The sequence below is a fragment of the Lethenteron reissneri genome, chromosome 68 (assembly GCF_015708825.2).
Source record: "Lethenteron reissneri isolate LAM-NWPU_2019-01 chromosome 68, ASM1570882v1, whole genome shotgun sequence".
In the NCBI taxonomy this organism is placed as follows: domain Eukaryota; kingdom Metazoa; phylum Chordata; class Hyperoartia; order Petromyzontiformes; family Petromyzontidae; genus Lethenteron; species Lethenteron reissneri.
Window position 1 is genome coordinate 1,774,734 of NC_083846.1, and position 144,179 is coordinate 1,918,912.

General features: G+C 44.2%; 4 protein-coding genes across 4 annotated transcripts in view; all 4 read right to left on the reverse strand.

Moving 5' to 3' along the window:
- Positions 1-1,637: 1,637 nt before the first annotated feature.
- On the reverse strand, positions 1,638-22,640 carry LOC133360336 (mucin-2-like). Its single transcript, XM_061579003.1, has 18 exons — positions 22,186-22,640; positions 20,781-20,868; positions 19,263-19,519; positions 19,126-19,171; positions 17,900-18,040; positions 15,366-15,534; positions 13,328-13,506; positions 12,840-12,909; positions 11,733-11,854; positions 11,514-11,545; positions 9,939-10,101; positions 9,178-9,212; positions 8,640-8,762; positions 7,734-7,826; positions 7,119-7,250; positions 5,332-5,371; positions 4,200-4,323; positions 1,638-3,575 (listed from the first exon to the last, which is right to left on the reverse strand). The coding sequence occupies exons 1-18, from the start codon at positions 22,579-22,581 to the stop codon at positions 3,299-3,301; spliced, it is 2,487 nt and encodes an 828-aa protein (XP_061434987.1). The 5' UTR covers positions 22,582-22,640; the 3' UTR covers positions 1,638-3,298.
- A 2,513-nt stretch (positions 22,641-25,153) lies between these two features.
- On the reverse strand, positions 25,154-61,606 carry LOC133360299 (mucin-2-like). The gene is made up of 31 exons (XM_061578943.1): positions 61,472-61,606; positions 57,515-57,752; positions 56,985-57,099; positions 56,701-56,785; positions 55,470-55,588; positions 54,401-54,635; positions 54,004-54,129; positions 53,447-53,564; positions 48,575-48,713; positions 47,671-47,781; positions 47,069-47,135; positions 46,506-46,643; positions 45,588-45,749; positions 44,459-44,553; positions 42,249-42,375; positions 41,311-41,602; positions 40,695-40,744; positions 40,110-40,213; positions 39,425-39,576; positions 38,356-38,494; positions 37,985-38,089; positions 36,456-36,632; positions 35,664-35,906; positions 35,365-35,521; positions 32,938-33,069; positions 31,189-31,330; positions 30,686-30,726; positions 28,564-28,691; positions 28,507-28,530; positions 26,030-26,184; positions 25,154-25,490 (listed from the first exon to the last, which is right to left on the reverse strand). The coding sequence occupies exons 2-31, from the start codon at positions 57,691-57,693 to the stop codon at positions 25,154-25,156; spliced, it is 4,194 nt and encodes a 1,397-aa protein (XP_061434927.1). The 5' UTR covers positions 57,694-57,752; positions 61,472-61,606.
- Positions 61,607-91,631: 30,025 nt separating this feature from the next.
- LOC133360334 (mucin-2-like) lies at positions 91,632-112,573 on the reverse strand. The gene is made up of 18 exons (XM_061579001.1): positions 111,817-112,573; positions 110,407-110,494; positions 108,888-109,144; positions 108,751-108,796; positions 107,533-107,673; positions 105,011-105,188; positions 103,354-103,532; positions 102,864-102,933; positions 101,835-101,956; positions 101,616-101,647; positions 100,069-100,231; positions 99,310-99,344; positions 98,774-98,896; positions 97,869-97,961; positions 97,254-97,385; positions 95,470-95,509; positions 94,322-94,445; positions 91,632-93,702 (listed from the first exon to the last, which is right to left on the reverse strand). The coding sequence occupies exons 1-18, from the start codon at positions 112,240-112,242 to the stop codon at positions 93,444-93,446; spliced, it is 2,508 nt and encodes an 835-aa protein (XP_061434985.1). The 5' UTR covers positions 112,243-112,573; the 3' UTR covers positions 91,632-93,443.
- A 595-nt stretch (positions 112,574-113,168) lies between these two features.
- Positions 113,169-144,179, reverse strand: part of LOC133360300 (mucin-2-like) — a 38,469-nt gene continuing 7,458 nt past the window's right edge. The window contains exons 3-30 of the mRNA XM_061578944.1: positions 144,083-144,179; positions 143,555-143,669; positions 143,267-143,351; positions 142,106-142,224; positions 141,056-141,290; positions 140,656-140,781; positions 140,077-140,194; positions 136,822-136,960; positions 135,830-135,940; positions 135,230-135,296; positions 134,667-134,804; positions 133,766-133,927; positions 132,733-132,827; positions 130,959-131,085; positions 130,030-130,312; positions 129,414-129,463; positions 128,828-128,931; positions 128,121-128,272; positions 126,487-126,625; positions 126,121-126,225; positions 124,759-124,935; positions 123,967-124,209; positions 123,662-123,818; positions 121,820-121,951; positions 120,515-120,656; positions 118,250-118,290; positions 113,899-116,030; positions 113,169-113,192 (exon numbers count right to left, since the gene is read on the reverse strand). The exon at positions 144,083-144,179 is cut by the window's right edge and continues 141 nt beyond it. Of these exons, the coding sequence (XP_061434928.1) occupies positions 113,169-113,192; positions 113,899-116,030; positions 118,250-118,290; positions 120,515-120,656; positions 121,820-121,951; positions 123,662-123,818; positions 123,967-124,209; positions 124,759-124,935; positions 126,121-126,225; positions 126,487-126,625; positions 128,121-128,272; positions 128,828-128,931; positions 129,414-129,463; positions 130,030-130,312; positions 130,959-131,085; positions 132,733-132,827; positions 133,766-133,927; positions 134,667-134,804; positions 135,230-135,296; positions 135,830-135,940; positions 136,822-136,960; positions 140,077-140,194; positions 140,656-140,781; positions 141,056-141,290; positions 142,106-142,224; positions 143,267-143,351; positions 143,555-143,669; positions 144,083-144,179 (5,615 nt within the window). The remainder of the gene's footprint in view (positions 113,193-113,898; positions 116,031-118,249; positions 118,291-120,514; positions 120,657-121,819; positions 121,952-123,661; positions 123,819-123,966; positions 124,210-124,758; positions 124,936-126,120; positions 126,226-126,486; positions 126,626-128,120; positions 128,273-128,827; positions 128,932-129,413; positions 129,464-130,029; positions 130,313-130,958; positions 131,086-132,732; positions 132,828-133,765; positions 133,928-134,666; positions 134,805-135,229; positions 135,297-135,829; positions 135,941-136,821; positions 136,961-140,076; positions 140,195-140,655; positions 140,782-141,055; positions 141,291-142,105; positions 142,225-143,266; positions 143,352-143,554; positions 143,670-144,082) is intronic.

A 144,179-nucleotide genomic window follows, 5' to 3' on the forward strand; every position in this document is an offset into this window, starting at 1 on the left:
GAGATGGTGAGTGAGCTCAAGTTTGTTTCACCAGCACGAGACCACGATCGTCTCATTTTGCAACATGATCTGGGTCGGAAAAAAAAGCGTGTGATTAGAAATGTAAAATCTTGCATAAACATAAATGAACGTTCAATACATTATTGCCTGTAGTGCATGTCGGCACAGGCAGATTCTTTTATACTAACCATAGTGCAATTATGTTATGGAAATATAATCGGGCGACTTGCACTAACGTGTAAACAACACTGGTAGCTCGTTCAGCCACATTGCAGAGGTTCGCGGTTCTAATCCAGCGGCCGCCCCGATTATGTACCGCCGGTGTACGAACCGTAATTAGGAGCCGTCCATAAATGACGTCACGCACCTAGGGGAGGGGGGGGTCAGACATTTGTGACGATGTGTGACGAGGGGGGGGGGGGGTTGAGAAATCTGCCGTCACATCAATGCGCAACTTTAAATAAATATAGAGAACACGTTCTACTTAATTAAATAGATATTTTGATAAATGTTTCTCCTACAACATCAGAGTGCAGCGCCACATTAAATACGCACTACAATGACAATAGTTTAAAGCGATTTGAAGCATGTTTTATTTTGGGGGGGGGGGGGGCAGAGCTTTGTGACGTCATATTTGAGGGGGGGTCTGACTTTTTGTGACGCCGTGTGACGAAGGGGGGGGTCAAAATCGTCCAAAATCGCGTGACGTCATTTATGGACGGCCCTTTACTACTTGCTTGTCCGCTTCACCGTGGATGATAAAATTCCCGTGACAGTTTGTTCAAGGGAGGACATTAACAAACCCGACACTGAGCTACTATAAGGGTCTGGAGTGGTGTATTTCCTCTCTCGCCAATGCTAAAAAGTGAGATTTTCGTGTAACGCTATCCGCATCACACCTCCAGTTAAAAAAAAAGCCCAATGTTAATATAAATAACACCGCTTAGATGTAAATGAGACCTCGTCTAAATGAGACCTGGACGAATGATTTGATTCGAATACTTTTCTCCATTAACCTTTAATGCTTTAAATGCCAAACGAATGGAAAATGTCACTGAAGCGCTTTTGTCACTGGTCTGTGGCCATGGACTAGAAAGAATTGTAACAGCTTCGATCTATTCATGGGCTTCAGACCGAGGCCATGGTGATTCTGTAAATGAACCTTATGGCGGTACCCCAGGGTACCATAGTCCCCCGGCTCTCGCATAATGTCCGTAACGCAGTCATTCTTAGTCTGTTGATGGTCGGCGATGCGGCAATCGACTCATCTCGACGAGCTGTACACGATGCACGATTAAAAGTTGAATTTTTCGAGAACGGATTTTTTTATGCTAATGTTTGGCATTTCGACATCGCGGAGTAGCACTGATTTCGGATTGATTGGTACCCCAGTCGCAGAATTAAGTACACCCCTGGAAAAAAAAAAGTGTCCCAGAAATAAAATATTTAATTGCCTCTGCTATTTTGTATTATTTGGTACCCCGGGGTACCGCCATGCTCGTGAACAATATTTAAAATGAAGCTCTTGATTTGCATGAATGCGCTTTGTTCCACACGTTCAAAATGTTGTGCCTGGTACAAAACAACTAGGAAACCAAATTCAGATGCTCATATTGTTTATTCGTTTTGGTGAGATACACAAGGCAGATTTTAACCCGTTCAACAGAAAACCCCCACTTAAATTGTTAACATGGTTTCTTGATTTTTTTTTCAGTGTGTATAAAGTAAATTAATGAAAAAATATATATACATTTAATCTGGGCAAGTTGTGTCACATACATTCAGATGCTAGTGAATATAGCTGCTTGCAGTTCAGGTCATACCTGTATCTCTTACCTTTATCCTCTATGAAATCCAACAGGTTACTTTGGATTTTAAAGAGCACTCAACACACACAATGCACCCATCTGAAACTCTCAGGCAAGTAACAATTCATCTTCCCATAAATGTCATTGTCACTGTTCAGGGTCACGATTTCATTTTATAACCGTCAAGTTTTTACAATCTTCTTTATTCTGCATTGATTGTATAGTTTTGTCTGCTCCAACAGCTTACATGTGATATGAACGGATCGTTTACATATTTATTTCATGTGTTACAACAATGCTCACATATGATTTGATGCAAGTATCATAAACTTAATGCAAGTATCATAACAGTAAGACAAAAGACCAATATTCCACTTAATTATATTCACCTTGTAATAGTCAGTGTTGTGCTTTTAAAATTATGGCTTAGCTCAGTAGGGTTGTCCAACCCAGTGGTATAATCACTTTACCACATCTTGCACTTCTCTAAACATTTTCCGCCCAGATATTGTTTTCCAATCTATTCCGATGCAGCAGACTCTCAATTATCTGCAATTACGTTAACCGCACATATGCAGTAGTTATTTGGTAATCCACGATGTTAAAATACCGGTGTCTAGCCTATTATTCGTCCTGACACCCTTTCACCCATCTTCGTTATGTCTTTTGCTTGGTGTTTCCTGATCTGCTCATGCACATCTGACATGCGAGGACACCCCCCGTTACACCTTCCCTTTGACATAAAACCTCTGAACTTCGATGACATCAACGTTTCCTCCCCATGGAAGACAGCAAAGCAATGCCCGGGCCAAACGAGATCCTGGTGATGTGCACTGCGAACACGTGGTGTTGGTGACGATGTTGAGGGCGACGAGAGGTTGAGTCATAGTTTTAAATGGTTATTGATCCCTTGGGTTGGCTTGTTGTGGCAGGCACTACATGACCTCGCTTGTATTATCAATTCTGCCGATGACAATATCATCCGGAATGTCCTTGATCTAGTCAGAACTTGGAAGCTAAGCAAAAATGAGCCTGGACATTTTATGGACGATCACCATGCACAGCAGCAGATTGTTGTCAGCTGCTGTGGAGCTACTTGGTAGGTAGCAGAGGGGAGTGCAGCAAAATCCATTGTTTTACTGCACTCCTGTGCCCCCACATCTACGCTCCCCACCTTCAAATACGGTAATTGCCATGACCCGCACAGCATTTGAATTCCCTCATCCAGCAGTGGATTGACAAAAGGGCTGTTCATGTACACGCATTATGAATGGTAGCGATTGGGTGATTATGGCCAGGATGGTCTGAACAAAAAAAAAAAACCCTTCATTAAACACGACGCTGTTCGTTTATTTTAATTACCATTTCATAATTCCTCACTAGTGTTTATCTGAACATAGGCTTCCCCACCAGTTTATCGCGGTTAATTGAGAATCCCCCGTCACTACTGCACCCGCTCACGACCGCCCTCACGTCTCCCTAGCCCCGACTCACGGATTCGCCTGTGCCCTCAGCGCTCTCTTGCGCACCAGGCGGGGACTGTGAGCGTTATCGAGGCCCACGTCACCTAGCAGGGTCAAGTCGTCAGCGATGCTGCGCACGCTGCGATCGCAGGCGAACTCCTTACAGCCGCACTTCTCGATGAAGGTGTACGTGGCATCGAACCGCGTTCCGTTGGAGCAGAGGAAGCTTGTGCTCCGTGGGCGAGTCTTCATGTCTCTGCAGCACTTGCATGTGTGGTTGACGCTGTTTCCTTGCTCCGAGTACCTGGACACACCAGGGTCACCAAGCTCATCGTTATTTCACGGTTCGCTACGTATCGCTTCTTGCTCTAAAGATACCGGACGGGGGCTTGTGTTGCCTCCGAAACGTCGTGATTTAATTTATTTTTTACCTACGTGACTTTACTGAAAAAACCAAAGAGTATGAATCATTGCAGTCACGAAAACTTCAAATCTAGAATTAATACCGGACTCCGTTTAGCTGTGTTCTAACTACGAATGGGAGGTGCGGCTGCCTCCTCGAGTGGTCAATAAGCATAACTGTGACTGCAGTAAGGTGCGGTCCATGACTAACATCAATTTGTAAAGAATAGGTCTCTATAGTCGTCTATGGGCCTCTTATGGGAGTCTATAGGTCTCTGTGGGTCTATGGATCTCTATGGGATTGTAACTGTAGCGTAGTGCGATCCATCATTCAAATCACCAATTTTTCCCCCCCACACACGCTTTTGCAGGAGATACAAATGTAGTCCATCTGGCGATCCTAGATGCCATCAAAAGGCTTTCTAAACTCAACACGCACAGTTTTCAACTCGGTCCATTGCAATTCAAATCCCTTTACAAAATAAATATTCAACAGAATTTGCTCAAACAGAGACTCCGAACGTACATGGAGTAGGTGGGGCAGGAGCCTTCGCAAGACACCACCTCCACGGGTTCCACACTGCTGCACGCGTCGTAGAAGATGTACTTGGACGAGTTGAACAGTCGGCAACCGCCTTGTGACATATTACCTGAGGACAGAAAAAATATTAACACAAATCAAACTATTGAAATAAGGCACAATAAAATATCATATGGACTTCACTGTGATTTTTGTTGATAATACAGTGAAACATTAGTAATTTGCATTGTTTGCTATGTGTGGGTCAAAGCCCTTCCACATTCCTGAGGCAAGAGCCAGGTCCTTAACAGGACAGTCACTGTTGAGGTGCAAGAGAATGAGGTGTGGAGTTGAGGCTATGACACTGGCAGAGAATGACTACGTGGCAGGGTCTCCGAGGTTGCTTCACAACTCACAGCCTCAACTCAGGGGTGGCAACTAATCACGTCGCACTGCCCGCAACATAGCCTTGCCGTGCATCTATAACGCCTGTTATGCACGCTGGTCACTTATCCAAGTACTACCAAAGCTCAACCCTGCTTAGCTTCCGAAATCTGATTAGACCGGGTGCTTTCTGGGTGATTTGATGAGGGGTAACGCATGTGCGTATGTTGAACTTCTTTTGCACCGTACGTAGCCAACCGTGATAATCATGGGTATTGCAATTCACAAATGCCTCAAACAGAATTCTGATATTTATAAAAAAAATGCACCATGTTGTGTGTTTAATAATTGATTTACAATTCATCCAAATTATATACTCATAAAAACATGTCAATTGAAATATGACTCACAATAATGACATTTTTAAAATAAACTTCGTAGGGGGGGAGATCGTGAAATGTCCATTGAATTGACTCAATGAGGAGCAAAGTCAAAAAAGTAAAAATGATTTCCTGCTCAAAAGAGAATGGGGGTGGTGCTCATCTCGTGTGTACAGCTCTGAGGCGGTGGTGGAGATTCCACATTCCTATGACAGGGGCAAGTATCCATAGAGCGATCGGACAATCATTGTTGATTGGAACTCGTAACCTTCGCAATTGAGCCACTTGCTCTATTGGTGGGTTCATTAAGAACACGCATTATAAAATAATATCTCGTTGATTTTTACAAGAGTCATTTACTTCTGTTCACTTACAGGTTTTACAGCATTTTGCTTCATCCAGCATGATCGTTCCCTAAACGAGAAAAAAAATCACATTGCATATATTTTCAGCACACTTTTATTGACAGGACCTGACAGTCGTACATATATATTCTATTGATGTGTTATAATAGGCATAAACCAAATGCCCAAAGATCTCAGCAGACACCAGTTTCTTATTGTAAAATAATTTAAATAACCATTAGCAACATCGCCCCCTACTGACCAACTAATGTCGACTTGCAGGCCAGTACTGTGTCTTCTGGAGATTGGAATCATTGTGATGTAATGTACTTTGATATGTTGGTGCATTTAAGTGCCATGTATATACAAATCTTCATCCTCGTTTACTGACCCCATCAGATTCTGGTGTGTCAGTCTATTAATGTTTAAGGAACCCATTCGGGACAAGTATCAGGAGGAACCCTAAGGCTTAGTTTCAACATTCTGCTTATCCTGGCCCACGTGCGTGTGGAACTTGATTTGATTAAAATACACAGATACGTGAAGAGACGAAGTATGCATTCTGACCTCTTTGTGTTCGAGAACGGCCCACAATAGTGGATATCACAGAGCAAACTCGGAGATCACTTAAAAGTGACCTCTGGTTCACACAGTAGGGGGCAGCACTTTCTCAGCTACCATGCTGTTATGTTTGTCACATGGCAGTCCAACCTACATTTTTGTAGCATATTAGGAATGAACCACTCTTTTAATTATTTCCTTGTGCAGCAATGGAGTAAAGTGTGGTTTTGTGAAGGTCCTTATGTGCTGTGCAGTAGTACATCAATGCACATGTGTCCACCAGCATGCGATACTGAGTCGGGCCTATAGGTGGCTGGCAGGGTTATTGAGTAACCAACCTGTACACAAGTCACGTGGTTAATGGCAACTCGGTTGAGGATTGCTGTGTGACACACGCGCTGTTGCAGGTAAAGTACCCAAATGTTGTTTTTGATAGTTAGATAAATGTTCTACTCTTTAAACCTTGGCTTTGAATTGGTAGTTTGTAATATATTCAATAGGAGGCGGTCTAGCACTGTACACTGTAAAGGATGACATACTGTATTTAATACTGTTAATTCTCTAAGCTTGATACTGTTTATTCTATAGCCATGCCCATGCACCCAGAGTATGACTACTTGCAATGATAATAAGAATAGGACACATACAGTAATAAGTTGTACAATGGTGACAAGTACAGTACGTATACAGTACAGATAATGGGTGTAAGATACTAATATAAGTGGATGGTATAAATAGACATACAGCTTAGGATTAAAGTAATATTCGAATAGCAAAGTGGAAAGGTTATGATGAAAGACAAAGATGGTTGATCAGTAGTGGAATTGGGTTTAAGGGAAACTGTTATTAAGTAACCTGACCTGGACACCAGTCACGGCATTAATGGAAACTCGGTTTAGAATTGCTGTGTATGTGACACACGTGCTGTTGCATTTTACAGATTATAACAATAGATGTGTTTGGCCTCGATTTGGAGAACCTGCCCACGTCCTTGATTTTGAGTGTGCAACATTTTTCATTCTCAGAGCTAGATTTTGCAGAACATTAACGCGATGATATGTGTGCGTGGTGATCAACGACTGGGCTGAGCCCATCAATTCACTGCACTTGAGATGCTGGTTTAATCACAAGCCCGGATTCAAAGTCAGGTTCTCGACAGTGCCAGCTCATCGCTCTGACCTCTTGAGCCACTAGGCCACCTCCCCACAACACGGTTCTTAACACGGTGTCCTTAAAGTGCTGCTGTGTGCTGTTACCGGCAGGCAGTAGTCAGGGTTGAAATTCTGGGAGCACTGAATGGTTTGTGTGCTCTCAATTGGCCCTCCATTGATAGAATCACAATGCAGAGTCGTGCAGTTGTCTTGAGGGTCTTGCACAGTCTCTCCAGGCTACATCAACACAAATCATGTCATGATTAACAACTTTAACTATGCCCATGCTTGCTCACTTGGAAAATAACAAACCAAGTAAAACAATATTGTGGAATTGCAGATGTTGCCACCATTAGGAGTGATCTTTATCAACAGATCACTTCCACTCGGTATGTAGCATTCCGTTACATACACACATACATAATATAACGTGGGTTGCTGATCAGTAATTAGTAAACGTGTTGACATCATTACTCTTCATAATTTGGTTTAATCACAGATAGTCGAAATCTGAATTCGATGCCAGCTGAAAATTGTGCAAAGATGCAGATAGAAATGCGTGCTTGGAATGATCCTGACAGACAAAAAGGGTCAAATAACCCACGGTTATATTACATCACTCAGCCACCTCAAACGAGTGTGTGTGTATACATGGCGTTTAGGCACTGCTATTACACGGTAAGTATCGAGTCTGCACTAAGTGTTGTATGGACACTTTACCTGTAGCAAGATTACTCTTCCAGACATCTTAAAGGTACAGTTTATCTTCCTGCACTCGCAGCACGCCCCCTGTTGGTCCACGTACTCATATCCCTGCATGATTTGAGACAGAAACAATAAAAGGCATAAAGATTACTCCTCGTGGCGAATTCTGTTTAATTGGGGTTGTTACCTTCTATAACATGTTTCTTACAAACATGGATATTGAAAAATAAAATTAACTTTCGATTTAAAGCTTTTGTGACTGCAGGGATTCATCTTCTTGGTTCTTTCGGTAAAGTCACAAAGAAGGGAAATAATAAAATAATAAAAATAAAACATAATAAAATCCAATTCTCACGACGTTTCGGCCACAACACAAGCAGCCGTCCTCAGGTGAAGAACAGCGCTGTCGGAAAGACAGCGTCCCAATGAACACGGTCAAGCTTGGCAGCGTATATTTAAGCTGGGTTAGAGGAGGAGAGCGCCTTGACAAAGGAGTTTACATATCAACAGAGGAATTTAGCATATTAATGGGAAATGCAGATATGGGATTAGTCACTACTTGTGGAATGTGTAGGTGGTGGGGGGTCTCAAAGTCATATTATGCTAGTGTATTATGTAGGATTAGCAGTAATAAAGGGAGGAAGTAGGATTAGCAGTAATAAAGGGAGGGAAATTTTTATAGTAAGGAGCTGCAGCAGCCAAACCACCACGTAAAAAACTAAAATATAACCTACATCAATATCATCAATATACTCAATATACTCTCCAATAAGCTGAGCTACTAACAGTAAGTCAGGCTACAACAGGGTTGGTCCTTCATTAGGATATTTGGCTAAATCTTTACTCTATTTTATTCCAGTGTGGAGAAAATCCAGGAGGGTGCATGCAGACAGAGTGAAACAGGTGTGCGGTCGATCTCACCGTTTGACAAGTCTGATTACAGATTATCTTCTCGCACGTGATCTTGTTAAACTTTGTTGCATCATCGGTCTCATTCGTGCACTCACAAGTGGAGCAATCCATCGAAGGCACTTGGGCGCTGACCTATGGAGAAACCGCAGACAATATTTGTAAGGTAGCCAGAAACCGCCACCAACAATTTCCCAAACTTTGTGGTCTGCCCATGGAGGGGGGGGAGGTACTTGATATGTTTAACCCCCGTTGTGTAATTTGTGGATAATTTTTCAACTTTGGCAAATTTGGACCACGACGTTGACACACAATAGCCTACTCTTGCAAAATATATCATGGCATCTACAGCCATTGACGGCGCACTTTTTGTTTTCGTTAAAACACAGTCGGTATTAATCAGACTATTTTTCTGTACAAATATCTCCCATATAGCCTGTTAGGGCAAGTGCTGTTCGCAAGGATATATTAAGGTCGGGCACGGCCAAAGACAAAGACACACACTGTCACACACAGGCAGATCGTCAATGAAGGCAGTGACAACTCTTACCGGGTATCTTATTCCATTGTAAAGGCACACCCGCACTGAAACAAGCAAATAAAACACACATTTGAACAATGAGATGCAGATTTCCTTAAGGAAGTTAAAACAAATCACACACTTGCATAGGCAGGATCAATATTGCTCCCCACTTGGCATACTGGCAGGGTTGGAGAAGACTTCAGCCCCCCACGGAAAACCCACCCTGTTATCTATGACATCTCTCTACTGAATTTATTTCATGCTTATGTGAACAGAAGTATCTGCAGCACATTGTACAAAGATAAGTACACACAAATACAAGCATGCACGCACACGTACGCAAGCTTATGTGTGTGCACGAATATATGTATCGTCATTTAATATTTATCCTGTGCCTTCATGCGGTACATCTCAAGGCGCCTTGCGGCAGGGGACCCCCAATGGCAGTTGTCCCTGCTTGGCACAAGGTGAATGCAGAACTGGCCTGCAAGTGTGTGTTGGTCTGTCATTAAGTGGCAATGTTGCTATTTGTCTTCCCAATGAAATAATTTCCAATTACAGTAATTTATCACATTTGGACCAAGACATTGGCACACATGGCCTAATATTTTTCGAATAGTCATGAGATCTTTAATGTCCACTGTAACGCAAACAGTTTGTATTTTTTATGAATACACCCGCAGTATTAATCAGGACAGCCGCGGGGCTCGAACCACAAAGCTCTGCAACAAGCAGCAAACGCGCTTCCGCTCGGCCACGTCACCACACACAAGCACGCATGCACTTACTGCACTTGGGGCAGCAGGCGTCGCTGGAGTTTCTGATCGCCCAGCCGGGCTCAGTGCAATTATTGTACCCCAAGGGCGGGCACGCAAGTGGTTTGCAAACCACGGAGCGCGTCCCGGCGTTACACTCGCAAACGTTGCAGTCGCTGTCCCACGTTTCGTTAAGCTGGGGGGGGAGAGAGGTGGAAGGGGCAGTGTGAGTTGCGCCTGTCCCAACCAATTTAACAGTCGTCTTTCTGAGAGGAGGATGGCCCCTTTTTCATGGCAATATGGAATTTCCACTACAGGCTGAGGGCCACCAATAGAGTCTAATGTCACCACAACACTGAACTGACCACGGTGGTGTAGCTTCAACTTTTATTTGTCAATTACATTTTATGTCAAGTGATCTTTATATAACAGCTCGTGAGAACCCATTGAGACCAAAAGTCTCTTTTTCAAGGGAGATCTTTGCTAATAGAGAACAGCGGAGCATAAAAGTGCAACGCAGGACCAAAGCAACATAAACTAAATCATAAGGGAGATGAAATATAATTTAACATTTAAACACAGTTATACATAAGTGAGGTATCGCTCAAATACACTATTGTCAGAGTAGTGAATACAATGTTAGATTTCACAGACGCTTTGTCAATCCACTGATGAATTAAGGCCTCTCCAATTGGTACGAGTCATGGGGGTTCTTTACCCATCATCACACTGGTCAGTGCAGGTGGTTAAAATATCATGCCCTGAACCAGTTCTGATATCGTTCGCCACTGATGTTAGCCGTGGGTTCGTAGCACGGTACATAGATGACTGTGCCACTGCTCCCAGTGAATCTAACAGATCTTTACAAACTGAAAAGAAAGGTTTTTCAATTTTAAATCAGCTGCAGTGTTGTTCCACGTGTAAGGAGTGTCACGACTGACGGAAGCTTTCCAAATTTGCTATTTCTTTTTGGAACATGACACAATAATTTTGAAGTAGTCTTAATTCATGGGGGTTTGTTGGAGCGGTCGAATCAAAATAAGAGAGTTCAGAGGCCACTCCTGGACAGGAACAAACAAGGAAAGCACGGAAGAGAAGAATATGGGGGAGGCCCTTGCCTAGATATTATTGGTGGTGATTTGTAAACGCCTTAAACACAAACTTAGGCCACTGCATGCTTCTCCTTATTGACAGCAGTAAGCAACCCATCAGAGAGATCACTGTGATGGGCAGAGTAGTTATCAGCAGAATTAAAGAATAAACGAAACAAGATCTGGTTTAGATAGGACCTGGTGACCTAGATTGAAAAAAAAAATTGCGTGTTACCGATTTCAAAATTAGATTGTATTCAGCACTCTTAAAAACCTCCAGATGCAATCAAGCATAGCCTAGGGTAAAAATTACATTAAAAAATGTTGCCCTGTTTCAATAAGAAATTTTGGAATGTTTTTGTTTTCAGCAAAGAGAAAAATTTCGCCTTTTTAGCCCCTTTTGATTAGGTCAAAATTGACACCACTCACTCCCTCATTCAATTACTCTCGACTGGCAACTGTGTATACAAATATTAGATTCAGTGACACGTGTAGCGTCGAGTGACCCAAGTTTTACCTTTTTACGTTCACCATTGGATCCAGCACAGCCTGAAACACAAATTCAGCAGTTGATTAAAAATGTTTAAACAATTATCATGGCACTGCCATTTGCATCACCCTTATCACCATAATAATCATAATAACACACCAATTCATCACAATATATTAAGCATTAAAAACTGGAAATTCAGCTGCCTGCGTATGTCACGTTGAGGTAGAGGCACTGTCTACGTACCACAGTCTGATACGCATAAAGACTCCTTCATTGAGGAGTCTGTAGAGGTCAAGAGAAACTCTCCTTCTGGGCAGAAGCATCCCTCATATGTTCTGTTGCTGATGTTGATGTCTGGGATGTCTCTGCGAATAGTTCATTGAAAAATACAGTAGTTAGGAAACTACCCTATCTTCCATATGATACTGCTAGTAATAGTTCATACAGTATTGTCTGCATCATGGTCATGATGATAAGAGCAGAGCACGTGGTAGCAATTGGTGAACTGGTCTCCTTGCGTGTCAGTCTTCTAGTGCTCTGTTAATAATCTAAAACATATTTTTACTAGAAACCTGCACAGTTGTTGCTCACTTCACAAAGAAAGAGACAACAACTCGGAGGGACGAACCACAGACAAGTGGGAAGGCAGCCAAGCGGTGGGGCCGGCACCAACAATTTCCCAAGCTCTGCAGTCGCCTAAATATGAAGATTTTATTGAGTAATTATGTGATTATTTACATGTCGGAGGAAACTGTAGCGCTCACAGAAAACACACGGTAGCGAGGGGGCCGACGCTCTATCCTATACAAATGGAACAGATGGAGTTCCACATTATGCTGTCGCCTTCTCCGGGTGAGCCAGGGTATAAGCGCCTCCTCAACGCCCACGGGAAGGATTACAGGCCACTTATATAGCCACAGCCCCGGGTCGCCCAGCTGACAAAATTGTGCTCTCTTGTTTTTTAACATAAACTTTGAAAACACATTTAATTCATTAAAACATTTCATGAAAAATATATTTCAGCCCCCCCACCCCATAAGGAATATTTTCACCTGCCGTGATTAGGTAGGGGGGTAGGGGGCAGTTGCGTGGCTGAGCCCAAAAAACACGAGTGGCTCACAGAGTGATAGGAACCAGAGGTAGGGCCCTGACTCAGTTCCTTAGTTGTTCTTGGGCCCAAGAAAACCGGTTGGTAGTAGCCATGAAAACAGCACACCATTTATGTAGAGACCCCATGAGACTGATGTGTCGATCTCCCTGTTTTCTTTTGACTTCATAGACAGACAAGAATACGGTACTTAAATCCCGATATCAATAAAATTCACACATTACAATTTTAATACATCTTACTTCAAATTGCAGCTTTTATCAAATGTTGTACTGCACTGATGGTAAACTCTTCCTTCTGGACAAGTGATATCTGTAAACAAAAACATACAGAATATTACAGTACACTGTAACAACACACAATCGTGACGTACTAAAGATATGTAGATATTTATAGCTGATATAGCTTCACCACACCCATTAAACTTCACCACGCGAGTGAGTGCGAGTTGGTGAACTGTATTTACCACCCAGTAAATATTCCTCCTTCGGTGTGCAGAGGTAGCAAAGGACACTGCATTATTAACAAGGCGAGCCGAGTTTGATTCCCAGCCATAGCGAGTGATGTCAGAACCAGTCCTACCCTCTCTTCACCAACCCTGACAAACTAGGGTGGTGAAGTACAGTCACAAAATCCTTATGCATGACATCCATTTGTTGGATGGATAATGGCTGGATCTTTTTACTTTTAAATGTACGGAAAAAAAACACTTCACTGGAAGGGTACTTACCGCATGTCCCATTTGTGTTTTCCCTCCATGGAATGCAGAAGCCGAATTTTTCACATTCCTTGGAGTAGGCCTTGATACTGGCACATGCAGCATTGCTCGTATTTTGTGCGCACTTGTCAAAGACGCAAGAATCATAATAGATGTCCGGGGACAACATTTTGTTGCAATCAGCGAACAAACTGCATACACAAAGGCATAAATCCATAAGTTTATCCTCGGGTAGGCTTCTGGGGTAAGTGTTGTGGTGAGTGCTGTCAGCAAGCACCTATTAAGGCACTTGAAATAAGAGTGAAGCAAGAACCATGTAGAACTATGGGCAGCATGGTCAGACTAATTATGATGATTGTGATCCCTGGTACACAGAAGCCGATGTACTATTTATGTATATTGTCAAAACACTGAAAAAACTAAATCAATTCTAAGTGTATAGGCTGGCAACAAAAGAGTCAGAATATTTAATACACACAACATAAATATTTTACATATTTGAGATGGAGATCTATAATAAGACTGGAGGGATTGTGCACCTAGTATGTTGATGTCACGTGACATTCCAGGCATGATGGGAGGACCTATACTTTGGTCACACTCGTGCTTCTTGCTGTCTAGAAAGCACGTTTTGCATGTATCATTACTAAAAATGTTTTAGTGAAACTAAAAACTTGATCCTCATTTGGTGGAAAATACTCTCTTACATCTATAATACAGTTTTTGTTGGGTTAGATCGCGTAAATATGTGTCGTTAAACCCGTAATTACAACTTGCTGGCGAAACGTCGTACTCAGATTGCAAATGTTGTGGCTTTGCTCTCCAACACACTGGTGTGCTGTACTAGTGTTGAGGAGTAGAATGATGACGGGATGTCACACTCGCCTCGAGAGGAGTGACGTCATGTCCCCTCGGGGTATTTGAGGGGGGACCGGTGACACAGACGGGGTCTTCGCCGGGAACCGGGAACGTGAGCGGTGGGGAAGTGGGGACCCAGGGTAAGGGAGAAATAGCACTAGGCTAGGGGGGCTACTTTACCCGGCTGGCCAAGTTGGATGAACCGTCGGTCAGCGCTGTGGGAAGAGCCCGTTAGCCTGGAAGGCGTAGGGATTTCCCAGTACCCTTTCCCCTGGGGAGATTTAGCTTAGCCAGTGACTTGTGTTAGCCCTTCCCAAAAAGCTAGGCGAAAGCCCTTAATAAACCGTTTGGCGTCAGCTCCGACAAGGTCTGCCTTCGTGTCGTGTTTCACACCTCAACACTAGTATTGGCATGTTGTTTACGTGATCAACCTTACTAATTGGCTGTGTCGGGTGGTGGTGGGTTTAACGACACATTTATATATTTACGCGATCTAACCCAAAAAAAACTATTATGGATGACATTAGTCGCGAAAGCCTACGTGTTAAACTGCCTCTCTTACATTTAAAGCCATCGGGTTTCAGATGAAGACACTGTACCAAAAAAGCAGCTATTAGGACAGTTTAAAACAATAACTATCCTTTTATGGATAAGAATAAAATATGTTCACGTGTTTCAAAATGCTGACATATTGGACCATCGTGATTTTCCCTCATATTGAAAGACTGGCATCAGCAATTAAGCAGCAGGCTGGTTCGCAAATAAAGCTCAAACAAAGAACCCATTGCGCAAAATTAGAAAATGTGTCAGTCTTTTCCCTAATTTCCAAAGGAGTTATTGAAGGCTCAGTACTTGGTTCATTTTTGATTTCATTATGCAAAAAATGTTGCCAGTTAATACATAAAAATTGTTTATGCCATTATGGCCTTATATATGCAAGGAGTTGACCTAGATTATCATCATCATCACATTAATAATCATAATCTAATTTATCATCGTAGCAAATTGCCCCACCATTCATACGTAACTGGTAAAAACAGAGGGCTTGTGCCCCACCCACTCTGGATTGTGTAACCGATCTCAATGGGTTCTGACCTGTTGTAGAGCACCCTCACAATGCATTATATATTAGTGAAATCATAATCGTGTGTGCTTTGACTCAGCAATTAAGACAATATATATGTACACAAACCTGCTCTTGAGGATGTCGCAGGGCTGGGATGGGCAATGTGGCCTTGGTGGTGGTGTTGGTGTGGTGTAATTACACGTGGTCGTATTCCAGGCGCCTGCCATGGCTGCACAGGAAACTGGGACACCGTCTGGCAAGCGACAATCGTTCGACGGGACGTTGCTGCACTTCCCTGAAACGTCAAACAACCCATTCGTGTCAGGAATCTTCAATTCACGTACAATTTAAAGTATTTAACAAACGGTTAACCCAAATGGTCTATTACCCCAAATTATAACAGATGTTGACATTTTTTTAAATCATATAATTGTAATATACGTAATATACTTCCTATTTAATGCCCTGAATCCAGCAGGCAATTAACGTTTATAAACTAAAAATATACTATTTTTATTTTACCAGGAAAGGCCCACTGAGGTATAAAGCTCATTTCTCAGAAACGACCTGGCCACAAATGACAGCTCAACGAAGTAGCTTATCATGTGAAAATGTATAGCAGCCAAATACTCTGCATATCTATATCCCTGCAATGAAGCCTTTTTCCTGAAGTGTCTTCCAAGAAATGGACATCGCTGCGTTGACCTCTTTAGCCGATGCAAAAATCTAGATTGAAATCTCATTTCTTTAGAACTGCTTTTTGTGTTTAGTTTGTTGTCCTTTCCTGCACCTTGGATTAGCACGGTTGAATATGAACGTTGCGAAATAAGTTAAACATATGTAGTGACAGAACGGTCACTACTGTGTTGGCCCGTACGAGGGCTGGGGGCCCCAAGGGGGTGCCTGGGGGGTCACGTGCTGGAGGGATCCGGACCTTCCCAGAGGTGGGGGAAGTGAGGCGTGGCCTGGGAAGTGAGGCGTGGCCTGGGAAGGGAGGCGTGGCCTGGGCGGAGCCGGCCACGCCAGAGAGACGAGATATAAGGGTGGTGTGAAGGCAGAGCAGGGCTGTTCCTGAGAAGAATGAAGACACCTCGTGAAGATGCCAGAAGAGAGGACCTACAGTGAGCGAACTGCCAGCAGCCACCTGGCTGGGTCACGCTGGAGCGGCTAAAATACAATGGTGTGTTAGCTAGTGTAGGTCGGTGGTCACCACCCTATGTGTAGAGTAAGAGTAACTGTTGAGTAAACGTTGTGTTAATTAATAAATGAGTGTTGCCTCCCAAGAAGTGTGTGCGCCTAAATTGAACCCACTACACATACATACAAGTGTCGGAGCATACGCAAATGAACTCCCTTCCCAGGGGTCCTACCTGGCAAAGCCCCCAAGCGAGCTCCCTTCATATCCCCAAGTCTCAACATTAACGGTCCATTTAATGCAGCTATGAAGCCTGTGGCCAACCACTCGGCCTCCTCCTCCATTCACAACTAGGTTCCTTCGATAACAAAATCTAGGGGAAAAAGCTTTAGGGCTCCTCCATTCACAAGGAGAACTAACCCTGGTTGGCAGGGTCAACCAATGTAAAAGTGAGACGCATGCCCTAAAGCATCTTCCCTTAGATTTTGTTATGGAGGCCCCCCAATTAAGTTGATTAGACCGCGTGCCCCGCTGCCCACATAAGTTACAAATACAACTAAGGTTACTCAGGCTACAATACAAACCGATCACACGTCCATGCCAATGCAGTGTTATAAAGGCATTTGTTTCATGCTGTGTACACGTATTTTTGTGCTACTCAGGAATTAGTTTTATGTTGTGTATCAGTGTGTTTTGTGTTCGTAAGGCACTTGTTTTCTGTTGTGTAGGAGTGTGTTTTGTTGCCACAGTGTGGCGCCGACGTTCCCCACACACATCCAAACAATGTTCCTGCACGGTATCCCTTGCCAAGACCTGCGCCCTCCCCCAGGGCCACGTGACCCCACCAGTTTGGAACAAACTCCTAAGCTAATTTTTAATTTTGGGAAGTAAATGGAGTTGCCTAACGCCTAGGACTTTTTAACAGTTAACGGCCAATTCGTTTCACTTTTTGCTCTGGTGTGAGTGTTTGGTCAATCTATAAATCTAATATTTATAATGTACCACATTCAGCAAAAAATTGAAGTGCAGATGACACTGAGAAAATGTAACTAAATTAAACTAAACAGAAGAGAAAAAATTGTTTATTTAGTCTGGTTGTTGGAAAGTGGTGAGTGGAATCAGTGTTCATCAAAATGTGACTGGAATTGTTGGAAGGCAGGGCCAACAGGTGAAGGGTGGGTTTTATATATATAACTCTAACCTAGCAAAGAATCAAATTGCGCGATGAATCTGCTATGTATGAACTATGCACATTATATTCTAATGGTGGGAATAAACTTAGACAAAACATATATCACGAAGATAATATGAACGAGACAGTATAAATAAATATGAATACATCAAATTGGGACCCCAAACTATGAAAATGACTCCCTCCCTCTCTATATTATGCCAACTGATTTCTGTACAGCGTCTAGAGATGTGGTAGCATTTAAATGCTATATAAATTAATTGCGTTGTATGCTAAGTGGAATGTGTTGTAGAAAGCACTTTGCGTTTGCAGCAACGTGAAATGGCCACTCACCACATTGCCCCTCCGTCTTGTTCCCAAAGATTGCGTGTGACAGCACAATGGAGAACGTTAGGCCATCAAAGATTATCCTAGAGTTAATCTTCTCGAAGTTCACAGTCAAGGTGATTCCAGTGTAATCGATGGAGAAATTACCTTCACAAATGGGACAGGTTCGTCACGAAACAATCTGCATACATTTTTGTCTCAAATGCATTTTGCTATCTATGGAAGAATACATTGTTGTAACATATTAATGGTACTTATTATAATTAATTAGACTTTATAGAGCAAGCTGCTTGTTTAGGAAGGTTATCAGCAAGCGCAGTATTGGGTATACAATATTGGAAAATGCAGAACATTACTTTTCTTTACAATCCACCTTGAAAGTCGATGTAAGCACTCCAGATAAGATTTGGGTGATCGAGTAATTTCCCCTATAATTACGGTACTCCGTGAGTAAAATAATTTCAGTAGATACAGTGCACAATATTAGCCTATAACCAAATCACCTGGAATGAGCCCGACCCTATCAGACCTCAGAACCTATGAAGGATTGAGCCTGGATAGTGCTTGGATGGGCAACAACCATGCACCGGATCACTGCGATCTTGGGTCGGAGTACAGAAAATGCTCCAACTATCCAGCAGGCTGCGATTCAATTAATGGATTAATGAAAGTCTTATTTAGCCAGTTACCCAGCTAGTTTGCAAGGAAGATCCGTTCTGTATCAGCACAGCGATTGTAATTGACTCCAAGATGATTTAGGTTAAAACGTAACTTTAAAAAATATGCGGTTCCGAGTGAAATTGCAAGCCTAAGGACGCGGCAGCGGTTGCTGAGGATTATATCATTACTCCCAATGCACCTAGCCAATCAGCTGCCAGTGTGATTGCAGCTTGCACCGTGGGAATTGAGGAGCCATGGAGGCTGCTTCAGTAATATTGAACTCGAACAGTGGTGCCATCCCTAAATGATGTCCCAAATTGACGAGGTGTATTTGTCCAAACCTATCTTATTGAATCACAGTTATTTTCAAGTCACAACTGATCAAACTAAGTCGTTCGGTATTCAGGCCTAAATACTTCCCCCAGCAGTCGTTCATATTCAAGGACAAGTTTATTTGTTTAATCAGATGGTAACTCGCATTTGCAAGAGTGACTTGGGTCACCATTCTGACAAAAAGAAAACACATAAAATAAAGTACAGCATTGAATCAAATAGAAATCAGAGCAACTCACCTGGAATTTTGTAGGGAGTTTGTGTAATTATCCCATTCAATAATACCTGCAAAACAAAGCAATCCCAAACCATCATTTCCTGGAGGTCTAACTCACATATTTATTGTATAAATTGTCAATTTAAGTTTACCCCATACCTTTATGTCGGTTGTGTTGTTTGTCCGCTCCAGTCGAATTTCGTACTGCTCGTAGGAAATGATCAAGTTCTGGGGACACGAAACGCCATCTTGGGCCCCACAATCATACGTGTCGATAAGCACTTTGAAGTGAAAATTCCAGTCTATCCCAGAACCATTGATCTGCTGCACCAGAACATACTGGCACACCCCCTGGAAGTCATATTTATTGCCGCCAAACGTCAAAAAGTGAGGATCTCCCCATCCGTTACAAAAACCTGCATTAAGAGTGGGGGTAGGGTGGCAGGGAGGTGAAAGTGGACACACACACAGAAAATAGAGCATTATAATCAAGCAGCCCTACCTACATCCTGCTATACACAAAGATGCATTATTTATGTATTAACCCTCAGCATCCCACTACACGAAAAAAGACCCCCACACCCCCACCATGTCTTCCACTCTTCACACTCTCTTACCACCTCCATCCTGCGTGCTCAAAATTGTCCGATCTCATCCCACCATGACATTTTTTGCATTCCTCTGTTTCTTTTTCCCTCAATTAGCCATTTGTTTCATATCAGTCATTTGATAATCCAGTTCAGTGTCCTGCCCAGCTCAATTTCAATGTTTTCACTTTATAAATTACAATTGTTATCCGATGGTTTAATGATCAAACCTTATATCTTCAATTGAGTCTAACCTGTTGGCAAACCTGTAACCTTGTTGTTGTTTAACTAGAGTCCAGGTGTATGTCCTGTAGATCTCAACTGGTAAAATAAAAGAACCCATTAGCTTAAAAAAACACTTGTCATTTTCCTTTCATAAAGCTTCTCAATGACCAACATTTGTGTCAAAATGAGGGCTACTAAAATGCCATTATTGGTGCCTAATGTGCTGGCTCTGATTGGCTGTTTGTGCACATGGCAGCCGAATAAAAGCAGAACTACTCTAGGGTGATAAATAATATGGTGGCTCGGAGCGCAGAGCATGCTGGGAACTGGCACAAGTTGCCTTATACTGCTAATCGGATGCCAAAAGCCTTAGATTTTTGTGAACACTTCACAGAAGTAGTAGTGGGTTTTACACTAACTTTAATATCATACGTATGAAAGTACCTGGAACACTGAACGGTCAAATATATGCCATATTTGGCTTTAGTCCTTTAAAACCTCTACTTTAATTGTCTCAAGAGTTGTAACGCTTATTTTTAGAAGCGTTCTGCATTTACATGTTTTAGTGGGAGGAACCTGGAGTACCCAGAGAAAATCCCCACGCATACAAGGGGATAACACTGAAAGCTCCGCACAGATGGATTCAATCCACAGACACTATCCAGAGAGTGGACAAAATCTATAGGTAGACTGCAACTAGTGCTGTGTTGTCATTTCCTGGCAGGTTGACTGCTCTCACAGCCATCATGCACACCTACAATAGAACAAGAGCATGTAGTAAAACAATAATTGGCAAAGCTCAGTGGGGTGTTGAAAAACCCAGCTTAAAATGTGAAGGCCATCTGAATGTGCTCTACAAACTCACATGGGCACTCGTATTCTTCACAGCATCCTTTCTTGACAAGTTGTGGTAGAGCCTTGTTTTTACATACTGGCTGGACTGGGGTTTTGCACTGTTAGAAAATATAAGATGACATGCCAAAGTAAGAACAATATGTACATACAATTACATGCATTTACGTTTACAAACCATCCAAATGCAACCTTATCTTAATGGTATAATGGACAGCGCAATACACTATAAACATGTGGAACTTGCCACGGCTAACACTAGTGGCAAATCATATCTGAAATGGTTTTGTAAATGGTTATGCGAGTGAAATGAAAATACGATATTTACAAACATGCTACTTGGAGGTGGCTGGGTAGCTCAAGGGTCATAACCAATGAGATGGCACCCCTGAAATTCTGGACCAGAATCCTGTTTTCAGTCATAAGTGATTTAACTGAATTCTAAAGTAAAGGCAGGTTGACAGTCTCAGCCCAGTCACCAAATTACTGCTCAAAAAACCATCACATTACATGTTTTTTAATTCAGTTAATTTGCCCTTTACTCTCCCCCAGTCGGTGAATTATGGCAGCGCACACATGGAATGCAGAGCCCCTTGTTTCGATAAGATTTCGCTTAAAGAGATCTCATCCAATTGCAGAATAATTTTTTAAGGGGACTGAAAACTTAATTTCGTATTTATATATCTGGAAACACATGAGATAGAGTGCCATATAATTTTAATGGAATCTGTGGATGAAGGAAGACTATAATCAGGGGCACGACCTATTTCAACGAGGGGGCTATGCAAGATACGAATACGGATGTTTTTAACCCATATACAATAATATGTAGGCTATAACTATATATTAATTCAGCTGCACCGTGAATTATGTTTAGAAAAAGGCAGTCTCACAGTATCGCTAAATAAATAAAAGATGTAAGGGTACAATAAAATAAGTTATCGTGCATCTTGCTTTCATGCTGGGTCTAGGGTCTAGGATTTCCTTAAAGGGGGTGGATCGCGCAACTTTATGATCGATTAATGATAGCCAGATGAGTTAATTGGGCTTGGTCCATGGTAGAGTGCAGGTCATTTTGAATGCATTAAAAACATATTCTTAACATTTTTTCTTATCTATTGATTCGAGACTCCCTTGTGGCCAACTGGGCCCCTATGCATCGCATACGCTGCATACCCCCCATAGTTGCGGCCCTATCATATAACCTTGAGACTAAAATTTGTTTACCCATGGGATCTAAGGATGAAATTCGCCTTACAAACGTAAATTATTGATTGATTACATGAAAAACTGTTAATACATTTCTAAAAACAATTTAGAATACCTCTTATCTGAATAGCCAAAAACGTTTAACTGTTAAATAGCGGCGATAGTATCTGTTCAGAATAAAAACACGATTTATTTGGTTCAGTACTTACTGGAGGGCAGGTGGGAGTTTGTGGAGACGTGTTGATTGTAGATTTCGATGGCGTTGTGCTTGACGATTTTGTTGAAATGGATGTTACTGTTGTGGTTGGCAGTGTCACGGTTGTTGTCTCAGTTGTTGGTTTGTAAGTTATTGAAGTGGTTGCTGAAGATTTGCTAGAAGGCTGGAATGTTACAGTTGTTGATGGAGATTCAGTTGATTGTATGGTTGTTGATGACACTGTGAAGGGCGTAGTGGTTATCGGATTACAGCATACTCGAATCTGGTAGTCTTTGCACAATGGGGCATTATCCTTATTGAGGCAGAGAAGTCCATTGGAGACATCACAAGTGACATTTTGTGCAAAATTGGGGAAGGCTAAATCTGGAGTACCCACGACTTGGCACATGATATTCACAGGATAGCTCGTAGGGCAGATGTCGGTACCACTCTCCCTGATGTGTGCAAATGTCTCATTGTCACCTTCATTTCTTAAGTTGGGGATATCAGAATTGAGCCATTTGGACCACACGCATGCTATAGTTGACTCGGTGATTATTGAATTGGTTGATGAAGGTGCTGTTGTGGGTGGGGGTGTAGTTGTTGATTCTGTGATTATTGTGGTAGATGGAGGTGCTGTTGTGGGTGGAGGTGTAGTTGTTGATTCTGTGATTATTGTGGTAGATGGAGGTGCTGTTGTGGGTGGGGGTGTAGTTGTTGATTCTGTGATTATTGTGGTAGATGGAGGTGCTGTTGTGGGTGGAGGTGTAGTTGTTGATTCTGTGATTATTGTGGTAGATGGAGGTGCTGTTGTGGGTGGGGGTGTAGTTGTTGATTCTGTGATTATTGTGGTAGATGGAGGTGCTGTTGTGGGTGGAGGTGTAGTTGTTGATTTGGTGGTTATTGAGGTGGTTGATGGAGGTGCTGTTGTGGGTGGGGGTGGAGTTGTTGATTCGGTGGTTATTGAGGTGGTTGATGGAGGTGCTGTTGTGGATGGGGGTGTAGTTGTTGATTCGGTTATTGAGGTGGTAGATGGAGGTGCTGTTGTGGATGGGGGTGTAGTTGTTGATTCGGTTATTGAGGTGGTAGATGGAGGTGCTGTTGTGGATGGGGGTGTAGTTGTTGATTCGGTGATTATTGAGGTGGTAGATGGAGGTGCTGTTGTGGATGGGGGTGTAGTTGTTGATTCGGTTATTGAGGTGGTAGATGGAGGTGCTGTTGTGGATGGTATAGTTATTGGCGTGGTAATTGGTAAGATGTAATCTCCCGGTGGACAGCACACTCGGATCTCATAGTTTTTACATCCTCCTCTGTACGGATCCTGCTTTTCTTCCAAGCACAGGAGCCCTTTGTTGACATCACACATGATGTCAGTCCCCGTCTCTGACAAATTCTTTCCTTTAAAATCTCTTGCCCGACAATCTATTAACATGGGAACACCGGTCCCACAGATGGCATGTCCTGTCTTCTCCTGGTAGTGAGCATACGTCTCATTGTCATTCGATGGAGTATTATCATTGGGGTAGTCAATGCTGTCCCATGATGTCCAGATGCATGGACCTGGTGAGATGGTTGATGGAGTTCCTGTTGTGGGTGGGGGTGTAGCTGTTGATTCGGTGATTGAGGTGGTAGATGGAGGTGCTGTTGTGGATGGGGGTGTAGTTGTTGATTCGGTTATTGAGGTGGTAGATGGAGGTGCTGTTGTGGATGGTATAGTTATTGGCGTGGTAATTGGTAAGATGTAATCTCCCGGTGGACAGCACACTCGGATCTCATAGTTTTTACATCCTCCTCTGTACGGATCCTGCTTTTCTTCCAAGCACAGGAGCCCTTTGTTGACATCACACATGATGTCAGTCCCCGTCTCTGACAAATTCTTTTCTTTAAAATCTCTTGCCCGACAATCTATTAACATGGGAACACCGGTCCCACAGATGGCATGTCCTGTCTTCTCCTGGTAGTGAGCATACGTCTCATTGTCATTCGATGGAGTATTATCATTGGGGTAGTCAATGCTGTCCCATGATGTCCAGATGCATGGACCTGGTGAGATGGTTGATGGAGTTCCTGTTGTGGGTGGGGGTGTAGCTGTTGATTCGGTGATTATTGAGGTGGTAGATGGAGGTGCTGTTGTGGATGGGGGTGTAGTTGTTGATTCGGTTATTGAGGTGGTAGATGGAGGTGCTGTTGTGGATGGTATAGTTATTGGCGTGGTAATTGGTAAGATGTAATCTCCCGGTGGACAGCACACTCGGATCTCATAGTTTTTACATCCTCCTCTGTACGGATCCTGCTTTTCTTCCAAGCACAGGAGCCCTTTGTTGACATCACACATGATGTCAGTCCCCGTCTCTGACAAATTCTTTTCTTTAAAATCTCTTGCCCGACAATCTATTAACATGGGAACACCGGTCCCACAGATGGCATGTCCTGTCTTCTCCTGGTAGTGAGCATACGTCTCATTGTCATTCGATGGAGTATTATCATTGGGGTAGTCAATGCTGTCCCATGATGTCCAGATGCATGGACCTGGTGAGATGGTTGATGGAGTTCCTGTTGTGGGTGGGGGTGTAGCTGTTGATTCGGTGATTATTGAGGTGGTAGATGGAGGTGCTGTTGTGGATGGGGGTGTAGTTGTTGATTCGGTTATTGAGGTGGTAGATGGAGGTGCTGTTGTGGATGGTATAGTTATTGGCGTGGTAATTGGTAAGATGTAATCTCCCGGTGGACAGCACACTCGGATCTCATAGTTTTTACATCCTCCTCTGTACGGATCCTGCTTTTCTTCCAAGCACAGGAGCCCTTTGTTGACATCACACATGATGTCAGTCCCCGTCTCTGACAAATTCTTTCCTTTAAAATCTCTTGCCCGACAATCTATTAACATGGGAACACCGGTCCCACAGATGGCATGTCCTGTCTTCTCCTGGTAGTGAGCATACGTCTCATTGTCATTCGATGGAGTATTATCATTGGGGTAGTCAATGCTGTCCCATGATGTCCAGATGCATGGACCTGGTGAGATGGTTGATGGAGTTCCTGTTGTGGGTGGGGGTGTAGCTGTTGATTCGGTGATTATTGAGGTGGTAGATGGAGGTGCTGTTGTGGATGGGGGTGTAGTTGTTGATTCGGTTATTGAGGTGGTAGATGGAGGTGCTGTTGTGGATGGGGGTGTAGTTGTTGATTCGGTTATTGAGGTGGTAGATGGAGGTGCTGTTGTGGATGGGGGTGTAGTTGTTGATTCGGTTATTGAGGTGGTAGATGGAGGTGTTGTTGTGGATGGTATAGTTATTGGCGTGGTAATTGGTAAGATGTAATCTCCCGGTGGACAGCACACTCGGATCTCATAGTTTTTACATCCTCCTCTGTACGGATCCTGCTTTTCTTCCAAGCACAGGAGCCCTTTGTTGACATCACACATGATGTCAGTCCCCGTCTCTGACAAATTCTTTCCTTTAAAATCTCTTGCCCGACAATCTATTAACATGGGAACACCGGTCCCACAGATGGCATGTCCTGTCTTCTCCTGGTAGTGAGCATACGTCTCATTGTCATTCGATGGAGTATTATCATTGGGGTAGTCAATGCTGTCCCATGATGTCCAGATGCATGGACCTGGTGAGATGGTTGATGGAGTTCCTGTTGTGGGTGGGGGTGTAGCTGTTGATTCGGTGATTATTGAGGTGGTAGATGGAGGTGCTGTTGTGGATGGGGGTGTAGTTGTTGATTCGGTTATTGAGGTGGTAGATGGAGGTGCTGTTGTGGATGGTATAGTTATTGGCGTGGTAATTGGTAAGATGTAATCTCCCGGTGGACAGCACACTCGGATCTCATAGTTTTTACATCCTCCTCTGTACGGATCCTGCTTTTCTTCCAAGCACAGGAGCCCTTTGTTGACATCACACATGATGTCAGTCCCCGTCTCTGACAAATTCTTTTCTTTAAAATCTCTTGCCCGACAATCTATTAACATGGGAACACCGGTCCCACAGATGGCATGTCCTGTCTTCTCCTGGTAGTGAGCATACGTCTCATTGTCATTCGATGGAGTATTATCATTGGGGTAGTCAATGCTGTCCCATGATGTCCAGATGCATGGACCTGGTGAGATGGTTGATGGAGTTCCTGTTGTGGGTGGGGGTGTAGCTGTTGATTCGGTGATTATTGAGGTGGTAGATGGAGGTGCTGTTGTGGATGGGGGTGTAGTTGTTGATTCGGTTATTGAGGTGGTAGATGGAGGTGCTGTTGTGGATGGTATAGTTATTGGCGTGGTAATTGGTAAGATGTAATCTCCCGGTGGACAGCACACTCGGATCTCATAGTTTTTACATCCTCCTCTGTACGGATCCTGCTTTTCTTCCAAGCACAGGAGCCCTTTGTTGACATCACACATGATGTCAGTCCCCGTCTCTGACAAATTCTTTCCTTTAAAATCTCTTGCCCGACAATCTATTAACATGGGAACACCGGTCCCACAGATGGCATGTCCTGTCTTCTCCTGGTAGTGAGCATACGTCTCATTGTCATTCGATGGAGTATTATCATTGGGGTAGTCAATGCTGTCCCATGATGTCCAGATGCATGGACCTGGTGAGATGGTTGATGGAGTTCCTGTTGTGGGTGGGGGTGTAGCTGTTGATTCGGTGATTATTGAGGTGGTAGATGGAGGTGCTGTTGTGGATGGGGGTGTAGTTGTTGATTCGGTTATTGAGGTGGTAGATGGAGGTGCTGTTGTGGATGGTATAGTTATTGGCGTGGTAATTGGTAAGATGTAATCTCCCGGTGGACAGCACACTCGGATCTCATAGTTTTTACATCCTCCTCTGTACGGATCCTGCTTTTCTTCCAAGCACAGGAGCCCTTTGTTGACATCACACATGATGTCAGTCCCCGTCTCTGACAAATTCTTTTCTTTAAAATCTCTTGCCCGACAATCTATTAACATGGGAACACCGGTCCCACAGATGGCATGTCCTGTCTTCTCCTGGTAGTGAGCATACGTCTCATTGTCATTCGATGGAGTATTATCATTGGGGTAGTCAATGCTGTCCCATGATGTCCAGATGCATGGACCTGGTGAGATGGTTGATGGAGTTCCTGTTGTGGGTGGGGGTGTAGCTGTTGATTCGGTGATTATTGAGGTGGTAGATGGAGGTGCTGTTGTGGATGGGGGTGTAGTTGTTGATTCGGTTATTGAGGTGGTAGATGGAGGTGCTGTTGTGGATGGTATAGTTATTGGCGTGGTAATTGGTAAGATGTAATCTCCCGGTGGACAGCACACTCGGATCTCATAGTTTTTACATCCTCCTCTGTACGGATCCTGCTTTTCTTCCAAGCACAGGAGCCCTTTGTTGACATCACACATGATGTCAGTCCCCGTCTCTGACAAATTCTTTCCTTTAAAATCTCTTGCCCGACAATCTATTAACATGGGAACACCGGTCCCACAGATGGCATGTCCTGTCTTCTCCTGGTAGTGAGCATACGTCTCATTGTCATTCGATGGAGTATTATCATTGGGGTAGTCAATGCTGTCCCATGATGTCCAGATGCATGGACCTGGTGAGATGGTTGATGGAGTTCCTGTTGTGGGTGGGGGTGTAGCTGTTGATTCGGTGATTATTGAGGTGGTAGATGGAGGTGCTGTTGTGGATGGGGGTGTAGTTGTTGATTCGGTTATTGAGGTGGTAGATGGAGGTGCTGTTGTGGATGGTATAGTTATTGGCGTGGTAATTGGTAAGATGTAATCTCCCGGTGGACAGCACACTCGGATCTCATAGTTTTTACATCCTCCTCTGTACGGATCCTGCTTTTCTTCCAAGCACAGGAGCCCTTTGTTGACATCACACATGATGTCAGTCCCCGTCTCTGACAAATTCTTTTCTTTAAAATCTCTTGCCCGACAATCTATTAACATGGGAACACCGGTCCCACAGATGGCATGTCCTGTCTTCTCCTGGTAGTGAGCATACGTCTCATTGTCATTCGATGGAGTATTATCATTGGGGTAGTCAATGCTGTCCCATGATGTCCAGATGCATGGACCTGGTGAGATGGTTGATGGAGTTCCTGTTGTGGGTGGGGGTGTAGCTGTTGATTCGGTGATTATTGAGGTGGTAGATGGAGGTGCTGTTGTGGATGGGGGTGTAGTTGTTGATTCGGTTATTGAGGTGGTTGATGGAGGTGCTGTTGTGGGTGGGGGTGTAGTTGTTGATTCGGTTATTGAGGTGGTTGATGGAGGTGTTGTTGTGGGTGGGGGTGTAGTTGTTGATTCGGTTATTGAGGTGGTTGATGGAGGTGTTGTTGTGGGTGTAGTTGTTGATTCAGTGGTTACTGAGGTGGTTGATGGAGTTCCTGTTGTGGATGATTCTGTTGTGAGTGCAGAAGCTGATGTGGATGGTGGTCTAGTTGTTGACTCGCTGGTAGTTGAGATAGTTGTTGGAGGAACTGTTGAGGATGAGGTTGTAGTTGTTGATTCTGTGGTTGTTGCAGTAATAGTAGTCGTGTGTTGTGGACACCCTATATAACAAAAGTAAAACAACCACGTTATTAGATGAAACACTTTTCTTAAACACTGCATTGAAACTCATGCTGCTAACCATAGGGGCAACATTTCACGTCATTTACAAGCAACCCCTTTCTTAATGTGTATGCGAGAGAACACAATTCTCAACTGCTCATACTTGAAGCTCAAGAGTTCATCTTGCCCAGTGAAGTTGTACTGCTGCACATTAATCCCAGAATGGCTCTTACATTGTTTGACCACCTGGTTTCAGAAATTATTATTGTTACACAGTGGACATGACCTTCAAGGACCACTCTAATAGTCTCATGATCACCATCATGTGGCTTTAGCTCTTCCCTTTGGTCACCAACCTATGGGTATCACTCCTACACTCGTCTAGTTAATCTGCCAAATTCCACCCTGCAAGTGTTCTCCCCGTCAGACTTTTCTTGATTACATCTGAAATACTCTACCATGTTTTTATTCGAAATTGCTTCACATATCATGCTAAAAAAACTCTGAGCACTTAAATGATACCCCTCAGCAACATCATCCGCGAGCATGGGGTCGACTTTCACACGTAGGTTCATGACACCAAACTTCACCATTATGCCTCCAGCATTGATTTCAGAGCTATAGAAGTGCTGTTCGACTGTTTATCAAATTAGATTATTTGATAAGCTCGAAATTCCTTTAGTTAAATGTCAGAAAAACAGGAGCTATTATTTTTGATTCTCGTCAGCATTTGATGGATCCTCATCCCCATTGTCCGCAACCTTGGCATCCTTCTGGAACCTGTGCTGAGCTTCCTTCTCCACCTCCACAAGATTGCCTGTCCATACCTCACCCCTGCTACTGCTGCTGAAACCCTTGTCCATGCTTTCTTCACATCAAGGCTAGATTTCAAGCAGCATATCTCAATAAACTGCAGATAGTCTAAAATGCCATAGACCGGGTGCTTTACCAAACCAATATTGTGCTACCATTACCCCAGTCCTGGACTCGCTTCACCGGCTTCCTATTAACAAGCGTGTGAAAAACAAGATCCTTGCCCTCGCATTTAAATGCATCAATGTCCTTGCCCCTCCCTAAGCCTGGAACCTTCACTTTGACCTTTATGGACCTAAAATAAACTTGGATAAGCCTAATAAAATCATAATCTACAACGGCCTGGCTGGCTGCGCAAATTCAACAACTGAGCTAAACTTCCGTGCTACAATTCGTAAAGGAAATCATGAATAGGCCTACCAGCTGACTTTCGAACTTAACAAAATGGTGCCATCTGAATTCCATCTCTACATCTCAACAAATATCTAACAAGAAAGTTGAAACGTTTGAAATCTCAAACAGGGTACTGTAAAAACCAGACAAATAAAATGCAAAAAAAAATTAAATAGGTGATATGTTATAAAGAAAACAGGCAAGTAGTTTAGGGGCAGAGAACACAAGCCAACCAAATGCTAGCCCTACATCTAACCCCAAACAACTATCCCACCAGGCACTAGTACAGTACTAACCATCCTACTAACCCTAACAAGAAAACCAACCGCCAAGCCGAACCATAACCAACTATTCAAACATTCCACGAGAAAAAGCCTTCCTACTGATCCTGAACCTATCCATAACCCTACCTCTAGCATTTCACCAGGGTGAATTTCATATATTTGTTTGTATTTCAATTTTAATAATTACAGTGCACATATGTGCCATTAATAAAACAGGAAATACTCTGATTTGGCGCTAAAATTTGCTAAATAAAAAACATTATTCGGGATTTCGTTATAGAGGAAAGCAAGGGATGAAATACACTGGATGGAATCAGCTCTGAATCTTGATCCTGCTGCTACGTCTATGCTCCCCACCTTCACTAACCTGTGCTAACCAGTGTGGTGAAGTATGGTCAAACAATAACCACAATCTGCATGCCCTGGGGAGTTGCTTGAAAAATGTACGTGTATATTTACCACCTTGGGGATCATTCTATGGTGGAATGTACGGTTGTGCTTACCTGGGATAATTGTGCAGGAAATGCCATCGATTGTACAGGAACTAAAGGGCAAACACAGACCCATGTTAATAGCGTACATGCGACAAACGGGACTGAGAGAAAATGCAAGCACAACTCTGCCACCTCGCTCAGGCTCATTTTGAGGGATATAAATGTGTTATCAAGTCAAATGCTCTGTGACATGCCGCTTGATTGATCACATCTTTATTGATCACAGGAGGTTGTGGTATGTGAATGAGTTCCCAATTATGAAAATACATTCCTTTGACAAGTTAATTGGCTTATCGGCCCCGGCACTGCTCATCTGCTCTACCATTTACAACAGTTGAACCCAATAGCTGTGTCGCCATCTCTTGGCAACCTCACAGCCCAGTGGGTTTGGAATTTCACAAATCGATATGTGATCCACTAAGCTTTGTCTCCGAAGCGCTGGATCACACAGGCGTGCGCCACCACACTGAACAAGGCCGGCTGCAAGCGCTGTGCGTGAACTGTGGGCTCACCAGATTTCGCACGAGTTATTGCTTGGAATCCTGTCGTTAGCCTTGTAGGTGGTTCCGTTAGAGACGCAGTCGCACTGCTTCACGCAGGTCATGCTACTCTCATTCAGGAACGGCCGATCACTCGAGCAGGTCGGGTAGCAGCCTGCAGAGGTGGGGAGGTCACGGTGCACATTACAATCGGTTATTAAGATCGCTCACGATACATTGAATCGTGTGAATGAGTTTCGATCGTTCGAACACTTTATGGATTTCTCATGAAAAATAAATGCTGCTGTGGTGTTACGGTTAGCACACTAAAAGAAACAGACTACACAAATCAGATGATAGAAATTACAGGAACCAGAATGCACTTTTAAATCAAATATTTACACAATTCTAGATTTGAAGCTTTCGTGACCGCAATGATTCATATTCTTAGGTTCTTTCGGTAAAGTCACGTAGGTAAAATTTTAAAATTAATAAAAGTAAAATTAAAATAAAAATCACGACGTTTCGGAGGCAACACAAGCTTCCGTCTTCAGGTGGAACCGTCACAGCCCGACAGCTGTATCAAGTAAATGAGAGATTACAAGAGATACCACTCCGTATATATAATGGTTGAGGGGGGAAGGGCCAGGAACGGCACACTTTTTTATTAATATGGTAAGGTGAGGCTTAAGACTAAGAATAGACTGCATAACAAATGACTGAGCCTTTGTTATGGAGAGGTGCGGTTTGTGACTAACGCCTAGCCTACATAACAAATGCTGCAAATGAGACGTCGTGATTTTTATTTTTATTTTACTTTTATTAATTTTAATTTTTTACCTACGTGACTTTATCGAAAAAATCTAAGAATATAAATATTTACACATATGGTGTCATCACAGGGTCACATGGGAACCAACATGCTGCATGATTAGAACCCGATTCAAAATTCGATTTACTGTGTGGTTGACGATGGAGACATTGGCTTAATTTTATCAAGAACCAGACCAGAGAGAAGATTCTCTGATATCGAGTCAATGGTGAAAACACAGTTTAAATGGCTGCATTTCTGGAGCAGTGCCTGGTCTGAGGGTTGGTTGAAAATTGATTTCCACCGATTTTTGGATGTTATATTCTTTAAATAGTAAATTTACTATATTTCTGACATTAAAAAATGCCTTTCTACCCCACATATTAATTATGCTCACAATGTCAGAGGAACGCGAATATGCATTTCCATGGGATATTTTTTTTTTCTGTGCAGGCCACAATATAAAAGATAACTAAAGTTTACCTTTAAAAAAAAATTAACTTCCAAGACCTGCTCAGCGTGAGCTGAGCAGGTCTTTCCTAGACATGTTTCTGAGTAAAACTTTCCCATATATAATTGTGAGTCAAAGGTCAAGACCACGTTGATGACAAATTAAATATTAAATTGAAATCAAAATTCAATGTTTCTGCTAATGTAACATACTTGGTTATGTATTTCTTCTCTATCTGAATTCTAACATAGGGAATGCAAGCCAGCCTGTGAAGCAAGACCCACCCGCAATATTTGGGTGGCAGCCCAAATTGGTGGCCAATTTGAATTGACAAAAAAAATCTAGAAACGCGCCGCCGGGATGGCAACTCGAATTCACGCTTGAGTTATGTGGCTCGTGGAAACGTGGAAATACTGAAGGGTTTTATCTAAAAACATGGCACATGCCAAACCGTCCACATGAGGAGAGGCATCTGCGATCAATAAATGTGGTTTCACGAGAACCCAAGAAGTGGCTTCACCTTCCAGCGGGGGCAGGTTAGCGGTACAGATGGCATTCCTGTTGGTGCAGGAGCGCTGGCAGCCCCGGCCACACTCCCGGTAATGCCACTCGCACTGATCCTCATCCTTGTTGTACAAGTCACAGCCAAGTGCTGTGGAAGATAAATTGCACACGTACAGACAAACACACGAGTGATTAAACACATACACATAAATGAAGAAACACCAAGAAATGGGAACATACAAATACGTAAGTGAATGAACACACCTACATATGAACACAAACGTACGTCAATGAACACATATAAACGTGAAGACATATACGTATGTAATAAAAGGACTCAGACACTTCTTTCTGTCTTCGTGTCCTTTATTGGGTTCTTGTCTTCTCCCACACGGCACTCTGTTATAACTCTGTATTTGTAGCCCCCGGCTGTTGACTGCTATTATAGCTTCCCTTCTCTTCCCGCAGACTCTCTGCTTCATCTACCGTAACCTCTGTTCTCTCCCTGCAGACTCGCTGCTACCCCTATGCAGACTCCCGCTGCTACCCCTATATGCAGACCCTCTGGCTGCTACCGTATGCAGACCCGCTGCTGACTCTGTATGCAGCCCCGCTGCTGACTCTCTGTGCAGCCCCGCTGCTGACTGCAGCCTCCTCGCTGCTTCGGGTCGGTCACCGCTGGCCAACGGTGCCGATCCTCGCTCCCCCGTGTTCGTGGCGATCTCGCCACCCTCCGCTTCGCCCTTCGTGGCCTCTCTCTGTTCCTGGTTCCCCGTCACTCCCTCTCCTCTTCCGGTTCCCCTCCTTCTATAGCTTAACCCCTCACCCCCCCACGTGACCTAACTCCTCCCCTCCTGACGTCACCTCCGGAGGGCCGTTTACGCCCGCATTACACGTATAAAGACAAAAAATACCCATATACCTATGCAAGCCAACATGGTACTCAAGGGGGTGGTGTGATAAGGACTACGCCAGATCGCCTGTTCCTCCCCAATGCCAATGTTACACACCTTACCATGTAATCATTTAAGACTGAGTCGATTTAAAGGAGGCTCATGACCAGTTCAGATAATCATCACTGATATTGGCCATGAGTCGGAATCTAACTCGGGTTTCCAATTATCGTAATGCAGTGCATTGACCACTGCAAAACCACTCGCTGCATACAGACACATATGTATGACAATGCATTCACATACACCTTCATACACATGTAGGTAAACACGTGCAAGTACACTCACACATGTACATGAATAAACACCAGACAGCACACGGGTGTATATAAACACACACCAATGTAGAAACATGGACTCACATATGTAAACAGAGCAATACGTTTGTAGTTGCAGATACATACAGATGCACAAAAATACAAGGAACCCCTATTTAACCATATAGACTGAAGGCGAAAGTGCCAGGAGCGAGCAACTGGGAAAGCCCAATTTATTCTCTATAGTTGCAGTCAGGCACGCCTTATAATGCATCACCGTGCATTTAATGTGTTCAACATTTCACAATAAATTTTCTTGAAAGCTTTGCTTTAAATGGGCAGCATAGTTGTACTGATTAAGCCAATAGTATACATTTATTTTGTAGGTAAGACACTCCAGTGCCTTCCTACATTTGTCCGTTTTTCCCATCATGGTCCATTTACAAGAAAAGGTTAAAACCCCCTTCATTAGAATCTTATAATGACGTGCCTAACAGTGATTTTGAAGGTTGTTTCTCAATCCTTAACATAATCTACGACTATCCAATGCTGGAATAAGGCCTCCCCTCGCCGTTGCCATCTGTCACGGTCTTCAAATCAATCTAGCTCTTGCACACGAGCTGATTGTATCGCTCCATCTCCGCAGTAGATGTGCTCTCAGTCACATTCCTTCCTTTGGCTGCCACTGCATCATTATTCTCAACTACTGGTCATCATCCCTTCAGCAACATGTTCTGCCCAAGCCCACTTACATTTCTTGGCAGTCAATATTGTCCCTAACTTGCGTTTGGTTCTCCAATCCATGTGTTCTTCTTTCTGTCTCAGTTTAATTACAAGCATGTACCTCTCCATACGTGCCAACAATGTATTGATAAAATTCTGATAATAATGCCCCTCCCCGGTGGCTTAAGACTTTTTATGACTGAATGTAACATCAACATACCTCATTTCGCTCAAAACTGCTTTGAGCTTTATCAGGTAGTGAACTCGTAATTAAGTAATTAATTTTTTTAAAAATGTACGTGATGGTTGTTTTTGCATAGTTCTAAGTGAACATCCTGATACCACCAACTGGGTACACGTGGGAATCTGATTCAGCTACAGTTGGTCGGCTAAAACCTGGCGTTGGATTGGTACTCTGAACTCTGACTTTCTATCAGCTCCGCAGAGCCACCCGGACACCTCTATTTGTACTATTCTGTGTCATAGCCGCTGGGTGTGGTGGCTACTCACGGCACAGGTCCGGTGTCCTCCAGCGTAGGCACACGCCCGCCGAGCCGCACGCTTGTGCGTACGACGCTAGCGCCGTGCACAGGCAGTGGCAGTCGCCACCAGTGTCACAACCGCAAGAGTCGCGCACGCACGCAGTGTAGTAGGGCAGGTACTCGACCTGAAAATAAACACACAAAAACACATTAATACGAATGTGAGCATGCACAAAGGCAAATACACACACACCAACGTGTGACCACACACACAAATGCACACGCAGAAGTAAATGAACATGCACACACGCAGACACACACACGTACCATGTTGTGACACTGCTTGAACACCCCATCCTTGAGTACGGAGCACTGCTTGTGTGCCCAGCTCTCACGATGGTGGTTTATGGTGCACGGGTCGGACACTCGCGAAAGGTCAGGGCACCCAGAGCCGGACTCCTTCCAGCCAGCGGCAAACTCGGGAGCGCTCGCTGCCACCGAGCCCGTGCGCGTCACAAAATCGTTGGCCACCTTGCCATCGTAGTCTCCGCAAAGGCCACACACGTGACCCTGTGGGGAAATTCACAGGGGTCACGCTCGCACAGTGCTCACCTCCAATCCTCCCGATCCCTCCACTGGCTCCCAATCCCAGATCTTCAAGATCCTCCATGGACTAAACCCTGCCTGTCTCTTGGCTCTCGTCTCACTTCACTGCCCTCCATGCACTCTCCTACCAAGCTCTACTCATTTTACTTTACTTCCCTCCATGCACTATGCTGCTCCAGCAACCTAGTCTTTCTGTCGAAACTCCCAGCCAACTTTCGTTCAGTGGGAAGTCACTCATTCTTCTATGCTGCCCTAGCGGTTAGAACTCCCTTTCTTCAGCCATCCGTGCTGTCAACTCCCTGATCCTGTTCAAGTCCAGCTTAAAACCTCCGTGATATTTGCTTAGTGTGTCTGACTTTAAGTAAGAGACACTCAGAACCCAGGATCTTAGTGGTACCGGCCCAACTTCTGGGATGTGGAGTTAGCTCCCTGAGTGACACACGGTCGTCTCTGTGGCCAGTGACTCCCCAACTACCGGCTAAAGCCATTCCAAGTGACTGATCTCTCCTGTACCTTGAGCTGTGGGTTCACGTGAACGGACACGGCCGTGTGACCATCCCAGATGACCGTGACCCCGAGCGACGTCTCCACCACAGTGTAGATGCCCATGCGGCGCACGTGGAATGGCGACCCCGGCAAATCCAGCGAACTCCCCTTTACGGTTCCGTCCGTCAACACCAGCTCGTCAGCCTTTTAGGACACAGCATGAGCAGTGCGGTTGAGTTTATGAGGTTATATGGCCAATTAGGCCATCGCGGCTTTGTGCCATGAGATTCATAATTAATTTGGAACTTTGAAGACCAGTAGGACCCACCATATCAAAGAACAGCCGAAGGAAGGATATAGTAGAGTTACCTCTGAGAGCCATTCAGGTGAGCTCTATTCCACATGGCAGGGGGCAGCAATTCTCACCTGCTTTGTCACTGGGAGTAATGTTTGTTGCATGGTAATCAAACTGATAGTCTTTTAATTCTCAGACCTGTAATGTAGTCAATTGAAGTGCAAAATCTAATTTTATGTGAAGAGGTTTTTTTGTGCAGTTATATCTTGAATGGGCAGAAAACATAAACTCGCTACTCTTCCAAACCCAGTTTTATCAGAGGCGACTGCCCATTTTCAAAAGCAGGATTTCAGCAGTGCCAGCACAGTGCTCTGACCTTGAAGCAACCAGACCCCATCAGTTTTGTTTGGCATACAAATTTATTTATTAAGCTTCCGGGAAGTTCCAAGATTTTTTCCATAAATTGATGATACTTTAAAGATGTGGGTAATAATTGACATAATCATGAATTGCCATTTTACTTGAGCATAGCATGTCCACCAATTAGCACATGCTATTCGGATATAGATAATTTATCTGCTTTTCTTGGCAAAGGAAGAATTCTTAAAAAAAGACCACATGTTGTATCACTCTACCTTAGAGGTCTGCCCATGCTATGGATCAACTCACATGACCCTCACCCCTTCACAAAGGCTTATGCCTACACGTTGTATGATTTTGAATCAGGGCTGCAAACTTGTTTCATGCATTGCGATATTGTAAATAGTAAGCCAGATATGCATTACTGGCGCAGATAAATAAAATGATTGGATCAAAATTAAAGCTGTTTTGTAAGTTTGACCTCATTCACGTAAACCACATGAGCTTTCAAAGGACAGCTCCTTCACTCAAGTTGGTGGAACAATCTAGATCCCCAAACATACATACACGCAGATTAGCCACTTAGTGGTTGTTACCTTGGGGTTAATGGAATGAACGCGATAGAACAAAAGTGACAGCCAATACAAATAGGCTGTCACGGTTGGCTACGTAAGGTGCGAAAGAAGTAAAGCATATATATAAATGACTAAAAATGCAATGATGAACCAAGTAATTGATTATAATTAATTATGCTCAAAACATATGAATGGCTTTGTTACATTCCTGAAGATGACACCTTTAAGATTCACCAAAATGGAATACATTTTTTAATCATATTGTGACCCCGAATCATGACAATATATTCAATACATGAATTTTATTCTTTAAATTCTACCCTTACCCCGACGAAAAAGTGAACTTTCTTGGAGCAGGTGGTGCCTGTGGTTCCACACGGCTCATTCTCAGTGGTGATTCGGAATGAGCCACTGCTGTTTCCACAGGAATCCTGCAAGATAAACAACAAAGTGGTTGCAGAGCGTAAGGTTAAGCAACAAATATACAGTATCATGGATGACAAATGAAAGCCACGCAGATATACGCACGAAATACACACACAGGTGGTATATTAATAAGAGGCCGTGATGAGCCTCTATGTGAGTGTTTCTCAACTCCAGTCCTCACGACCCACCACGGAAAAGCTTCCCAACCATCAGATGCACGCAGGGTGCATTGGATTAATTTGCATATGACTAAAATAAATTGACAGCGCACCTGGCTCAGGATGTACTGGCAGGACCCGTCGAAGACATACTGCTTCCCGTCGAAGGTCGTGTGGTGGCCCTCTCCGTACACGAAACACAGGCCCTGGCAGACTTTGGACGTGCAGCTCCATTGTGCGTTCATGCACGTGCTGCACGAGACAACCCATGCGCAATCGTAGCATGGTGAGAGGTCACTACCACCTTTTGTGTTAGGCCAAGATGATTGCGGCCATAGATGAGGAGCAAGGAAAGCAGTCTAAAGCACTACTGTCTCTAACCATAATGGTCTCTAGCAATAACCTCTAAACCCTAAACCCAAATCCTAAAACCCTAACCAATAACAATATAACATACCCCTCACCCCTAAATCATGAATCCCAACCCCTGACCCTAAAAATGTGATCCCTAAATGCAAAGCTGAACCTCTAAACTCTCAGCCTAAACTTTAACCTTAATCCCTAAACCTTAGCCCGAACCCCTAATCTCTAACATTAACCCTAATCTTCACACAAAACACTATGTAAGAAAAAATAAGCAGCACCCCTTCATATTGTATCGACTGAAATCCAAAGCAGGGAAAATGACCACTGAAGGGTAAGCACAACTCAAGAAAAGTCTGTGATTGGACAAAAATCTGGTCTATGATAGATACAAATCTTCAGAGCCTGTTGCTAATTTTGCTGTGCCCTCATACTATAGATCTTTGTACCTCAACCGTCCATGCTGTCGGCTCCACACACCTGTACAAATGCAGGCTCCAAACCTATTTTTTTCCTCTGAGTAACTGCCGCTCTCAATAAAATAATATTTACGGTTTCGCTACTTCATAATTGAGATGTGACACTAATGACCGACGCCGACCACTGCTGTGTGACAGTGCGGTCCTGGCGTCGGTCGAGTGGGTGGTCAAGGTCGGCGTCGTTTGAACGTCGAGGTCGTGCAAGGTGACATCGACCTTGACCAATGTTTCCCCCGTTTCTACTGCCCACACAACTACCAGTCCAAGATATTGCTGCTGTGGGGGGTGGGGGGGGAGCACAAAGATGCACATTGGAGAAGGGCGACTGCGGACTGCTCACCAATTGTTGCACAGCTGGGTAATGGTGTCTCCGGGGTTGTAGTGCTGCCCGTTGTGCTCGCAGGTGCATTGCTCCTCACTCACGCAGTTGCCGTTGTGATCCACAAGCAACCCGCCGGGGCACACGCAGCCCGACACGCAGCCCGGGCTATACTGCACGCACGGGAGGGTGCCACACAGGTGTCGGTCGAGCCTTCTCCAGCGCAACGCACTGTTGTCATCGTGATCATTGTTATCATCATGATGATCATCCGTTTCAATGAAGACGCAACCCAAAAACAGCTATTATATTCACACTCGCTTTTCCCGACTAGTTTTGGTAGCGGGGTTTGACTCATACTTCCTTTATCATGAGACAATGCCCTTCTCTGGGACAATGCCCTTCTCTGTCCCACTGCTCTTGAAAGAACCAAGAGTATCATGATGGCCTAAACCATCGTAAGACAAAGTTCTGCTGCATTTAGCCTGAGGTCAGTAGTTCTGCTTCATAATTATTCATATATTGTCGCTATACACCCAGGCCATGTTCTGGGTAAACTAGCACCAGCTTAAAGCTTAATTTGTGCGGTACTATGTTTCACCACAGCATTGTTACGTGTTTCCTTCCAGATGTATTGTTACTACTGATGGCTATAAGAAGCCTTTATTTGACTGTCGGGTTGGTTGCACTTTCAACGGACACTTACGCATATTGAATGTGGATTAGCACAGGTTCTTTGACAGGCAGCACTGCCTTCACTCAATCCGTCACTGCAGTTGTGGTAAGTCATCTGGCCTTCACATGTGTTCCCTGCACGCACACGCACAAACACACAACACAGGTTCTTTAAATATCCAGATTTGCAGATAATAAGGTCGTGACCTATTGTGAAGTTAACTCAAAACATAGCTTTGTGTAGTCAATCCAATGATCCATATTTGTTTTTGGTGTACGGCCACAATCTTGTCATAAATCAACTGCTTGGCCAAACCCAAGAACAAATATTGATTGAAATATTGATTATTGTGAAATTAACTACCATTGGCAGGACAGATCCAAATGTGGCAAGTGCCCAAAATGTCAGCGTACTATACATTTTCTATATATTGTATATTTGTTATAATGCTGTGCTCATGAATGTCATCAAAAGTGCTGCTTTCTACCCCTCTTCAAGTCCAGGCTCAAGATCTTACTTTTACCTTTTGCCTACGGTTGACTGCCTCTCTCTAAAAATAAATGTTGTTTCTGCAGTGTCTTAAGAAGGACAATAATAGCAACAAGAGTAGCTCACCAGATATGGGGGGAAGTCCAAAGCAGTGAAGTTCCCCACCCGTGCACAGACTAGGGGGCAAACAATGAAGCAAAGATGCATTGCGTGAGTAGACATCCTTGGTCTTATCAAATATAACATTAATCATCATCATCAACATTATCACTATATAAATACACGAAAGCTTTTGTGCAAATAACCTGACATTTCTCCTGAATTCTTAATAAAAACCCAGCAATGACTAACTCCTTCTGCTGGGGGGTGTGAATAGGTGCTGGCGGACAAAAGAGACCAAATGGCGTGGATACAGGCGTCGTGTATAAAGTACGACCATGAAAGACATGTCTCAAGTTGTGTTAAAATAAACCATCTTATTTAGTAACGTGCCCATGACACTTGACTCGGCTAAAAAGTCAAATTATTGCTCTGCAGCTAATAAAGTGCGTGTGTGTGGAGTAGCGAACGTTTCAGCCGTGAGGCACTTAATACGCCAAATCAATTAACCCGACCCAGACCGCTGCTCTGGGATAAGAGTGGTCGAGGTCGCGCAAGACAACGTTGACATCAAAAACGACCGCGGCCAATGTCGCCCAGCACGAGTGTGGAATGCACACGCTGGCACAACGCTGGTTCATACCACTGCGTGTCGTGCAGATCAACGGTCACCCCTGCCCGGATCACGTCCCCGCTCATCTCCGAGTAGCAGGGGCAATCGCTCTTGAGCACACACACGCCGTGCTCGTCGTCGTACAGCCCCGCGCCGCACACGCAGCCCTCCACGGGGGAAGGGGATGGCAGCTCGAACGGCGGGGGGCGCACCCCCCGACACACTAAGCGGGACGCGCGGGACGCGCGGCACGACGCGGAGCCGCACTCGGGCGCCGCGTAGCTGAACTCGTGGCTGATTGGGCAGTTCTTGGAGTCGAGGCCTGTGGACGGTTCACGGTGATGACAGAGAGAGAGGTGAGGCGAGAGTGAGTAGCAAAGGAGGTTTGTGAATTGAAGGGTGCGTGAATTGACGGAGGTGTGTATATTGAGTTGGGTGACGGTATGAAAGATAGAGCCCTCCTAATAGTACTTATGGTGTCGATACATACATTGGTTACGTGTTCTGGGCTGTCCGACACAAGTTTTAATTTATGAGAAAAAAGGACTTTAAAGTTACAAAATCGGACATGGAAACATAGCATTCTAGTGACATCACTGTGATTCCATCACTAATATCACTGACAATCGTTCGAATATGACTCCACTAAAGTAATGTAACTCTAACTCACTTTGGTGGCACACTTGACGATTTCTGGCATGCAATTTCGATGCTATGATTAACTTAGTGATCGGAAAAATACATTCAAATGACAAATTACTCGAGGAAATATAATTTAGATATAAATTACCAATAACTGGTTCTTGTATAACTTACATATAAATTGACAAACGTTATGAGCTGTGTAATTTAGGTACCCAATGACAAACTAAAAATGTAATTACATTACATATTAAAATTAAATGTCATTTACATTTCGCCCATCTCTGAACTCACTGCCCTGGCGTCACCCGTGCGGCTGTGCTTACTGCAGATGTCGCTCCTCCAGCCGACGAGGACGACGCCATGAGCGGCGCACGCGTACGCGTATGCCGAGAGTGCAGCGCACAGGCACGGCTCCGGATACGAGCAGCTGCACGTATCATACTTGCAGCGCTGCACAGGTGGTAGGGGGTGGTGTGTAGGCAGACAGACAGATGGACAAACGGGCGTTGAAATAGAAAGATGGATGGATGGACAAATTGACAGATGGACGGATGGACAGACGGAATTATAAATGGACGAATGGGCAAAGAGAGAAGGAGGGACAGAAGGATAGATGATCGATTGGGCAGATCAAGACAAACAGATGAAGAAATGGACAGATACACAAATGGATACACAGACGGTGAGACAAACAAAAACAGATAAATGGACAATCAATTAGATAGATAGACAAATGGACAGACAAAAATATTGATATTTGATCTCATCATAAGTACCATTTTTATCTAATGAGAGGGTGTCAAGTATGTGGCCATCTCGAGCAGTAGCCCATCATTCTTCTCCAGACAATAAACCCACATTGTGGAAAGTAAGAAATCCGCTTTTGACTTGGCTGGAAAGACGGAGCCAATTGGGTGTATGTGGTACAGGAAGACATGGAAATGAGGGGACTTACCAGTGGCTGATACCAGTAGTGTTAATATCTACCTAATATCTAAAAAGCTAAGTAGGTTTGAGCCTGAATAGTACTTGAATAGGTGACTGGCATGCACAAACAGGTTTTTACATTGGATCTGGGGCTACGTGGTTAACAGCAGAAGGCTTTGCAGGAAAACCCATTGTTGTACTGTACTTCTATGCTTTCCCGTCCATATTCTCTGCTTTCACCAACCCACACTGACCCACGTGGTGACATATGTCTAAATAACCCCCATGAACCACACGGCATGGTGAGGCCCTTATCTGGCACAATTGGCTACGTAATGTGCGAAATAAGTTAATCATACGTACGTACATCAGAGGTCGCAAACGGGTTTTGATCCCTTAGTCGTACCCGTACCCGGCCGCACCAGGGTCGCAAACGGGTACCCGTACCCTACCCGATACCCTGCTACCCGTAACCGGCCGGGTATCGGGTAGGCTACGGGTACGGGTACCCGATTGCGACCTCTGGGATGAAGCCATGTTGCAGGCGCGGGTGGGTTGATTCTAGGAACTTGAATTGTGAGAAGAGACAAGACGTTGGGAAATGAGTGACAAACGGTGACTCACCAGTGACTCACGGCCTACCCGTACCCGGCCGCACCAGGGTACCCGTACCCGGCCGGGTACGGGTAGCCGGGTATCAGATAGGGTACGGGTATCGGGTACCCGATTGCGACCTCTGACGTACATACATGCATGATAAACCCCATAGGAAACAGTGCGCTCTGTTTGCTGGAGTTTGGTTGGGGCAAGTGGAAAATGCTGCTCCTACTTTGTGGATCAGAGGTCACTTGAAGGGATCTCAGAGGTACTTCTGTGATGTCTAATTCCACGAACCGTTTTCGAACACTGAACGAGTCACAGCTCTGTGAGAATTCCAAATGGATTATTCATCTTAAGACATGACACTGCTCATACAATCAGGATATCATTAAGTAAAAAGACGAAAATACAGGCAGTCCCCGGGTTACGGAAAATCCGACTTACGGAAATTCAACTTTACGGAAATGCTCCTAAAAAGCGTGTAAAAAATAGAGTATGTACTGTGTATCTGTATGTGTTTGTGTGTGTATGTATGTGTGCGTGTGTAGAGAGCATACTCCTCCGTTGTGTGCGTGTATGTGTGTGTGTATGTGAAGTCTAGACCTAGCCGAATGCATGGTAAACATTCGGAAGTGACTGCTTTTTGTTAACAATATTAAAATCAACAATTGGATACAGTATATGTTCCATTAGTTTAATAATGGGTAGTGGTAGGGTAGATATTCGATGCAATTAAAGAATCATAGGAAGTGCAGAGTGTATGTACAGCGATAGGATACAGGGAGCGATAGAAAACGGACGACAGCGAGATACGGTACTGAGAGAAAATGGTAGGGGAGACACAATTATTTCAAGCTATGGGATTTTATCTTGATTTTTGGGGAAAATTGTTCAGTTTCCGACATGAAAAATTCGGGTTACGGATATTTCTCAGGAACCTAACCCTTCCGTAACCTGGGGACTGCCTGTAAATATATTGTTAATCATCACGCAAAGGGGAACGTACCATGTAATATTCATCTGCAGAAACCACACTGTGGCAGGTAGAGAATGGACCGTCATTATCCATCAGAAGGCCACAATATGTTTTGGCGTATTCATCTGAAAGATAAGAAACACACAAGCTCAGACAGTGTAGCCTTTGAGCTGTCGGGCCACTGCCCGAAACGTTAGCTGGGCATGGTGGTCCACATGTGCAATCCATAGCTATGGAGGGCAAGGGCTGGTAAAATCACATATTGAAGTTCAAACACTTGCTCAGTTGCAAGGTGGCCAGGAGATGGCAGTATAGCAAAAGCAAGGCTATGCGCTGCCCTCTAGAAATTGCTAAGTGTGTGAGGGAACCAGGTGGTTTAGGGAGAAGGCCATAACCGTCAGAGTACTGAGTCAGCACCACTGAGTTCCTGAGTTCAAATCAGGGTTTCAGTCAGCCGTCCATATGCCAGGTTCTTAAATGCAGCAGATTAATGAACTCAACCCAGTCGCCAATGACTATATTGAAAAACCATAAAAAAAATATTTTTCCAATCATTTTTATCTTCTTGGTTCTTTTGGTAAAGTCACGTAGAAGGGAAGTAATAAAATAATAAAAATAAAACATAATAAAATAATTCTCACGACGTTTCGGCTACAACAAGACGGCTGCTTGCGTTGTAGCCGAAACGTCGTGAGAATTATTTTATTATGTTTTATTTTTATTATTTTATTACTTCCCTTCTACGTGACTTTACCGAAAGAACCAAGAAGATGAATCCCTGCAGTCACGAAAGCTTTAAATGGAAATCATTTTTATGTTTACAGTTACGGGAACACTTCTATATTTGTTTAATTTGCATACATATGTGAATAAAAGGAATTGAAGTAATGTTCAAAATAATTCTGCATCCCATTCAATAAGCTGTGAGGCTCTGCAGTGGGCAGCAGAGGGCAGTACAGCAAAATACATTGTCATAATATACTCCCACATCTATATCCCTCCAACTTCCACTAACCAGTGTGGTCAAAATATTCAAATACCTCCCACAATGATACGTACGGCGTGAGGAGGCCCTCAACCAGCAGTGAAGTGAATATGACAGCGTGGCATTGATCGGTCACACATGAGCTGTGAGCTGTGTCGCCATGAAGCGTCTCACTGTTGGTGGTGTACACCGAGCACGGGTCCATGGTGACCTCTTTTCGGTCCGGGCACGTCGCCTGAGCCTTCCACATGTTACAGAAGGTCGCTGCTGTCGCGTCCACGATGCCGGAATGCGTGAAGTCGTCACCGGTTACTTCATTGAAATTTCCGCACAGCCCTGTTAAATTGTCACAAGATGTCATTTAAGAGGTGGTTTGGGTGGTTTCATAATGATCAGGTGTCGGAGCATAGGAGCAAGAAGCCAACACTGCTATGTCTTAAGTTCAAATGCGGGTATCAGCTGTGATGAAACCGTTTTCATGAACACATGGCCATACTCATCTCTGTTGTTGGCCCTGAGCCTGTGGTTGGAAATTCTACATTTCTATGACATGGGCCATTCCATCCATGACAACAGTTGCATTCCCGTGCAGTGCTGCTGTTGGTTTCATCATCCCCATATGGATAATGTTGAGCTGATTGAACCCTGACCGGGGATGTGAACTCACATTTGTCCAACGGTTAAGGTGGGTTCACACTGGATCACTCAACTCAATGTAACGGGATGAAACAGCTACTTAGGCCTCACTTTTAGTGATGTCACAGAATTGTAATGTTAGTGCACAGCTTAATTCGCTAGGTTGAACGTGTTGGAACAATAAGTGGACCGGCAAGCAATCAGAGTTGGGGTGGCACAAAGGAGGGCAGCCAAGGGCAGCACGTGGCAAGCATGTGATTGAATGAGAAATCATCACAAACAATGTTGTCATCATTATTTATAGAGTGGCGCTAAAAAGCATTTTGACATTAAAACTCGACACACGTATAACATCAAAAAAATCCCCGAAATACTGATACTGATAACATGTTTTTTTTTTTACTGAAGAAAACATCAAAGCAGCATACGGAAGAACAGAGCTTGAGACATACATACCACACGTTTTGTTGTGATACGCGGTGGCCGCGGTAATGTACAGCTGCATCAGGGGCTTTAGCTGAACTCGCAGGCGCAAGCCAAAGTTGGTTTCCGCACGGAGGTAGAAGGACGACTCTTGCACGACGGTCACGGATGCTGAAAGAAATAGACATGAGACCAACAGTGCATGCCAAGCTGTCATGAAATGCACGCAAACATTCACATCATAAGCTGGACCATCTGCAAAACAAGCAGTGATGATCAGAAGTCTGAATCAGTGTTTAGTTATGAAGCTTAGGCATTTAACACATATTTAAAGACAAATTCATGCTGCCTGAGTAAATGATCTAAACAATGATTGTAGATTAACTATCATGGAATAGTTTATTTGTGTAATTGCAGACAGACTTAATATGTCATCATTTCTATACATTCACAAAGCAGCGACTTATACTTGTCAAAACACTTTTATGTAATTGTTTTTAATATCTGTAATGTGTTGAGTTCTGTGGATTGAAAATGGTTGATTTAAGAGGGCAGGTGTAAAATGGATTGCAAAAACTGTCAATCACAAGGCTTACCCGACACAAATGGAAGAGGCACCTTATTCTCATGCACGAGCACATCCCCTGATGCCTTGAACACAACCTGAAACAATAATCACTTGTAGTTATTGAAAAGCAATATGGTTATATAAGGGTTGTCACTAACAATATAGTAATCAATCAACAGTATTTTATTACGTATTCGTTGCTTTAAAAACTGATTCAAAATATACAATGTTCAACCCAGTGATTTATTTATTACACTTTTTGGGTCTTTATTTTATTTTGAGTTACATTGTGTCAGAAAAAAGCCATGGAAGATTACATCACATAACTACGTTTGAACACGCTTTAAAAGCCTCTTCATCCAGACTATGAGCATAATTTTTACATGCTCTGGAAAGTATTTGTTCAAATTGAAAACACAAGTTTCACATGATATTTAAGGGTGTGCAGTCATTGGTCATCAGTGAGACCATAAATTTGCTCATTATCTCAAGATATATATGCCTTAAACTGTCTCTCTCTGCTCATGCCCTCCCTTTGGATTAAGGCGGCTTGAACTCTTATTAGAATGCATGCAAACGCACACACACTCAATCACGCGCATCTGGGTGTACATGCACACACACACTCACCATTTTTATGTCATCGATGTAGAGGATAACACTATTGAGACACGTCTTAGAATCTCGCCCCTCGCACTTGGTTAACTCTCCCAGTACGGAGAACGTCTTGCCAGCGCAGTCCTAAAAATATTGAGGCCACAGAGCAGAAGGTTAGAGGTCACTGAATTGGAAAAGCTGTACATATATGACTCATGGGAATGTAATGAACATGTCTATGCATATGTGCCAATGTGGACCATGAAGGCCTACCCAAGCTGTCGCCATTCCTAATATTGCTCCATTGCAATAATCCAACTAACTCCTACGCACGAGCAGATTTTATTGATCCATCTCTCCGCAGTTGATATCCTGTTAGGAGTGCTCTCTCCTTTGTAAAAAAGTCACATTCCTGACAATGTCCGTTCTTCATAGCACCTCTCCTTTTGTTTTTATGCCAGTGTTGAGTTTTATTTTGTTAATTGTGCTTTTGCACCACTTCCAATGCATCATCACCAAATAATGTATGCTCTTTGTTCGTCTCGACCACACTGGCCATCGTTCCTTTCTAGTGACGTATCCTGCCCACTTACCTTTCTTCAGTCAAAATTATGTCTCTAACTTGCGTACGTTCTCTAACCCGTGTGGTTAATATTTCTATCTCTAAATGTAATTCCAAGAATGCACCCTCTCCATGCATCTTTGTGTAGTTTTTAGCTTTAGTTCTATTTTCTTCATCAATTATCATGTTTCTGAGCCGTGTCACAGCAGGTAATATACAATGACCTCAATGGACTATGCGATATTGGATTTGCAGATCGAGTTGTGACACTGGATCATAATTATTCATTAGATCGTGGAGAAGAGGGTGAAATTCGTTACATCCCAAGCTCACGCTGCCACATGCACCAATGCATTACAAATGCAGTTTTAGTACCGTTGTGAGGGTGTAAAAGCAGTCCCCGTGGAATCTGTACGTCTTGCTGTCGAAGGTCGAGAAATAGGAGCCGCCCAGGATCTTGCACGTCCCATAGCAGGGGCGGCTGTCGCAATTCCACTGACCCTGCTCGCAAGTGCTGAGTCGGCAAAGACGGTGGCACAATGATTAGAATGAAAAACCCACAAGTGGCAGGTGGTGAGGGATAATGGGGGCTTTGCCCCTCAAACCTATTTAGCAGCTTGCATTTAAACACAGCCTGTACAATAAAACCTCTAGAAGCCACTCCATGAAAGAGCACAAGATCACCACAAGCAAGGCATGTGGTAAACCACAGTGCGGTGCCCTATGTGCTGTTCCAACACTCTACACTTTTGCAAGTGATATCTTTATCTGGTAAAATAGCACCAGCAGCCACCTTTGTGCCACATGGTTAGAGAAAGTGTCATTTTATTATCCAGTGGTTCCAAAGCTATTTTAAGAAATGTATCATCTGATCGATCACAAATACATTTTTAATATAAGCCCCCAAAATTACTTATGTTGAATGGCATTAAAAAGTTCATACGTAAAAAATGCACACGGAAACACTAAACTAATTCTTTGGTGAGATTGCGTTGCCAGTCATGCGTGGTGGTCGTAAGTGGTGGGAATCAGGTTTCAAGTAGGAATCTGTGTGGGTGGGTGGCCTTCCTGTAGACAGAATGTCCCAAGGATCCATCAGGTCTCCTCTCAAACAGCACATCCAAGAATGGTAGTTTGCCATCTTTCTCCACTTCCATGGTGAATCTGATGGATGGGTGTCTGGTATTGATGTGGTTCCAGGAAATGGTTCAATGCTGGGAGGCCATGTGGCCAAATGACGAAAGTGTCATCCACATATCTCTTCCACAGGGAAGGACGCAGGGTGGACGTCTGGATGGCGTCTAATTTCCAGAGACTAGTTTTGGCTTGCATCCTACGCAGATTGAATAGCCCACCGTCAAAACGGTAGATGAAGCTAATCCCAGTGTTGCGGTTCTGGAATGAGTCTTGTAACATGGCAGAAAACACCATGCTGAAGAGCGTTGGCGCTAAAACGCAGCCTTGCTTCACCCCGTTTGTGATTGGGAGCGGATCAGAGAGTTCTTGTTGGTCTCTGACGCTAGCCATCATGCCATCCTGGAGTTTGCGCACGATGCCAATGAACTTGTCTGGACACCCATACTTGACCATGATCTTCCATAGGCCCTCCCAGCTGACTGTGTCAAATGCTTTTGTCAGATCAACGAAAGCCATATATAGATCAGCATTTGTTCTTGGCATTTCTCCTGTAACTGCCGGGCAGTAAATACCATGTCAGTGGTTCCGTGGTCTTTTCTGAAACCACACTGACTCTCAGGTAGCAGACCCTGGTCTAGATGGACAATTAGGCGGTTCAGAAGGATTCTTGCCAAGATTTTGCCAGCGATTGATAGTATGGAGATGCCTCTATGGTTGTCGCAGGCCTGCCGATTGCCTTGCCTCTTATAGAGATGGATTATAGAGGCATCCTTGAACTCCTGGGGAACGGCTTCTAATTTCCACAGAGACTGGAAAAGGTCGGTCAGTTTCTCGGCTAAGCGAGGCCTTCCAGCCTTGTAGATTTCCGCTGAAATGGCATCGGACCCTGGAGCTTTGCCTGATGAGAGGAGGCTTATGGCTTTTGCTGGTTTCCTCAATGGATGGTAGAACACCAAGGGACTGGTTTATTTAAACTTGAGGCAGTCTCGCAATTGCCTCCTCATTTATGCATGATGGCCGGTTGAGGACTGTGCTGAAGTGTTCAGCCCACCTTGCATGTATTTTGACCTTCTCTGTGAGGAGTGTTGTTCCATCTGCATTTAGGAGAGGTGAAGTTCCAGAGTGTTGTGGACCATAGACCTGCTTGAGTGCACCATAGAGGCACTTGGTGTTGTTACTGTCAGCGTAGGACTGAATCTCCTCAGCTTTTGTGCACAGCCAGGTGTCTTGCATGACTCTGAGTCTCTGCTGGACAACCCTGCGAATGTTGAGGAAGGCAGTTTTCTTTAAGCTTGAGCTGCTGTAATTCAGATAGGCTTAATGCAGGCGATGTTTTTCATCAAGGAGTGCTTGGATTTCTGCATCGTTCTCATCAAACCAATCTTAATGTGTACGTATGGGAACACCAAGTGATTTACACTATGAGATCTTCTTGGTTCTTTCGGTAAAGTCACGTAGAAGGGAAGTAATAAAATAATAAAAATAAAACATAATAAAACAATTCTCACGACGTTTCGGCCACAACGCAAGCAGCCGTCCTCAGGTGAAAAAACCAGGTCCGTCGAGGCGACAGAGGCGACTCTGTCACCTCGACGGACCTGGTTTTTTCACCTGAGGACGGCTGCTTGCGTTGTGGCCGAAACGTCGTGAGAATTGTTTTATTATGTTTTATTTTTATTATTTTATTACTTCCCTTCTACGTGACTTTACCGAAAGAACCAAGAAGATGAATCCCTGCAGTCACGAAAGCTTTAAATCGAAACTATGAGATCTCTTTTACCAGTGGCAAAATATAGTAGTAGGTTTTTACCCTTTTAAACTGGTACAAAACTGACACCTTTATTCAAGGAATCATGTTTGCAATAACCACAACACAAGTAGTCAAAAAAGCAAACAAAAAGAAGCAACTCTGATAATGATAATAATATGCACTGTCCTTGAAGTTGATTGGTCCACACCCGAGACGGCTTTCTTTAGAGCCTAGTCCCCATTGGTGTTGGACCAGATGACACCAGAAGGCGTACAACTCAAACACAGTGCAATATCAGAGTATTGAGAGCTCGGGGTAAGCATTTACACTATGAGATCTCTTTTACCAGTGGCAAAATATTGTAGTAGGTTTTTACCCTTTTAAACAGGTACAAAACTGACACCTTTATTCAAGGAATCATGAATAAAGGTGTCAGTTTTGTACCAGTTTAAAAGGGTAAAAACCTACTACTATATTTTGCCACTGGTAAAAGAGATCTCATAGTGTAAATGCTTACCCCGAGCTCTCAATACTCTGATATTGCACTGTGTTTGAGTTGTACGCCTTCTGGTGTCATCTGGTCCAACACCAATGGGGACTAGGCTCTAAAGAAAGCCGTCTCGGGTGTGGACCAATCAACTTCAAGGACAGTGCATTTAATTATCATTATCAGAGTTGCTTCTTTTTGTTTGCTTTTTTGACTACTTGTGTTGTGGTTATTGCAAACATGATTCCTTGAATAAAGGTGTCAGTTTTGTACCAGTTTAAAAGGGTAAAAACCTACTACTACAACACCAAGTGATTCAAGGGCTGTAGAATGCAACACGGTCTTGAGAGCAGTCCAGTTTGCCTCAGCATCTGTATGCTCGAAGCTTAGAGACTCCAGGTGATGGTATAGAGCCTCAACAAAGGCCAGTCTGGTGTGTTCCTGTTGTAGGCGAGTGATGTTAAGACGCTTTAGACGTCTTTTTCCTTGTGGGCGTCTGGGAGGCTTAATCCGGATGTTAAGTTTGGAGATGATGAGACGATGGTCAGTCCAACATTCAGCACCACACATTGTCTTGGTCACCCTGACATTGTGCCGGTCGCTCCTCCTCATGATGACGTAGTCAATCAAGTGCCAGTGGTGTGGACGAGGATGCATCCATGAAGTTTTCTTGCGCTTTGGTAGTTGGAATATCGTGTTGGTGATGAGCAGGTCAAATTCAAAGCATGTTTTCAGCAGCAGAAGGCCGTTGCTGTTACATTTTACAATGCCATGTGCACCCATGACTCCATTCTATGATTGATGGTCACTTCCAACTCTGGCATTGAAGTCACCAAGTATCAGGAGTTTGTCAGAGCTGGCTGTGGCACCAATAATGACTTCCAGGTCATTATAAAACTTGGTTTTGATCTCGTCAGAGTTGGTCATGGTAGGGGCATAGGCACTGATGATGGTGGCCTCCTTTTTACCCATTAGGTGGAGCTTTAGGGTCATTAAACGGTCGTTTATGCCCTTGGGTAGGCTTGCCAGTTGGTTGACCAGGTGGTTTTTAACTGCAAAACCAACACCAGCATCACGTCTCTCCTCCTGGCCTCGTCCGCTCCAGAAGAATGTGTAACCTGTACCCACTTTAGTCACCTGTCCAGTATTGGCCAGTCGGATCTCACTAAGGGCAGCAACATCCACATTATATCTGGCTAGCTGTCTGCCCACGAGGGCGGTGCGTTTCTCAGGTCTTTTTGATCCGGATGGTGTGCGCCTACGGTAGCAGCTAGAGGGCCGGCCCAGATGGAACAAGCCTGAGGCACAATTAGCTGGTCAGACTAGATATAAACTTGAATAGTCATCATACAAAATTCTGTAGATACATTGGTACATGGATACATGCATACGTATCTACGGCCAACCCGACTCCAAAAGGATGCATAATACATGGGTACAAATGATATATAGTAAACAATCTTGATTTGCAGCTTTCCTGACTGCAGTGTTCTTCCTGGTTCAGCAGTTCCACTGCTGAATTATTTTTTCCGCCTGAGGACGACCGCTTGTGTTGCGATCGTAACGTCTTGATATATAATTTTTTCTTTTATTTTTCTACCTACGTGACTTTACGGAAAGAACCAAAGAGTATATAGTACACACTTAGACTTATTTATGCGGTGATAGAGTACACACAAGTATTATGAATATTTGGTATGTGACTTACAAACTACTATTTGCGTACCACATTTTGTGAACCGATGTACTAATAGGTAGGGTTGCTGCAATATGGGAATATGATGATAAATCGTCAAATCATTAACAATGACATAAAATCATATCATGAAAAATTACATTTCAGCATCCCTGATACTAAGCTATTGCGTCTCACCAGTTTTTGCAGCCTGTGATGAGCGATTCTCCACTGGCATAGGAGTGGCCGAGTTGGTTGCACCCACAATTGCTTTGAGGGATGCAGCCCGACCCACTCACATCGTCCCACACCATCCCTGCAGTTCCCAAACACCACAAGAGAGATGGTAAGGAGAGAAATCTAGTTTATCCATATGTAAAGGTTGGAGAGCGAGAGATAGGAGATCAATATATGAAAGTTAATTTTACTTGGACCAAGGTAGTCTTATTTGCAAGAGTGACCTTGGGCACTAGTCGACCAGTAAGTACGATGATTGCTATGCAGGGATTTTTCGAATTTGGCAAATTTGGATCCTCAGAAGGGATATGAAGTGGCACTGGCCGTTATGACTTCTTTCACATGAACATGAATGCTCTCTTCAGTCATCTCAAGGAGCTGCTTCTGAATAGAGGGGGACACAATATGCGATGCATTGCTGTACTTTCGGGGGCATGTTCCCCGCAGGCCCCCCACCATAGAACCCTCAATGCTCGGTAAAGAATAGAAAATTACATCTATTGATTCACTGTTTATACCTTCAGGGCAGAAGCAGCCATCCACACAGGTGCTTGGGCAGTTGATGGAGGCGGAGGGGTTTGAGCAGGTGTCTTTGCACACCGGTCCACACTCCCTGTGCACCTGACCTCTCGGGCACGTCACACCTGAGTGAGTAGGAGTCAGTTACACGCACAAAAGGTAAAGATTCTCCGCGTGGCCTTATAGACCGTAATGGCAAGAGCTGTTAGCGAGCAACTTTCTCTCCCATCTCACCAACACACCACACCACTGGTCTCTCCCGACCAGATCTCACCGCACACGCACCACCGCTCTCTCCGGATCTTACTCTGTACTGCACCACTGCTCTCTGCCATCTTACCAGTACACCACAACACCATTTAACCCCACACCACAGCACCATTCTCCCCATCTCACCGCAGAATTCTGGAGAACGCCACGTGCCCGGCGATCCATTAGCCTGCGTGCACCGTCGAGAGAACTCGGCGATCGTCGCACAGCCATCACAAGGGTAGAGCCCAGCAGTGCCGTTGCAGTCCAAACGGCAAATGTCCGACAGTGAAATATTAATCAGCAAGCTCTTCAGTTGATGGTCCACGATGCTGACGCAGGAAAGAAGCTCGCCTTGCAATAGGTGCTGAATGTGTTGTGTCTGGAGCAGGAGAAAGAGAGGCGTCTTATTTGCTTAAATGTTTACATTAGCAATCTTATTTCTATTATTTTAACAAATTCCAACTGAGGCTTAAAGGGTTCGTGATTTAGCTCTGTCCATCTCTCAAACTGTACCGGCGTAAAATTCACAATAACATGGCAACTAAAACCAGTGCTAAATGGATAAGCCTTTTTGGCGAAGTTGATATCACACACTATGCACGCGCATCGCTTCCACACGATTCATTACGTGACATCATCCTCTGACATTACACATCATGTCATCTCGTTGTGTGGATTTAAATCATACTATTATCATTGATTAAAACATTCCAAGGACAAACGCAAATTGGAAAGGGTTAGAGAATCCATGAATACACATTCGTTTTCTTACTTGTTTATGGGTGGAGCGAAAGAATAGTGTATCATCTATTCCGCTATAAACTAAGCTGAATTTCATTCCCAGCCATGGCCAACATAACTGCCAAATGTTATTTGAAACGGTCCTCGGGCCTCCACCACGTTACCAGCATGTACTGATCAGCGTGGTAAAGCAATGTTAAACATGCTCCATGATAGACATGGCCTTCATCCAGCAGTAGATTGACAGAGGGCTGAAATTTTATTATTTAATATCCAAATTATTAGATGATGTGCTGTGGCAGAGCTCCCTCTCGGAATGTTACAAATTAAAGTCTGAGACCATTAAACGCACTTCGCACAAAACTCTAGTTTAATCTTGGACGGGTAGCTGTGATTTGAAGGCAGGATCTCATTACTTATTGTCGCTGCGAGTCAATTGCTAGAGCCTGGGTAAACAGAGTTCAGCATATACCTTGTTCAGACAGTATTCTCTTGACAAATCTGAGTTAGTTTGCTGTGGCTCTTGGGAACACATTTCCAAGTTGTTTAGCTTATTCATCAGCGTGTAATCACTTTCTGAACGCAGATGACCTGCAGCACATCACAAACGGTAAAAGATAAAAGTTAGCACCTGACACTGGAGGCCAGGGGTAGAATTCCCCATCAGAAACACTTGTGATCACAGATTTCCTCCTCACTCCGATAAAAAACTTAACAAAGAAGAGCACGAAATAAAACAGTTTATTCTGCCTTAAACTGATAAATTAGAAACATGAACATTGACAAAGAAAATAAAAAAATGAAGAATGTGCAAAGAAGATGAATGCATTGTATCCTTGGAATTACACTGAAAAACAGGAAAAGGTCATTGATTTAGAGAAGTTAAAAGGTAATGCCTGTTAACAAAGGTAACTGGCTTGGACAGGACATCTCGTTAGAAATGATATCCAGTGGTAAAGAATAACAGATGTGTAGCAGCCAAGGGAGGGAAGGTGTCTAAGAGTAGGCTAGTCGCATGCCAATAAAACTAAGATGTTTAATTGTTAAAGTTGGAATGAGTCAACATAGATTGAAAAAAACAAATTCAGCCATCACAGTTCATTGTTCAATGTATACTGGACTCACACTATCAACTCACTGCAGAACCTCGTTTAATCATGGCTGGATGAAACCTAATTTTGAACCCAGGACACTGGTGCCAGCTGCTCGGAACTCTGAGCTCACTTAGCAACACGGCCACATCATTACGGTTCAAATGTAATTATCTTGTGCAAGTCTTTACCAGTGTGAATGAGTCCCAAATACAGGTCAAAGGAAGAAAATAAAACTGGGTTGGTGACATTACTTAAAGGTAAGGTGTTCACCACTTTATGCAGAGGTACACGGTTATAATCCAGCAGCTGCCCTGATTAAGACTGCGGGTGTATTAATCATAGACATACTATGCGACATCGGATTTACAATGGACGTTAAGCATCCCGTGTCGTCATTCACAAGAATAGGCCGTTGTGTAACGGCATCATGGTTCAAATTTGCTAAGTTCAAAAATTACCCAAAAACTCCTCGATTGAATTTACTGGCAGTGGGGTTCCCCTTTCAAATTATTGACATGTGATGTGATGTACAGCATTATGACATGTCCAGAATATAGGACACTATATATAAAAACTATTCATTTTCATTCACTTGACACCGGCTCTCACCATTCAAATATAAATCATCTGCAATGCCGTTAAAATCTCCACACAGCCCGGTAGTTTTGGTGTGGAATTTGGGGTCAAGTTTAACCTACAGAGAAAGAAAAACACAGTTTAATAATCGTACATTATTCATGCAAGGTACATTTTAATTACCAAGAAAATCACAATCCTAGCACTGGGTCACACCCTTTTGAAACTCTTCCAATCAACAGAGGCATCATGCCATCAAGTCAAAGATGGATACCTTGGATACTCGCCCCACACGATTCAGTCTCAACACTGCTCACCGTGATGGCATTGTTCTGGTCCCACAGCAGAGAGAAGCCCATGATGGAGGAGCACTTGATGTAGGATCCCACCATCTCAATCTGGATGCTGTGGTTTTTGTACGGCAGCTGCACCCTGGAAGAAACAAGTGACACAGCCATGTGTCTTAGATTGGCGGTCAGTGTTACAATGCAATATATACATGACGATATAATTTGGATTTATATAGCGTCGATATGTGACTGGATCTAAAAACGTTGGACAGAAACAGTGGACATATTTATTGAGTCGATGGTCTCTGAGAATCTGCAGGTCTCTTTGTGAGTCTGTGGGTCACTATAAAATATTATTTGGATTTATATAGCATCTAAATGTGACTGTATTGCAACACCAATAAAACAGTGAATGAAAGCAGGAGGGTTTGGGAAATATACTGTGATCCATCACCCTCTTCCTCTAAATCACTGGAATAGCTGTGCACTTTTGACTGCCGCAGGCAGAATCACCCTGTGGGGAAGAACTCAAAACAATGAAGAACAAAATAACTTACCTCTGGCCGCTAATGCTTTGGCCCTCTCTTGTCAGGTTCAAGGATATGCCCTCCATGGTCACCACCACATTCTCCACACTCATTCTGTCCAAAGCGCTTCTCTGGAAGCTCACGGACAATGACGGGGAACCGGTGATGGACACCAGGCTCAGAGAACATGAGGACAGCGGCAGGTCCATGGAAGCATGGTCGAATGTGAGAAGGTGGCCGGTTCCCCACACGCTGCATATAGTGTCATCTGTGGGCGAAACGGCAAAACCCAGAACTGTCGGCAACGGGGTATCACAGACATTAAGTCGGCACAGCTAAGTGCCTGAATTTGAATATGAATATCAGTCGCCCCGTATTAAATTGTAATCTCAAGTACCATAATTAAATCGGGATTATGACCTCATTCTACTTATTTCCAATCTTGAATTGAAGGAATTTGGTGCAATAAGCAACAATACTCTCTGCGGAAAAAAATATATAAAAATGTGTCACTTGTGTGAATAAATAAGCAAATTAAAGGGATATCAGTAGTTGTGTGACGTAATCGTCTGGGGCCGCTCTCTTGACACCAGATGATGTACCGCTTCCTGTTGTAAATTGAACTCTTCTTCACTTCAAGACATGATTGTCTTTTATATTTCTTGAATGTTAAGATCCCAACAAACATTAGGCCTGCGAAGGCAATGAACATCCCAAAATTGAACCTTAGACCAGGGCTTAGCCCCTTCACACCTATTTACCAGGTTGAGCATTCAAATATGGCCTGGGCAGTAATGCATCTCGAAGCTGGACTCAGTGAGAGAGGGAAAAAGGGTCAGCACTAGCAGCGCACCTGGTATACTGATGTGATCGGTGAACCCGTGCCCTTGGACGCATCAGTCCACCATATGCTAAGCATGTGGTAACATTACACACTTTCATTAAGGAAAAATGTTATAAATACATGTTTACAATGTATTTATGCTCATCTCCTGTTTACAGCACAGATCCGGTTGTGGAAATTACACATTCCTATGGCAAGGGAAAGTCCATCCATAGGATAACCACTGATGACTTCCCCACAAAATTCTACTTCATTTTATCGATTTCAGTTGGGATGATGGGCTGAGTCAACCCACAACCTAGATCTGAATTCGCAACCTTCGCACAATTCACCTTCTTGGTTCTTTCGGTAAAGTCACGTAGAAGGGAAATAAAAAAATAATAAAAAAATAAAACATAATAAAATAATTATCACGACGTTTCGGCCACAACGCAAGCAGCCGTACTCAGGTGAAGAACAGGTCTGTCGGGAAGACGCTGAGGACGGCTGCTTGCGTTGTGGCCGAAACGTCGTGAGAATTATTTTATTGTTTTATTTTTTATTATTTCCCTTCTACGTGACTTTACCGAAAGAACCAAGAAGATGAATCCCTGCAGTCACGAAAGCTTTAAATCGAAACTTCGCACAATTATTTGCATTGCAAGATTTCATGAAAGCTCTTAAAACTATTTTTAGATCCTTGTAAAGCAATGACTTGTAAGCTAGTCAAGATTTCCGAATAAGATAGTGGTATCAGCATTTCCATCGGAGCAGTTTCAAGTTAAATTTGCATTCAACATAAAGATTGTGCCCATGAACAGTGGGTAAAACCCAGCAAGGAATCTTACACTGAGGGCAACCTTCGATTAGCACAGTTGGCTACATACGGTTCGAAAGAAGTTCAACATACATACAACCATCACGTATATAGCTGTACATATATTTAGCCATGTATTGCTATATACGTTTATTAAATTTTCAGACAATTTTAAAGAGTATCCAGGGGAATTTTTTTTTTTCAAAATGTAATTTTATAGTTTTATAACGAGATTCTGCTTTAGTTTCATTCATACATTGTCTGCTGAGGAATTCTACCACATTTGAAAATATATTTAACTTCATTTCACCACTTGCTGTCTTCCAGTGGAATTGCACCATCTTGCAGTGGATGCATTCACAACATGAAAAACAGGTCAACTCCATACTATGAATTGTGTCGGATAGGTTTGACCGGTATTTCAGACGTGACTGGTACCTGGATCATGGTGAATGTTTTTTATGTGCACGAGTCAGATAGGTAAGTGGGGCACGAAAAGTTTCAAAGGATGTGTCTCAGATTACTGTAGTGCAGAGGTCTGAACTCCCTTGCCTGGTATGCAGAAGGTCGTTGGTTCAAGCCCAACCCCTGTGTATATTTGGAGTTCACATAAGCTCCCCGTGGTTGTGTATTTTTCTCCAGGTCCTCTGGTTTTGCCCTCCACATTTAAAAATATGCGTTTAGATTATTTTGTTTCGATAAATTCCCACGTGATAAGACGCCACTTTCAATGAGCTATCTATCATGTGTGCTCGGTTCACCTATGAAAACTAGCGCAAAGTCGTAGCCATGGAGTGAACATTGGGGGGGACCAAATTTTCCAGGGGGTCTGGGGGTCCCCCCCCCCAGAAAAAAAAAAATCTAAATTTGAAAACGAATTTCCTGCTTAAAATATAAAAAAATTTTAACTAACACATAGGATGGACTTATTAATTTTTTTACAATGTCTAATAGTGCGGACAAGATGCTTGAGGCAAGGCTTCGGTGGTACGGCCATGTGATGCGAAGTGAAGAGTCATCAGTGGCCAAGACTGCTGTGCGTATTGAGCCAGAGGGCCGCCGTCCACGCGGACGTCCGAAGAAGCGATGGATGGACCGAATAAAGGAAGACATGAAGACGGTCAACGCATCCCGTGAAGATGCCCTGGACCGAGCCAAATGGAGAAGACAATGCCGAAAAGCGGACCCTGCGCCACAGCGGGAACAACGCTAGGAAGAAGTCTAATAGTGCATTGTATTAAATTGCTGTTTTTTCTTTTTAACATTTTCTTGTTTCATTGTATGTAATGGCAGAGATTAGGGATTTATAAAGTACAACCATAACCGTAATCATATAAACAAAAATCGATTTTATAGCAATATATTGGCGGGGACATTTTGAACATATTTTATTATAATTACGGCCTTGAACTAGCTTATAGCTCAGTGGGCTTTACCTAGTAAAATAAAAGTTTAGTTTAGGAGAACAAGATATTTCTTCTTGTGTAACTGATGGCTCACAGAGGCGGTCAGGGGAAAATGTGCGGAGTTTTTTGTTGTAAAACTGTTGAAGTGGAATGTTTTCTGTACTAAGATACTAGAGTTGTATAGAAACGTAGAATCATACATTTACCAACTGGCAGAACAAGTTCACGGGGGGGGAGTGGATTCATGTTAAAAAAAACTATTGTCAGTATATTTGCCTAATTCAAGATGTGTCTGTTAAGATAGATAGTAGCAGACAATATAAACATTCCTATTTAAAGCCCTTTTTTAAATGTACTCCTGGATGAACTTTCTCCATGCTATGTCAGTCATGAGGCTTCGTGAACTAGTACGTGTATAAAATACACTAAATTACTCGATCATTAACATGTTGGGATTACATTAGATGGTATTTTACCTCAGAATTCCATGCAAAATGCATGGCCACAGTATCATTACATGGCATAACCGCAGCGTTACATTATATTGCAAAGTATTTGGGTCACTTTTTTCATAAAGATAAATAAAAACAGCGACTGTATGTTACAAATGATCATGTATTGCTATGAAAATACGTGTATAATCGTACGTGTATTATTGCATTTATTACATTATTACATTAACATTGCATTAATACATAAAATAGTATGCAGGCAATTACCTCAGCTTAACAGTAATATTAATTCCCTGAGGCAAAAATCGTAATACTGTATTAACGTACAATTCATTACCTCAGCCTAATAATAATTAATTATGACCAATTAATCACCTCGAACGCAAATAATTTGCGTGTAATTATCTCAGTCTGTTAATAAAGTAGTATTAATCGAGTGCGAACGATTACCTCAGCTCAGTCACAACACCTTTGCGTGAAATTATTTACCTCAATTAACAAAAAAAGCGCGGGAAGCCGACTTGAGGGCTCATTTGCATATCGAGACGATACCCTCGAGACGTGGGGACTGTGGCGATTTGTTGATAGAGACGACGCGGGCTCGCACGCCCTGGGGACTGTGGCGATTTGCTTAACAACCCGGGTCCTGAGATCGCCACACAGGGTGGCAGTTGCTACTGTCACGTTGAGGTGGCAGTTGCTACTGTCACATTGAGGTGGCAGTTGCTTCTGTCACATTGAGGTGGCAGTTGCTACTGTCACATTGAGGTGGCAGTTGCTACTGTCACGTTGAGGTGGCAGTTGCTACTGTCACGTTAAGGTGGCAGTTGCTACTGTCACGTTGAGGTGGCAGTTGCTACTGTCACGTTGAGGTGGCAGTTGCTAGTGTCACGTTGAGGTGGCAGTTGCTTCTGTCACATTGAGGTGGCAGTTGCTACTGTCACGTTAAGGTGGCAGTTGCTACTGTCACGTTGAGGTGGCAGTTGGTACTGTCACGTTGAAGTGGCAGTTGCTACTGTCACGTTAAGGTGGCAGTTGCTACTGTCACGTTGAGGTGGCAGTTGCTACTGTCACGTTCAGGTGGCAGTTGCGACTGTCAAGCTGAGTTTGCAGTTGCTACTGTTACATTGAGGTGGCAGTTGCTACTGTCAAGCTGAGTTGGCAGTTGCTACTGTCAAGTCAGTTGCCAGTTGCGACTGTCACGTCGAGGTGGCAGTTGCTACTGTCAAGTTGAGTTGGCAGTTGCGACTGTCACGTTCAGGTGGCAGTTGCGACTGTCAAGCTGAGTTGGCAGTTGCGACTGTCAAGTCAGTTGGCAGTTGCGACTGTCACGTCGAGGTGGCAGTTGCTACTGTCACGTTGAGGTGGCAGTTGGTACTGTCATGTTGAGGTGCCAGTTGGTACTGTCACGTTGAGTTGGCAGTTGCTACTGTCACGTTGAGGTGGCAGTTGCTACTGTTAAGTTGAGGTGGCAGTTGCTACTGTCACGTTGAGGTGGCAGTTGCTACTGTCACGTTTAGGTGGCAGTTGCTACTGTCACGTTAAGGTGGCAGTTGCTACTGTCACGTTGAGGTGGCAGTTGCTACTGTCACATTGAAGTGGCAGTTGCTACTGTCACGTTAAGGTGGCAGTTGCTACTGTCACGTTGAGGTGACAGTTGCTACTGTCACATTGAGGTGGCAGTTGCTACTGTCACGTTAAGGTGGCAGTTGCTACTGTCACGTTGAGGTGGCAGTTGCTACTGTCACGTTGAAGTGGCAGTTGCTACTGTCACGTTAAGGTGGCAGTTGCTACTGTCACGTTGAGGTGGCAGTTGCATCTGTCAAGCTGAGTTGGCAGTTGCTACTGTCAAGTCAGTTGGCAGTTGCGACTGTCACGTCGAGGTGGCAGTTGCTACTGTCACGTTGAGGTGGCAGTTGTGACTGTCACGTTGAGGTGGCAGTTGCGACTGTCAAGTCAGTTGGCAGTTGTGACTGTCACGTCGAGTTGGCAGTTGCTACTGTCAAGTCAGTTGGCAGTTGTGACTGTCACGTTGAGGTGGCAGTTGCTACTGACAAGCTGAGTTGGCAGTTGGTACTGTCATGTTGAGGTGCCAGTTGGTACTGTCACGTTGAGTTGGCAGTTGCTACTGTCACGTTGAGGTGGAAGTTGCTACTGTCACGTTGAGGTGGCAGTTGCTACTGTCCGGTTGAGGTGGCAGTTGCTACTGTCAAGTTCAGTTGGCAGTTGATACTTTCAGTTGTCAACTATATTCTTGGTCTTTCGGTAAAGTCACGTAGATAGGTTCAAAGAAAATAACAAAAACCTATCTACGTGACTTTACCGAAAGACCCACGAATATTCATTCCTGCAGTCACAAAAGCTTTAAGTCAAGTTGCCAACTATTTCATTTTTTATTTTACCAGGTTAGGCCCGCTGAGCTATGTAGTAGCTCTTTTTCAAAAGCGAACTGACCACAAATGCTCGCTCAACGAAGTGGCTTGTCGTGTGGAAATGTATAGCAGCCACATACTCTAAACGCGCGTTTCTACAACATTGGGTCAACGGTTCCAACCACATTGGGCCAATGGTTGGCACATTTACTGAAATGTCGCGTCCCGGATTCACCTACATTAGTGACCATCACCACACTGCCACCCTTTATCAACTACTATCACACACTGCATTTACCTCCATGGTACAAATCGTCGTAGATTCCGGTTGAAGGTTGAATGGTCGTGGACAGGTCATCCATCACAGACGCTTCACCTGAGCAGTGGAACAAGCGGGAAGTGGGGGTGATTAGCGATTGATTACCACTTATGTCACATATCATCAGTCACGCCAGAATGCAATCCTATGAAGGATACAAGTTTTTTATATCTATATATATAAAAAAGGAAAATTTGTGAATGTGTCTTTTCGAAATGTTTAGCCTACTTCCCGACATGCAACAAACTTGAAATTTGCCATGTGGGTACTTTCCAGACTGCACACCATGCAAAATTATAAAAATATACTTTTTTGTAGTGGGGGGGGGGGCGCAATAATGCAGATATTTAGCACGGCAAGTGAGCTGTGACGTCACATATCTCATGTCACTCCCGCAAATGCGGAAGCGTCACGCAGTGTGCCTGCTCATGTCACGCACCCCCCCCCCCCCAACACTCCACGAGTAAAATGCCATACAAATGTGTTGCAGGTCTAAGGTGTTCTTCGCGCAGCATTGCTGCTTTATTATTTCAGTTGTTTACTGCCGTACGCACCCTGAAAATTGTGTGTTTGCAGCAAGCACGTGTGTGTGTACCTATGGAAGCGCGACGGCCACCACCAGTGACGATTATTTGAACCGGTCCTGGGCCTCTCCTAGGTCGACTCAGCCTCAAACGAGTAACTGGTGTGGTGTGTGAACATCACCACTGGGGGGGCAAAGGCGGCCGGGCGTGGTGCTGGGCACTCACCCCGTCGTATAAACTATACACCGTTTTTTTTTATTTTACCAGGTAATAACAAATGATAGCTCAACGAAGTGGCTTATCAGGTGGAAATGTATAGCAGCCAAATACTCAAAATGCATGTTTATAATTGTGGAGGGGAAAATCGGAGAGACACGCAAACTCCAAATATATAGCAGGCGTCAGGGTCGGGATCGAATCCACGACCTCCTGCCTACCAGGCGAGGTAGTCAACATCTCATAGCCACCGCGGCGCCCACCATACTTCACCGCGCTGAAAATTGCGGGTCGGGGAAAACCATCATCATTTACTTCCATACCCCTTCCCGTCCCGGAGCTGGACGTTTAAGAAATCGGACTCTGCTCTTGACTTTCCGAAGTGGGGAGTGGAGGGGGGTAGTTGCGAGCCTTGGGTTGTCACTGCCAGGTTAAAGCTGCGGGTTCGTGGCTTATGTGGAAATGTAGAGCAGACAAATACTAAAAATGCATGTTTTTAATTGTGGAGGGAAAACCCGGAAGACCAGGAGGAAAAAAAATCCACGCTACCATGGGGAGTGAGACACGCAAATTCAAAATATACAGGCGTCATGGTCAGGATCGAACGCACGACTTCCTGCATACCTGGCGAGGTAATCAACATCACACCACCTTGGCGCCATAACTCGGTTTTATGCACAGCTGGAGTAGCTGAGTAGCGGTTGACAATTCAGTGCCCGGTGCTAAGTTCCATCTCCCCCCACCCCACCGCCTCCTCTGCTACTGTGGCGTCGGCATCGCCCCACAAAATAATTTTTAGCCACCCGCAGGCTCCAGCTTCGCTTCGTTTTTTTAAACCAAAAAAAATCGACGGGACTTTTGGGCAGTGCAATATTGTTTTTTTTTGGGGGGGGGGGTGGAGGGTAGCGATTTCATACTGATTCCTGTTAATTTTGTGTAGAAATCTTCTTGGTTCTTTCGGTAAAGTCACGTAGAAGGGAAATAAAAAAATTAAAACATTATTATATTATTATGTTTAATTTATAAAAATAAAAATAATTATTTTATTGTTTTATTTCTATTATTTTATTATTTCCCTTCTACGTGACTTTACCGGAAGAACCAAGAAGATGAATCCCTGCAGTCACGAAAGCTTTAAATCGAAATTTGTGTAGAAAACACACGCGTACTAATACAATGTTACTCTCTCTGCCACGGCCAGCATCAGCGGCAAGTGATATCTGAACCAGTCCTGTGTAACATTTTCACAAACCTGCACTTACCAGCGAGGTGAAGTATGGTCAAACAACCCTGATGACTGACAGCGTGGGGAAGGCACTCATCCATCAGTAGATTGAAAAAAAGGGTTGTAAATTATTTATTATTTTTAGGCAATTTTTTTTTATAATGAGCGTAATTGTGGTTAATATTAACGACAACGTAAATGATGCCTCCTTCCCATGTTTGTTTCTACATACAAAGTAAAAGTATTTTCTTCACAACCCATCTGCTCTGCACGGCCTTATCATCAGCAGCATTAGTTCAATACAAACCTTGACAGCCAGTGTCTCATCAACAGTCAGCTCCACTTGAAAAAATATTACAATGATTATGTTTTTTTGTTTATATGTGTATTTACCCAGGAGAGGCCCGCTGAGTCGTACGACTCTTTCGACTGCCAAGTGTTTCATAGTAGGGGCAATAATTACCATTCAGTGATTTGTTGTTCATATTTAAAATTTGGTAAAGGTGGACCATGACTTACAATGGTGGCACAAAATGGTCCACTCCCGTGAATGACGTCAGGGGATCTATGGCTGAAGGGTTTTGGTAGTACATATTGTTTATGTCGTTTATTGTGAAAATTCCGTCACAGTTCCTATGATCACTGTTTCATTGCTTTCATGGCTTTATTTTGGTGATTTTGAAAAGTTTTTTGGTTTGGCCATGTTTGTTTGTTGTAGTACGGAGTAAGACTGATGGCCTTAATCTAAGTTGTCTTGTGGTTGTTGTTGTTGTTTGACTTGCATCCCACTGGGATTGTTGCACACAGCGTTGGTGTACGGTGCTTTTTCTGCAATATTTTGCTGTCTTTTCTTAGATTTTCTGTTTGCACTTAGTCACATTCACTTTAATATGTTTTCTTGTTCATGTTTTTGTTTTTTGTTTGTTGCGGTTGCACCCAATTCAAGAGCCGAATGGCTCACAGGGCTATACCTAATAAATGAACTTGACCTTGAATGTCCACCATGAGCGAAGCGGACTGCGCGTAGTAATTTTATGGCTAATACGCTATGAGTCGAGGCGGCCGCTCGATTCAAACCGTGAACCTCTGCAACGAGTGGCGATCGAGCTACCCTCACCGCCCTATCCTCACCGCCTTACCCTCACCGCCCTCACCACCCTACCCTCACCGCCCTATCCTTGCCGCCTTACCCTCACCGCCCTCACCACCCTACCCTCACCGCCCTACCCTCACCACCCTATCCTCACCGCCCTACCCTCATCGCCCTGCCTTCACCGCCTTATCATCAGCATCATCATCACTATCTTCACCGTCATCATCGCCCAGCTGATGGCTACCAAACGCAGTACAATGCAGGGCCTATTTATTCAATCGCCTTGCTCCAATTTACCACTCAACGTGCAATTTTATCAAATGTGCTTTGTTGTGCATAACGTCTGCCACGTGACGAGAGATGGGCACAGTATATAACTTAAATGTAATTTAAATAACACGTAGGTTTTCGCGACCAATATCATCCCTAATAGAGGTTTTTTGGGTTTAGATCGTGTAAATATCTAAATGTGTCGTTAAAACCCGCCACTACCCGACACAGCCAACTAGTAAGGGTTGTCACGTAAACAGAACGTAGCCAATTCGTCACAAGTACAGCGCACCGGTGTGTTGGAGAGCCAAACCACAACATTTACAATGTGAGTACGACGTTTCACCGATCAACTGTTGTTATGCCCCGTGAGGACTATGATAATAAAATAAAAGATCTACTTGATGAAGGTCCCTACCTTAAAATTTAACGAGACCCAACCAGCACCTTGGAACATAAAACAACGGCAATCATTGCCAAGTCATCAATTCCCAAGGAATAGCAATACCTGATCAAACCAAGGGCATCAAAACCACCAAGACTTTATGCGCTACCAAAAATTCACAAACCTGATGTCCAATTAAGACCCATAGTACAATAGGCTCTGCCACGTACAAATTAGCACAATACGTAACGAAACAAATACAGCCCTACATCGGCAGGACCTCTTCATCAAAAACTCTGAACATTTCTTAAATATAATTAAAGATATTAAGCTTAACCCCAATGATATTCTCGTAACTTTTCATGTGACTTCTTTGTTCCCGAGGGTTCCAGTCAACGAGTCAATTCAATTACTTGGGACTGGTAACAAACAAAGGTTTAGCCAAAGATATCCCAAGACTAGCTGAACACTATCTAAAGAACACCTTCTTCTTGTGGCAAGGTGACATCTACAAACAAAAAAGCAGCAATTGGTTCTCATTTGTCTCCTGTGATAGCGAATTTGTACATGGAAGATTTTGAAACAAAAGGAATAGCTTCAGGGCACACTAAAACCCTCTGCTTTGTTTAGATATATGGATGACACATTGGTGGTCTGGCCACATGGCAAAGATACACTGAACGCATTTCTAAATCACCTCAACTCGCAAAACCCATCTATCCAATTCACCATGGAAGTGGAAGCTGACAGAACTCTACCATTTCTGGATATCTTGCTCAGACGGGGTCGAAATGGTAAAATTACACACAGTGTTTACCCAAAAAAACCGCATATTGACGCCTATCTGAATGCAGAGTCACACCATCACCCCACACAGAAATCTGCTCTTATCAAGACGCTCATTCATCGAGCTAAAAAAAGTCTCAGATGGTGACAGTCTGAGAAGTGAAATTCAACATGTTAAAGAAGTGCTTCAAATGAACGGTTACAATGATGCACAAATCAACAGGGCATTGAATTCCAAAACCAAATCAAATAACACGAGCATTGGATAATCAACGTTTTTGGGTTAGATCGCGTTATTTATAAATGTGTCGTAACCCTCCACCACCCGACACGGCCAATCAGCAAAAAAGTGTCACGTTGACAAAATACAAATAGTTCACTACTTTAGCCCACTGGTGTGTTGAAGCGTGAAACCACAACATTTACAATTTTTGATTTCGACGTTTCGCTGGTAATTGCATCCAGCATCATCGGGCAATTCGCCAGACACTTTTTTGCTGATTGGCCGTGTCGGGTGGTGGAGGGTTACGACACATTTATAAATAACGCGATCTAACCCAAAAACTTGATTATGAATAATATTGGTCGCGAAAGCCTACGTGTTAAACGAGCATTGGAATTGCCCAAGTAATTAAAACGATAAAAATACCGTACAATGCGGGAGTAACTGGTAAACTAGCCAGATGTTTGGAAAAACAAAACATCCGAGTCAGATTTGGCATGGTACATAAAATACAGAAATTTATATCTGGTACAAAAGATGTATTACCGAAGATATCAACAGAAGGTGTGTACAGAATTAACTGCACGTGTGGAAAATGTTATGTTGAGCAAACAGAACGAATGGTAAGCACGAGACTAAAAGAACATCAGAGAAATAGTAAACACTTCCGAATACAACGGTCAGCAGTAGCAGAACACGTGTGGCTAACAAGGACACTCAACTGATCTTGATCATGTTGAAGTTCTGTGCAAAACTAGCTACTACTGGCGAAGACTCGAACAATACATTATTTAAATGAATGCATATAAAGGGGAGCATACTTCAATAGGGATTACCGTTGGTACGGCAATTTTAATACACAATACAGGAAGGATTAGATCAAAGGGCTCGCATAATGCACATGCATAATGTACGTTGCCTCAGTAATCTCCCCTCCACACACACTTTTCGCAAGAGCGCAGAAGCGTGGTCCGCACATCTACGCCTCTGTATAAAGAATGAAACAGACTTCTCCACAACTCTGGCTATCGCCTGATGAAGCTAGTTGTAATTACTGGCGAAACCTCTCACAGTACTCAGATCGTAAATGTTGTGGTTTGGCTCTCCAACACACCGGTTAGTGCTGTACTAGTGACGAATTAGCCACGTTCTGTTTACCTGACAACCCTTACTAGTTGGCTGTGTCGGGTGGTGGCGGGTTTTAACGACACATCTATATATTTACGGGATCTAACACATGCATACACACACATGTGCACACACACACATGCATACACACACATGTGCACACACATGCACACACACACATGCGTACACACACATGTGCACACACACACACGTGCACACACATGTGCATACACACACATGTGCACACACACATGTGCACACACACACGTGCACACAAACACATGTGCACACAAACACATGTGCACGCACACACATCTGAACGCACACACACGCACATGCATACACACACGTGCATACACACACGTGCGCACACACACATGCACACACATGCATACACATGCATACACATACACACACATGCATGTGCACACTTACCAACCAACGCGAACACGTAAAACTGGCTGAGCCCCAGAAGGGCCAGCATCGAGTGACGTGCCATGCTTCGCCAGCGATGTTGAACACCGAAGAGGCGAATAGATCCTGTGCCAGGCGTGCCCTATTTATACCCACGCACCTTCGTTCAAACGCAGTCTTGGCGCAGCAGGTAAAAAGGTGCGCTGGTTTGGGTAAGGAGAGGGGGTGGGTGGGTGGGTGGAGATGGTGGTAAGAGGGTGGCAATGTTTGCGTGGGAGGTGGTGGATGCTTGGGTGGATGGGGGATTGGAAATGTGACATTTTTTTCTCGATACACGATCCTCGCGGAATGCACAATCGCGATAATTGAGAAATGGGGAAGCGAATTTGGACGTCGCTGGTTGGAGTGAGGACGGCGACCCGTCAACTAAGCACAAAACAAACGCGCTCGTTACGTCCATCATGAGCACACCTACAGCAAAATCAACGTTGTTGTTTTTGTTGCGGTAACTTTTTGGTTGTTGGTGTTTTTTTGTTTGGGGGTCATTTCTTAATTTGTTTATTCGTTTTTTTTATTTTGCTTGGTAGCGGCAGGGGTTTCATTTGCTTGGCAGTGGCTGTAAATGTGTGCGTACCTTGAACTTCGGTCGCACCGTACGTAACCAACCGCGCGGGGGAAGTCCGCGAAACTAAACCCAACAAAAATCAGTTCTAAAGAAATTTCAATCTCGATTTAAAATTGCATGGTTCCAGTGACTTACTAATATCGGAAGTATTTGCTGCTCATATATAATCAACGTTACAGCGTATGGGATGCTATTAACATGAATGACGCCATATAAAATGAAAGCATTATTATAACTGGCTGATGTTTTCTAGAAATGGCTCAAATGAGCCAAAGGGCCATTATCCAACACGTTACCCTTTTAATATTTCTGTGATGAGACAGTGCTGATATCGACATTATTTTGTATTCTTGGATTGTTCGGTAAAGTCACGGAGAAGGGAAATAATAAAATAATAAAAATTAAACATTATAAAATTATCACGACGTTTCGGCCACAACGCAAGCAGCCGTCCTCAGGTGAAGAGCAGAGCTGTTGGAAAGACAGCGTCCTAATGGCAGCTCTGCTCTTCACCTGAGGACGGCTGGGCTGCTTGTGTTGTGGTCGAAACGTCGTGAGAATTTTATTATGTTTTATTTTTATTGTTTCCCTTCTACGTGACTTTCTCGATAGATCCAAGAATATGATAATTTTATTATGTTTTATTTTTATTATTTAATTATTTCCCTTCTACGTGACTTTACCGAAAGATTCAAGAATATGAATCCCTGCAGTCACGAAATTATTTGTGTTTGTCCGCCACTAGGTTCTCAGGGGCAAGTGAGTTTGATGACCTCAGCCCTGTCACCAATGCTCACGCACACGCCATGAAAAAAAAAGATATACTCTTTGGCTCTTTCGGTAAAGTCACGTAGGTATAAAATAAAATAAATCACGACGTTTCGGGCGCAACACAAGCGTCCGTCATCAGGTGGGAAAGCCAGCTTTACCGAAAGAACCAAAGAGTATGGATTCATGCAGTCACGAAAGCTTCAAATCAAGAAAAAAAAGATATATTTTCACGTAATTAATTCCGTTAACAAGTAGGCTTTGGCGACCAGTATCGCGATAAAAAATTTGTATTTTGTTTGATCAGATTACTTAATAAAATGTCGTGTGTCGTACACCCTCCTCCACCCCACACAGTCAATGAATAAATTTGTCAGGCGATGAACAAACGTGCATCATTTATTACTGCTTCAGCACACCAGCAAAGTTGTACGATGTATACTTGATTTGATGTATACTTGTTAAATGGGGAGCGGTAGTGTAGTGGTTAGCGCGCTCCCTTATGCATCTGTCGACCCGAGTTCGATTCCCGCTCATGGCCAACACCAGTGACGATTATCTGAACCGGTCCTGCGCCTCCCCTAGGTCGACTCAGCCTTAAATGAGTACCCGGTGCAGTGTGTAGTTAACATCGCCACTGGGGAGACAAAGGCGGCCGGGCGTGTTGCTGGCTTATCCACCCCCTCGTGTGCCATTCTGGCCTTCATAGGTGCTCACTAACAGCACTTGCCCCAACAGTCTGTTAAGGCTATACGGGGGATCCATACTCTTTGGTTCTTTCGGTAAAATCACGTAGGTATCAAATCAAATAAATTAAATCACGACGTTTCGATTGCAACACAAGCAATCGTCATCAGGTGGGAAAACCACAGCAAGAACATTGTTTGCTGAAGTGGGAAAGAGAGTTGCCGTGGTAAGAGATAGCCTCTTATCGGCAACTCTCTCTCCCACTTGCTGTAGTTTTCCCACCTGATGACGATTGCTTGTGTTGCAATCGAAACGTCGCGATTTAATTTAATTTATTTTATACCTACGTGATTTTACCGAAAGAACCAAAGAGTATGGATCTCTGCAGTCACGAAAACTTCACATCTAGATTATACGGGGGATATTTGTCTTTTGGAGTGTGTGCTCTTTCTCTCTCTCTCCCCCTGTTCTGTAGAGTGTGAGTGATTATGTATGTTGAACTTCTTTCACGCCGTACATAGCCAACCGTGCTAATCGGAGGTGCGGGGGAAAGACAACAAACTGAACACTGCTGACTTCGTAATGTAAATGTGGAGTGGCCCTTTCAGCTTGTGAGTGGTGTCTGAGATGCAGTTTGCATGAATGAAACTTCATAAAACGAAACATTGGTGGGTGAGTGAGTGAGTGGTTGGATGAGTGTGTTGTTGAGACCTTGCAGTATGGTAACGAATTGGTGTGTGGATGAGACGAAGCAGTCCGTCTGGGAGACCGATACCTCGAGACGGGTGAGTGAATCAATGTACTTCGAATGAATCAATGTACTTCAAGTGAATCGGTGTACTGTGAGTGAATCATTGCAAGGCCGTAGCCATGGAGTCAACATTGGGGGTCACCAAATCTTCCAGGGTGTCTGGGGGTCCCAACCCAGAAAAAATATCTACATTTGAAAACTAATTTCCTGCCTAAAATATAAATAAATTCACTAACACATGGGATGGGCTTTTTATTATTTTTTTTACACTAATGCCTAATAGTGTATTGTATTACATTGCTCTGTTTTTACTTTTTTACAATTTCTTGTTTCATTGTATGTAATGGCAGAGATTAAGGATTAATAAAGTACAACCATAACCACAATCATATGAACAGAAATATATGCATTGTTATATGAAGACAAGTCCAGATATTGTGGCCAAGGTTTAGAAAATTGTTGTTTTTATTTACATAGCATGGCAAAATTTTTTATAGCAATATATTGGGGGGGGGACATTTTGAGCATATTTGAATATTGGGGGGGATGTGTCCCCCCAAATATATATTATAATTACGGCCTTGAATCAATGTACTTCGAGTGAATCGGTGTACTTTGAATCAGTGTTGCGTACTTAGACGCCCTGGAACGTCAAACAATTCAAGCTCTGCACTGCCCACATTTAGAAGAAGGAAACAGGAAGTGTTTACAAAGCACCTCGGACACGTGATGGACGCCACCATTGTAAGCCCGTATTGTGACATCCATTCAGTTGAAAGGAATTACACCATAATATAATATATTGTGAAGCTGCCACTCAGGTCAGGTGCGTGTGAATGAGGATCGCGATGGTGGATGTTTCTCGAAAGTCAATAATAGTCTTCTTGAATTCGGAAGACCGAGGGAGGCTGTACGTTATTGGAAGTCATTTGCATGCGTTGGTGATGGATGACACAACTCAGGGTTAGGCACCCGTGGTATAAACAAGCGGTCAACTGAGGTAGTACCCGTCTCGTAAACACAATCATGGGGTGCTACGGTGGCTAGGAGATGTTTACTACCTCGCCTGGTATACAGGAGGGCGTGGGTTCCATCCCGACACTGACGCTTCCTGTATATTTGGAGTTTGCGTGCCTCTCTCCCCGTGATTGTTTGGATTTTTCTCTGGAAATTTAAAATCGACATCACACATTTGGATTCTTTGGCTGCTATACATTTCCACGCGATAAGTCACTTCGTTGAGAGGGAGAGAGACACGCACACTCCAAATATACAGCAAGCGTCAGGGTCGGGATCGAACCCACGACTTCCTGCCGACCAGGCGAGGTAGTTAACATCTCCTAGCCACCGTGATGATGATGAGAGATGCAAACTCCAAATATACAGCAGCAGGCGTCAGGGTTGGGATCGAACCCACGACCTCCTCTATACCAGGCGAGGTAGTTAACATATCCTAGCCACCGCGGTGATGATGATGAGAGAGAGAGACGAAAACTCCCAAGTATACAAGAGGCGCCAGGGTTGGGGATCGAACCCACGTACTCCTGCATACCAGGCGAGGTAGTTAACATCTCCTAGCCACCGCGGTGATGGTGGCTCTCAGACGTAATCCACTGCCGCGTAAAAGCATGGGAGACCTGCAGATTAAACAGAACGCAAAGGGGCCATCCATAAATGACGTCACGCGATTTTGGACGATTTTTGACCCCCCCCCCCTAGTCACACGGCGTCACAAAAAGTCAGACCCCCCCTCAAATATGACGTCACAAAGCTCTGCCCCCCCCCCCAAATAAAACATGCTTCAAATCGCTTTAAACTATTGTCATTGTAGTGCGTATTTACTGTGGCGCTGCACTCTGATGTTGTAGGAGAAAACATTTATTAAAAGTCTATTTAATTAAGTAGAACGTGTTGTCTATATTTATTTAAAGTTGCGCATTTTGATGTGACGTCACATTTTTCAACCCCCCCCCCCCCTTCGTCACACATCGTCACAAATGTCTGACCCACCCCCCCCGGGTGCGTGACGTCATTTATGGACGGCCCCAAAGGCAGCCGCTCGCAAACGTCTAACTTTCAACAGGCATCGCCTCCGGGTCAACTTGAATAACCGAGCACCACTTTGAGGGGGCCTCAGCAGCAGCGAGGAGAGGGGGCTGGGTGGGGGAGTCCATTGTCCCCACACCGCCGCCACACGTGACACAATTCATTTGCCTTGTCCGAGTTAGGGATATTGCTTAGGGGCCGTCCATAAATGACGTCACGCACCAAGGGGGGGGGAGTCAGACATCTGTGACGATGTGTGACGAGGGGGGGGGGGTTGAGAAATGTGACGTCACATCAAAATGCGCAACTTTCAATAAATATAGACAACTCTTTCTACTTAATTAAATACTTTTTAATAAATGTTTTCTCCTATAACATCAGAGTGCAGCGCCACATTAACAATAGTTTAAAGCGATTTGAAGCATGTTTTATTTTTTGAGGGGGCAGAGCTTTGTGACGTCATATTAGAGGGGAGGGGGTCTGACTTTTTGTGACGCCGTGTGACGAGTGGGGGGGGGGTCAAAAATCGTCCAAAATCGCGTGACGTCATTTATGGACGGCCCCTTAGCACACTGTGTTGTGAACCCGGTAACGTGATGTTAGATTCCGGGCTACGGCAGACATCATTGGCACTCGTCTCGAACCTCCCCTAGGTGGACTCAGCTTTTTGTTTAAATCTGTCCCGAATACGGTGTGCATATCATCGCGAGTGCACGCATGCAATCCAGTGGTTTCCGAGGCAAGGGTTGGTGGTTCATTAAGAGATGGGGTTTGGTTGCGGTCGGCGGATCATCAGCCGCAGCAGTGGCATCAGCATCACTTAGGTTTTTTTTGCAAAGTCACGTAGGTAAAAAATTAAAATTAATAAAAGTAAAATTAAAATAAAATAAAAATCACGACGTTTCGGAGGCAACACAAGCTTCCGAAACGTCGTGATTTTTATTTTATTTTTATTTTACTTTTATTAATTTTAATTTTTTACCTACGTGACTTTACCGAAAAAAACCTAAGAATATGAATCCTTGCAGTCACGAAAGCTTCAAATCTAGAATTGAACTTGATTACCCTGGAGCGATAAAACCCTCGGCTCTGGCTGAACTCGTGGTCAGGCTGAGAGATATAAAAAGCCAAGCACAACGGCTTTGCGTTCGAATGTGCGCGCCGCTGATAGGCACGCAAACATCGTCGACAGGCAAAACGTAAAGCAGCAAAAAATGCTGCGAGTTTATTTTTTTACGCGCAGTGATTTTTAAATCCTTTATATTAAGTTCGCTTGCTTGCGTGCGTGCTTGCTTGCTTGCGTGCTTGCTTGCTTACGACCGTGCAAATCTTTCGGTCGTTTTTTCATATTCTTAGGTTTTTTTCGGTAAAGTCACGTAGGTTAAAAAAATGAATAAAAGTAAAATAAAATAAAAATCACGACGTTTCGGAGGCAACACAAGCTTCCGTCTTCCGGTGGAACAGTCACAGCACGATAGCTGTATTAATTAATTTTAATTTTTTTACCTACGTGACTTTACCGAAAAAACCTAAGAATATAATCAAGTTCAAGTTAATTTATTAGGTATAGCCCCGCGAGCCATTCGGCTCTTGAATCCGGTGCGAGCCACCGACACGTGCTCGTGCAACGCGTGCTCCGATCATGCCTCTTCGCGGTATGAAGATCATACGTATACATATGTGCTTATAGAACTCTTCACGGGAAACGCTCGGTTTGCCTACCTCTTGGGAAGTCACTGGGAGCTCTGCACTTTTAAATCATCAAGATTGAAAACTCACTTCTTTAGAACTGCTTGTATGTTTCATTTGTTGTCTCCCCCCCCCCCCGCGTACGGCTGGGCTACGCACGGTGCGAAAGAAGTTCAACGTACATACATGCAACCTGGGCCGCACAGATAACTGGGTTTGTTGTGATTGGCTTTCGTGAAAAGACTCCTCTCCGTTCCTACTGAGCTCGAGGTTTTCCTTGCGGTGCTGCTGCTGCTGCGCGCCTCCTCCGACGTTGTCCCACGCGTTTGCTCCACGTCGCTGGGAAGGAGCTCCTGCAGGAACTGAAGTCCGCTGCTCCAAAAAGACGGTCATTAAGCTCCCCCCGGCACGTGGGGCGAAACGTCAGACACCGCGCGGAAGAACACACGGCACATGCCAAGGGGTAAAAAAAAAAACATTACACGGCTATGCCTCCGATGTTGCCTGATCTACGTTTCACAGATAAATTGTAATCATCGGTCGTCAAACTGCCGAGGGTGTTTGAATTCCTTCACTCGTTCGATGGTTTGACCGTCGAATTTGATGTCGCAGTGGTGCTCCTTTGTTGATTAGCCGCGGCCGTGGTTTTTGACGGGGGGAGATGTTCCGACACAATGTGAACGTGAGCGCCTGGAAAAACAAATACTCAGCTAAATCTTGATTTGAAGCGTTCGTGACTGCAGGAATCTATACTATTTGGTTCTTTCGGTAAAGTCACATATTTAGAAATAAAATAAAATAAACTCAGTTGCTGCCTGGGTTCGCTGCTGTACCGTGGAGGCTGATGACTGGGATGGAAGCTTAACAACAGACGGAAGAAAAGCGTCAGTTTAATCTTTTTCTCAGCCTCGATTGCAACTAAATATTCTCATAATTTATGCAGGTGTGATCTTGTGCGTTTGCGTGACTTCGGTGACCTTGGAGGCAGCCACCCTCCCAATAGCGGCGGCGGGCAGAGGAGCGACGTTCACAACAACGAGCGGAACGCCGGGCGGATAAAGCTCAGCAAGCTGGCACAGTGGGGGGCACAGGTGGTGCATCAGCCAGTCATCTCGGTCATCTCAGTCAGTCGACCCGTGGCACCTGCTGGGTCTGCCCCGTGACCTCCTGCCAGCGGGCGTTCGACACTTCAGGTGGCCTCAAGGTGCACGTAGCCTGCCACAAGCGTCGTGGTGATGTCACCGCCACTTTGTGGCGAATGGCGGTTGTTGTTATTGTTGTTATTAAATGATTGTTGTTGTTATTGTCGTTGCCGACTCGTGTAAATGGTGCAGAGGGGACCGGTGTGAGAGGGAACTTGGGCGGAGGTTCAGCGAGGTTCTCGAAGATTCGGGAGGATAATAAAACATCATCCAAATATATATTTATATATAAACACGGATTAAAATAAATTTAAACTTTACCAAAAAATAATTTGCACTCATTGAGCGCCGTTGGCAATGTCTCGAGGCGACAGAAGACATCTTTACGAATCGGATGGATAGAAATTGTTATTCATTAAATTAATCGGACAAGATCACAAATAGTGAGATCCACATCTTACATTTAGTGTTTGAAAATCGGCAGGGATGTATGTACTCGTGCAATTTGTACTTAATTTTTATGTATCTGTAGTTAGTGACTTTGTTACCTGTTGCTTTACTTCGCACTCCTATCGGTGTTGTTGTGTTGTTTGTTATTGTAACTTGCTGACCCTCCCCACCTTTCTGGACATCTGTGAAAAAGAGCTTCATAGCTCATCTGATTTATCCAGGATAGGAAAATATTTTGATTCTTAAGGCAGGGAGAGCATTGACGTGGCATCATGGTAGTACCGTACAACGATTGTTCTCTGTCCCCGCCGTCCTCACGCCGCTCAACACTCGCAGCCTATCTCGCAATAAAACATCGTTTTTTATCCATGCAGGGTGAGTAGAGATTGTGATTCTCATCGCGTTTACAAGAAAGTCACTCGGAAGAATGCGTGCGCACAATCACGAATGAAGCCGGAGAAAAGCGACGAGCCCACAACAATAATGAGCCGTGACTAGAAATGAAAATTTGTGTGAATACGGATTTTAAAAATGAACAAAGGCCTAACGAGGACGAGACCACTGATAATAAATAAATTAAACACAGTGCCATGACGCGGTTCACGGGCCGGTGGGGAAGATAACATTCGTGGCGAGTGATATCTGAACCGGTTCTGGGTCGTCCCACTCAAACAACCAACTCACACAGAGACCCATAGACTCCCACAGAGATCCATAGACTCACACAGAGACCCATAGACTCACACAGAGACCCATAGACTTACATAGAGACCCACAGACTCACACAGAAACCCATAGACTCACACACAGAGACCCATAAACTCACACAGAGACCCATAGACTCACACAGAGACCCATAGACTCACACAGAGACCCATAGACTCACACAGAGACCCATAGACTCACACAGAGACCCATAGACTCACACAGAGACCCATGGACTCACACAGAGACCCATAGACTCACACAGAGACCCATAGACTCACACAGAGACCCATAGACTCACACAGAGACCCATAGACTCACACAGAGACCCATGGACTCACACAGAGACCCATAGACTCACACAGAGACCCATAGACTCGCACAGAGACCCATAGTTTCTTGTCTTTCCCCCGCACCTCCGATTAGCATGGTTAGGCTATGTAGGGTGTGAACGAAGTTCATCACACAGTACATACTTGCAGCCCCCACTGCCCACTGTTGTGATGCAGCATGGTCAAGAAAAACTAACCATGACCGACGCGGCCTGCCTTCTTCATCTGGGAAATGTGATGAGCTTTGAAGTTGCGCTGAACTGCAATGCCGGGAAGAGGTTGCATACTTAACCTGGGTTCGACTTTTCGCCACCGGTGACCCATTGGTAATAATCGATTCAACCAGCGAAAACCGATTCTGACGTTCGCAATACAGGCGATGATCAATTGCGGCCCATTTTGTCAATCCACTGCTCAATGGAGGCCTCCCCCGTGCCGTGTCAGTGGCAGGTGGTTGTTTGACCATACTTCACCACGCTGGTCAGTGTGCGGGGGATGGGCATGTCTGGGACCCGTTCATGTGTGACCGCACCAGCCGTTGCCGGGAATCGAGCACAGAAAACACAGCGAATGCGGTGCTGTTGTGACACTTTGACTGGACACCCGTGATCACCGCTTACGTGACAATAATCTACATAACCTGCGATACTCTTATACTCTTAGGTTTTTTCAGTAAAGTCGCGTAGGTAAAAAATAAAATAAAAATTAATAAAAGTAATAATAGAAATAAAATAATAAATCACGACGTTTCGGAGGCAACACAAGCTTCCGTCTTCAGGTGGAACAGTCACAGCACGACTGCTGCGATAACAAATCGATTCGTAGGCACAGGCGGTGACAAAAGAAAAATGCGAGCAGCAGTTTTAAGGCGGACAAAGGAGCGTGGGGCGACGTGTGATTGATTGGAGTGACACCGAGAGACTGTAAGCAAACGAAGGGCTTTGAGACTCTGCATTGGTCCACGGAGAAAAGTGCGTGAGCTTGGGCAGAACTCGTCTCGCCTGAAAGGAGATGGTGTTCAAAACTTGTGACAGCCGAAGGACGAAACGTCGTGGATAACCACGTCGAATGTTGAGACGGAGCGGTGGAATCGGTTTGCTAGGTGGAGTTATTCAATCATTTAAACTATAATCTTGATTTGAAGCTTTCGTGACTGCATGAATCCATACTCTTTGTTTCTTTCGGTAAAGTCACATAGGTATAAAAGAAAATAAAAAATCACGACGTTTTGGGCGCAACACAAGCGTCCGTCATCAGGTGGGAAAGCATTTATGATTTATTTTATTTTATACCTACGTGACTTTACCGAAAGAACCAAAGAGAATTTAAAATATTTAATATTACCAGGTAAGGCCCACTCAAGCTGTAAAGCCCCTTTTCACAAGCGACCTGCCTGCAAATGATAGTCCGACGAAGTGGCTTATCATCTTGACTTGAAGCTTTCGTGACTGCAGGAATCCATACTTTTTGGTTTTCCCACCTGATGACGGACGCTTGTGTTGCGCCCGAAACGTCGTGGTTTATTATATTTTATACCTACGTGACTTTACCGAAAGCTCCAAAGAGTATGGCTTATCATCATCATCACGTGGAAATTCATCGCAGCCAAATACTAGAAACGCGTGACATTGATTCTAAAAGTGGATGGGAAAAGCCGGAGGCCCCGGAGAAAGGTCCACAGCCTACCGCGCCGAAAACTTGCAGGGAGTAAGGTGATGAGGTGATTGAAAAGTGTGACATGTCCTACGTGAGAGTCACTGGTGAATAATATGATCATGCATGAATCTGAAAATATAAAATAACTACGACAACATTTTAATCCATAGGGCAACCTATATGGATTTAAATGTTGTCCGTTGATTTGCTTTTTATTCGCTTGCAGTTACGAGCTTAGGATGACCTCACTAAATTCACAACTGGTTAAAATGTTGATGTTTAATTAATACATTTACGTCTCAGAACCACGTAGGGGTCAGGCGAGGTGGGGCGGCGGGCGGAGGGTTACTCGTTTGAAACAAAATTCAACAAGGGGGAAGGGGCGGTCAGAGTCACCTACTTTTTTTGAGATCCACTGCTCGAGATTACAGGGGGTAGCAGAGTGGAACGGAAAACCCCCAGCTCCACTCTACCCACCTCCCCTGCGAAAGCGCCTCGACAGGTTAGCCCTGAATCTATCCACTGCTGCTGTACGAAAGCCTTCCCCCACGTGGTACCACCATTATCCACGATCCTGCGATGGCAGAATCACAGTCCTGGTCACGTGCTGATCTCATGGGGGCCCAGGTAGCGAGATGTTAACTCCCTCGCCTGGTATACAGGAGGTCGTGGGCTCGATCCTGACCTGACGCCTGCTATGTATTTGGAGTTTGCGTGTCTCTCTCTCGTCATCACCACGTTGGCTATGATATGTTAACTTCCCTCGCCTAGTCTACAGGAGGTCGTGCGTTCGATCCCGACCCTGACGCCTGCTGCTGTATATTTGGAGTTTGCATGTTTTCCCCGTGGACACGAGGATTTTTCTCCGGACCCTCCGGGTTCTCCCTCCACATTTAGAATCATGCATTTGGAGTATTTGGCTGCTATAAATTTCCACCTGATAAGCCGCTTCGTTGAGCTATCATTTGTGGCCAGGTCCTTATGAAAAATAGCTACATAGCTCAGTAGGCTTTTACTCAGTAAAATAAGAAAAATAGTCTATAGTTTATCTCAATGATGTCCCATCACTGTCACCAAGCCTAAAGGGGGTGCAGGTGATCGCTTTATCAGTCTTCATAAGCACATGCAAACGCACGAGCGAACTCATAAAAAACAAATGATGAGAAGAGTGATGTCCAATAGACTGCCAATGCCCATTAGGTCAAGAGCCGAGTGGTTGTCATATGTGTAGCGCTCGAACCGACACGACAGCTTCTTGTCTTTCCTCGTTACTTTATTTCGCGTATTTCGCTCAACACTCCTCCATCCAACATTGCTCAATGTTTCTCCCGCTCACACCGATCCACAGTTCTCCTCCGCGTTCTCCGCTCGCTCGCCGCGTTCCGCCGGCCTCACTCGCTCCCCTTTACTCCTCCGTCGACTCTCCTCTCCACTCTCTCCGCCACATGTCGGCTGCTCTTTATCAGCTCCGCCGTCCCACTCTGTCGTAACTACATCAGCTTCTCTTCCCACACTCCAGCCGCTTCTTACTGGCTTCGTTGTCTCACTGTTACTCTACTCTTCTCCATTGCTACCCTACACTTCTCCACTGCTACCCTACGCTTCTCCACTGCTACCCTATACTGTTATTAGCTCTGTTGCTCTGACTCTTCCATCCTCTGTCTCCTCCCCTGTCTTTATCCCCGAGCCAATTAATTCCCAATTAATCGGGGGCATCCCCCGCGACGCCACTCGCCCCCAGCCCCCGCTGCCACGTGGCATGTTTTTCCAGACACTGCGGCGCCATTCTCCGACAACAACACCTTCTCGGCCAATCAGCGCCCTGCACCCTTAATTACTCCCTGCCACCTGCTACCATCCTCAGACATCACGCCACCTCCTTTGGGACAACAACAACGGCCAGCCAATCAGCGCCCTGCGTCCTCATTTGCTCCCACTGTACGCCGCGTGCGCGCACACCGACTTCAGCATGTGACGCGTATCTCAAGCACTACATATGTATACCATATATTATATATTCAATACATTTAGTCTCATAGTCGTACCGAACATTCCCTCCCAGACTTCTCAGACATTATGAATGCAGGGTAGTTAATTCCCTTCTACATGGGAACTTTATTGCCAGTTTCAAAGTATAAGAATAGGGTTTCCCCTTTTTTCTGGCAACAAAACAGGTGTTAAGATCTACACTATGGGGACCTCATTTGCCAGTAAAAATATGATAATTGGTTCTTTACCCTTCTATCTGGCAACAAAACTGACACCCTTTTGCAAGGAGTCATGTCTGCATAGACCGCAATACCTGCAGTCATAATACAAACAAAAGAACATAACTCTGATAATGTGCACTGTCCTTGAAGTTGATTGGTCCACACCCGAGACAGCTTTCCTTCGAGCCTAGTCTCATATGGGTTGGACCAGATGACGCCAAAAGGCGCCTTTTGGCGTCATCTGGTCCAACCCATATGAGACTAGGCTCGAAGGAAAGCTGTCTCGGGTGTGGACCAATCAACTTCAAGGACAGTGCACATTATCAGAGTTATGTTCTTTTGTTTGTATTATGACTGCAGGTATTGCGGTCTATGCAGACATGACTCCTTGCAAAAGGGTGTCAGTTTTGTTGCCAGATAGAAGGGTAAAGAACCAATTATCAGGTGTTAAGATGTTAAAACACCAAACTGAAACCTATTACAAGGAATCATGTCTGCCTTTTGGCGTCCTCTGGTCTAACACCGTTTTGAGACGAGGCTCAAAAGAAAGCTGTCTCTGGTGTGGACCAATCAGTTTCAAGGACAATGTATATATTATCAGAGTACGTTTTTTGTTTGCATTCTGACCGTAAGTATTGTGGTTAATGCAGACATGATTCCTTGTAAAAGGTTTGGTGTCTTAACATCTTAACACCTGTTTTGTTGCCAGAAAAAAAGTGGAAAACCTATTTTCACATTTTGGTACTGGCAAAGGAGGTCACATGATATAAGAATTGGTTTTACCTTTTTTAGTAATAAAACAGCTGTGTTACGATGTTAAAACACCAAACAGAAACCTTTTGCAAGGAATCATGTCTGCATTAACCACAGTGCTTGTGGCGTTCTCTGGTCTAACACTGGTTGAGACGAAGCCCTAAAGAAAGCTGTCTCTGGTGTAGACATATCAGTTTAAAAGACAATGCATATATTTCCAGAGCATGTGTTTTTTTTTGCATGTTCACCACAAGTATATGTGGTTAATGCAGACATGATTCCTTGCTAAAGGTTAATTTTTGGTGTTCGAACATCTGAACAAAGCTGTTGCATTGCCAGCAAAGGTAAAACCTGTTCTTATACTTCTCTTCTGTTTGAGGTGGCGATTAGGTCCAGGAACCGATTGGCACTGTGTCTTGTTCTCACAGGAACAAATCATCCCACAATGCAATGTGCGGGCAACGTCTTATAATCTTAACTTTAATATAATTTATTTTATTTTAGAAGCAATACGTTTTTACTGAAGTGTTAGTCTCTTAGTCAATAGCTACTATTAGGTATCTATTCATATGCCTATTTAAAAATTGGTTGTCAGAACAAAGTTTTAAAAGTAAATTATCAATAGGCCCCATGGTGTTAAGTGTAGAATCCATCCCATATCTGTCCAGCCTCTCCTTATGTGTTTTGAGGATTTTTATGGCCTGAGAATGTTACCAATTATCCAATATATATTTTGTTTTAATGCCAAAGCGTTATTGGCGAATGTGTTGAGATTTAATCTAGACTTGAAGCTTTCGTGACTGCAGGAATCCATACTTTTTGGTTCTTTCGGAAAAGTCACGTGGGTATAAAATAAAATAAATCACTTCAGCAAAAAAACATTTCTTGCTGTGGTTTTCCCACCTGATGATGATTGCTTGTGTTGCAATCGAAACGTCGTGATTTATTTTATTTTATACCCACGTGACTTTACCGAAAGAACCAAAGAGTATGGATTCCTGCAGTCACGAAAGCTTCAAATCAAGATTGAATGTGTTGAGGTTAAAAAACAAACTTTATTAGAGGCAACTTTAACAAATCACTATTCAGTGTTATCGTGATGTATAAGGCAGAATGAGTGCCCTCAACGCCTGTTGTGTAATGTCAGGTGATAGATGGTGTACTGTAGGTAGTTTAAGGTTAACCCACGGGCACGTAAGATGCATTCCGTTGTCCTAAAATGTGTGCATGGCTGCGCCACGCTTGATTAATCACGCACACACTATTTATGCAAAGTGCCTGGCATGGTATGTGGTAACTACAAAGGTAGTACGTAGGTCTTTGCATGATATCAATTTACTGACAATTGTTATCTTCATTCTTGAGGGCAGCCAAGCAAGAAGAGAGGTTTGCTTCTTCATGCACTGCTTGTTTCCCCCCACACGATACAAATACCTGACGCTCGTCGTTACATCTCTCATCTTGGCCTTGCCCCACCTGATCTCACCTCTCTCATCTCCTTACATGATCCTTCCTCTTCGTCCCCAATCTTCTCTCTCTCTGTGCGCCTCCTCCTCCCTATGCTCAATCCACTTTCCAGTCCTTTTTCCTCCTTGCACCCTTTCACTGGAATCAACTTCCCCTTACATTGAGCAGCACTGCTACCCATAGACTCAACGCTGTCCATAGACTCAAAGCTGCCCAGACTCAAAGCTACCCGTAGGGGCCGTCCGTAAATGACGTCACGCACCTGGGTGGGGGGGGGGGGTCAGACATTTGTGACGATGTTGTGACGAGGGGGGGAGTGAGAACTGTGACGTCACATCAAAATGCGCAACTTTAAATAATTATAGACAACACGCTCTACTTAATTAAATAGACTTTTCTTTCTAAATGCTTTCTCCTACAACATCAGAGTGCAGCGCCACATTAAATACGCACTACAATGACAATAGTTTAAAGCGATTTGAAGAATGTTTTATTTGGGGGGGGGGGGCAGAGCTTTGTGACGTCATATTTGAGGGGGGGGTCTGATTTGTTTGTGACGCCGTGTGACGATGGGGGGGGGGGGGGGTCAAAAATCGTCCAAAATCGCGTGACGTCATTTATGGACGGCCCCATAGACTCAACACTGCCCCTGTACATGAATCAGTCTACCTTCTTAAGCTCCTTCCGGTCCTCTCTGAAAGCCTCACCACCTCTTCTTCATCGCCCTCTCCCTTCCCCTTTTTCCTCCCCTCGCCCCCCCCCCACTCCTTCCCGTCCCTCCCCTATAGCCCTTTCGTGATCCCAAAGTTCTCCTCTATCGCTGCTGTCACTCATTCTTCAATCCTTGCACGCCCCTGCCATCTCATTAATTCGTATTATTTGTATTGTTTGTTCTATCGACGTGGCTTTACCGAAAGACCCAGAGAATATGAATTCTTACTATGTCACCGTTTTGCTTTTTAAACTACGTCAAGCGCCTTGAGTGAAGGCGTTCTATAAATATAAAGTGAGATTAGATATTCACCCCACATGACCACTAGAGACAGGGAAAACTCCCAAGCATGGCCCAAAATCCCCTGTGACAGACGGGATTTGGAGAGGCCTTCAACCAATGATAGATTCAGAACAGATGCATATTTATTTTTTACTCAACACATTCGTCAATAACACCGCAGCCTCAAAAGAACAAATATATGTAATAGGTTACGTTTTGGGTATTGGCCCTTCTGCTTAGGACATAAGTATAGAGGCCAGAGAGATGGAGTGGCTGATAAGAGTTTGAAGACTGCAATTTCCACCATGGGGTCTGATGAGATTTTTTTGTTTAAAATGTTTGCCAAATTTAAAACGCTTATTTAAAATACGCAGGTTAATTCCACCATTGTAACTGAAGAGAAGTGAGTGGGGTTAGGGCAGGACGCGTCACGGCGATGACCGACGGTCAAGAATAGGAACAGAGTGGCAGCCTAGAGAGTTTGCCCGCCGCGGAGATGGAACGAGGACAATGAGCTCTTGTGTGGGTGCTCGGTGGATTCTTAACATCGCAGGAGTGTGAGAGATGGTGGTGGCACGGGAAGTGCTTCATCTAACAGTGGATAGATCATGACTGATGATGACAATTTAAAACAATAATGGAGCGCTGAGATGGTGGAACAATCAACTGAATCAGAGCATCACCAGGCTGAAATGGAAAATTAAAGGCAAACCACGGTAGAGTGTGATCGTGGCCATGCAAAAGCAAAGCTGTGGATCGTACAGTAAACCACGGTCGTGTTGCACTCTTTCAACAGAGGATAGCAAAACTACACGAACTCTGACTCCTAAAGCCCTCTTGTCACGGCTCGCAAAACACATTGGCATCTAGCGCCTGAACAGATTGCCATCATCCTTAAGATTAGAACCACTCAGATCCTCGGTTGAAACCTGGGTTACAGCTGCCAATGAATAATCTGGCAGCGAGGTTGATGACTTGAATGATTGAATAGAAAATATCTTCATGAAAATTATTTTTTGTAATTCAGAGCACATTCCAGGATTGAGAATTTAAAAAAATCTGTTTATTTGAACATGGAACGCGCACACTTTGCAAAGTATATGATAGGGTGCACCATCTAGCATGGCTGGAGGTCAATTGAAGTGACTTCAGAACTGCATCTGTGACGTCTGCTTCTGGGGCTGCTCTCCGACACAGTTAATGGGCCAGAGCAGAAATTGGTACCACGAGTGATAATCACACAATTCACTGTGATTGAACTGCTTCTTGTGTTTAGTTTGTTGTACTTACCCAGCACCTCTGATTAGCACGGTTGGGATATGTACGGTTCGAAAGAATTTCGATTTAAAGCTTTCGTGACTGCAGGGATTCATATTCTTGGTTCTTTCGGTAAAGTCACGTAGAAGGGAAATAATACAATAATAAATAGAAACCTATTAAATTCTCACGACGTTTCGACACTTTTTTCAACATTTCTTGCTGTGGGTTTCACACCTGATGATGATTGCTTGTGTTGCAATCGAAACGTCGTGAGGATTTTATTGTTTTATTTTATTATTTTATTATTTCCCTTCTACGTGACTTTACCGAAAGAACCAAGAATATGGTTTGAAAGAAGTTCAACATACACAGTGTGTTCTCCTATAACGCGTGTTTTCATAACGCGAATTTTGCTGTAATGCTATGATGTATTAGGTAACACTATATTTTTAGAACGCAGAGGCGAATTGGATATAATGCGATTGGGTGAACAGAACGAGGTGACGCTATTAGAACTAAGCGGTCGTGCGGCTGTCTCGGCGTAGCATCATGCAAGCTGGGATGCTGCTGTATGCTTCTGGATGCTACCCACGCACCTCAGTCTTTGTTCAGCTGGCGCATGTATATCACGTGTTATCGTGGACTGTGCTTGACCCCATATTATATATTATACTGGTAGGAACCTCCTGGTTACACCAGCCCACAGGGGATTATTGTGTCCGTCCGTCATGCAGGGAGGGGCTGGGTGGGGAGGGTGGGGCTGGGTGGGGAGGGGCTGGGTGGGGCGTGGGAGGGGTGGGGCTGGGTGGGGAGGGGCTGGGTGGGGAGGGGCTGGGTGGGGAGGGTGGGGTGGGGCTGGGTGGGGAGGGGCTGGTCACCCCGTGGTGCCCTTATAAAACTCAACGTTTAACCTACTCACGCCGGCTTGTGCCCGCCCTCACAGTCGGGCATATAACTTATTCATTTCAGTGTATTGACTAGAGTTTTAGCTTTGTGTGTAACATATTGGTAAAACATCCCATGTTTGTTGAACTATAACTTAGCATCTGTGTAAAATAATGGTAATAAATCCAAAGTTCGTTATACCGAAACCTCGTTTAACAAATACTGTATATACATATCGAGGTATTACTGTGCTTGTGCGGCGTGCATTCTCCTCGCCAACACGTGGGAACAGGTGCAATGCGAGCGTGAATGGGGTCGCTGCTGGACTCTGGCCCAATCACATGACCCGGGCTATTGGGGGCGGAGCCCGGTATGGGGGGCGTGTCAGAGGGGCCGCCGTTCACCCCCGGATCCAATGGGAAGTGAGGGGAATGGAGGTGGAGCCAGCAGGGCAGTATGGGAAGGCCGGATCTGACGATCCGAAAGGGAGGAGTCAGGGTCACGTGGGAGAGAGGTTATAGAGGGGAGCCTGGGGACGAACGGCGGGAAGTCGCCATCTTGTCGCCTCCACCGTGGGAAGCCGCCATCTTGTCGCCTCCACCGCGGGAAGCCGCCATCTTGTCGCCTCCACCGCGGGAAGCCGCCATCTTGTCGCCTCCACCGCAGGAAGCCGCCATCTTGTCGCCTCCACCGCAGGGAGCCGCCATCTTGTCGCCTCCACCGCAGGAAGCCGCCATCTTGTCGCCTCCACCGCAGGAAGCCGCCATCTTGTCGCCTCCACCGCGGGAAGCCGCCATCTTGTCGCCTCCACCGCGGGAAGCCGCCATCTTGTCGCCTCCACCGCAGGGAGCCGCCATCTTGTCGCCTCCACCGCAGGGAGCCGCCATCTTGTCGCCTCCACCGCAGGAAGCCGCCATCTTGTCGCCTCCACCGCGGGAAGCCGCCATCTTGTCGCCTCCACCGCGGGAAGCCGCCATCTTGTCGCCTCCACCGCGGGAAGCCGCCATCTTGTCGCCTCCACCGCGGGAAGCCGCCATCTTGTCGCCACCACCGCGGGAAGCCGCCATCTTGTCGCCTCCACCGCAGGGAGCCGCCATCTTGTCGCCTCCACCGCGGGAGGCCGCCATCTTGTCGCCTCCACCGCGGGAAGCCGCCATCTTGTCGCCTCCACCGCGGGAAGCCGCCATCTTGTCGCCTCCACCGCGGGAAGCCGCCATCTTGTCGCCTCCACCGCAGGAAGCCGCCATCTTGTCGCCGCCACCGCGGGAAGCCGCCATCTTGTCGCCGCCACCGCGGGAAGCCGCCATCTTGTCGCCGCCACCGCGGGAAGCCGCCATCTTGTCGCCGCCACCGCGGGAAGCCGCCATCTTGTCGCCTCCACCGCGGGAAGCCGCCATCTTGTCGCCTCCACCGCGGGAAGCCGCCATCTGGTCGCCTCCACCGCGGGAAGCCGCCATCTTGTCGCCTCCACCGCGGGAAGCCGCCATCTGGTCGCCGCCACCGCGGGAAGCCGCCATCTTGTCGCCTCCACCGCGGGAAGCCGCCATCTTGTCGCCGCCACCGCGGGAAGCCGCCATCTTGTCGCCTCCACCGCGGGAAGCCGCCATCTTGTCGCCTCCACCGCGGGAAGCCGCCATCTTGTCGCCTCCACCGCGGGAAGCCGCCATCTTGTCGCCTCCACCGCGGGAAGCCGCCATCTTGTCGCCTCCACCGCGGGAAGCCGCCATCTTGTCGCCTCCACCGTGGGAAGCCGCCATCTTGTCGCCTCCACCGCGGGAAGCCGCCATCTTGTCGCCTCCACCGCGGGAAGCCGCCATCTTGTCGCCTCCACCGCGGGAAGCCGCCATCTTGTCGCCTCCACCGTGGGAAGCCGCCATCTTGTCGCCTCCACCGCGGGAAGCCGCCATCTTGTCGCCTCCACCGCGGGAAGCCGCCGTATTGTCGCCTCCACCGCGGGAAGCCGCCATCTTGTCGCCTCCACCGTGGGAAGCCGCCATCTTGTCGCGCCACCGCAGGAAGCCGCCATCTTGTCGCCTCCACCGCGGGAAGCCGCCATCTTGTCGCCTCCACCGTGGGAAGCCGCCATCTTGATCATCCCGGCGAGGAGGCGGCCATGCGCTGCCATCTCGGAGGCGCCACGTGGTGTGCATCCTGCTGCTGAGCAGCTGTTTTGCTGCAAGGTGCGGCAGGGTTAACAGTGTGTTGTCTGCCTGCAGATCTGCTTGCGATTGTGAATAATGTACGCTTGTAATCGCGATATGCTGACTGCATGTACTCTGTAGACTGGTTTTCTGTACGAATACGGAGTGCGTGCATTGTTTGACCATTGGGTTCGGGATTGTTATTAGTTGTGCGTACCTGTTCGGAAATTGGTCAATTCGTGGGGGACCCAAGAATTTTGATTGTATGGGTGTTCATGCACACGAGATTGCGTGTGTGTTCAAAGCAAATTGCGAGTATTGTGAGATAGGGCCGCGAGAGGAGCGTGCGTGGCACGCGAGAGAAGACGACGCTGGTCCGTGGAGACCGGGGGGGGGGGCGGAGAAGAACCCAAATAAAGGACGGAGAACAACATCGCCTCACAGAGTCCTTTATTACACAGGTAAGGCTTCCAGTCATTTTATTCTTTCTCTACAAAGCTCCCTCCTTCACCAACAGCTCTGCACTTCAGTCACAGCTCTCTCTCCACCTCCCATCACTCATGCTGACGTCCACTCTTATCCCCACGGCCTCTTCTTCATTCCATTCCCCCCCTCCCCGCATCCCTTGTCTCAATCCCAGCCACCAAAAACCCCTTTATTGAATACCTTGGACCATGTCACCTCATCTCCAGACACCAATCCCCTTTGTTCATACCTCGGGGTTAATCCCGGTCAACTAGGCGCAGAGATTCACATCAGTGTGTAGGGGATAGGGAATACCGATGTTGTGGCCACGGTTATGGGGGACTGTTACACTTGAATAACCTGATGTCCGCACTAGCTGCATGGACAATAGATGCCTCATGCAGACCTGCTCGATGTGAACATATTGTTGCATTGTACAGATATTCAAAATGAATGTCTTGCCATCGATCTGCAGCCCCTCATATCTTCATTTCGAACGTGCAACAAAGAGTTATTGGGGGCATAGGATTGCATTGCCGGCCAATCGGGGTGAGCTTGCATCTGCAACCCGGAACGTTGGTCCAACAGCTTCAATCATTTGCCGACCTTGTGTTTCACACTTTTTTTCAAAGTAGTATTCTTTGAATAAAAACGAATAAATGCAGATGCCGAGATTGCAGTTATTTATTTTTGGTGAGATACAGAACACGCACAAGTCGGTAGGTGTTCACATAATGAACAGAAGAACCCTCTTACATGCACTACCATTTTGCAACGTATTTATTTTTATGAGTTTCAATCACAGTGTGTCGAATACAAAGAAAAGCGAATCAATCATAAGAAGAAACATTAAATCCAGGAAATGTTTCACATTTACAAAAGTCATGATATACCAGAAAACATCTGCTGTTAAGTTCATACCTCTCATACCTGTGCGCTCTATGCAATCCAATAGATCACTTTGGATTTGACATAGAGCACTTATACAACACACGTGTAACCCACCAACCCGTCTGGCATCTCAGGCATTGAACGATGCACCCCCAGAGTTTCAAAATTGTCAAGGATTCTGGGTGGAGTTATGATTTGATAATTTAGACTTTGTCCCGTCCATTCCAGTCTTGTTTGGTGTCGTCTTTGTCCAAGTTTGTCTGCTCCAACAGTTTACATGCAAAATTAAGATACGAATTGCATATCATTTTCATAAGTTACAAGGATGCTCACATAGCATTCGTTTCAAGTATCATAAGGGTAAGAAAAGATGAAAGGCTGCATCGTTAAATGCTTACTAGTAGGAGAACAAAGAATCCCAAAATTCCACGTGTATGCGTAAATCTTTTTGAAGTCAATCTTGTGCTTGAAAAATTATGGCTTAGCTCAAAAGAGTGTTCGTGCAGTTGTATAATTACTTCACAGCAAGTGGCATTTCTGGCCTTACCTGGTAAAATAAAAATGTAGTTTAGTTTAAACATTTGTAAAGCCCAAAGGTTTCTTCCCATTCCCCTCCAATAAAGCAGCCTCTCAATTATCTGCCATTCAGTCAATCCCCCTTATGCAGCAGTTATTTGGTCATTATAAGCACAAACTTTTCCCTGCCTGGCATATGACTCTTGCTCTGTCCCGTGCCCAATCTTATCTAATAATGTTTCACACTAGGTTTGCCTGATCTACCTAAACGGTTACATCTAACGTGAGAGGACATCCCTGGTTATAGCTGCCCCAGGATAATATTCAACCGTGAAACTTCAATGGCATCAATGTGTCCTGCCCTTTGAAGATGGTAAAGCAAATTACGTGTTGGTGATGTGCCCTGCGAACACGTGGAGATGGTGGCGATGGTGAGGGTGTTCAGAGGTTGCGTTTTTAGTCAATTCACAGTTTTAAACAATTGTTAAATCCCTTTTTAACTTCAAAGTTTCTTTACCGTTGTAGTGTTAGTTTTTGGTTGTTTTGATTGCAAAGCACCTTGGGTTGGTTTGTTGTGACAGGTGCTATATGAGTTCGTTAATTCTGCCTTTGACAAAATCACCCAGAATGCCCACGATCCAGTCAGATCTTGGAAGCTAAGCAGCATTGAACCTGGATAGCGCTTCATGATCACCATGCACAGCAGGTTGTTGTACTGCACTTCTATGTCCCCACGTCTACACTCCCCACCTTCAAATATAGTAACTGCCAACAACCGCACACCATTGGAAGGCCATCATCCAGCAGTGGATTGACAAAACGGCTGTTCATGTACACACATTAGGATTGGTAGTGCTTGGGTGATGATGATATGGTCAGTATGGTCTCAACAACAAAAAAAACCCTTCATTAAATACGACGCTGCTAGTTTATTTTAATTAACATTTCATAATTCCTCAGTTGTGTTTATCTGAACATAGGCTTCCCCACCAGTTTATCGCGGTTAATTGAGAATCCCCCGGTCACTACTGCACCCGCGCTCATGACCGCCCTCACGTTTCCCTAGCCTCGACTCACGGATTCGCCTGTGCCCTCAGCGCTCTCTTGCGCACCAGGTGGTTCCTGTGAGGGTAATCGAGGCCCAAGTCGTCAGCGATGCTGCGCGCGCTGCGATCGCAGGCGAACTCCTTACAGCCGCACTCCTCGATGAAGGTGTACGTGGCATCGAACCGCGTTCCGTTGGAGCAGAGGAAGCTTGTACTCCGTGGGCGAGTCTTCATGTCTCTGCAGCACTTGCATGTGTGGTTGACGCTGTTTCCTTGCTCCGAGTACCTGGACACACCAGGGTCACCAAGCTCACTGTTATTTCACGGTTCGCTACGTATCGCTTCTTGCTTTAAAGATACCGGACGGGGGCTTGTGTTGCCTCCGAAACGTCGTGATTTAATTTATTTTTTACCTACGTGACTTTACTGAAAAAACCAAAGAGTATGAATCATTGCAGTCACGAAAACTTCAAATCTAGAATTAATACCGGACTCCGTTTAGCTGTGTTCTAACTACGAATGAGAGGTGCGGCTGCCTCCTCGAGTGGTCAATAAGCATAACTGTGACTGCAGTAAGGTGCGGTCCATGACTAACATCAATTTGTAAAGAATAGGTCTCTATAGTCGTCTATGGGCCTCTTATGGGAGTCTATAGGTCTCTGTGGGTCTATGGGTCTCTATGGGATTGTAACTGTAGCGTAGTGCGATCCATCATTCAAATCACCAATTTTTCCCCCCACACACGCTTTTGCAGGAGATACAAATGTAATCCATCTGGCGATCCTAGATGCCATCAAAAGGCTTTCTAAACTCAACACGCACAGTTTTCAACTCAGTCCATTGCAATTCAAATCCCTTTACAAAATAAATATTCAAAAGAATTTGCTCAGAGACTCCGAACGTACATGGAGTAGGTGGGGCAGGAGCCTTCGCAAGACACCACCTCCACGGGTTCCACACTGCTGCACGCGTCGTAGAAGATGTACTTGGACGAGTTGAACAGTCGGCAACCGCCTTGTGACATATTACCTGAGGACAGAAAAAATATTAACACAAATCAAACTATTGAAATAAGGTACAATAAAATATCATATGGACACCACTGTGATTTTTGTTGATAATACAGTGAAACATTAGCAATTTGCATTGTTTGCTATGTGTGGGTCAAAGCCCTTCCACATTCCTGAGGCAAGAGCCAGGTCCTTAACAGGACAGTCACTGTTGAGGTGCAGGAGAATATGAAGTGTGGAGTTGAGGCTCTGACACTGGCAGAGAATGACTACGTGGCAGAGTCTCCGAGGTTGCCTCACAACTCACAGCCTCCGTGAGTAATACCTCAACTCAGGGGTGGCAACTAATCACGTCGCACTGCCCGCAACATAGCCTTGCCGTGCATCTATAACGCCTGTTATGCACGCTGGTCACTTATCCAAGTACTACCAAGGCTCAACCCTGCTTAGCTTCCGAAATCTGATGGGACCGGGTGCTTTCTGGGTGATTTGATCAGGGGTAACGCATGTGCGTATGTTGAACTTCTTTCGCACCGTACGTAGCCAACCGTGATAATCGGAGGTATTGCAATTCACAAATGCCTCAAACAGAATTCTGATATTTATAAAAAAAAATGCACTATGTTGTGTGTTTAAGAATTGATTTACAATTCATCCAAATTATATATCCATAAAAACATGTCAATTGAAATATGACTCACAATAATGACATTTTTAAAATAAACTTCGTAGGAGGGGAGATCGTCAAATGTCCATTGAATTGACTCAATGAGGAGCAAAGTCAAAAAAGTAAAAATGATTTCCTGCTCAAAAGAGAATGGGGGTGGTGCTCATCTCGTGTGTACAGCTCTGAGGCGGTGGTGGAGATTCCACATTCCTATGACGGGCAAGTATCCATAGAGCGATCGGACAATCATTGTTGATTGGAACTCGTAACCTCCGCAATTGTGAGCCACTTGCTCTAATGGTCGGTTCATTAAGAACACGCATTATAAAATAATCTCTCGTTCATTTTTACAAGTCATTTACTTCTGTTCACTTACAGGTTTTACAGCATTTTGCTTCATCCAGCATGATCGTTCCCTAAACGAGAAAAAAAATCACATTGCATATATTTTCAGCACACTTTTATTGACAGGACTTGATAGTCGTACATATATATTCTATTGATGTGTTATAATAGGCATAAACCAAATGCCCAAAGATCCCAGCAGACACCAGTTTCTTATTGTAAAATAATTTGAATAACTATTAGCAACATCGCCCCCTACTGACCAACTAATGTCGACTTGCAGGCCAGTACTGTGTCTTCTGGAGATTGGAATCATTGTGATGTAATGTACTTTGATGTGTTGGTGCATTTAAGTGCCATGTATATACAAATCTTCATCCTCGTTTACTGACCCCATCAGATTCTGGTGTGTCAGTCTATTCATGTTTAAGGAACCCATTCGGGACAAGTATCAGGAGGAACCCTAAGGCTTAGTTTCAATATTCTGCTTATCCTGGCCCACGTGCGTGAGAAACTTGATTTGATTAAAATACACAGATACGTGATGATACGAAGTATGCATTCTGACCTCTTTGTGTTCGAGAACGGCCCACAATAGTGGATATCACAGAGCAAACTCGGAGATCACTTAAAAGTGACCTCTGGTTCACACAGCAGGGGGCAGCACTTTCCCAGCTACCATGCTGTTATGTTTGTCACATGCCAGTCCAACCTACATTTTTGTGGCAAATGAACCACTCTTTTAATTATTTCCTCGTGCAGCAATGGAGTAAAGTGTGGTTTTGTGAAGGTCCCTTATGTGCTGTGCAGCAGTACATCAATGCACGTGTGTCCACCAGCATGTGATACTGAGTCGGGCCTGTAGGTGGCTTGCAGGGTTATTGAGTAACCTGACCTGTACACCAGTCACGTGGTTAATGGCGACTCGGTTGAGGATTGCTGTGTGACACACGCCCTGTTGCATTTCACAGGTAAAGGACCCAAATGTTGTTTTTGATAGTTATATAAATGTTCTACTCTTTAAGCTTGGCTTTGAATTGGTAGTTTGTGATATATTCAATAGGAGGGGGTTTAGCACTACACTGTAAAGGATGACGTACTGTATTTAATACTGTTAATTCCCTAACCTTGATACTGTTTATTCTATAGCCATGCCCATGCACCCAGAGTATGACAACTTGGAATGCTAATAAGAATAGGACACATACAGTAATAAGTTGTACAATGGTGACAAGTACAGTACGTATACAGTACAGATAATGGGTGTAACATCCCAATATACGTGGATGGTATAGATAGACATACAGCTTAGGATTAAAGTAATATTCGAATAGAAAAGTGGAAAGGTTATGATGAAAGACAAAGATGGTTGATCAGTAGTGGAATTGGGTTTAAGGGAAAGTATTATTAAGTAACCTGACCTGGACACCAGTCACGGCATTAATGGCAACTCGGTTTAGAATTGCTGTGTATGTGACACACGTGCTGTTGCATTTTACAGATTATAACAATAGATGTGTTTGACCTCGATTTGGAGAACCTGCCCACGTCCTTGATTTTGAGTGTGCAACATTTTTCATTCTCAGCTGGATTTTGCAGAACATTAACGCGATGATATGTGTGCGTGGTGATCGACGACTGGGCTGAGCCCATCAATTCACTGCACTTGAGATGCCGGTTTAATCACAAGCCCGGATTCAAAGTCAGGTTCTCGACAGTGCCAGCTCATCGCTCTGACCTCTTGAGCCACTAGGCCACCTCCCCACAACACAGTTCTTAACACGGTGTCCTTAAAGTGCTGCTGTGTGCTGTTACCGGCAGGCAGTAGTCAGAGTTGAAATTCTGGGAGCACTGAATGGTTTGTGTGCTCTCAATTGGCCCTCCATTGATAGAATCACAATGCAGAGTCGTGCAGTTGTCTTGAGGGTCTTGCACAGTCTCTCCAGGCTACATCAACACAAATCATGTCATGATTAACAACTTTAACTATGCCCATGCTTGCTCACTTGGAAAATAACAAACCAAGTAAAACAATATTATGGAATTGCAGATGTTGCCACCATTAGGAGTGATCTTTATCAACAGATCACTTCCACTCGGTATGTAGCACTCCGTTACATACACACATACATAATATAACGTGGGTTACTGATCAGTAATTAGTAAACGTGTTGACATAATTACTCTTCATAATTTGGTTTAATCACAGATAGTCGAAATCTGAATTCGATGCCAGCTGAAAATTGTGCAAAGATGCAGATAGAAATGCGTGCTTGGAATGATCCTGACAGACAAAAAGGGTCAGATAACCCACGGTTATATTACATCACTCAGCCACCTCAAACGAGTGTGTGTGTATACATGGCGTTTAGGCACTGCTATTACACGGTAAGTATCGAGTCTGCACTAAGTGTTGTATGGACACTTTACCTGTAGCAAGATTACTCTTCCAGACATGTTAAAGGTACAGTTTATCTTCCTGCACTCGCAGCACGCCCCCTGTTGGTCCACGTACTCATATCCCTGCAGGATTTGAGACAGAGACATTGAAAGGCATAAAGATTACTTTTCGTGGTGAATTCTGTTTAAATGGGGTTGTTACCTTCTATAACATGTTTCTCACAAACATGGATATTGAAAAATAAAATTAACTCTCGATTTAAAGCTTTCGTGACTGCAGGGATTCATCTTCTTGGTTCTTTCGGTAAAGTCACGTAGAAGGGAAATAATAAAATAATAAGAATTTAACATAATAAAATACAATTCTCACGACGTTTCGGCCACAACGCAAGCAGCCGTCCTCAGGTGAAGAACAGCGCTGTCGGAAAGACAGGGTCCCAATGAACACCGCCAAGCTTGGCAGCGTATATTTAAGCTGGGTTAGAGGAGGAGAGCGCCTTGACAAAGGAGTTTACATATCAACAGATGAATTTAGCATATTTATGGAAAATGCAGATATGGGATTAGTCACTACTTGTGGAATGTGTAGGTGGTGGGGGGTCTCAAAGTCATATTATGCTAGTGTATTATGTAGGATTAGCAATAATAAAGGGAGGAAGTAGGATTAGCAGTAATAAAGGGAGGGAAATCTTATAGTAAGGAGCTGCAGCAGCCAAACCACCACGTAAAAATCTAAAATATAACCTACATCAATATCATTAATATACTCAATATACTCTCCAATAAGCTGAGCTACTAACAGTAAGTCAGGCTACAACAGGGTTGGTCCTTCATTAGGATATTTGGCTAAATCTTTACTCTATTTTATTCCAGTGTGGAGAAAATCCAGGAGGGTGCATGCAGACAGAGTGAAACAGGTGTGCGGTCGATCTCACCGTTTGACAAGTCTGATTACAGATTATCTTCTCGCACGTGATCTTGTTAAACTTTGTTGCATCATCGGTCTCATTCGTGCACTCACAAGTGGAGCAATCCATCGAAGGCACTTTGGCGCTGACCTATGGAGAAACCGCACACAATATTTGTAAGGAAGCCTGAAACCGCCACCAACAATTTCCCAAACTTTGTGGTCTGCCCATGGAGGGGGGGAGGTACTTGATATGTTTAACCCCCGTTGTGTAATTTGTGGATCATTTTTCAACTTTGGCAAATTTGGACCACGACGTTGACACACAATAGCCTACTCTTGCAAAATATATCATGGCATCTACGGCCATTGACGGCACACTTTTTTTTTTGTTAAAACACAGTCGGTATTAATCAGACTATTTTTCCGTACAAATATCTCCCACATAGCCTGTTAGGGCAAGTGCTGTTCGCAAGGATATATTAAGGTCGGGCACGGCCAAAGACAAAGACACACACTGTCACACACAGGCAGATCGTCAATGAAGGCAGTGACAACTCTTACCGGGTATCTTATTCCATCGTAAAGGCACACCCGCACTGAAACAAGCAAATAAAACACATTTAAACAATGAGATGCAGATTTCCTTAAGGAAGTTAAAACAAATCACACACTTGCATAGGCAGGATCAATATTGCTCCCCACTTGGCATACTGGCAGGGTTAGAGAAGACTTCAGCCCCCCACGGAAAACCCACCCTGTTATCTATGGCATCTCTCCACTGAATTTATTTCATACTTATGTGGACAGAAGTATCTGCAGCACATTGTACAAAGATAAGTACACACAAATACAAGCATGCACGCACACGTACGCAAGCTTATGTGTGTGCACGCATATATGTATCGTCATTTCATATTTATACTGTGCCTTCATGCGGTACATCTCAAGGCGCCTTGCGGCAGGGGACCCCCAATGGCAGTTGTCCCTGCTTGGCACAAGGTGAATGCAGAACTGGCCTGCAAGTGTGTGTTGGTCTGCCATTAAGTGGCAATGTTGCTATTTGTCTTCCCAATGAAATAATTTCCAATTACAGTAATTTATCACATTTGGACCAAGACATTGGCACACATGGCCTAATATTTTTCGAATAGTCATGAGATCTTTAATGTCCACTGTAACGCAAACAGTTTGTATTTTTTATGAATACACCCGCAGTATTAATCAGGGCAGCCACGGGGCTCGAACCACAAAGCTCTGCAACAAGCAGTAAACGCGCTTCCGCTCGGCCACGTCACCACACACAAGCACGCATGCACTTACTGCACTCGGGGCAGCAGGCGTCGCTGGGGTTTCTGATCGCCCAGCCGGGCTCAGCGCAATTATTGTACCCCAAGGGCGGGCACGCACGTGGTTTGCAAACCACGGAGCGTGTCCCGGCGTTACACTCGCAAACGTTGCAGTCGCTGTCCCACACTTCGTTTAGCTGTGTGAGGAGAGAGGTGGAAGGGGCAGCGTGAGTTGTGCCTGTCCCAACCAATTTAACAGTCGTCTTTCTGAGAGGAGGATGGCCCCTTTGTCATGGCAATATGGAATTTCCACTACAGGCTCAGGGCCGCCAATAGTCGAATGTCACCACAACACTGAACTGACCACGGTGGTGTAGCTTCAACTTTTATTTGTCAATTACATTTTATGTCAAGTGATCTTTATATAACAGCTCGTGAGAACCCATTGAGACCAAAAGTCTCTTTTTCAAGGGAGATCGAGCATAAAAGTGCAATGCAGGACCAAAACAACATAAACTAAATCATATGGGAGATTAAATATAATTTAACATTTAAACACAGTTATACATAAGTGAGGTATCGCTCAAATACACTATCGTCAGAGTAGTGAATACAATGTTAGATTTCACAGACGCTTTGTCAATCCACTGATGAATTAAGGCCTCTCCAATTGGTACGAGTCATGGGGGTTCTTTACCCATCATCACACTGGTCAGTGCAGGTGGTTAAAATATCATGCCCTGAACCAGTTCTGATATCATTCGCCACTGATGTTAGCCGTGGGTTCGTAGCATGGTACATAGATGACTGTGCCACTGCTCCCAGTGAATCTAACAGATCTTTACAAACTGAAAAGGTTTTTCAATTTTAAATCAGCTGCAGTGTTCCACGTGTAAGGAGTGTCACGACTGACGGAAGCTTTCCAAATTTGCTATTTCTTTTTGGAACATGACACAATAATTTTGAAGTAGTCTTAATTCATGGGGGTTTGTTGGAGAGGTCGAATCAAAATAAGAGAGTTCAGAGGCCACTCCTGGACGGGAACAAACAAGGAAAGCAAGGAAGAGAAGAATATGGGGGAGGCCTTTGCCTAGATATTATTGGTGGTGATTTGTAAACGCCTTAAACACAAACTTAGGCCACTGCATGCTTCTCCTTATTGACAGCAGTAAGCAACCCATCAGAGAGATCACTGTGAAGGGCAGAGTAGATATCAGCAGAATTAAAGAATAAAAGAAACAAGATCTGGTTTAGATAGGACCTGGTTACCTAGATTGAAAATTTTTTTTTGCGTGTTACCGATTTCAAAATTAGATTGTATTCAGCACTCTTAAAAACCTCCAGATGCAATCAAGCATAGCCTAGGGTAAAAATTACATTAAAAAATGTTGCCCTGTTTCAATAAGAAATTTTGGAATGTTTTTGTTTTCAGCAAAGAGAAAAATTTCGCCTTTTTAGCCCCTTTTGATTAGGTCAAAATTGACACCACTCACTCCCTCATTCAATTACTCTCGATTGGCAACTGTGTATACAAATATTAGATTCAGTGACACGTGTAGCGTCGAGTGACCCAAGTTTTACCTTTTTACGTTCACCATTGGATCCAGCACAGCCTGAAACACAAATTCAGCAGTTGATTAAAAATGTTTAAACAATTATCATGGCACTGCCATTTGCATCACCCTTATCACCATAATAATCATAATAACACACCAATTCATCAAAATATATTAAGCATTAAAAACTGGAAATTCAGCAGCCTGCTCTTGTCACGTGTTGAGGTAGTCACTGTCTACGTACCACAGTCTGATACGCATAAAGACTCCTTCATTGAGGGGTCTGTAGAGGTGAAGAGAAACTCTCCTTCTGGGCAGAAGCATCCCTCATATGTTCTGTTGCTGATGTTGATGTCTGGGATGTCTCTGCGAATAGTTCATGGAAAAATACAGCAGTTAGGAAACTGCTGTAATAGTTCATACAGTATTGTCTGCATAATGGTCATGATGATAAGAGCAGAGCACGTGGTAGCAATTGGTGAACTGGTCTCCTTGCGTGTCAGTCTTCTAGTGCTCTGTTAATAATCTAAAACATTTTTACTAGAAACCTGCACAGTTGTTGCTCACTTCACAAAGAGAGAGACAACAACTCGGAAGGACGAACCACAGACAAGTGGGAAGGCAGCCAAGCGGTGGGGCCGGCACCAACAATTTCCCAAGCTCTGCAGTCGTCTAAATATGAAGATTGTATCGGGTAATTATGTGATTATTTACATGTCGGAGGAAACTGTAGCGCCCACAGAAAACACATGGGTGCGAGGGGGCCGACGCTCTATCCTATACGAATGGAACAGATGGGAGTCCCACATTATGCTGTGTCGCCTTCTCCGGGTGAGCCAGGGTATAAGCGCCTCCTCGACGCCCATGGGAAGGATTACAGGCCACTTATATAGCCACAGCCCCGGGTCGCCCAGCTGACAAAATTGTGCTCTCTTGTTTTTTAACAGAAACTTTGAAAACACATTTAATTCATTAAAACATTTCATGAAAAATATATTTCAGCCCACCCACCCCATAAGGAATATTTTCACCTGCCGTGATTAGGTGGGGGGTAGGGGGCAGTTGCGTGGCTGAGCCCAAAAAACACGAGTGGCTCACAGAGTGATAGGAACCAGAGGTAGGGCCCTGACTTAGTTGTTCTTGGGCCCAAGAAAACCATGAGACTGATGTGTCGATCTCCCTGTTTTCTTTTGACTTCATAGACAGACAAGAATACAGTACTTAAATCCCGATATCAATAAAATTCACACATTACAATTTTAATACATCTTACTTCAAATTGCAGCTTTTATCAAAGGTTGTACTGCACTGATGGTAAACTCTTCCTTCTGGACAAGTGATATCTGTAAACAAAAACATACAGAATATTACAGTACACTGTAACAACACACAATCGTGACGTACTAAAGATATGTAGATATTTATAGCTGATATAGCTTCACCACACCCATTATACTGCACCACACGAGTGAGTGCGAGTTGGTGAACTGTATTTACCACCCAGTAAATATTCCTCCTTCGGTGTGCAGAGGTAGCAAAGGACACTGCATTATTAACAAGGCGAGCTGAGTTTGATTCCCAGCCATGGCGAGTGATGTCAGAACCAGTCCTAACCCCCTCTCTTCACCAACCCTGACAAACTAGGGTGGTGAAGTACAGTCACAAAATCCTTATGCATGACATCCACTTGTTGGATGGATAATGGCTGGATCTTTTTACTTTTAAATGTACGGAAAAAAACACTTCACTGGAAGGGTACTTACCGCATGTCCCATTTGTGTTTTCCCTCCATGGAATGCAAAAGCCGAATTTTTCACATTCCTTGGAGTAGGCCTTGATACTGGCACATGCAGCATTGCTCGTATTTTGTGCGCACTTGTCAAAGACGCAAGAATCATAATAGATGTCCGGGGACAATATTTTGTTGCAATCGGCGAACAAACTGCACACGCAAAGGCATAAATCCATAAGTTTATCCTCGGGTAGGCTGCTGGGGTAAGTGTTGTGGTGAGTGCTGTCAGCAAGCACCTATTAAGGCACTTGAAATAAGAGTGAAGCAAGAACCATGTAGAACTATGGGCAGCATGGTCAGACTAATTATGGTGATGACTGTGACCCCTATGAAAGGTGAAACTGGTACTCTACACAGGTGCCGATGTACTATTTATGTATATTGTCAAAAACACTGAATAAACTAAATCAATTCTAAGTGTACAGGTTGGCAACAAGAGTCAGAATATTTAATATACACAAAATATATATTTTACATTTTTGAGATGGAGATCTAAAACAAAACTGGAGGGATTGTGCACCTAGTATGTTGATGTCACGTGACATTCCAGGCATGATGGGAGGACCTATACTTTGGTCACACTCGTGCTTCTTGCTGTCTAGAAAGCACGCGTTGCATGTATCATTACTAAACCTGTTTTAGTAAAACTAAAAACTTGATCCTCATTTGGTGGAAAATACTCTCTTACATCCATAATACAGGTTTTTGAGTTAGATCACGTAAATATATAAATGTGTCGTTAAACTCGTAATTACAACTTGCTGGCGAAACGTCGTACTCAGATTGTAAATGTTGTGGCTTTGGTCTCCAACACACCAGTGTGCTGTACTAGTAGCGAGTTGGCATGTTGTTTACGAGATCAAACTTACTAATTGGCTGTGTCGGGTGGTGGCGGCTTTAATGACACATTTATATATTTACGCGATCTAACCCAAAAAAAACTGCATTATGGATGACATTAGTCGCGAAAGCCTACGTGTTAAAATGACTCTCTTACATTTAAAGCAATCAGGTTTCAGATGAAGACACTGTACCAAAACAGCTATTAGGACAGTCTAAAACAATAACTATCCTTTTATCGATAAGAATAAAATATGTTCACGTGTTTCAAAATGCTGACACATTGGACCATCATAATTTTCCCCCATATTGAAAGACTGTGGCATCAGCGATTAAGCAGCAGGCTGGTTCGCAAATAAAGCTCAAACAAAAAACCCATTGCGTAAAATTTGAAAATGTGGCAGTCTTCTCCCTAATTTACAAAGGCGTTATCGAAGACTCAGTACTTGTTTCATTTTTGTTTTCATTACGCAAAAAATGTTGCCACAGTTAATACATGAAAATTGTTTATGCCAATATGGCCTTATATATGCAAGGAGTTGACCTAGATTATCATCATCATCACATTAATAATCATAATCTAATTTATCATCGTAGCAAATTGCCCCACCATTCATACGTAACTGGTAAAAACAGAGGGCTTGTGCCCCACCCACTCTGGATTGTGTAACCGATCTCAATGGGTTCTGACCTGTTGTAGAGCACCCTCACAATGCGTTATATATTACTGAAATCATAATCGTGTGTGCTTTGACTCAGCAATTAAGACAATATATATGTACACACACCTGCTCTTGAGGATGTCGCAGGGCTGGGATGGGCAAGGTGTTGTTGTGATTGGTGTTTTTGTTGGTGGTGCGGGGTTTCGACACGTGGTCGTATTCCAGGCGCCTGCCATGACTGCACAGGAAACTGGGACACCGCTTGGCAAGCGACAATCGTTCGACGGGACGGGGCTGCAATTCCCTGAAACGTCAAACAACCCATTCGTGTCAGGAATCTTCAATTCACGTACAATTGAAAGTATTTAACAAACGGTTAACCCAAATGGTCTATTACCCCAAATAATAACAGATGTTGACATTTTTTTAAATCATATAATTGTAATATACGTAATATACTTCCTATTTAATGCCCTGAATCCAGCAGGCAATGCACGTTTATAAACTAAAAATATACTATTTTTATTTTACCAGGAAAGGCCCACTGAGGTATAAAGCTCTTCTCTCAGAAACGACCTGGCCACAAATGACAGCTCAACGAAGTGGCTTATCATGTGAAAATGTATAGCAGCCAAATACTCTGCATATCTATATCCCTGCAATGAAGCCTTCTTCCTGAAGTGTCTTTCAAGAAATGGACATCGCTGCGTTGACCTCTATAGCCGATGCAAAAATCTAGATTGAAATCTCATTTCTTTAGAACTGCTTTTTGTGTCTAGTTTGTTGTCCTTCCCCGCACCTTGGATTAGCACAATTGAATATGAACGGTGCGAAAGAAGTTCAACATACATACAAGTGTCGGAGCATACGCAAATGAACGCCCTTCCCAGGGGTCCTACCTGGCAAAGCCCCCAAGCGAGCTCCCTTCATATCCCCAAGTCTCAACATTAACGGTCCATTTAATGCAGCTATGAAGCCTGTGGCCAACCACTCGGCCTCCTCCTCCATTCACAACTAGGTTCCTTCGATAACAAAATCTAGGGGAAGAAGCTTTAGGGCTCCTCCATTCACAAGGAGAACCCTGTTTGGCAGGGTCAACCAATGTAAAAGTGAGACGCATGCCCTAAAGCATCTTCCCCTAGATTTTGTTATGGAGGCCCCCCAATTAAGTTGATTAGACCCCGTGCCCCGCTGCCCACATAAGTTACCAAATACAACTAAGGTTACTCAGGCTACAATACAAACCGATCACACGTCCATGCCAATGCAGTGTTATAAAGGCATTTGTTTCATGCTGTGTACACGTATTTTTGTGCTACTCAGGAATTAGTTTCATGTTGTGTGTCAGTGTGTTTTGTGTTCGTAAGGCACTTGTTTTCTGTTGTGTAGGAGTGTGTTTTGTTGCCGCAGTGTGGCGCCGACGTTTCCCACACACATCCAAAAAATGGTCCTGCACGGTATCCCTTGCACAGCCTGCGCCCTCCCCCAGGGCCACGTGACCCCACCAGTTTGGAACCAACTGCTTAAGCTCATTCTTCATTTTCGGAAGTGAATGGAGTTGCCTCACGCCTAGGACTTTTTAACAGTTAATGGCTATTGCGTTTCACTTTTTGCTCTGGTGAGTGTGAGTGTTTGGTCAATCTCTAAATCCAAGATGTATAATGTGCCACATTCAGCAAAAACCTGAAGTGCGGATGGCACTGAGAAAATGGTAACTAAATTAAACTAAACAGAAGAGAAAAAAATTTATTTAGTCTGGTTGTTGGAAAGTGGTGAGTGGAATCAGTGTTCATCAACATGTGACTGGAATTGTCTGAAGGCAGGGCCAACAGGTGAAGGGTGGGTTTTGTATATATAACCCTAACCCACCAAAGAATCAAATTGCGCGATGAAGCTGCTATGTATGAACTATGCACATTATATTCTAATGGTGGGAATAAACTTAGACAAAACATATCACGAAGATAATATGAACGAGACAGTATAAATAAATATGAATACATCAAATTGGGACCCCAAACTATGAAAATGACTCCCTCTCTATATTATGCCAACTGATTTCTGTACAGCGTCTAGAGATGTGGTAGCATTTAAATGCTATATAAATTAACGAGGGGGTGGGTGACAGCACCACGCCCGGCCACCTTTGTCTCCCCAGTGGCAATGTTCAAACACCACACCAGTTACTCGTTTGAGGCTGAGTCGACCTAGGGGAGACCCAGGACCGGTTCAAATAATCGTCACCGGTGGTGGCCGTGAGTGGGAATCGAACTCGGGTCGCCGGGTTCGTAGCGCAGAGCGCTAACCACTACACTACAATGTGTTACGCTTCCACATGCGCGGGTCACATGACAAATTTGACGTCACAGCTCACTTGCCGTGCAAAAAATATATGCATTATTGAGCTCCCCCCCCCCCCCCCCAAAAAAAAAGTGTATTTTTACAATTTTTGCATGGTGTACACTCTGGACGGTACCCACATGGCAAATTTCCAGTTTGTTGCATGTCGGGAAGTACGCTAAACATTTTGAACAGACACACATATTCACAACTTTGCCTTTTATATATATGGAGATTGCATTGTATGCTAAGTGGAATGTGTTGTAGAAAGCACTCTGCGTTTGCAGCAACGTGAAATGGCCACTCACCACATTGCCCCTCCGTCTTGTTCCCAAAGATTGCATGTGACAGCACAATGACGAACAATTGGCCATCAAAGGTTATCCTAGAGTTAATCTTCTCGAAGTTCACAGTCAAGGTGATTCCAGTGTAATCGATGGAGAAATTACCTTCACAAATGGTACAGGTTCGTCACGAAACAATCTGCATACATTTTTGTCTCAAATGCATTTTGCTATCTATGGAAGACTACATTGTTGTAACATATATTAATGGTACTAATTATAATTTAATTAGACTTCTTAGAGCAAGCCTGCTTGTTTAGGAAGGTTATCAGCAAGTATACAATATTGGAAAATGCCGAACATTACTTTTCTTTCCAATCCACCTTGAACGTCGATATAAGCACTCCAGATAAGGTTTGGGTCATCGAGTAATTTCCCCTATAATTACGGTACTCCGTGAGTAAAATATTTTCAGCAGGTACGGTGCACAATATTATCCTATAACCAAATCACAAGGAATGAGCCCGACCCTATCAGACCTCAGAATCTATGAAGGATTGAGCCTGGATAGTGCTTGGAAGGGCGACCACCATGCACTGGATCACTGCGATCTTGGGTCGGAGTAGAAGAAAATGCTCCAACAATCCAGCAGGCTGCGATTCAATTAATGGATTAATCAAAGTCTCATTTAGCCAGTTACCCAGCTAGTTGCAAGGAAGATCCGTTCTGTATCAACACAGCGATTGTAATTGACTCCAAGATGATTTAGGTTAAAACGTAACTTTAAAAAATATGCGGTTCCGAGTGAAATTGCAAGCCTAAGGACGTGGCAGCGGTTGCTGAGGATTATATCATTACTCCCAATGCACGCAGCCAATCAGCTGCCAGTGTGATTGCAGCTTGCACCGTGTGAATTGAGGAGCCATGGAGGCTGCTGCTGTAATATTGAACTCGAACAGTGGTGCCATCCCTAAATGATGTCCCAAATTGACGAGGTGTATTTGTCCAAACCTATCTTATTGAATCACAGTTATTTTCAAGTCACAACTGATCAAACTAAGTCGTTCGGTATTCAGGCCTAAATACTTCCCCCAGCAGTCGTTCATATTCAAGGACAAGTTTATTTGTTTAATCAGATGGTAACTCGCATTTGCAAGAGTGACTTGGGTCACCATTCTAACAAAAAGAAAACACGTAAAATAAAGTACAGCATTGAATCAAATAGAAATCAGAGAAACTCACCTGGAATTTTGTAGGGAGTTTGTGTAATTGTCCCATTCAATAATACCTGGAAAACAAAGCAATCCCAAACCATCATTTCCTGGAGGTCTAACTCACATATTTATTGTATAAATTGTCAATTTAAGTTTACCCCATACCTTTACGTTGGTTGTGTTGTTTCTCCGCTCCAGTCGAATTTCGTACTGCTCGTAGGAAATGATCAAGTTCTGGGGACACGAAACTCCATCTCTGGCCCCACAATCATACGTGTCGATAAGTACTTTGAAGTGAAAATTCCAGTCTATCCCAGAACCATTGATCTGCTGCACCAGAACATACTGGCACACCCCCTGGAAGTCATATTTATTGCCGCCAAACGTCAAAAAGTGAGGATCTCCCCATCCTTTACAAAAACCTGCATTAAGAGTGAGGGTAGGGTGGGAGGGAGGTGAAAGTGGGCACACACAGAAAATAGAGCATTATAATCAAGCAGCCCTACCTACATCCTGCTATACACAAAGATGCATTATTTATGCATTAACCCTCAGCATCCCACTACACGAAAAAGGACCCCCACACCCCCACCAATGTCTTCCACTCTTCACACTCTCTTACTACCTCCATCCTGCGTGCTCAAATTTGTCCGATCTCATCCCGCCATGACATTTTTTGCCTTCCTCTGTTTCTTTTTCACTCAATTGGCCATTTGTTTCATATCAGTCATTTGATCATCCAGTTCAGTGTCCTGCCCAGCTCAATTTCAATGTTTTCACTTTATAAATTACAACTGTTATCCGATGGTTTAATGATCAAACCTTATATCTTCAATTGAGTCTAACCTGTTGGCAAACTTGTAACCTTGTTGTTGTTTAACTAGAGTCCAGGTGTATATCCTGTAGATCTCAACTGGTAAAATAAAAGAACCCATTAGTTTAAAAAAACACACTTGTCATTTTCCTTTCATAAAGCTTCTCAATGACCAACATTTGTGTCAAAATGAGGGGGCTACTAAAATGCCATTATTGGTGCCTAATGTGCTGGCTCTGATTGGCTGTTTGTGCACATGGCAGCCTAATAAAAGCAAGCCTACTCTAGGGTGATAAATAATATGGTGGCTAGGAGCGCAGAGCATGCTGGGAACTGACACAAGTTGCCTTATACTGCTAATCGGATGCCAAAAGCCTTAGACTTTTGTGAACACTTCACAGAAGTAGTGGGTTTTACACTAACTTTAATATCATACTTATGAAAGTACCTGGAACACTGAACAGTCAAATATATGGCATATTTGGCTTTAGTCCTCTAAATCCTCTACATTAATTGTCTCAAGAGTCGTAACGCTTAATTTTAGAAGCGTTCTGCATTTACATGTTTTAGTGGGAGGAACCTGGAGTACCCGGAGAAAATCCCCACGCATACAAGGGGATAACACTGAAAGCTCCGCACAGATGGATTCAATCCACAGACACTATCCAGAGAGTGGACAAAATCTATAGGTAGACTGCAACTAGTGCTGTGCTGTCATCTCCTGGTAGTTGACTGCTCTCTCACAGCCATCATGCACACCTACAATAGAATAAGAGCATGTAGTAAAACAATAATTGGCAAAGCTCAGTGTGGTGTTGAAAAACCCAGATTAAAATGTGAAGGCCATCTGAATGTGCTCTACAAACTCACATGGGCACTCGTATTCTTCACAGCATCCTTTCTTGATAAGTTGTGGTAGAGCCTTGTTTTCACATACTGGCTTGACTGGGGTTTTGCACTGTTAGAAAATACAAGATGACATGCCAAAGTAAGAACAATATGTACAAACAATTACATGCATTTACGTTTACAAAACATCCAAATGCAACCGCATCTTAATGGTATAATGGACAGCGTAATACACTATAAACATGTGGAATTTGCCACGGCTAACACTAGTGGCAAATCATATCTGAAATGGTTTTGTAAACGGTTATGCGAGTGAAATAAAAATACGATATTTAAAAAACATGCTACTTGGAAGTGGCTGGGTAGCTCAAGGGTTATAACCAATGAGATGGCACCCCTGAAATTCTGGGCCAGAATCCTGTTTTCAGCCATAAGTGATTTAACTGAATTCTAAAGTAAAAGCGGGTTGACAGTCTCAGCCCAGTCACCAAATTACTGCTCAAAAAACCATCACATTACATGTTTTTTTATTCAGTTAATTTGCCCTTTACTCTCCCCCAGTCAGTGAATTATCAAACAACACCTTGGGTTGACTGCCATATGGCAGCGCACACATGGAATGCAAGGCCCCTTGTTTGGATAAGAGTTCACTTGAAGGGATCCCATTCAATTGCAGAATATTTTTTTAATGGGACTGAAAACTTAATTTCATATTTATATATCTGGAAACACACGAGATAGTGACATATACATTTAATGGAGTCTGTGGATGAAGGAAGACTATAATCAGGGCCATAAACCTATTTCAACGAGGGGGCTATGCAAGATACAAAAACGGATGTTTTTAACCCATATACAATAATATGTAGGCTATAACTATATATTAATTCAGTTGCACCGTGAACTATGTTAAGAAGGCAGTCTCACAGTATCATTAAATAAATAAAAGACGTAAGGGTACAATAAAATAAGTTATCGTGCGTCTTGCTTTCATGCTGGCCCATCGGTCTAGGATTTCCTTAAAGGGGGTGGATCGCGCAACTTTATGATCGATTGATAGTCAGATGAGTTATTGGGCTTGGTCCATGGTAGAGTGCAGGTAATTTTTAATGCATTAAAAACATATTCTTAACATTTTTTCTTATCTATTGATTCGAGACTCCCTTGTGGCCAACTGGGCCCCTATGCATCGCATACCCCCCATAGTTGCGCCCCTATCATATAACCTTGAGACTAAAATTTTACCCATGGGATCTAAGGATGAAATGCGCCTTACAAACGTAAATTATTGATTACATGAAAAACTGTTAATACATTTCTAAAAACAATTTAGAATACCTCTTATCTGAATAGCCAAAAACTTTAACTGTTAAATAGCGGCGATAGTATCTGTTCAGAATAAAAACACGATTTATTTGGTTCAATACTTACTGGAGGGCAGGTGGGAGTTTGTGGAGACGTGTTGATTGTAGATTTCGATGGCGTTGTGCTTGACGATTTTGTTGGCGTTTTTGTTGAAATGGATGTTACTGTTGTGGTTGGCAGTGTCACGGTTGTTGTCACAGTTGTTGGTTTGTAAGTTATTGAAGTGGTTGCTGAAGATTTGCTTGAAGGCTGGAATGTTACAGTTGTTGATGGAGATTCAGTTGATTGTATGGTTGATGCCACTGTGTAGGGCGTAGTGGTTATCGGATTACAGCATACTCGAATCTGGTAGTCTTTGCACAATGGGGCATTATCCTTATTGAGGCAGAGAAGTCCAGTGGAGACATCACAAGTGACATTTTGCACAAAATTGGGGAAGGTTAAATCTGGAGAACCCACCACTTGGCACGCGATATCCACAGGATAGCTCATAGGGCATATGTCGGTACCACTCTTCCTGATGTGTGCAAATGTCTCATCGTCACCTTCATTTCTTAAGTTGGGGATATCAGAATTGAACCATTCGGACCACACACATGGTATAGGTGACTCGGTGGTTATTGAAGCGGTTGATGGAGGTGCTGTTGTGGGTGGGGGTGTAGTTGATTCGGTGGTAATTGAGGTGGTAGATGGAGGTGCTGTTGTGGGTGGGGGTGTAGTTGTTGATTCGGTTATTGAGGTGGTTGATGGAGGTGCTGTTGTGGGTGTAGTTGTTGATTCGATTATTGAGTTGGTAGATGGAGGTGTTGTTGTGGGTGGGGGTGTAGTTGTTGATTCGGTTATTGAGGTGGTTGATGGAGGTGCTGTTGTGGGTGGGTGTGTAGTTGTTGATTCGATTATTGAGTTGGTAGATGGAGGTGTTGTTGTGGGTGGGGGTGTAGTTGTTGATTCGGTTATTGAGGTGGTTGATGGAGGTGCTGTTGTGGGTGGGGGTGTAGTTGTTGATTCGGTTATTGAGGTGGTTGATGGAGGTGTTGTTGTGGGTGGGGGTGTAGTTGTTGATTCGGTTATTGAGGTGGTTGATGGAGGTGCTGTTGTGGGTGGGGGTGTAGTTGATTCGGTTATTGAGGTGGTTGATGGAGGTGCTGTTGTGGGTGGGGGTGTAGTTGTTGATTCGGTTGAGGTGGTTGATGGAGGTGCTGTTGATGGAGGTGCTGTTGTGGGTGGGGGTGTAGTTGTTGATTCGGTTATTGAGGTGGTAGATGGAGGTGCTGTTGTGGGTGGGGGTGTAGTTGTTGATTCGGTTATTGAGGTGGTTGATGGAGGTGTTGTTGTGGGTGGGGGTGTGGTTGTTGATTCGGTTATTGAGGTGGTTGATGGAGGTGTTGTTGTGGGTGGAGGTGTAGTTGTTGATTCGGTTATTGAGGTGGTAGATGGAGGTGCTGTTGTGGGTGGGGGTGTAGTTGTTGATTCGGTTATTGAGGTGGTTAATGGAGGTGTTGTTGTGGGTGGGGGTGTAGTTGTTGATTCGGTTATTGAGGTGGTTGATGGAGGTGCTGTTGTGGGTGGGGGTGTAGTTGATTCGGTTATTGAGGTGGTTGATGGAGGTGCTGTTGTGGGTGGAGGTGTAGTTGTTGATTCGGTTATTAAGGTGGTTGATGGAGGTGCTGTTGATGGAGGTGCTGTTGTGGGTGGGGGTGTAGTTGTTGATTCGGTTATTGAGGTGGTAGATGGAGGTGCTGTTGTGGGTGGGGGTGTAGTTGTTGATTCGGTTATTGAGGTGGTTGATGGAGGTGTTGTTGTGGGTGGGGGTGTGGTTGTTGATTCGGTTATTGAGGTGGTTGATGGAGGTGTTGTTGTGGGTGGAGGTGTAGTTGTTGATTCGGTTATTGAGGTGGTAGATGGAGGTGCTGTTGTGGGTGGGGGTGTAGTTGTTGATTCGGTGGTTATTGAGGTGGTTGATGGAGGTGTTGTTGTGGGTGGGGGTGTAGTTGTTGATTCGGTGGTTATTGAGGTGGTAGATGGAGGTGCTGTTGTGGGTGGGGGTGTAGTTGTTGATTCGGTGGTTATTGAGGTGGTTGATGGAGGTGTTGTTGTGGGTGGGGGTGTAGTTGTTGATTCGGTTATTGAGGTGGTAGATGGAGGTGCTGTTGTGGGTGGGGGTGTAGTTGTTGATTCGGTGGTTATTGAGGTGGTAGATGGAGGTGCTGTTGTGGGTGGGGGTGTAGTTGTTGATTCGGTTATTGAGGTGGTAGATGGAGGTGCTGTTGTGGGTGGGGGTGTAGTTGTTGATTCGGTGGTTATTGAGGTGGTTGATGGAGGTGTTGTTGTGGGTGGGGGTGTAGTTGTTGATTCGGTGGTTATTGAGGTGGTAGATGGAGGTGCTGTTGTGGATGGTATAGTTGTTGGTGTGGTAATTGTTGGTGGACAGCACACTCGGATCTCATAGTTTTTACATCCTCCACTGTACGGATCCTGCAATTCTTCCAAGCACAGGAGCCCTTCGTTGACATCACACGTGATGCCAGTCCCCGTGTCTGACAAATTCGCTTCTTCATAACCTATTGCCCGACAATCTATGCGGGTGGGAACACCGATCTCACAGATGGCATGTCCTGTCTTCTCCTGGTAGTGAGCATACGTCTCATTGTCATTCGATGGAGTATTATCATTGGGGTAGTCAATGCTGTGCCATGATGCCCACATGCATTCAATTGTTGTTGATTCGGTGGTAATTGAGGTGCTCGATGGAGGTGCTGTTGTGGTTGGGGGTGTAGTTGTTGATTCTGTGGTTATTGAGGTGGTAAATGGAGGTGTTGTTGTGGGTGGGGGTGTTGATTCGGTGATTACTGAGGTGGTAGACGGAGGTACTGTTGTGGGTGGGGGTGTAGTTGTTGATTCGGTGATTATTGAGGTGGTAGATGGAGGTGATGTTGTGGGTGGTGGCGTAGTTGTTGATTCGGTGATTATTGAGGTGGTTGATGGAGGTGCTGTTGATGGAGGTGCTGTTGTGGGTGGGGGTGTAGTTGTTGATTCGGTTATTGAGGTGGTAGATGGAGGTGCTGTTGTGGGTGGGGGTGTAGTTGTTGATTCGGTGGTTATTGAGGTGGTTGATGGAGGTGTTGTTGTGGGTGGGGGTTTAGTTGTTGATTCGGTGGTTATTGAGGTGGTAGATGGAGGTGCTGTTGTGGGTGGGGGTGTAGTTGTTGATTCGGTTATTGAGGTGGTAGATGGAGGTGCTGTTGTGGGTGGGGGTGTAGTTGTTGATTCGGTTATTGAGGTGGTAGATGGAGGTGCTGTTGTGGGTGGGGGTGTAGTTGTTGATTCGGTGGTTATTGCGGTGGTTGATGGAGGTGTTGTTGTGGGTGGGGGTGTAGTTGTTGATTCGGTGGTAATTGAGGTGCTCGATGGAGGTGCTGTTGTGGTTGGGGGTGTAGTTGTTGATTCTGTGGTTATTGAGGTGGTAAATGGAGGTGTTGTTGTGGTTGGGGGTGTAGTTGTTGATTCGGTGATTACTGAGGTGGTTGATGGAGGTGTTGTTGTGGGTGGGGGTGTAGTTGTTGATTCGGTTATTGAGGTGGTTGATGGAGGTGCTGTTGTGGGTGGGGGTGTAGTTGTTGATTCGGTTATTGAGGTGGTTGATGGAGGTGCTGTTGTGGGTGGGGGTGTAGTTGTTGATTCGGTGGTTATTGAGGTCGTAGATGGAGGTGCTGTTGTGGATGGTATAGTTGTTGGCGTGGTAATTGTTGAGTGGTAATCTCCCAGTGGACAGCACACTCGGATCTCATAGTTTTTACATCCTCCTCTGTACGGATCCTGCAATTCTTCCAAGCACAGGAGGCCTTCTTTGACATCACACGTGACGCCAGTCCCCGTGTCTGAAAAATTTGCTTCTTCATAACCTATTGCCCGACAATCTATGTGCATGGGAACACCGGTCCTACAGATGGCATGTCCTGTCTTCTCCTGGTAGTGAGCATACGTCTCATTGTCATTTGGTGGATTATTATCATTGGGGTAGTCAATGCTGTCCCATGATGTCCAGATGCATCTAAGTGTTGTGGATGGGGGCATAGTTGTTGATTCTATGGTTATTGAGGTGGTTGATGGAGTTCCTATTGTGGATGATTCTGTGGTGAGTGCAGAAGCTGATAAAGATGGTGATCTAGTTGTTGACTCGCTGGTAGTTGAGATAGTTGTTGGAGGAACTGTTGAGGATGAGGTTGTAGTTGTTGATTCTGTGGTTGTTGCAGTAATAGTAGTCGTGGTTTGTGGACACCCTATATAACAAAAGTAAAACAACCATGTTATTAGATTAAACACTTTTTTTAAACACTGCATTGAAACTCATGCTGCTAACCATAAGGGCAACATTGCACGTCATTTACAAACAACCCCTTTCTTAATGTGTATGCGAGAGAACACAACTCTCAACTTCTCATACTTGAAGCTCAAGAGTTCATCTTGCCCAGTGATGTTGTACTGCTGCACCCTAATCCCAGAATGGCTCTTACATTGTCTGACCACCTGGTTTCAGAAAGTATTATTGTTACAGTGGACATGACCTTCAAGGTCCACTTCAATAGTCTCATGATCACCACCATGTGGCTTTAGCTCTTTCCCTTGGTCGCCAACCTATGGGTATCACTTCTACACTCGTCTAGGTAACCTGCCCAATTCCACAGTGCAAGTGTTCTCCCCGTCAGACTTTTCTTGATTATATCTAAAATACTCTACTATGTTTTTATTTGAACCAAATTGCTTCACATATCATGATTAAAAAAAACTCTGAGCACTTAAATGATACGCCTCAGCAACATCATCCGCAAGCATGGGGTCGACTTTCACACGTAGGTTCATGACACCAAACTTCACCATTCTGCCTCCAGCATTGATTTCAGAGCTATAGAAGTGCTGTTCGACTGTTTATCAAATTTATATTATTTGATGAGCTCGAAATTTATTAAGTTAAATGTCAGAAAAACAGGAGCTATTATTTTTGATTCTCAACAGCATTTTATGGATCCTCATCCCCATTGTCCACAAACTTGGCATCCTTCTGAAAACTGTGCTGAGCTTCCTTCCCCACAACTGCTCAGTTACTAAGACTACATTTTTCCACCTCCACAAGATTGCCTGTCCATACCTCACCCCTGCTACTGCTGCTGAAACCCTGGTCCATGCTTTCGTCACATCAAGGCTAGATTTCTTGCAGCATTTCTCAATAAACTATAGATACATTTTGCTTTAAAGCTTTCGTGACTGCAGGGATTCATATTCTTGGTTCTTTTGGTAAAGTAACGTAGAAGGGAAATAATAAAATAAGAATTTCTTGTTTTATATTGTTATTATTTTATTATTTCCCTTCTACGTGACTTTACCGAAGCAACCAAGAATATAAACTACAGATAGTCTAAAATGCCACAGACTGGGTGCTTTACCCAACCAATATTGTGCTCCCATCACCCCAGTCCTGGACTCGCTTCACCGGCTTCCTATTAACAAGCGTGTGAAAAACAAGATCCTTGCCCTCGCATTTAAATCCATCAATGGCCTTGCCCCTCCCTAAGTCTGGAACCTTCACTTTGACCTTTATGGACCTAAAATAAACTTTGACAAGCCTAATAAAATCAGAATCCACAACAGTCTGGCTGGCTGCGCAAATTCAACAACTGAGCTAAACTTCCGTGCTACAATTCGTAAAAAAAAATCATGAATAGGCCTTCCAGCTGACTTTCGAACTTAACACATGGATTAACACATGGTGTCATCTGAATTCCATCTCTACATCTCAACAAATGTCTAACAAGAAAGTTGAAACGTTTGAAATCTCAAACAGGGTACTGTAAAAACCAGACAAATAAAAAGCAAGCAAAAATTAAATAGGTGATATGTTATAAAGAAAACAGGCAAGTAGTTTAGGGGCAGAGAACACGAGCCAACCAAATGCTAGCCCTACATCTAACCCCAAACAACTATCCCACCAGGCACTAGTACAGTACTAACCATCCTACTAACCCTAACAAGAAAACCAACGACCAAGCCGAACCATAACCAACTATTCAAACATTACACGAGAAAAAGCCTTCCTAATGATCCTGACCCTAACCATAACCCTACCTCCAGCACTTCACCAGGGTGAATTTCATGTTTTTGTTTGTTTTTCAATTTTCACAATTATAGTGCACATATGTGCCTTTAATAAAACAGGAAATACTCTGATTTGTCGGAAAAAAATAGCTAAATAAAAAAATGTATTCGGGATTTTGTTATAGAGGAAAGCAAGGGATGAAATGCACTGGATGGAATCAGCTCTGAATCTTGATCTTGCTGCTACATCTATGCTTCCCCACCTTCACTAACCTGTGCTGACCAGTGTGATAAAGTATGGTCACACAATAACCACAATCTGCATGCTGTGGGGAGTGGCTTGAAAAATTTACATGTATATTTACCACCTTGGGGATCATTCTATGGTGGAATGTACGGTTGTGCTTACCTGGGATAATTGTGCAGGAAATGCCGTCGATTGTACAGGAACTGATGGGAAAACACAGACCCATGTTAATAGCGTACAAGCGACAAACGGGACTGAGAGCAAATGCAAGCACAACTCTGCCACCTCGCTCAGGCTCATTTTGAGGGGTAGAAATGTGTTATCAAGTCAAATTCTCTGTGACATGCTGCTTGATTGATCACATATTGATTGATCACAGGAGGTCATGGGTTAGATCCCGACCCTGACGTCTGTTTCTTTGGAGTTTTCATATTCCCCTTATGATCGCGTGGATTTTTCTCTGGGTCCTCCAGTTTTTCTCTCCACATTCAGAAACGTGCGTTTAGAGTATTTGGCTGCTAAAATTTTCCAAATAATGAAAGCCACTCAGTTGAGCTATATGTGGCCAGGATGCTCCTGGAAAAGAGCTATGTAGCTCAGTGGGCATTACCTGGTCAAATAAAAAAAAGTTATAGTAGTACATCATAATCATCTAAGCTGTATTCGTTGTAAGTGTGGAAAGGGGCCTTGGTTCAAGCAAGGCTGACTGCCGATGAGACGATGAATATCAAAACCAGACCAGTTTGTTTGCATTGAACCAATGCTGCTGATAAGATGCACTACCAGAAGGCCGTGCGGCTGATTGGATGTGCAAAAATTACATACTTTTTTTACGTGGGAAGGCCTTATTTATTTTGTATGTTTTAGGGATGAGTTTCAGATAAAAAAATTTCAATGTCGGATTTTTTGCCGCAATTTCAAATTTTATTTTTACGACACTTTTTACTGGAAAAGTACGAAAGCAATGATATGGAAGTGCTTTATTCTCCTTTGATGTCACGTTTTCAGGTTAATCCAAAAGAAAAATATTTGCATCATGAGATATTTCATATCTAGGCCTAATTTTCAGTGATATCAGATTCATAAAAAATTGTTAAAAGATCTGTCGTATAAATGTATCTTTGAAATAATTATCTGATTTCCTCCCAGAAGCAAAAATGTTCACAATCTATAAAAATAAAAGTAAAAAATTGTCTGTTTGTGGGTTTGTTTGTGGGTCTGTGTCTGTTCGCACGCTTGCGAACGATTCGCCTCTCCAACGGTGGGGTTTACGGAAAAAAGAAAATAGCCAGGTACCAAGCCGTAAGCCCCGCGGTGAGCAAGCGCTATTCCTTTTTCACATCTGTCAACTTAAAAAATGTGTAATTATCGATTTAGTGGGTTTTTTCGCGCTTATTTATTTATTTATGACGCGCGCACGACCATACCAACTCACGCGCCTTTGGTGGGGGGGACGGCCCATGCCAAGTCGCACGCCTTCAGTGGGAGTGACGGGGACATTTTCTTTCGCGTTAAAAATGCTATAAAGATACACTAAACGCTGACGTTAATTCTTCACTGTGTGATGTCCCCCGCCACCCCAATGCATGCAGTTATTACTACTATACAGTCGCTAGATGCTACCGCTATATGCCGTAGATTTTACTGCAGAGCGGCCGGGGAGATCGTGGCTGGGGGGGGGGGGTCAGGGGGTAGCAGCCCAGCCCCAGCCTGCCAAGGTGCCACCTCAGCCGGCTGGACAATCTAGGCGAGGCCGGAGGCTCTGCACGGGACTACGCCTCACCACGCCACTCTGTCAGGTGAGTACTTTGTGCTATAGAGTCAATAAATACTGCTAAAGAGTCAGCATGTACTACTGTAGTGATAGCAGGTACCACCACAATCGGTATGCACTGCTGTAATCATAGCAGGTACCACCACAGTCAGTATGCACTGCTGTAATCATAGCAGGTACCACCACAGTCAGTATGCACTGCTGTTAGATTTTGTAGTTTTGAAATATTTTAAAAAACCCGGCAATGCCGGGTACTTCCCGCTAGTTTGTACATATCTGTATGTATGCATTTTCCATGTATGTATGTATGTATGTCAAGATAATGCCTCCTTTTATCAATGAATGCAATTCCTTTTGAAAGTTTATGATATGCAGTTCATGTGAATGAGTTCCAAATTATGAAAATAAATTCCTTTGACCAGTTAATTGGCTTATCGGCCCCGGCAATGCTCATCTGCTCTACCATTTACAACAGTTGAACTTAATAGCTGTATCGCCATCTCTTGGCAACGTCACAGACCAGTGGGTTTGGAATTTCACAAATCTCTCTGTGATCCACTAAGTTTTGTCTCCGAAGCGCTGGATCACACAGGCGTACGCCACCACACTGAACAAGGCCGGCTGCAAGCGCTATGCGTGAACTGCGGGCTCACCAGATTTCGCACGGGTTATTGCTTGGAATCCTGTCGTTAGCCTTGTAGGTGGTTCCGTTAGAGACGCAGTCACACTGCTCCACGCAGGTCATGCTACTCTCGTTCAGGAACGGCCGATCACTCGGGCAGGTCGGGTAGCAGCCTGCAGAGGTGGGGAGGTCACGGTGCACATTAGAATCGGTTATTAAGATCGCTCACGATACATTGAATCGCGTGAATGAGTTTCAATCGTTCGAACACTTTATGGATTTCTCATGAAAAATAAATGCTGCTGTGGTGTTACGGTTAGCACACTAAATGAAACAGACGACACAAATCAGATGATAAAAATTACAGGAACCAGAATGCACTTTTAAATCAAATATTTACACATATGGTGTCATCACAGGGTCACATGGGAGCCAACATGCTGCATGATTAGAACCCGATTCAAAATTCGATTTACTGTGTGGTTGACGATGGAGACATTGGCTTAATTTTATCAAGAACCAGACCAGAGAGAAGATTCTCTGATATCGAGTCAATGGTTAAAACACAGTTTAAATGGCTGCATTTCTGGAGCAGTGCCTGGTCTGAGGTTGGTTGAAAATTTATTTCCACCGATTTTTGGATTTTATATTCTTTAAATAGTAGATTTACTATACTTCTGACATATAAAAAAACGCCTTTCTGCCCCACATATTAATTATGCTCACAATGTCAGAGGAACGCAAATATGCATTTCCATGGGACAGCCAGCCAACTCAATGATTTTTTTTATTTTATTTCTGTGCAGGCCACAATATGAAAGATAACTAAAGTTTCACTTTAGAAAAAACATTTCCATGACTTTCCAAGTTACTTGAGTTACCACGTGAGCTGAGCAGGTCTTTCCTAGACGTGTTTCTGAGTAAGACTTTCCGAGATATAATTGCGAGTCAAAGGTCAAGACCACGTTGATGACAAATAAATTATTAAATTGAAAACAAAATTCTATGTTTCTGCTAATGTTACATACTTGGTTATGTATTTCTTCTCTATCTGAATTCTAACATAGGGAATGCAAGCTAGCCTGTGAAGCAAGACCCACCCGGAATATTTGGGTGGCAGCCCTAATTGGAGGAAAATTTTAATTGACCAAATACAATCCAGAAACGCGCCACCGGGACGGCAACTCGAATTCACGCTTGAGTTATGTGGCTCGTGGAGACGCGGAAGTACTGTAGGGTTTTATCTAAAACATGGCACATGCCAAACCGTCCACATGAGAAGAGGCATCTGCGATCAATAAATGTGGTTTCACGGGAACCCAAGAAGTGGCTTCACCTTCCAGCGGGGGCAGGTTAGCGGTACAGATGGCATTCCTGTTGGTGCAGGAGCGCTGGCAGCCCCGGCCACACTCCCGGTAATGCCACTCGCACTGATCCTCATCCTTGTTGTACAAGTCACAGCCAAGCGCTGTGGAAGATAAATTGCACACGTACAGACAAACACACGAGTGATTAAACACATACACATAAATGAAGAAATGGGAACACACAAATACGTAAGTGAATGAACACGCCTACATATGAACACAAACGTACGTCAATGAACACACATAAACGTGAAGACATATACGTATAAAGACAAAAAATACCCATATACCTATGCAAGCCAACATGGTACTCAAGGGGGTGGTGTGATAAGGACTTCGCCAGATCACCTGTGCCTCCCCAATGCCAATGTTATACGCCTTACCATGTAATCATTTAAGACTGAGTCGATTTAAAGGAGGCTCATGACCAGTTCAGATAATCATCACTGATATTGGCCATGAGTCGGAATCTAACTCGGGTTTCCAATTATCGTAATGCAGTGCATTGACCACTGCAGTACCACTCGCTGCACACAGACACATATGTATGACAATGCATTCACATACACCTTCATACACATGTAGGTAAATACGTGCAAGTACACTCACACATGTACATGAATAAACACCAGAGAGCACACGGGTGTATATAAACACATACCAATGTAGAAACATGGACTCACATATGTAAACAGAGCAATACGTTTGTAGTTGCAGATACATACAGATGCACAAAAATACAAGGAACCCCTATTTAACCATATAGACTGAAGGAGAAAGTGCCAGGAGTGAGCAACTGGGAAAGCCCAATTTATGCTCTATAGTTGCAGTCAGGCACGCCTTATAATGCATCCCCGTGCATTTAATGTGTTCAACATTTCACAATAAATTTTCTTGAAAGCTTTGCTTTAAATGGGCAGCATAGTTGTACTGACTAAGCCAATCGTATACATATATTTTGTAGGAAAGACACTCCAGTGCCTTCCCCCATTTGTCCATTTTTCCCATCATGGTCCATTTACAAGAAAATGTTAAAACCCCCTGCATTAGAATCTTATAATGACGTGCCTAACAGTGATTTTGAAGGTTGTTTCTCAATCATTAACATAAGCTACGACTATCCAATGCTGGAAGAAGGCCTCCCCTCGCCGTTGCCATCTGTCACGGTCTTCAAATCAATCTAGTTCTTGCACACGAGCTGATTGTATCGCTCCATCTCCGCAGTAGATGTGCTCTCAGTCACATTCCTTCCTTTGGCTGCCACTGCATCATTATTCTCAGCTACTGGTCATCATCCCTTCAGCAACATGTTCTGCCCAAGCCCACTTACATTTCTTGGCAGTCAATATTGTCCCTAACTTACGTTTGGTTCTCCAATCCATGTGTTCTTCTTTCTGTCTCAGTTTAATTCCAAGCATGCACCTCTCCATACGTGCCAACAATGTATTGATAAAATTCTGATAATAATGCTCCTCCCCGGTGGCTTAAGACTTTTTATGACTGAATGTAACATCAACATACCTCATTTCGCTCAAAACTGCTTTGAGCTTTATCAGGTAGTGAACTCGTAATTAAGTAATGAATTTTTTTAAAAATGTACGTGATGGTTGTTTTTGCATAGTTCTAAGTGAACATCCTGATACCACCAACTGGCGACACGTGGGAATCTGATTCAGCTACAGTTGGTCGGCTAAAACCTGGCGTTGGATTGGTACTCTGAACTCTGACTTTCTATCAGCTCCGCAGAGCCACCCGGACACCTCTATTTGTACTATTCTGTGTCATAGCCGCTGGGTGTGGTGGCTACTCACGGCACAGGTCCGGTGTCCTCCAGCGTAGGCACACGCCCGCCGAGCCGCACGCTTGTGCGTACGACGCTAGCGCCGTGCACAGGCAGTGGCAGTCGCCACCAGTGTCACAACCGCAAGAGTCGCGCACGCACGCAGTGTAGTAGGGCAGGTACTCGACCTGAAAATAAACACACAATAACACAATAATACGAATGTGAGCATGCACAAAGGCAAATACACACACACCAACGTGTGACCACACACACAAATGCACACGTGCACGCAGAAGTAAATGAACATGCACACACGCAGACACACACACGTACCATGTTGTGACACTGCTTGAACACCCCATCCTTGAGTACGGAGCACTGCTTGTGTGCCCAGCTCTCACGATGGTGGTTTATGGTGCACGGGTCGGACACTCGCGAAAGGTCAGGGCACCCAGAGCCGGACTCCTTCCAGCCAGCGGCAAACTCGGGAGCGCTCGCTGCCACCGAGCCCGTGCGCGTCACAAAATCGTTGGCCACCTTGCCATCGTAGTCTCCGCAAAGGCCACACACGTGACCCTGTGGGGAAATTCACAGGGGTCACGCTCGCACAGTGCTCACCTCCAATCCTCCCGATCCCTCCACTGGCTCCCAATCCCAGATCTTCAAGATCCTCCATGGACTAAACCCTGCCTGTCTCTTGGCTCTCGTTTCACTTTACTGCCCTCCATGCACTCTCCTACCAAGCTCTACTCATTTTACTTTACTTCCCTCCATGCACTATGCTGCTCCAGCAACCTAGTCTTTCTGTCGAAACTCCCAGCCAACTTTCGTTCAGTGGGAAGTCACTCATTCTTCTATGCTGCCCTAGCGGTTAGAACTCCCTTTCTTCAGCCATCCGTGCTGTCAACTCCCTGATCCTGTTCAAGTCCAGCTTAAAACCTCCGTGATATTTGCTTAGTGTGTCTGACTTTAAGTAAGAGACACTCAGAACCCAGGATCTTAGTGGTACCGGCCCAACTTCTGGGATGTGGAGTTAGCTCCCTGAGTGACACACGGTCGTCTCTGTGGCCAGTGACTCCCCAACTACCGGCTAAAGCCATTCCAAGTGACTGATCTCTCCTGTACCTTGAGCTGTGGGTTCACGTGAACGGACACGGCCGTGTGACCATCCCAGATGACCGTGACCCCGAGCGACGTCTCCACCACAGTGTAGATGCCCATGCGGCGCACGTGGAATGGCGACCCCGGCAAATCCAGCGAACTCCCCTTTACGGTTCCGTCCGTCAACACCAGCTCGTCAGCCTTTGAGGACACAGCATGAGCAGTGCGGTTGAGTTTCTGAGGTTATACGGCCAGTTAGACCATCGCCGCTTTGTGCCATGAGATTAAAAATGAATTTGGAACTTTGAAGACCAGTAGGACCCACCATGTTAAAGAACAGCCGAAGGAAGAATATAGCAGAGTTACCTCTGAGAGCCATTCAGGTGAGCTCTATTCCACATGGCAGGGGGCAGCAATTCTCACCTGCTCTGTCACTGGGAGTAATGTTTGTTGCATGGCAATCAAACTGATATTTTTTTAATTCTCAGATCTGTAATGTAGGCAATTGAAGTGCAACATCTAATTTTATGTGATGAGGTTTTTTTGTGCAGTTATATTATGAATGGGCAGAAAACATCAACTCATGAATTTTCAAAACCCAGTTTTATCAGAGGCGACTGCCCATTTTCAAAAGCAGGATTTCAGCAGTGCCAGCACAGTGCTCTGACCTTTAAGCAACCAGACCCCATCAGTTTTGTTGGGCATACAAATTTATATATTAAGCTCCCGGGCAGTAAGAATATTTTTTACGTAAATTGATGATACTTTAAAGATGTGGGTAATAATTGGCATAATCATAAATGCAATTTTACTTGAGCATAGCATGTCCACCAATTAGCACATGCTATTCGGATATAGATAATTTTTCTGCTTTTTTTGGCAAGGGAAGAATTCTCAAAAAAAGACCACATGTACCTTAGAGGTCTGCCCATGCTACAGATCAACTCACATGACCCTCACCCCTTCACAAAGGCTTATGAATTAGGGCTGCAAACTTGTTTCATGCATTGCGATATTGTAAATAGTAAGCCAGATATGCATTACTGGCGCAGATAAATAAAATTATCGGATCAAAAGTAAAGCTGTTTTTGTAAGTTTGACCTCATTCACGTAAACCACGTGAGCTTTCAAAGGACAGCTCCTTCACTCAAGTTGGTGGAACAATCTAGATCCCCAAACATACATACACGCAGATTAGCCATTTAGTTGTCGTTACCTTGAGGTTAATGGAATGAACGCTATAGAACAAAAGTGACTTTGTTACATTCCTGAAGATGACACCTTTAAGATGCACCAAAATGGAATAAAATTTTGAATCATATTGCGACCCCAAATCATGACAATATATTCAATACAGAATTTTTTTTCTTTAAATTCTACCCTTACCCCGACGAAAAAGTGAACTTTCTTGGAGCAGGTGGTGCCTGTGGTTCCACACGGCTCATTCTCAGTGGTGATTCGAAATGAGCCACTGCTGTTCCCACAGGAATCCTGCAAGAAAAACAACAAAGTGGTTGCAGAGCATAGGGTTAAGCAACAAATATATCATGGATGAAAAATAGAAGCCACGCAGATATACTCACGAAATACACACACAGGTGGTATATTAATAAGAGGCCGTGATGAGCCTCTATGTGAGTGTTTCTCAACTCCAGTCCTCACGACCCACCACGGAAAAGCTTCCCAACCATCAGATGCACGCAGGGTGCAGTGGATTAATTTGCATATGACTAAAACATATTGACAGCGCACCTGGCTCAGGATGTACTGGCAGGACCCGTCGAAGACATACTGCTTCCCGTCGAAGGTCGTGTGGTGGCCCTCTCCGTACACGAAACACAGGCCCTGGCAGACCTTGGACGTGCAGCTCCATTGTGCGTTCATGCACGTGCTGGACGAGACAACCCACGCGCGATCGTAGCATGGTGAGAGGTCACCACCATACTCTTAGTTCTTTCGGTAAAGTCACGTAGGTAAAAAAATGAAATAAAAATTAATAAAAATAAAACAATAAAATCACGACGTTTCGGAAGCAACACAAGTCTCCGTCATCAGGTGTGACCGTCACAGCCAGATTTGCTGCATCAAGTGAGGCAGGGATTCAAGATGCAAGCTCTTAAATACAAGTTAAGGGGGGAGGAGAAGGGGGGAGGAGCTTATCAGAATGTGGTAGCCAATGAATGGAACGTATCGGGAGGGGGGGGCGGGGCTAAAAGAGGGCACGAGGTACTCGTGGGCGTCGTCAACGTGGACGTGTTTGTGCGCAAGTCACTGTGGATGCACATGATAGAAAAAAAACGAAAATGCCCATGTTTATACCAGTGTTGGCTGACAATAAAGAGAGTACTGTTAAACGTTGGGGATATTAACACTCGGTAAAGTAAAATAGTGCCTGTCAGATAAGATGGTCCAAAAATGTGTAGTTAAATCTTTTTTGCATGGTTGATAACATCTTTCCAATGATTACTAAGTTTGTACCCATCATCACGGTTGAAATTATGTCTATGTTTGTATATCTGAATGGCTTCGTGTACAAACCTTTGATGGTAGCCAGAGGGTTTGCAGAGCACCTTAGTCTCGGAAAAAACAATATCATGATCGGAAACGGCGGAAGACTCAATTTTGCCGTGTTTGAAATCTGACTTGTGCTCGCGGACACGATCAGAGACATGACGTTTCGTTTCCCCAATGTAACAGTCACCACAGCTGCAACTCAGTTTATAGACTCCAGGGTATTGCAAGTCAGGGATGACATCCTTCACAGATGGAATTACCACCACCTTTTGTGTTAGGCCAAGATGATTGCGGCCATAGATGAGGAGCAAGGAAAGCAGTCTAAAGCACTACTGTCTCTAACCATAATGGTCTCTAGCAATAACCTCTAAACCCTAAACCCACATCCTAAAACCCTAACCAATAACAATATAACATACCCCTCACCCCTAAATCATCAATCCTAACCCCGGGCCTGTTGGTAATTTTGCTGTGCCCTCATACTATGGACCTTTGTACCTCAACCGTCCGTGCTGTCTGCTCCACACCCCTGTACAAATGCAGGCTCAAGACCAATTATGTTCCTCTGAGTGACTGCCGCTCTCTATAATATATATTCCCGGTTTCACTACTCCATAATTGAGATGTGACACTAATGACCTACACCGACGCCGACCACTGCTGTGTGACAGTGCGGTCCTGGCGTCGGTCGAGTGGGTGGTCAAGGTCGGCATCGTTTGAACGTCGAGGTCGTGCAAGGTGACACCGACCTTGACCAATGTTTTCCCCGTTTCTACTGCCCACACAACTACCAGTCCAAGATATTGCTGCTGTGGGGGGTGGGGGGGAGCACAAAGATGCACATTGGAAAAGGGCAACTGCGGACTGCTCACCATTTGTTGCACAGCTGGGTAATGGTGTCTCCGGGGTTGTAGTGCCGCCCGTTGTGTTCGCAGGTGCATTGCTCCTCACTCACGCAGTTGCCGTTGTGATCCACAAGCAACCCGCCGGGGCACACGCAGCCCGACACGCAGCCCGGGCTATACTGCACGCACGGGAGGGTGCCACACAGGTGTCGGTCGAGCCTTCTCCAGCGCAACGCACTGTTGTCATCGTGATCATTGTTATCATCATGATGATCATCCGTTTCAATGAAGACGCAACCCAAAAACAGCTATTATATTCACACTCGCTTTTCCCGACTAGTTTTGGTAGCGGGGTTTGACTCATACTTCCTTTATCATGAGACAATGCCCTTCTCTGGGACAATGCCCTTCTCTGTCCCACTGCTCTTGATAGATATGGTGATCAAGGACTACGAACCAAGAGTATCATGATGGCCTAAACCATCGTAAGACAAAGTTCTGCTGTATTTAGCCTGAGGTCAGTAGTTCTGCTTCAATAATTATTCAAATATTGTCGCTATACACCCAGGCCATGTTCTGGGTAAACTAGCACCAGCTTAAAGTTTAATTTGTGCGGTACTATGTTTCACCACAGCATTGTTACATATTTCCTTCCAGATGTATTGTTACTACTGATGGCTATAAGAGGCCTTTATTTGACTGTCGGGTTGGTTGCACTTTCAACGGACACTTACGCATATTGAATGTGGATTAGCACAGGTTCTTTGACAGGCAGCACTGCCTTCACTCGATCCGTCACTGCAGTTGTGGTAAGTCATCGGGCCTTCGCATGTGTTCCCTGAACGCACACGCACAAACACACAACACAGGTTCTTTAAAAATCAAGATTTGCAGATAATAAAGTCGTGACATATTATGAAGTTAACTCAAAACATAGCTTTGTGTAGTCAATACAATGATCCATATTTGTTTTTTGGTATGGCCACAATCTTGTCATAAATCAACTGCTTGGCCAAACCCAAGAACAAATATTGATTGAAATATTGATTATTGTGAAATTAACTACCATTGGCAGGACAGATCCAAATGTGGCAAGTGCCCAATTTTGTCAGCGTACTATACATTTTCTATATATTGTATATTTGTTATAATGCTGTGCTCATGAATGTCATCAAAAGTGCTGCTTCCTACCCCTCTTCAAGTCCAGGCTCAAGATCTTACTTTTAACTTTTGCCTACGGTTGACTGCCTCTATCTATAAAATAAATGTTGTTTCTGCAGTGTCTTAAGAAGGACAATAATAGCAACAAGAGTAGCTCACCAGATATGGGGGAAAGTCCAAAGCAGTGAAGTTCCCCACCCGTGCACAGACTAGGGGGCAAACAATGAAGCAAAGATGCATTGCGTGAGTAGACATCCTTGGTCTTATCAAATATAACATTAATCATCATCATCAACATTATCACTATATAAATACATGACAGCTTTTGTGCAAATAACCTGACATTTCTCCTGAATTCTTAATAAAAACCCAGCAATGACTAACTCCTTCTGCTGGGGGGTGTGAATTGGTGCTGGCGGACAAAAGATACCAAATGGCGTGGATACAGGCGTCGTGTATATAGCACGACCATGAAAGACATGTCTGAAGTCGTGTTAAAATAAACCATTTTTTTTAGTAACGTGCCCATGACACTTGACTCGGCTAAAAAGTAAAATGATTGCTCTGCAACTACTAAAGTGCATATATGTGGAGTAGCGAACGTTTCAGCCGTGAGGCACTTAATACGCCAAATACATTTACCCGACCCAGACTGCTGCTCTGGGATAAGAGTGGTCGAGGTCGCGCAAGACAACGTTGACGTCAAAAACGACCGCGGCCAATGTCGCCCACCACGAGTGTGGAATGCACACGCTGGCACAACGCTGGTTCATACCACTGCGTGTCGTGCAGATCAACGGTCACCCCTGCCCGGATCACGTCCCCGCTCATCTCCGAGTAGCAGGGGCAATCGCTCTTGAGCACACACACGCCGTGCTCGTCGTCGTACAGCCCCGCGCCGCACACGCAGCCCTCCACGGGGGAAGGGGATGGCAGCTCGAACGGCGGGGGGCGCACCCCCCGACACACTTCGCGGGACGCGCGGCACGACGCGGAGCCGCACTCGGGCGCCGCGTAGCTGAACTCGTGGCTGATGGGGCAGTTCTCGGCGTCGAGGCCTGTGGACGGTTCACGGTGATGACAGAGAGAGAGGTGAGGCGAGAGTGAGTAGCAAAGGAGGTTTGTGAATTGAAGGGTGCGTGAATTGAGGTAGGTGTGTATATTGAGTTGGATGACGGTATGAAAGATAGAGCCCTCCTAATAGTACTTATGGTGTCGATACATACATTGGTTACGTGTTCTGGGCTGTCCAACATACGTTTTCATTTATGAGAAAAAAGGACTTTAAAGTTACAGAATCAGACATGGAAACATAGCACTCTAGTGACATCACTGTGATTCCATCACTAATATCACTGACAATCGTTCGAATATGACTCCACTAAAGTAATGGAACTCTAACTCACTTTGGTGGCACACTTGACGATTTCTGGCATGCGATTTCGATGCTATGATTAACTTAGTGATTGGAAAAATACATTCAAATTACAAATTACTCGAGGAAATATAATTTAGATATAAATGACCAATAACTGGTTCTTGTATAACTTACATATAAATTGACAAACGTTATGAGCTGTGTAATTTAGGTACCCAATGACAAACTAAAAATGTAATTACATTACATATTTAAATTAAATGTCATTTACATTTCGCCCATCTCTGAACTCACTGCCCTGGCGTCACCCGTGCGGCTGTGCTTACTGCAGATGTCGCTCCTCCAGCCGACGAGGACGACGCCATGAGCGGCGCACGCGTACGCGTATGCCGAGAGTGCAGCGCACAGGCACGGCTCCGGATACGAGCAGCTGCACGTATCGTACTTGCAGCGCTGCACAGGTGGTGTGTAGGCAGACAGACAGATAAACAAACGGGCGTTGAGATAGAGAGATGGATGGATGGACAGACGGAATTATAAATGGACGAATGGGCAAAGAGAGGAGGGACAGAAGGATAGATGATCGATTGGGCAGATCAAGACAAACAGATGAAGAAATGGACATATACACAAATGGATACACAGACGGTGAGACAAACAAAAACAGATAAATGGACAGTCAATTAGATAGATAGACAAATGGGCATACCAAAATATGGATATTTGATCTCATCATAAGTACCATTTTTATCTAATGAGAGGGTGTCAAGTATGTGGCCATCACGAGCAGTAGCCCATCATTCTTCTCCAGACAATAAACCCACATTGTGGAAAGTAGGAAATCCGCTTTTGACTTGGCTGGAAAGACGGAGCCAATTGGGTGTATGTGGTACAGGAGGACATGGAAATGAGGGGACTTACCAGTGGCTGATACCAGTAGTGTTAATATCTACCTAATATCTAAAAAGCTAAGCAGGTTTGAGCCTGAATAGTACTTTAATAGGTGACTTGCATGCACAAACAGGTTTTTACATTGGATCTGGGGCTACGCGGTGAACAGCAGAAGGCTTTGCAGGAAAACCCATTGTTGTACTGTACTTCCATGCTTTCCCGTCCATACTCTCTGCTTTCACCAACCCACACTGACCCACGTGGTGACATATGTCTAAATAACCCCCATGACCCATATGGCATGGTGAGGCCCTTATCTAGCACAGTTGGCTACGTAATGTGCGAAATACGTACGTACATACATGCATGATAAACCCCATAGGAAACTGCGCTCTGTTTGCTGGAGTTTGGTTGGGGCAAGTGGAAAAGTGCTGCTCCTACTTTGTGGACCAGAGGTCACTTGAAGGGATCTCAGAGGTACTTCTGTGATGTCTAATTCCATGAACCGTTTTCTAACACTGAACGAGTCACAGCTCTGTGGATTATTCATCTTACTACATGACACTGCTCATACAATCAGGATATCATTGAGTAAGAAGACGAAAATACAGGCAGTCCCCGGGTTACGGAAAATCCGACTTAAGGAAATTCAACTTTACGGAAATGCTCCCAAAAAGCGTGTAAAAAAATAGAGTATGTACTGTGTATCTGTGTGTGTTTGTGTGTGTATGTATGTGTGCGTGTGTAGAGAGCCTACTCCACCTTTGTGTGCGTGTATGTGTGTGTGTATGTGAAGTCTAGACCTAGCCAATGCACGGTAAACATTCGGAAGTGACTGCTTTCTGTTAACAATTAATATTAAAATCAACAATTGGATACAGTATATGTTCCATTAGTTTAATAATGGGTAGTGGTAGGGTAGATATTCGATGCAATGAAAGAATCATAGGAAGTGCAGAGTGTATGTACAGCGATAGGATACTAGGAGTGATAGAAAACGGACGACAGCGAGATACGGTACTGAGAGAAAATGGTAAGGGAGGCACAATTATTTCCAGCTATGGGATTTTATCTTGATTTTTGGGGAAAATTGTTCAGTTTCCGACATGAAAAATTCGGGTTACGGATATTTCTCAGGAACCTAACCCTTCCGTAACCTGGGGACTGCCTGTAAATATATTGTTAATCATCACGCAAAGGGGAACGTACCATGTAATATTCATCTGCAGAAACCACACTGTGGCAGGTAGAGAATGGACCGTCATTATCCATCAGAAGGCCACAATGTGTTTTGGCGTATTCATCTGAAAGATAAGAAACACACAAGCTCAGAGAGTGTAGCCTTTGAGATGTCGGGCCACTGCCCGAAACGTTAGCTGGGCATGGTGGTCCACATGTGCAATCCATAGCTATGGAGGCAAGGGCTGGTAAAATCACATATTGAAGTTCAAACACTTGCTCAGTTGCAAGGTGGTCAGGAGATGGCAAGTGCAAGGATATGCGCTGCCCTCTAGAAATTGCTAAGTGTGTGAGGGAACCAGGTGGTTTAGGGAGAGGGCCATTACCGTCAGAGTACTGAGTCAGCACCACTGAGTTCCTGAGTTCAAATCAGGGTTTCAGTCAGCCGTCCATATGCCAGGTTCTTAAATGCAGCAGGTTAATGAACTCAACTATATGGAAAAACCATTAAAAATATTTTCCCAATAATTTAAATGTTTACAGTTATGGGAACACTTCTACATTTGTTTAATTTGCATGCATATGTGAATAAAATGAATTGAAGTAATGTTCGAAATAATTCTGCGTCACATTCAATAAGCTTTTTTCTTTGATGGGTGATTGACTCCTTTCTATGAGAGCTCCATGTTGAAATCCATTCTTATTTTGCGAACAGCCAATGATCAAATCACCAAGAATGCACCTGATTTCGACAGATCTCGAAAGTTGATCAGAGTTTAGTCTGGGAAGTGCTTGGATAGACAACCACGATGCATAAGACGTGCAATAAGCTGTGGGGCTATGCAGTGGGCAGCAGAGGGCAGTACCGCAAAATGCATTGTCATAATATCTATCTATATCCCTCCAACTTCCACTAACAAGTGTGGTCAAAAATAGTCAAATACCTCCCACAATGATATATACAGCGTGAGGAGGCCCTCATCCAGCAATAAAGTGAATATGACAGCGTGGCATTGGTCGGTCACACATGTGCTGTGAGCTGTGTCGCCATGAAGCGTCTCACTGTTGGTGATGTACACCGAGCACGGGTCCATGGTGACCTCATCGCGGTCCGGGCACGTCGCCTGAGCCTTCCACACGTTACAGAAGGTTGCCGCTGTCGCGTCCACGATGCCGGAATGTGTGAAGTCGTCACCGGTTACTTCGTTGAAATTTCCGCACAGCCCTGTTAAATTGTCACAAGATGTCATTTAAGAGGTGGTTTGGGTGGTTTCATAATGATCGTGTGTCGGAGCAAGAAGCCAACACTGCAAAATCTTAAGTTCAAATGCGGGTACCAACTGTGATGGAACCGTTTTCATGAACACAGGGCCATACTCATCTCTGTTGTTGGCCCTGGCCCTGTGGTTGATAATTCCACATTTCTATGACATGGGCCATTCCATTCATATGACAACAGTTGCATTCCCGTGCAGTGCTGCTGTTAGTTTCATCATCCCCATATGGATAATGTTGAGCTGATTGAACCCTGACCCGGGATGTGAGCTTACATTTGTCCAACGGTTAAGGTGGGTTCACACTGGATCACTCAACTCAATGTAACGGGATGAAACAGGTACTTAGGCCTCACTTTAGTGATGTCACGGAATTGTAATGTTAGTGCACAGCTTAATTCGCTAGGTTGAACGTGTCGGAAGAATAAGTGAACCGACAACCAATCAGAGTTGGGGTGGCACAAAGGAGGGCAGCCAAGGGCAGCACGCGGCCATCATGTAATGAATGAGCAATCATCACAAACAATGTTGTCATTATTTATAGAGTGGCGCTAAAAAGTATTTTTGACATTAAAACTCGACACACGTATAATATCAAAAAAATCCCCGAAATACTGATAACATGTTTTTTTTAAACTGAAGAAAACATCAATGCAGCATACGGAAGAACAGAGCTTGAGACACACATACCACACGTTTTGTTGTGATACGCGGTGGCCGCGGTAATGTACAGCTGCATCAGGGGCTTTAGCTGAACTCGCAGGCGCAAGCCAAAGTTAGTTTCCGCACGGAGGTAGAAGGACGACTCTTGCACGACGGTCAAGGATGCTGAAAGAAATAGACATGAGACCAACAGTGCATGCCAAGCTGTAATGAAATGCACGCAAACATTCACATCATAAGGTGGACCATCTGCAAAACAAGCAGTGATGATCAGAAGTTTGAATCAGTGTTTAGTTATGAAGCTTAGGCATTTAACACATATTTAAAGACAAATTCATGCTGCCTGAGTAAATGATCTAAACAATGATTGTAGATTAACTATCATGGAATAGTTTATTTGTGTAATTGCAGACAGACTTAATATGTCATCATTTCTATACATTCACAAAGCAGCGACTTATACTTGTCAAAACACTTTTATGTAATTGTTTTTAATATCTGTAATGTGTTGAGTTCTGTGGATTGAAAATGGTTGATTTAAGAGGGCAGGTGTAAAATGGATTGCAAAAACTGTCAATCACAAGGCTTACCCGACACAAATGGAAGAGGCACCTTATTCTCATGCACGAGCACATCCCCTGATGCCTTGAACACAACCTGAAACAATAATAATCGCTTGTAGTTATTGAAAAGCAATATGGTTATATCAGGGTTGTCACTAACAATATAGTAATCAATCAACAGTATTTTATTACGTATTCGTTGCTTTTAAAACTGATTAGAAATATACTAAGTTCAACCCAATGATTTCTTTATTTCACTTTTTGGGTCTTTATTTTTCTTTTGAGTTATATTGTTTGTGTCAGAGAACAGCCATGGAAGATTATAACTACGTTTGAACACCCTTTAAAAGCCTCTTCATCCAGACTATGAGCATCATTTTTACATGCTCTGAAAAGTGTTTGTTCAAATTGAAAACACAAGTTTCACTTGATATTTATGTGTGTGCAGTCATTGTTCTTCAGTGAGACCAGAGATTTGCTCATTAGCTCAATATATCTATGCCTCAAACTGTCTCTCTCTGCTCATGCCCTCCCCTTGGATTAAGGCAGCTTGTACTCTTAGAATGCATGCAAACGCACACACACTCAATCACGCGCATCTGGGTGTACATGCCCACACACACTCACCGTTCTTATGCCATCGATGTAGAGGATAACACTATTGAGACACGTCTTAGAATCTCGCCCCTCGCACTTGGTTAACTCTCCCAGTACGGAGAACTTGTTGCCAGTGCAGTCCTAAAAATATTGAGGTCACAGAGCAGAAGGTTCGAGGTCACTGAATTGGAAAAAGCTGTACATATATGACGAATGTCCATTATGTTATGCCTCCTATTTTCTTTCTCAATAACTATCTTTAGAAAAAAATACATTACAATTATACATTGCATATACTCATGGGAATGTAATGAACATGTCTATGCATATGCACCAATGTGAAACCATGAAGGCCTACCCAAGCTGTCGCCATCCCTAATATTGCTACATTGCAATAATCCATCTAACTGCTGAACACGAGCAGATTGTATTGATCCATCTCTCCGCAGTTGATATCCTGTTGGGAGTGCTCTCTCCTTTGTAAAAAAAGTCACATTCCTGGCAATGTCCGTTCTTCATAGAACCTCTCCTTTTGTTTTTATGCCAGTGTTGAGTTTTATTTTGTTAATTGTACTTTTGCACCACTTCCAATGCATCATCACCAAATAATGTATGCTCTTTGTTCGTCTCGACCACACTGGCCATCGTTCCATTCTAGTGACGTATCCTGCCCACTTACCTTTCTTCAGTCAAAATTATGTCTCTAACTTGCGTACGTTCTCTAACCCGTGTGGTTAATATTTCTATCTCTAAATGTAATTCCATGAATGCACCCTCTCCATGCATCTTTGTGTAGTTTTTAGCTTTAGTCTATTTTCTTCATCAATTATCATGTTTCTGAGCCATGTCACAGCAGGTAATATACAATGACCTCAATGGAATATGGGATATTGGATTTGCATATAGAGTTGTAACACTGGCTCAAAATGATTCATTAGATCGTGGAGAAGAGGGTGAAATTCGTTACATCTCAAGCTCACGCTGCCACATGCGCCAATGTATTACAAATGCAGTTTCGGTACCGTTGTGAGGGTGTAGAAGCAGTCCCCGTGGAATCTGTACGTCTTGCTGTCGAAGGTCGAGAAATAGGAGCCGCCCAGGATCTTGCACGTCCCGTAGCAGGGGCGGCTGTCGCAATTCCACTGACCCTGCTCGCAAGTGCTGAGTCGGCAAAGGCGGTGGCACAATGATTAGAATGATAAACCCACAAGTGGCAGGTGGTGAGGGATAATGGGGGCTTCGCCCCGCAAACCTATTTAGCTTGCATTTAAACACAGCCTGTACAATAAAACCTCTAGAAGCCACTCCATGAAAGAGCACAAGATCACCACGAGCAAGGCATGTGGTAAACCACAGTGCGGTGCCCTATGTGCTGTTCCAACACTCGACACTTTTGCAAGTGATATCTTTATCTGGTAAAATAGCACCAGCAGCCACCTTTGTGCCACATGGTTAGATAAAGTGTAATTTTATAATCTAGTGGTTCCAAAGATATTTTAAGAAATGTATCATCTGATCGATCACAAATAAAATTGAAATATAAGCCCCCAAAATTACTTATGTTGAATGGCATTAAAAAGTTCATACGTTAAAAATGCACACGGAAACACTAAACTAATTCGTTGGTGAGATTGCGTTGCCAGTGGTGCGTGGTGGTCGTAAGTGGTGGGAATCAGGTTTCAAGTAGGAATCTGTGTGGGTGGCCTTCCTGTAGACAGAATGTCCCAAAGATCCATCAGGTCTCCTCTCAAACAGCACATCCAAGAATGGTAGTTTGCCATCTTTCTCCACTTCCACTTCCATGGTGAATCTGAGTCTCCGTTGGACAACCCTGCGAATGTTGAGGAAGGCGGTGTTTTTTAAGCTTGAGCTGCTGTCATTCAGATAGGCTTAATGCAGGCGATGTTTTTCGTCAAGGAGTGCTTGGACTTCTGCATCGTTCTCATCAAACCGATCTTGATGTGTACGTATGGGCACACCAAGTGATTCAAGGGCTGTAGAATACAACACGGTCTTGAGAGCAGTCCAGTCTGCCTCAGCGTCTGTATGCTCGAAGCTTAGAGACTCCAGGTGATGGTATAGAGCCTCAACAAAGGCCAGTCTGGTGTGTTCCTGTTAAAGGCGAGTGATGTTAAGACGCTTTACAAGTCTTTTTCCTTGTGGGAGTCTGGGAGGCTTAATCCGGATGTTAAGTTTGGAGATGATGAGACGATGGTCAGTCCAACATTCAGCACCACACATTGCCTTGGTCACCCTGACATCGTGCCGGTCGCTCCTCCTCATGATGACGTAGTCAATCAAGTGCCAGTGGTGTGAACGAGGATGCATCCATGAAGTTTTCTTGCGCTTTAGTAGTTGGAATATCGTGTTGGTGATGAGGTCAAATTCAGAGCATGTTTTCAGCAGCAGAAGGCCGTTGCTGTTACATTTTCCAATGCCATGTGCACCTATAACTCCATTCCATGATTGATGGTCACTTCCAACTCTGGCATTGAAGTCACCAAGTATCAGGAGTTTGTTAGAGCTGGCTGTGGCAGCAATAATGACTTCCAGGTAATTATAAAACTTGGTTTTGATCTCGTCAGAGTTGGTCATGTTAGGGGCATAGGCACTGATGATGGTGGCCTCCTTTTTACCCATTAGGTGGAGCTTTAGGGTCATTAAACGGTCGCTTATACCCTTGGGTAGGCTTGCCAGTTGGTTGACCAGGTGGTTTTTTACTGCAAAACCAACACCAGCATCACGTCTCTCCTGGCCTCGTCCGTTCCAGAATAATGTGTAACCTGCACCCACTTCAGTCAACTATCCAGTATTGGCCAGTCGGGTCTCACTCAGGGCAGCAACATCCACATTATATCTGGCTAGCTCTCTGACCACGAGGGCGGTGCGTCTCTCAGGTCTTTTTGATCCGGATATGTCCATCAAAGTGCGCACATTCCAGGCGCCAACAGCGAATGGTATCACTTTGATCTTTTTCATATTTTTCGAGCGCAGGTATGGGATCCCGCCAGCTTCGGTAGGCTGGCCAGGATATTTTGAAGCAGGAAATGTTTAGGGTACCTTTGCTAACCCTTTCCTCACTATGGAGGTGAGCAGTGTGATCCTGAATAGGGCTGCTCAGTGACTCAGGGTGCTGCCAGACTTCACTGCTGCTTCGGTCCAGTGAGGGAACGACCAATATCCTGAGCCGCCTGCGTGCAGGTTTGCGGCTACAGCTTCCAGCATATCTGTGCCTGCTGCTTCGTCGCTCGCCCATCGCCACAGGACTTGGATAATAACGATGGTAAAAAAGTGCCATGACTTGCACAGAGAACTTGGATTTAAGTTAGGGTGATTTGCGCAGCGTCAACCTCACTCTCGAACAACCCCATCTGTACCCAGTGGCAAGACGTAGTCAAGATGACTGGAAATAGTCCTGGTTGCAGTGAAAGGTCCAAAGACCCTTTTGGTGGAATTTCCTCCACCGGGGGTTCCACATGCCCAGGCTCAGACAAGCTGAGTTTTCCGGGTTAGTTAACCGCCGCCCGGGGTTCGGCGTTGGCAGCTGCTGACTGTACCGACTCACCAGGGATGTTGAGCCTGGTGTGTTGTCAGCTGCTGACTGTACCGACTCACCAGGGATGTTGAGCCTGGTGTGTTGTCAGCTGCTGACTGTACCGACTCACCAGGGATGTTGAGCCTGGTGTGTGCCTACGGTAGCAGCTAGAGGGCTAGCCCAGATGGAACAAGCCTGAGGCACAACTAGCTGGTCAGATATAAACTTGAATAGTCATCATACAAAATTCTGTAGATACATTGGTACATGGATACATGCACATACGCATCTACGGCCAGCCCGACTCCAAAGGGATGCATAATACCTGGGTACAAACAATGATATATAGTAAACAATCTTGATTTGAAGCTTTCCTGACGGCAGTGTTTTTCCTGGTTCAGCAGTTCCACTGCTGGATTATTTTTTCTGCCTGAGGACGACCGCTTGTGTTGCGATCGAAACGTCGTGATATATAATTTTTTATTATATTTTATTTTTCTACCTACGTGACTTTACTGAAATAACCAAAGAGTATATAGTACACACAAGTATTATGAATATTTGGTATGTGACTTGCAAACTACTATTTGCGTACCACATTTTGTGAACCGCTGTACCAATAGGTAGGGTTGCTGCAATATGGGAATACGATGATAAATCGTCAAATCATTAACAATGACATAAAATCATATCATGAAAAATAACATTTCAGCATCCCTAATAATAAGCTATTGCGTCTCACCAGTTTTTGCAGCCTGTGATGAGCGATTCTCCACTGGCATAGGAGTGGCCGAGTTGGTTGCACCCACAATTGCTTTGAGGGATGCAGCCCGACCCACTCACATCGTCCCACACCATACCTGCAGTTCCCAAACACCACAAGAGAGATGGTAAGGAGAGAAATCTAGTTTATCCATATGTAAAGGTTGGATAGCGAGAGATAGGAGATCAATATATTAAAGTGAATTTTACTTGGACCAAGGTAGTCGTATTTGCAAGAGTGACCTGGGGCACTAGTCAACCAGTAGTACGATGATTGCTATGTATAAACTCAATTGAGTTATATGCGGGGATTTTTCGAATTTGGCAAATTTGGATCCTCAGAAGAGATATGAAGTGGCACTGGCCGTTATGACTTCTTTCACATGAACATGAATGCTCTCTTCAGTCATCTCAAGGAGCTGCTTCTGAATAGAGGGGGACACAATATAGGATGCATTGCTGTACCTTCGGGGGCATGTTTCCCGCAAGCCCCCCACCATAGAACCCTCAATGCTCGGTAAAGAATAGAAAATGACATCTATTGATTCACTGTTTATACCTTCAGGGCAGAAGCAGCCATCCACACAGGTACTTGGGCAGTTGACGGAGGCGGAGGGGTTTGAGCAGGTGTCTTTGCACACCGATCCACACTCCCTGTGCACCTGACCTCTCGGGCAAGTCACACCTGAGTGAGAAGGTGTCAGTTACACGCACAAAAGGTAAAGATTCTCCGCGTGGCCTTATAGACCGTAATGGCAAGAGCTGTTAGCGAGCACCTTTCTCTCCCATCTCACCAACACACTCCACACCACCGGTCTCTCCCGATCCGATCTCACCGCACACTGCACCATCGCTCTCTCCTGATCTTACTCTGTACTGCACCACTGCTCTCTGCCATCTTACCTGTACACCACAACACCATTTAACCCAACACCACAGCACCATTCTCCCCATCTCACCGCAGAATTCTGCAGAACGCCACGTGCCCGGCGATCCATTAGCCTGCGTGCACCGTCGAGAAAACTCGGCGATCGTCGCACAACCATCACAAGGGTAGAGCCCAGCAGTGCCGTTGCAGTCCAAACGGCAAATGTCCGACAGCAAAATATGAATCAGCAAAGACTTCAGTTGATGGTTCATGACGCTCAAGCAGGAAAGAAGCTCGTCTCGCAACAGGTGCACAATGTGTCGTGTCTGGAACAGGAGAAAGAGAGGCGTACATTAGCAATCTTATTTCTATTATTTTAACAATTTCCAACTGAGGCTTAAAGGGTTCGTGATTTAGCTCTGTCCATCTCTCAATCTGTAACGGAAAATTCACAATAACATGGCAACTAAAGCCAGTGCTAAATGAATAAGCCTTGTTGGCGAAGTTGATATCACACACTATGCACGCGCATCGCTTCCCCACGATTCATTACGTGACATCATCTTATGACATTACACATCATGTTATCTCGTTGTGTGGATTTAAATTATACTATGATCACTGATTAAAACATTCCAAGGACAAACGCAAATTGGAAATGGTTAGAGAATCCATGAATGCACATTCGTTTTCTTACTTGTTTATGGGTGGATCGATAGAACAGTGTATCATCTATTCCACTATAAACTAAGCTGAGTTTGATTCCCAGCAATGGCCAACATAACTGCCAAATGTTATTTGAAACGGTCCTCGGGCCCTCACCATGTTACCAGCATGTACTGATCAGCATGGTAAAGCAATGTTAAACATGCTCCATGATAGACATGGCCTTCATCCAGCAGTAGATTGACAGAGGGCTGAAAATAATTATTTAATATCCAAATTATTAGATGATGTGCTGTGGCAGAGCTCCCTCTCGGAATGTTACAGATTAAAGTCTGAGACCATAAAACGCACTTCGCACAAAACTCTAGTTTAATCTTGGACGGGTAGCTGTGATTTGAAGGTAAGATCTCATTACTTATTGTCGCTCGAGTCAATCGCTAGAGCCTGGGTAAACCGAGTTCAGCATATACAGTACCTTGTTCTGACAGTATTTGCTTGAGAAATGTGAGTTAGTTTGCTGTGGCTCTTGGGAACACAATTCCAAGCTGTTTAGCTTATTCATCAGCGTGTAATCACTCTCTGAACGCAGATCACCTGCAGCACATCACAAACGGTAAAAGATAAAAGTTAGCACCTGACACTGGAGGCCAGCGGTAGAATTCCCTCTCAGAAACACCTGTGATCACAGATTTCCTCCTCACTCCGATAAAAGACTTAACAAAGAAGAGCACGAAATGAAAAAGTTTATTCTGCCTCAAACTGATGAATTAGAAACATGAACATCGACAAAGAAAATTTAAAAAAATGAAGAATGTGCAAAGAAGATTAATGCATTGTATCCTTGGAATTACACTGAAAAACAGGAAAAGGTCATGGATTAGAGAAGTTACAAGGTAATGTCTGTTAACAAAAGTAACTGCCGTGGACAGGACATCTCGTTAAAAATTATGTCCAGTGGTGAAGAATAACAGATGTGTAGCAGCCAAGGGAGGGAAGGTGTCTAAGAGTAGGCTAATCGCATGTCAATAGAACTAAGATGTTTAATTGTTAAAGTTGGAATGATCCAACATAGATTGAAAAATCGAATTCAACCATCACAGTTCATTGTTCAATGTATACTGGGCTCACACTAACAACTCACTGCAGAACCTCGTTTAATCATGGCTGGATGAAACCTAATTTTGAACCCAGGATGACACTGGTGTCAGCTGCTCGGAACTCTGAGCTCACTTAGCAACACGGCCACATCATTACGGTTCAAATGTAATTATCTTGTGCAAGTCTTTACCAGTGTGAATGTGTCCCAAATACAGGTCAAAGGAAGCAAATACAACTGGGTGGTGACATTACTTAGCGGTAAGGTGTTCACCACTTGCTGCAGAAGTACACAGTTATAATCCAGCAGCTGCCCTGATTAAGACTGCGGGTGCATTGATCATAGACATACTATGCGACATCGGATTCACAATGGACGTTAAGCATGCCGTCTCGTCATTCACAAGAATAGGCCGTTGTGTAACGGCATCATGTCAAATTATTGACATGAGATGTGATGTACAGCATTATGACATGTCCAGAATATAGGACACTATATATAAAAACTATTAATTTTCATTCACTTGACACCGGCTCTCACCATTAAAATAGAAATCATCTGCAATGCCGTTAAAATCTCCACACAGCCCGGTAGTTTTGGTGTGGAATTTGGGGTCAAGTTTAACCTACAGAGAAAGAAAAACACAGTTTAATAATCGTACATTATTCATGCAAGGTACATTTTAATTACCAAGAAAATCACAATCCTAGCATTGGCATCACACCCTTTTGAAACTCTTCCGATCAACAGAGGCATTATGCCATCAAGTCAAAGATGGATACCCTAGATACCCTCGCCCCCACACGATTCAGTCTCAACACTGCTCACCGTGATGGCATTGTTCTGGTCCCACAGCAGAGAGAAGCCCATTATGGAGGAGCACTTGATGTAGGATCCCACCATCTCAATCTGGATGCTGTGGTCTTTGTACGGCAGCTGCACCCTGGAAGAAACAAGTGACACGGCCATGTGTCTTTGATTGGCGGTCAGGGTTACAATGCAATATATACATGACGATACAATTTGGATTTATATAGCGTCGATATGCGACTGGATCTCAAAACGTTGGACAGAAACAGTGGGCATATTTATTGAGTCGATGATCTCTGAGAATCTGCGGGTCTCTTTGTGAGTCTGTGGGTCACTATAAAATATAATTTGGATTTATATAACATCTAAATGTGACTGTATTGCAACACCAATAAAACAGTGAATGAAAGCAGGAGGGTTTGGGAAATATACTGTGATCCATCACCCTCTTCCTCTAAATCACTGGAATAGCTGTGCACTTTTGACTGCCGCAGGCAGAATCACCCTGTGGGGAAGAACTCAACAATGAAGAACAAAATAACTTACCTCTGGCCGCTAATGCTTTGGCCCTCTCTTGTCAGGGTCAAGGATATGCCCTCCATGGTCACCACCACATTCTCCACACTCATTCTGTCCAAAGCAC

Bases quoted from the DNA above. Each gene is read 5' to 3' on its own strand.
- LOC133360299 (XM_061578943.1), bottom strand. From the start codon at position 57,693: ATGGACCTGCCGCTGTCCTCATGTTCTCTGAGCCTGGTGTCCATCACC. The intron at 36,633-37,984 runs GTAAGGGTAGAA...GTGTCCTAAAAG, and splicing joins AAGTTCACTTTTTCGTCGGG to GCTGACGAGCTGGTGTTGAC. The intron at 35,907-36,455 runs GTACAGGAGAGA...ATTTCCCCACAG, and splicing joins ACGTGAACCCACAGCTCAAG to GGTCACGTGTGTGGCCTTTG.
- LOC133360336 (XM_061579003.1), bottom strand. From the start codon at position 22,581: ATGTGCCAAGTCGTGGGTACTCCAGATTTAGCCTTCCCCAATTTTGCA. The intron at 19,520-20,780 runs GTGAGTTTGTAG...CTCTTAATGCAG, and splicing joins TGAAGAATACGAGTGCCCAT to GTTTTTGTAACGGATGGGGA. The intron at 13,507-15,365 runs GTTTGTGTACAT...TTGTGTATGCAG, and splicing joins TGCGACATCCTCAAGAGCAG to TTTGTTCGCTGATTGCAACA.
- LOC133360334 (XM_061579001.1), bottom strand. From the start codon at position 112,242: ATGAGCTATCCTGTGGATATCGCGTGCCAAGTGGTGGGTTCTCCAGAT. The intron at 102,934-103,353 runs GTAAGTACCCTT...TTTTGTTTACAG, and splicing joins AAACACAAATGGGACATGCG to ATATCACTTGTCCAGAAGGA. The intron at 99,345-100,068 runs GTAAGTGCATGC...TGCTTGTTTCAG, and splicing joins CGCCTGCTGCCCCGAGTGCA to TGCGGGTGTGCCTTTACGAT.